Source organism: Zingiber officinale, chromosome 2B (assembly GCF_018446385.1).
Source record: "Zingiber officinale cultivar Zhangliang chromosome 2B, Zo_v1.1, whole genome shotgun sequence".
Lineage (NCBI taxonomy): Eukaryota > Viridiplantae > Streptophyta > Magnoliopsida > Zingiberales > Zingiberaceae > Zingiber > Zingiber officinale.
This window is the reverse complement of record NC_055989.1, coordinates 307217-438530: the sequence shown is the minus strand read 5'-3', so window position 1 is coordinate 438530 and position 131314 is coordinate 307217. Positions and strand designations below refer to the sequence as shown.

General features: G+C 39.0%; 2 protein-coding genes and 3 long non-coding RNA genes across 18 annotated transcripts; 4 read left to right on the top strand and 1 right to left on the bottom strand.

Moving 5' to 3' along the window:
* Nucleotides 1-35525: 35525 nt before the first annotated feature.
* Nucleotides 35526-69625, top strand: LOC122044945. 8 transcript variants are annotated; one of them, XR_006129852.1, is made up of 7 exons: nt 35526-35781; nt 36158-36367; nt 36452-36625; nt 36706-36869; nt 37580-37671; nt 47184-47351; nt 69262-69625. It is a non-coding gene; the product is annotated as an uncharacterized LOC122044945 (long non-coding RNA). The 8 variants fall into 8 exon arrangements; XR_006129856.1 differs by lacking the exon at nt 69262-69625 and adding an exon at nt 64403-64530; XR_006129854.1 differs by lacking the exon at nt 69262-69625 and adding an exon at nt 64021-64311.
* On the bottom strand, nt 44351-68743 carry LOC122044942. Of its 2 annotated transcripts, XR_006129835.1 has the most exons (4): nt 68066-68743; nt 65498-65737; nt 44558-44695; nt 44351-44406 (listed from the first exon to the last, which is right to left on the bottom strand). XR_006129835.1 is itself a non-coding variant. In XM_042604974.1 (3 exons), exons 1-2 carry the CDS (start codon nt 68473-68475, stop codon nt 65692-65694), a joined length of 456 nt encoding a protein of 151 aa, XP_042460908.1. In that variant the 5' UTR covers nt 68476-68726; the 3' UTR covers nt 44433-44695; nt 65498-65691. The 2 variants fall into 2 exon arrangements, 1 of the variants encoding a protein (XP_042460908.1); XM_042604974.1 differs by lacking the exon at nt 44351-44406 and having other exon boundaries at nt 44433-44695; nt 68066-68726.
* A 2940-nt stretch (nt 69626-72565) lies between the features above and the next one.
* Nucleotides 72566-74767, top strand: LOC122048048 (accelerated cell death 11-like). The gene is made up of 4 exons (XM_042609656.1): nt 72566-72629; nt 73024-73189; nt 74238-74386; nt 74637-74767. Exons 1-4 carry the CDS (start codon nt 72566-72568, stop codon nt 74765-74767), a joined length of 510 nt encoding a protein of 169 aa, XP_042465590.1.
* A 6309-nt stretch (nt 74768-81076) lies between these two features.
* LOC122044943 lies at nt 81077-100515 on the top strand. Of its 6 annotated transcripts, none has more exons than XR_006129840.1 (6): nt 81077-81357; nt 81649-81930; nt 82015-82186; nt 82267-82429; nt 83075-83166; nt 100453-100515. It is a non-coding gene; the product is annotated as an uncharacterized LOC122044943 (long non-coding RNA). The 6 variants fall into 6 exon arrangements; XR_006129841.1 differs by lacking the exon at nt 100453-100515 and adding an exon at nt 88594-89227; XR_006129838.1 differs by lacking the exon at nt 100453-100515 and having other exon boundaries at nt 81721-81930; nt 83075-87984.
* Nucleotides 92188-99947, top strand: LOC122044946. The gene is made up of 6 exons (XR_006129858.1): nt 92188-92462; nt 92950-93017; nt 93251-93454; nt 93539-93713; nt 93794-93956; nt 94667-99947. It is a non-coding gene; the product is annotated as an uncharacterized LOC122044946 (long non-coding RNA).
* Nucleotides 100516-131314: the final 30799 nt, after the last annotated feature.

Genomic DNA, 131314 nt, shown 5'->3' with positions numbered 1-131314 from the left:
TGTTCTCTCTCATCATACTTTTTCTCTTCTCATTCTATCATCACACTTTCTCTCTCATCATATATGCTCTCTCCTCATTTTCTCTCCTATCACACTTTCTCTCTCTTCATTTTCTCCAATCACACTCTGTTTCCTCATTTTTTTCTCATCACACTCTCTCTCACATCACGCTTGTTCTCTCATCATACTCTCTCTCGTCAATCCCTCCCATCACACACTTTCTCCTCATTTTCTCTCATCACACTTTCTCTCTCATCAAGTTTTCTCTCTCATCACACACTTTTCTCTTTTTTCTCATCACACATTCTATCTCATAATGTTTTCTAATTATACTTTCTCTCTCTTCAATTCCTCCCATCACACACTTTCTCTCTCTCCATTCTCTCCAATCATATTTTCTCTCTTAACACACTTTCTCTCTCCTCATCCGCTCTCATCATACTCTCTCCCATTACATTCTCTTTATTTATTTTCTTTCATCACACTTTTCTTCTCTTCATTCTTTCTCATCGTACTTTTTCTCTTATCATTCAATCTCATCATATTTTTCTCTTATTTTTCTCTAAAAGTAAAAAAAGAAAATTTTGACTTATTCCGATAGAAAATATTAACTAACCAAATATTATTTTTAAGAGTGATATTTATACTCATATTCATTCCTATTCCACAATACTATAAGTCTCATTCTTACTCAATTTCTTAGAAAAGAACCAAACACTACCTTAGTATCTGATTCACTCATCTCTCCTTGATCCAATAATTGCTACCCATTTAAAGTGCATCAGATTAACTTACAAAATTATTTTAAATTTTAATATCCTATTTTACATAAATGAAAATTTTATTTAAAAATTCAAACAACTATAAAATTTACTTTTTGATGTTTTCCCCCCTGAAACTACACCTGTTCTATTTTCATTCAAATTTAAATTATTTTATAGTAAAGTAAAATTATTCTTTTAAAATTTTAGAAATTTAATATGTTTAATCACCCCTTCACTCTCGATTAATATGTTTAATCAAACAGTCATAATATGCGATAATTGGGCCTGGTGTCGATCCCCTCATTCTGGACCTCTTTTTTTTAACTATCAATTTGCTCCTAATTATCATATCAGACTCATTTCAAAAATGAGTCAAAATGACTTAGTTAGAGGTCTCCCCAAATTAAAATTCATAGAAAGTTCAATTTACAATGCTTCTCAACAGGGTAAACAAGCCAAGTTAACCCACAAGTTAACCAACTTAAAAAGAACTAAATCAATACTTGAGCTCCTACACTTAGACCTGTTTGATTCACATGAAGCTAAGTCACTAAGTAAAAATCAATATTGCTTAGTCATAATTGATGATTATTCAAGATTTATTTAGGTAAAATTTCTAAAAACTAAAGATGAAACCTATGAAATTTTTAAAATCTTTTGTAAATTATTAGAAAATGAAAAAGATACTAAAATTAAAAGAATTATAAGTGATCATGGAGGAGAATTTAAAAACTATACATTTATTAAATTTTGTGAAATTAATGGATAAAATATGAATACTCATGCCCTACGACCCCCAACAAAATGGTTTAGCTGAACATAAAAATAGAACCCTTCAAGAAGCTGCTAGAACCATGTTAAATGAATTTAACTTAAATAATCAATTCTAGGCTGAGGCAATTACTACAGCCTGTTACATTCAAAATATAATTTTAATTAATAAAATATAAAATAAAACTCCATATGAAATATATTACAATAGAATTCTAAACTTAAATTATTTAAAAGTATTTCGGTGTAAAGTCCATATACTAAACATCAAGGATTACTTAGGAAAATTTCAATTAAAATCAACCCCAGGAATCTTTTTAGAGTATTCCACAACCAGTAGGGCTTACCGAGTCTATAACAAAGAAACCCTAAAAGTTGAAGAAACAACTAGTGTGATCTTTGATGAAGAAAATAACTTGCCTAACTCAATAAATGAAAATGAAAATCAAAATATAGAAAATATTAATTCAAAAACTATAGAAGATGATGTTCAATTTAAATCTAGAGATACCAAAGAACCAATTATTGACCCTAATTTAAGACCATCAAGAATAAGTATCAATCACCCATCTGAACAAATTTTGGGTGACCCAACCCTAGGAGTTCGAATTAGGTCATCTTACAGGAACCTAAGTCAGATAGCCCTCATTTCTAAAATTGAACCCAAGACTATAGAAGAAGTCCTACCTGACCCAGACTGGATATTAGCAATGCAAGAGGAGTTAGCCTAATTTGAAAGAAATCAGGTTTGGGAACTAGTACCTAAACCCAATGATAAAACTATAGTTGACACCAAATGGGTCTTTAGAAATAAATTGGACGATAAGGATGAAATAGTAAGAAACAAAGCTGGGTTAGTAGCAAAAGGGTTCAGCCAAGTAGAAGGGTTAGACTATATGAGACCTATGCTCTTGTAGCCAGACTTGAATCTATTAGATTGTTACTGGCCTACGCAGCACATAAAAGATTCAAGTTATACAAAATGGATGTAAAATCTGCATTTTTAAACAGGTTTATCAACGAAGAGGTATATGTAAGTCAACCCCCAGGATTTGAGGATTGGACCACCCAAACCATGTTTTTAGGTTTAAAAAGACCTTATATGGACTAAAACAAACACCTAGAGCTTGGTAAAAATGACTATCAAATTATCTAATTTCTAAAGGATTTAAACAAGGTTAAATAGATCAAACCTTATTTGTAAAAACTTTAGAAAAAGATATTTTTATAGCCCAAATTTATGTAGATGATATAATTTTTGGTTCAACCAACACTAAATTTTTAAAAGAATTTACCAAGTTAATAGAAAGTGAATTTGAAATGAGCCTAGTAGGAGAACTCAATTTTTTCTTAGGCTTACAAATTAAACAAACCAAAGATGATATTTATATATTTCAAACAAAATACGCTAAAGAATTAATTAGAAAATTTGGAATGGAAAATTTAAAAAATATAAATACTCCAATGGCTATTAATATTAAAATAGACTCTGACTTAGAAGGAAAATCAATAGACTTGAAATACTATCGAAGTGTAATAGGAAGTCTACTGTACCTAACTACAAGTCGACCAGACATCCTATTTGCAGTAGGTATGTGTGCAAGATACCAATCTTGTGCAAAAGAGTCACATTTAACAAACGTTAAAAGAATACTTAGATATATTAAGGGAACCCTAAATATAGGACTCTGGTATCCTAGGACTTGTACTTTTGACCTAATTGGCTATTCTGACTCAGACTATGCCGGGTGCAAAAACAAGTGGTAGTTGTCAATTTCTAGGTCAATGCCTAGTAAGTTGGTCAAGTAGAAAGCAATAATGTATTGCTTTATCTACTACTTAAGCTGAATACAGTCCTAGGAGAATGTGCATCTCAACTATTATGAATGATGCATACCTTAAAACACTATCAATTAGAATACAAAAATACATAAATTTCAATTGATAATATAAGTTCAATTAACTTAACTAAGAATCCAATTTACCACTCAAGAACTAAACACATAAAGGTAAAATACCACTTTGTAAGGGATCATGTAGCTAAGGGCAACATTGTACTTAACCATGTTGAGTCCAAGTCAAACCTGGCTGATATTTTCACAAAACCCTTACCTGAACTTGAGTTCAATGCACTTAAAAGGCAAATAGGAATGTGCTTAGTAGAATAGAGATTGCTTTCAAAATTGTTTCTTCTTTTTCTATTTCAAAAGTTATATTCTTTTTCTTGCTTTTAAAATTCTAGGAAAAATATTTTTCAAAATTTTAATTTTATTAGTTTTCAAAATTTGGACTTAGCTTAGGAATTTACCCCCTAGAAAGCATGTACCCTTAGTTTCAGCCAGAGCATATCACAAGCATACTAGGTTTAATTACCTTGCTTGTGAATGAAAACACTTAGAATGGTGTGAGATGCATAGGGTACTGCCTGGACTTAAGAATGTTTATGTTTGTGCATCGACATAAGTCTGGGCAATAAATACCAAACTCATATTAATCAAGTTAAGTGATACATGCTTAGTCAAACTAACTAGAACAATTACTTAGTTTAACAAAGCAAGTGAAAACTACTACCTCTTGGTAAACAGCTGGTAACTAAAGGTCAGACATTTGTTTCATGTTTTTTTCTTAATCATGCTTGTACTCTAGGGCTTTAAATTGTGACTGAATTTATTCTAGGGGGTAGTGAAGAAATGCTTTTTTAACTTGTATTAAATTATTAACTTGATTTCTAAACTTGTTTTCAAATTATTACCTTGGTTGTTAAAACTTTTTTTTAATTATTATTAACTTATTTTTTAAACTTGTTTCAAATCATTATTAACTTTTTTTTTAAAAAAAAACTTATTTTCAAAATTGTTATTAACTTGTTTTTAAATTGGTTGTTAAAACTTGTTTTAAATTATTATTAACTTGGTTTTATAATTTAGCTTAGTTATTGAAGCAAGTTATTTTTCTTAATGTTGAAATAATTATGAAATTTGTTTTGAAATTATTTTTGACTTAGTATACCTAGTAAGGAAATGTTTTGTTTCAGTTTTGGTTTAAAATTTTGACTTAATTTTTAAATTACAATTTATCAAAGTTTTTTTTTTTAAAAAAAAAGTACTCTCTTAAGATCATTTTTCACATCTTTAAAGCTAAAGTACTTATTTTTACTAAATATTTTTTACAAACTAAGTAACAACGCTTTCTTTCAGGGGAGCAAATTATCTTTTCTTTACACCCCTTTCTCTACTTTATATATTTTTTATTTATGGCAAAGGAGGGGGGGGTGAAAATTAAGAAAGTGAAAGTTAAAGTAAAATGAATAAAAGGGAAAACTAGAACATTTTTGCTCTAGAACATTTTTGCTCAAATTGTTACAATTATTGTTTGTTACTTAACATGTTCTAGTTATTGCAATTATTTATTTCTTAATATTGCATTTTTATGTACTTTTATTTTACTTAACTTTGAATTTTTACTATCATAATCAAAATGGGGAAGATTGTTGGTGCGGGAAGCATCTGACCATCGAACCTAAGTTTTGATAATGACAAATGGTTCAAAGTTAAGGTTATGTATGATCTAATATGTTTGAATGAGATTGCGTGAAAGTCCTAAGTGTACTTAGGCAAAAGTCCTAGTTGCGGTTAGGGAGGTGGAAAACCCTAGGGGATGGTAACCATAGGTCCTAGGGGGTGGTAACCATAGGCAGAAAGTCTTGGCAGGTCGAGGGCTTTGGGGAAAAGTCCTAGAGTCGGGGACTCTAGGTGGAAAGTCTTGGTGTCGCGAACTAGGTGGAAATCTGGACGGGTCGTGGAGCGGGCATCTAGCATAAAGACTGGAAGACTCGAGCGCCGAGTAAAAGTTCAGTCAGTCTAGAGGACCGGTCTGGCAACAGGTATATTCTCCTGAGTGGAGTAGGTGAGGACGCGTTCCCCGATGAGGGAATAGTAGGCATCGGTTCGACCAACGATTTCTGGTTGGGAATTCAAAGTCAGAACTGGATAGTCCAAAGACTATCAAACTCTTATGTTCTGCTTATTTTATTATACTAAACGTTGTCTTGTAGGATATGTTTTTATCTTTTGGACTAACCCATCTTGCAGGGATGAAAAAGAAGCAATAGACACGAATCATTAGCTGAAGATGTCCACGCAGCAAGGCAGAGGGCGCCTCTATGGACCTTGGAGGCGCCCTGGAGCAAAGGCGTGAGGGCGCCTCAGTGGATAATGAGGGCGCCCTGGACCTAGCGCGAGGGCGCCCTCCATGGACTTGGAGGCACCCTCAGGTGAATAGAAGGTGACTTGGTCACGACTCACCCACTCTGCGGATTCGGCGCGGATGAGGGCGCCCTCCACGGGCTTTATAAGCTAGTCTCGACTAGCAACTTTAGAACAACATAATTTGATAACCCTTCTTCCGTGTGCTGCTCAAGAGACGATCCGGCAAAGCTATAACAAGACTCCGACGACCAGAAGCTTCAAGTTTACTATTTTTCATTATCGGTATAATTGTTATTTCAGTTTTAAATATTGTACTTCAAAGTTGTACCTTATCTGAGCTTATAGTGATTGCCTAAAGTAAACGCTCAACGAGCGTGGGCCTTGGAGTAGAAGTCGCCACAAGCTCCGAATCAAGTAAAATCCTTAGTGTGTTTTTGTGTTTGTTATTTAGTTTTCCGTTGCGTAATTACTCGATAGTTTTTCGAAATGATAAGTGAAAGCTACGAGCGCTATTCACCCCCCCCCCCCCCCTCTAGCGCTTTCGATCCAACACAAGTAACATCTTAAGTGGATGATCAATTTAAAATGCCTAGATAGATATGCATGAACCCTTAGATATAGGGAAAATCAATACCTACATGTCACAAGGACTATAAGTTGACTTGTATATATTTTAGTACACAATAGATACAAGTGAGATGTTAGGAGGATGAACAAGACTCAAGATGTTGATTTAGTGCATCTTTTTGAGTTTTTAGTTTCATCAAAACATATAGTTATGTGTTATCCAATCATTGGGAAAGCTAATGTACAAGTCATGTGCATTTAGCGAAAAGAATGTGTTTGAAAATTGATTTTTAAAAATCATTTCAAAATACTTTTGGAAAACCTTGGTGAAGTCTATCTTTTGATATCAATCATTATTAGAAAGTTAAACACAAACTTGGAAGAAACATTGAAGTTTTCAAGAGTTTCCAATTTTGTGTCAATATTTAAAAATAGAAATTATTTTCTTAAAAAATTATTTTTTTTCTTTGATAATATGGCATAACTAGTGTCTACACAAAATTTTAGAAATTTTTGATAGGGGTAGAATTAGTTAAGGATTTCTGAATTTTGGTTGAAATTTGATTTTAGAAAATCAGAAATCCAATCGAGCAGCTGATCAATTGGGAGCGTTCGATCGATCAGCCGATCAATTGAACTGAATTTTTCATGAGCAGAACCTCATGGAATTGATCAGCCAATCGATGACCCTGCCTGGATCGATCAATTGATCGATTCAAGTACATTTCCTACAAACAGAAGCTCGCGAAATTGATCAGTAGATCGATTGAGTCCTAACTTCAATTGATTGGAAAAGCTTATTTTATCTGTAAATGTTTGATTTTACTCATTTAAGCCATTTTTAGTCATGTTAATCATCTCTAACTCCAAGAAATTCATTTATAAACATTTGAGGAGAGTTTTCCTGAAGAAAATAAGAATGGAATGGTTAAGAAGACTAAGTTGAAGTTTAGGATGAGCTTTAGTTTCAATATTAATTTTTGAACCTCAAAACTTTAAATTTGGGGTTCCTAAAGGTTTAGGAATTTCAAGTCATTGTTGGTGTAATGATAGAAGTTTGGAGTATGTTTGAGGGAGAGCTATTCCTTAAAGACATGAAAACACTTATTACCGAAACAATGGAAGGTTATAAACCTTCATGATTGTGAATGCTCAAGGTTGAGCATCAGAGATCAATGAAAGATTGGATATCTTCATTGTAAAGTGTTAATACTCAAGGATGAGGATTGTATGATGGGTTAATGCTCAAGGATGAGCATTGAATACAATGAAGGGTATGAGACTTTTATTGTAATGTTGCGAACAACATGTGAGGTTGTGAACAACATGAGATAACTCTTATGGAAAAGAGTTTTGATGTGTGCCAAAGGGAGAGAATGTAGCGTTTAAGTTAGACTTTCATTAACCAAAGGGAGAGTTTGCCCTCTAGGAAAAGGAGAGAATGAAAGAAACTCTCATTCATGCTTTGACATGAAAAAGAAGTTGAGGTTATGGGATTAGCCTAACCTAAACGTATTATCAAACATCAAAAAGGGAGAGATTGTTGGTGCAATATCCACTGGATCAAGACATGACCAGGTTGACTAAGTTTGAATTGGCCCAAGCCTGAGTCTAATGTTTGAGTTTCAATTTTTGACAATATATGGTGGTTGCAGTTGCAATTGTCCGTCTGGAAAGATTGGTTAAGGTTGACTAGTTTGATGTGAAGAGTTAAGTAGGTCATGGTTGATCAGATACTTAACTGAAAAGTCATAACTGGAGATTAGGCAAGGGCAAGTCCAACAGGAAGGTTGGCAAAAGAAGAAAATCCAAGTGGGTCAGTGTTGACTGAACACTTGGTGTGGAAAGTCCTGATGAGTGTAGTCAGACAGTTGGAAAATCCTAGTAAATAAAGTCAGGTGAAAAGTCCAAGTGAGTGAAGCTAGATAGTTGGAAAATCCTAGTGAGTAAGCCAGGTGAAATTCTTGGTGAGTGAAGCCAGACAGTTGAAAAGTCCTAGTGAGTAAAGCTAGGCAGTTGGAAAATCTTGGTGAGTGAAGGCAGGTGAAAGTCCTAGTGAGTGAAGCCAGGTAGTTGAAATATTCTAGTGAGTGAAGTTAGGTAGTTAGAAAATCCTGGTGAGTGAAGTCAGGTGAAAGTCCTGGTGAGTGAAGCCAGACAGTTGGAGAGTCCTAATAAGTGAAGTCAGGCAGTTGGAAAATCCTGGTGATTGAAGCAGGTGAGAAATCTTGGTAAGTGAAGCCAGGTGGTGAAAATCCCTAGTGAGTGAACCTAGACAGATAAAAAGACCTGGTGAGTGAAGCTAACAATGGAAATCCAGGTGAGTCAAGAATGACCGGGCATCTAGTCAAGGGAAGTCCAATGGGTCATGGAGGACCGGACATTTGGCATAAGACGGTAAGTCTAAGTGGATCAAGGTTGACCAGACACTTGGCACGAGGAGAAAAGTCCAGGTGGGTCAAAGGATTGACTGGACAATTGGTGACGAACTCCAAGCAGGTCAAAGTTGACCAGATACTAGGCAATGAGGAGTCTCAACATGTCACGGTTGACCGGATGTTGGATTTTGAGAACCCTAGACTTGAGTTAGTCAAGTTAGGATTGGTCAATCGATCAACTGATCGATTGAACCAAAGCCCAATTGATTAATTGATCGATTGGGAGAGTTGTGTGAGAAATGATCGTCGATCGATTGGGATACTCCAATCAATTAGGTGATTGGTTGTAGCCAGCTTTCCCGCGAGACTACAGAGATGCTCTGAATCGATCTATCGATCAAAGCCTCTCCCAATCGATTATTCAATCGATTGGGATATAACCGTTGCACAAGTTGCGACTTTTGGACGGCTGGGAATGCTCAGATATTGCGTGACAATCGATTGAGAGTGACTCCAATCAATTGGAAGCTCTAAATCGCGGAGAATAAAAGTCGTTAGCAAGGTGTCTCTCAATAGCGCTTACATGATTCTTCTCCTCTACTGTTCGCCGGACTTCGAGCCTAGAAGACAAGTGCTGTTGCACTTTCCATCTAGCCCAGAGGCATCTTCATCAACAAGAGATCAAGCAAGAAGAGGTTTTCCTTTTGTATTCTGTATTTTCTTCTTGTGTGTGTTGTATTCTTATTGAGTGAGTTTGTACGAGGTTTCTCCACCTCCGGTTATTTCCAAGAAGTTGTTTTCATAGTGGAAGTATGTCGTGTGTGGATCATTGGGTTAGTCATCTCTTCTTGAGGTTGATACCAAGTAAATCCTTGTGTTAGCATTCTGAGTGTGCTTCGAGTATATTCCGTTGCAGATCATCATCATCAAAGCGCGACAAGCTATTCACCCCTAGCTCCAGAGTACCCCAACATTGGTAACTTGAGATGATGTGCCAGAGGTGTACTCATCAACTTTATATTACTCATGTTGAACTTATCCAACATCTTCTCCACGTAACTACGCTGAGATAACCACAATATCTCTGTAACTCTGCCCCTGTGGATCTCCACACCCAAATCTTTCATGTCAAACTCCTTGCTCAGCAACTTCTTTAACTTGTTGGCCTTTGTCATACTCCTTGCAATAATCAACATATCATCCACATAGAGTAACAAGAAGATCAGCTATCCATCATTCAGACTCTTCATATATACACAACAATCATACTCACATCTCCTGTACTCATTCTAAATCATGTCGAAGTCAAAATGCTTGTACCACTGACTTAGAGATTGCTTTAGTCCATAAAGTGTCTTCTTCAACTTACAGACAAAATGCTCCTGTCTGAACTAAATAAAACCCTCTGGTTGCGACATATAGATCTGTTTTTCCAAATTAGCATGGAGAAATGATGTCTTTACATCCATTTGCTTTAACTGCAAATCATGATGTGCCACCAAAGCTAATACTGCTCTGATAGATGTATGTCTGACCACTAGAGAGAAAATCTCATCATAGTCAATCTCCTTTCTCTATGAGTACCCCTTTACTACCAACCGAGCCTTTAACTTATCATCTTCGCCTTCTCATATTGCTTCCTTCTTTTTGTATGCACACTTGCATCATATAGCTCGCTTTCCTTCAAGAAGTTCCACCAAATCTCAAATTTAGTTCTTATACAACGACTATATCTCCTCCGTAATAGCGCCTATCCACTTGCCCTTCTCAAAGCTATGTACTATCTCCTAAAAAGAAGTAAGATCCCCACTACTGGTAAAAAGAGCATAAGACATTAAATCCTTGAAGCCATATCTAGTGAGTGCTTTATGGTACGTCTTGTCTTGCCTCCAGCTATAGTTTGATGCTCTATGTGCCCTGAGCTTGCTTCATTAGAGTCATGATCCTCTAGCTCCACATGCACAACATCCTTATCCTTACTGCTGCACTCTGGTATTTGTTTTTCTTCCTTTCCTTAAGTACTATGTAACATGGTATTCTTATCAAATACCACATCTCTACTTATCACCACCCTATTTGCCTTAGGATCCAAAAGCTTGAAGCCTTTAACTCTTTTTTGATAACCTAGAACAATAGACTATTTAGACTTCACATCCAGTTTTGATCTGTCTTCACTAAAGATGTGCATATAGGCAGGCTGGACATTCAAATACTCTAAGATAAGAGTAGTCGACTAGATTGCTTCCTCTGATACTGTACCCTCTAGTACCTCCCTTGACGTTCTATTAATCAAGAAGCATGACATGTTAACCGCCTCTTCCTAGAAGCTCTTCGCAAGCCCTACATTTAACCTAAGATGTCGAGCCTTCTCAATGATCGTCCTGTTCATCCTTTCCGCTACACCATTTTATTGTGGTGCCCTGCGAATCAAGAAGTGTCTCATGATCCCATGTTTCTCACAAAATTCTTGAAATCTCGAATCTGTGTACTCAGTCCCATTATCCAACTTAAGACATCTGATGTTTTTTCGGTTTAGTTTTCCACTTTAGTTTTTCAAAACTTGAACTTTAAAAATGTCTATAATTTGTGACGTATGAAGTATACTCAGACCTTCCCTGAGTAATAGTCGATGAAACTCACGAAATGCATGTGTCCTCCATGTGATGTTACAGTAGCTGGTCCCTAAAGATCCTTATACATATAGCTCAGTGATACAGATATATTTGGAGGGCTCAAGAGGTAATTAGGGAGAAAGAGAGGGGTAATTTGGTCTCTCCAAGATTAGGGCTTTTGAGTTTATAGCTGGCACTGTTCATAGAGGAGGGAGGGGTTTTTCATTTTAGGGGCTCGCTGCGCTGCCGCCACAATCCTTTTGCTCCACGCCGCCGCAACCTAGCCGAGCAGCATCACTTACTCCCTCGACGTCAGCGAGCCGCCCCCTCCTTTGTTTTCCCTCTCTGTCTCTCTGCTTCGGGTTTTTTCCAGGGCCGCCGCCAAGTTGAGGAAGGGGGCTTTCGTATTCTGCTCTCGCCACCGCCCGTTGGAACCGGCATCGCCGCCTCTGCCTAAGGCTGCCGGCACACCGGAAGATCACATCCCTTTGGGTCGCTCAAGGCCGACGCTGCCACTGCCATCCTCCCACGCCAGCGCCATTACGACCTCTTCAAGCCGCGAGCTTCACTGCCTTCTCCTTCGTCATCGACAGCCAACCCAAGAGTCGTCTCTAGCGCCAAGGTCGCCATCGTCGGCTCCCCAACGCCGGCAACCTCCATCGCCATGACCCGCGCACTAGCTTCCAGTTGTCACCGCCATCTCATCCAGCGGTTGTCGATGCTTCCCATCGCCGCTGCCACCTCCAGCAGTTGTCACAGCCGCCTCCTTTGGCTGCTTTCACCGCCGTCACAGTCGCCTCCGGCGACCACTGCTGTCGTCGCCTCTAGCGACTACCACAGCTGCCTCCAGCGACCGCCCTCGCCGCCTTCAGCGACATTCGTCATCGCCTCATCCACGGTCTTCGACCTCCGGACAACCACCGCCCGAGTTCTTAGCCTCCACAGTATTTATCTGCTTCGGCCTATGAGTCGATAAGGTGTTTCGGCTTTTGTGCCGCTATTGTATTCCGGCCTACGAGCCGCTATTGTATTCCGTCCTTCGTGCCGCTATTGTATTCCGGCCTACAAGCCGTAGTGGTGTTCCGGCCTTCATGCCGCTATAGATTGACCGTGTGTCGTCATGCGGATCCATATCACGTCCGGCTTCGAGCTGCTTGAGCCAACTCCTCAGTTGGCTCACATTCATCTACCCTTCACGGCCGCAATGACTCGACCAACGCCGCGATCAGCTCACCGACCCATCCGAGGGCGCCCCCCGGGGCCAGGGTACGTTCCCGTGCTCATTATCCGTTAATTTCACAGTTATATTATTATTCAGCTTGCTTATATATTTGTGGGACCCGCCTAGAGCATCGGGGTACCAGAGACTGGGGCAACCCAGTCGCTGGCTGCATGTAGTGTTGACCGGAGGTCTTCCGACGACTTGGTCAACACAGAAGATATCTCACCATCCGAGTCATGGAGATGCGATCAACATTCCAGACACGTCACACCGACAGGTCCGTCTTCTCAGATTCCCGACAGGATCACTCAGAATTATCTCCGTCTTGTGTATGACCTTCTTGAACTGCACTCTACTTTGTTTTTCGAGAACACAAAACTTGCAAAATTCAAGCGTACACGTCTTGACGCCCTTCAATAAATTTTTTTTGTGAAGCTTCAACATCCCACACTCACTCATGTGACCCAACCTCATATGTCACAAGACTATACTGTCCGATTCAAACTCCATCGTGATAGCTCCACTTACAACAATAATGCCTACCAACTTGTAGATATTCCCTACTAGCTTCTATTCTTTCATCACTGTTAGAGCTCCCTTGCTGATCTTCATTTATCTGCTCACTGACTTGTAATTACATCGGTTACCATCTAGTGTGCCCAATGAAATCAGATTTTCCCTCAAATCTGGTACATGCTTGACCTCACATAAGATTCTGACCACACTATCAAACATCTTGATTCGAATGTTCCCTATTCCGATGACTTTACAGGATGCATCGTTCCCCATCAGAATCAAACCAAAATTCACTATCCTGTAGATGTCGAACCATTCCTTATTAAGCGTGATGTGATATGAACATGCATAATCTAAGATCCATGAATCTACCAGTTGCTCTAAACTCGACAAAACATTAAGCATATCTCTGTCGCCGCTCTCTGAATTCTCATCTTCCACTATGTTTGCAGACTTCATCAAACTTCCATTGTTCTCTGCGATAGTTTTCTTCATCTTTAGACAGTCTCTTTTCATATAATCTTTCGCTCTACACTTGTAGCATACGATCTCCTTCTTCTTCCTCGATTTAGAACGAGCCTTATCATTGTTGTTTGATCCATACTGAGTCTTGTTCCTACCGCACTCTTGATTACCTCTTGTCACAAGTCCTTCTCCTTGAGAATTCTCATCACTTGCTTTCTTCTGCTGTGAAAATCCAATAGAGCACTTGTGACCTCCAATTTGAGAATCTCCTTCCCCCACATCAGAGTTATAATCAAATTCTTGTATGTAGGAGATGAAGGTAGAGAATCCAATATAATAACATCAACGCTTTGTCTTCATCCTTGATTGTCACATCAACTCGCTTCAAATTGCTAACAATATGATTGAAGAGACATTGATGTGTTAACTCAGATCGATGCCCTTTGCTATCCTAAGCTTGAATAACTTCTACTTTAGGTAGAGTTTATTTGTTAACGATTTGGACAGATAATGGCTCTACAGCTTCTGTTAAACTACCATTGGAGAATCCTCGTCTATGACATGATACATCATGTCATCCATCAAACAAAGTCTGAATGTCGCCACTACCTTCGCTTGTAACTCTTCCCAATGTGTCCTCTTCATGGTTTCTGGTTTATAAAATATGATACCGCCACATTAGTAGCCCCCTTAAGATGACCCCCACGCCATATGGAGGCAGGGTTCATAGAGCAACGAAATTGACAATCCTAGATTCTTCGGGATCACTCGTCAATACAATCCGAATCAGATACGAATCACTCATCAATACGACCGGAATCCCCTTTTATACGGTATTAACACTATTTATTTTTCTTAATTAATTTTTCAAACAAAACAAGATAAATTTATCAAAAAAAACTTAATTTACTCTTTCAAAAATTAATAAAGGAAAAAAACACTAAACTTTCATTTCAATACAGTTAGGAATGCTGGAAGATATTTGGAACAAACACTCCTTGGATGCCAATATATCCTTGAACTGCTTCCTGCTGGTACGCCTTCTCAGCATTTTCAATCCCCTATACCTAAATTCCTCCATCTTCTCCTTATTGGAGAGAAACTCTGCAAATCTCCTTTGTGACATCACCATTTGTAAGTTAATGAGCTCCGATCCTGTCGAGCCATGGAGCAACTTTTTGTCGTTTCTTGCAGTTTCAGTGCCGCTCTCAATACGCGTAGAATCTGCTCGTATGTCAAACTTGGTCTCGTAGCTATTGCAGTTCTTCAGCAACTCTGTCAAAATCGTTGTCGATGATCGATAGTTCAGATTGAAGTCGAGTTTGAAGACCATGGGAAACATTAGGTGAAGCGGAAAAACAGATTTATCAATTCCGTTTTCGGCTGCTAATATCTGTCAGTCAATCGAAGCAAGTTATATTATATATCAAAGAGAAAGGGATTGTGCATGAAAATTAAGAAGGTCAGCTTGATGGATCGATTCTCACGTTTGGAGTTTCGCCGGAATTCAGCATGAGACGAGCGGCTCCACTTTGAATCGAAGTTCTGAAAAGCTTCCTCAATGTACCTGGAGGATCTTCCCGCGGCCAGAGGGCAAAAACTAACGACGCGTTTTGAACCTTGGGCGCTTCGATGCGCAGCGTGGTGACGACGTCGACGATGAGCGACTCGAGCTGTGGGGCGCGGACGTCGATGGTGACGGTGGGGTGAAGCATGTAGAGCTGGATCAGGATTAAATGCTTGATGGAGGCGGAGTGGATGCTTAGTCCGCCAATGCAGTAATCGAACGTCAATACAGTGCAACCGATGAGTTGCAGAGTCTCGAGGAACGGGCAGGAGGCGAGGAGGTTGCGCAGGAAATCCTCGTCAAGGACGCTGAATTCCATTTTGAGGGAGGTGAGGAGGGAGCAGCCCAAGGGCAAGAGGGGTAGGCGATCAGGGTATTTCGACGCCCGGATGCAGTTCAAGGAGAGGCTCCTCAGCGATTTGATGCCGAAGAAGCTGCAGTTTTTCCTTACGCTGGCATACTTGGAATACTCCCCTCCCGTGTCGGATACTTGGAGTATGAGGTCTTGCACGCCCGACTCGGCGAGGCCCTTGACGAGCCGCTGTTCGAGGCGTTTGGATAAACAGAAGAACTCGTGTAAGACGACTCGGCATTGGCGGATCAGGGAACGGGGGAAGGTGAACTGTTGGGGGATGATAACGCCGCCTGGGGGGCGCTCGACGTCGAGGCGGAAGGTGTCGAGTCGGGGGATGGAGGGGAGGAGGCCGTTGAAGCGGGTGCAGACGGCGGAGAGGGCGACGCGCTGCTTGATGGGGAGGAAGGAGAGGATAGAGATGAGTAGGTCGTCGTGGAGGGAAGTGAGACGGTCCTCCACCGCGCTTTCCTCTTCACATCGGCACTTGTAGTAGTCCGTCGTCATCAGGCGAGCAAAGGCGTCGGGATCAAATTGTCTCTGCCGGCCCGACTGGTCATATATATAAACGCTGTGGCGGTTCAAGGTTTAGGGTTTTTGAGTAAGTAATTAAGGAATAAATCTTTTATTTATTGCCTTATTTATTTATTTTGTTTACATATATTACAAAGTTAATTAACTAACAATTATAGTAAATAATCATTTACTATAATTGTCTCTGCCGGCCCGGCTGGTCATATATATAAACGCTGTGGCGATTCAAGGTTTAGGGTTTTTGAGTAAGTAATTAAGGAATAAATCTTTTATTTATTGCCTTATTTATTTATTTATTTATTTTGTTTACATATATTACAACGTTAATTAACTAACAATTATAGTAAATAATCATTTACTAATTTTTTATCCGTCAATAATCATGATTTTTAATGTACTTAGAGCAACCAGATATATATATATAATTTGTTAACTAACCCAATAAATCTATTAATAGATAGCAAAAAATCATATTAATAGTAATATTTGAGATAAATATATATGGTATTAAATGTTTTGAAATATTAATAAGAATCAATCATATCAGAATATTTTTAGTTCAATTAACTTACAACTATAGCAAAAAATCAAACACTTGTTAATTGTTCAGCTACAAATAATTACGGCCCTAGTCCGATCAATATTGTGAAAGGAGAATTAAGTGGGATAGATTTGCGAATGCAATATTTATCTAATTTTACTTTTACTTTCATTTTATATAAAATCAATTTATTTATTTTTAGAATATAGATTAGTTGTTTGTCATATTCATATCTCTATCTTTATCTGTATGTTTATTATTGTACCAAGAATTGAATATCCACGTGCGTCTACTTCCATTATCTAGGCTTGATTAGGGTTCGGAATTATATGGTTCAAAATGTTGGATCGTGATAGATAAGTGAGGAGGGTGAATCTCGATCGTTAAAAAATCTTTTATTTATCGTAAACGTAAAACAAATTAAAGTAAGAATTACAGTGAAAATAAAAAGAGAGTAAAATTAAAGACTTGGTTATTTTTACTTGGTTCGGAGCCCAGCCGACTTCTACTCTAAAGTCCATGATCCTTGACCGCTTTCGTTGGGCATTACTTGTTGGACCCCGTGGTTGTTTTGATGTGATCAACCAAGTTGGTTAGGTCCTGCTTTGTGTTTGATCCTTGTGTCTGAATGTGCAGGAACTTAGGAGCGCAGGAAGTCGAGCAGAAGATGCAGCTAGTGAGAATGGCGACACGGAAAGTGAGCCTACGGGCTCGATGCGTCCGAAGGACGAGAGAGTTACGGAAGAGTACACCGGTGGGCGAGAAGAACATGCACGGCGTTCGAGGGACGTTAAGCCGGGTTGGAAGACTGCTCAAGGAGAAAGTCAGAAACTGAGTTCGGGTGAGCCCTATTTCGGTTGGCCGGAATCACCCAAAAGGACGGAACTTCGGAAGTTGAAGCAAAGAAGAAAACGAGTTGAAAAGGCAGCTCAAGGCGCCTTCATCATGGCTTGAAGGTGCCTTCACCTTGAAGGCGCCTTCAAGGCTTGATGAAGGCGCCTTCATCCCGGTCAAAACACCCGTTGTCGACCTGATAGAGTTCTATCCGTTCACTCGACCTGAGGCGCCTTGGACCTCTGTTGGAGGCGTCTTAGACCTACGGGATAGACTTTCCAGGGGCTATAAAAGGACCCATGGACCTAGGAATTAATTAATAATTGTTCTTTCAACTCAGTAGTCATTCCTAGCAACTTGTCTGAGCTTTCCATTGTGTAAAAGGTTTCTCCGCCTTCAGAGAACGAGATCTTTTTAGAGCGTTTTTCTTCTGCCTTCGATTAACAACCGTCTTGGTTGTAACCAAGTAAATCGCTGAGTCTGTTTCTTTGTTTATTTTACTGTTGCTTATTATTTTGAGTTGAAAATCTTGAGGAGGGTACATTTTAATTTTTCAAAAGCAATTCACCCCCCTTTTGCCGGCCTCCGCTGCACCTACAATTGGTATTAGAGCCAGACTGCCTTAGAAGGACTAACCGCCGACTAAAGCACGAAGATCAAGACGATGGCCGGAACAAGCATTCATCCCCCGAAGTTTGACGGAGACTTCGCGACGTGGAAATGTCGGATGGAGGTATTTTTTAAAACCGACTTCGATATTTTACTAACTATGAAATATAGTTTTGAAGTTCCGAAAGACAAAGAAGAGTATCAGTGGAGCAAGAAGGAGCAAGCCAATTTTGCCGCCAACAGAAAGGCAGAGTTCCACCTACTCAGCGTTTTGCCGCCCCAGGAGATAAGTCGGATCGGAAGCTATGACTCCTCCAAAGACCTCTGGGAAAAATTCCTGGAGCTTCACGAAGGTACCTCGGAAGCGAAGCTAGCAAGACGCAACATTCTTCGGACTCAACTTACGAACCTCCGGATGAACCAAGGCGAGAAGGTAGCGCAACTCCAAGCCAGGATTAAGGAGCTAATCACTCAACTAAGCAACCTTGGAGAAGAAGTAACGAACCGGGACTCGATCTGGTACGCGCTCAATGCCTTCCCCAGAACTCCAGAATGGACGTCCTTAGTAGATGCATACCACATCTCTAAGGACTTCGAGATAAGTACTTTAGAAAATTTATTTTCTATTTTTGAACTTCATGAATCTCGGATTGCAGAGCCCAATGAAGTGGAGAAAGCAAGTCAGAACATTGCCTTAAAGGCAAGAACAAACGATTCTGACTCTGAAGCCTTGATCGACCAATCGCAAGAGGCACTACTGGTAAAGCGTTTCAAACAGTTTTTTAATTCTAATAAATTTAGATCGCAGACAAAGAGGCATGAGCGAAAGAGCAGAATGGTTCGTTACTACAACTGCAACGAAGAATGGCACATCAAGGATGACTGCCCAAAATTAAAGAAAAAGGAGAAAGAGAAGGAAAAGACAAAGTACAAGAAACCAGAATCCTCCAAGCACAAGAACCTGAAGGTCACTTGGTCAGATTCGTCTTCTTCTGAATCAGACGTCGAAGCCTTCTCTGGGTTAACGCTAATGGCTAACCATCAGTTGGAAGAAGAGTCAAGCTCAGAAATGAGCATAGATGAAGGAGGAGGAACATCAGAAAAAGAAAGCTACAATGAAGGGGGAGCATCACCAAGTCAGGTAAGTCAGGTGCGTAATCTAACTCATACTCAGTCGTTTCAGTTCATCAATTCTCTTTTTAAAGATTTATTTAAATTAGAAAAAGAGAATGCTGACTTAAATAGAATCTTAGATAAATTGAAATCAGAAAATGATAACTTAAAATTAGAAATTTAAAAATTGAAATCTGATGCATGTGCAAAAACAAATGTTTTTCAGAAATCAAAACTTAAAATTTATGGAAAATTAAACTAGTATGTTAAACATCATTAAGGTCAACTTAGAAAAATTCCCAAGAACTATGTACCCCCTAAGTATTTGACTAATCCAGTAGGAAGGAACCTTTATTGGGTTCCAAAATCTGTCATAAATTATTTTTTTTTTTAACTTTCAGCGAGAAAATTAAACGTTAAAATTTCTTTATAAAGCTTTATCTAAGGAAGTGGTTGTTGCTCCAATAACCAAGAAGGCCTAATGCCTCGCCACAATCTGAAAGCTGAAATAAATTTTTTTTGGAAAATTCTAACTTAGAAATTTTTTTTTAGAAAATTAAAGAAATTCATTTTAGTTAGAATTTTTTTCGAAAAATTCTAAAAATTCATTTTTACTTAGAAATTTCTTTGGAAAATTGTAAAAATTCATTTTGCTCAGAAATTTTTCTAACTTAAGCATTTGCTAAATATTTAAAATAATAATAATAATAAATAAATAAAAATATATCATATTCCCTTATTATTACCCTATTTTTGCTGTGATCAAAGGGGGAGAGAAAGGTACAAGTTTAAGGGGAGAGAATTCCTTTTCAAAACTCTCAGCTTTAAATATTTTTGAAAAATTCTGTTTAACTCTTAATTATATAGTTACAATTTTACTTATTGCAAATTTATACTTAACATTTTAGTTTAGTAATTTTCTTTAAAATTACTTCTTGTCTATTTTTACCCTAACTTGAACTTGGGTTGATGCACATCAAAAAGGGAGAGATTGTTGGATCCCCCATGGTTGTTTTGATGTGATCAACCAAGTTGGTTAAGTCCTGCTTTGTGTTTGATCCCTATGTCTGAGTGTGCAGGAGTTTAGGAGCGTAGGAAGCCGAGTAGAAGACGTAGCTAGCGAGAAGGACGGCACGGGAAGTGAGCCGACGGGCTCGGTGCGTCCGAAGGACGAGAGAGCTGCGGAAGAGCACACCGGTGGGCGAGAAGAACGTGCGCGGCGTTCGAGGGATGTTAAGCCGGGTCATAAGACTGCTCGAGAGAAGGCCGAAAACTAGGTTCGAGTGAGCCCTATTTCAGTTGGCTGGAATCACCCAAAAGGACGGAACTTCAGAAGTTGAAGCAAAGAAGAAAACGAGTTGGAAAGGCAGCTCAAGGCGCCTTCATCATGGCTTAAAGGCGCCTTCACCTTGAAGGCACCTTCAAGGCTTGATGAAGGCGCCTTCATCTCGATCAAAACGCCAGTCGTCAACCTGATAGAGTTCTATCCATTCACTCAACCTGAGGCGCCTTGGACCTCAGTTGGAGGCGCCTTAGACCTACGGGATAGATTTTTCAGGGGTTATAAAAGGACCCCTGGACCTAGGAATTAATTAATAATTGTTCTTTCAACTCAATAGTCATTCCTAGCAACTTGTCTGAACTTTCCATTGTGTAAAAGGCTTCTCCGCCTTCAGAGAAGGAGATCTTTTCAAAGCGCTTTTCTTCTGCCTTAGATTAACAACCGTCTTGATTGTAACCAAGTAAATCGCTCAGTCTGTTTCTTTGTTTATTTTATTGTTGCTTATTATTTTGAGTTCAAAGTCTTGAGGAGGGTACATTTTAATTTTTCAAAAGCAATTCATCCCCCTCTTGCCGGCCTCCGCTGCACCTACATTACTGATATTAGTTCTTTCGAATAAGCAAGATCTCACAAGTATATGATATGATGATAATAAGAATCCTACTATATATATTCAAAGAATAAGTGCAAGACAAAGTTAATGTTACCAACAACAATTATGTAGAGATGTAGCACAGTTGTTGGAGAACTTCTCAGAGCAGAACTGTCGAAGCTTGCACAGACAGTCACAACAACAACAGAGTAGATTTGATGAGAGAGTTGTCTCTGGCTCGGTGCTCGAGGGCTTCTTTTATAGGCATCATTCGGTCGCCCAAAAAATCATTTGGTCGACTGATCTTTCTATTAGTCAACTAAATCTTGTGCCTTCCTTCTTTACGTTGATCCGAATCGGCCGATCCCGTGATTTTTGCTATTCAGTCGAGTGATCAAGCCTATCGATCGACTGAACCTATGAATTACCATTCCAATGATGATTCGATCAGATCAACTATAACTTCCATTTTGGGTTTGGTCGACTAATCCTCATTGTAGGTCGACCGATCTGCTTGTTGACCAAGTTTGTGAGTTATGCCATTCCTTCTTAATCGGTTGACCGATCCTATGATTTGATCGACCGAACCTTAGTCAACCCGAAATTCAATTTTATCTGAAAATAGAGTTAGCACAAATACAATAATAATATTACTCCTGCAAAACAGAGTTAGGTAGATATATTAATGTATGAACAAGACAGTGAGAACTGTCCTGATTTTAACTTAGAAACTCTATCGATTTCTTCAGTTGGATAACACCTAAGACTTGTCTCTTCTGGGATACTACCTCATTACATTCTCTCCAGTAGCTTACCTTAATTCACCTGCCAAACATCGGATCCTCCAGACCTGCTTGGACTTAACCGCTCATTACCAGATCGGTTGCCAGGGCTTCCACTTGACTTGATGTCGGGTCCTCCAGACCTATCAAGTCCACCTACCATATGTCAGATCCACTTGACCCATCTGAACTTCTTGTTGGTGTAATATCCCTTTGATCAAGGTTGATCAAGCTTGAGTTGGCTCAAATATGAGTCTTGATGTTTAGGTTTCGTGTTGGTTAGTCCTAGGAAAATCGTACCGGCTCCACTGTACAAAAATTTTGTACAAGTGACGAACCTTTCCTTAAATAATCTATTGTGTTCTTTAGAAGTTAAATTAGGAATCGTAGACGGAACTTAACATCATTGATTCCAAATTTAGCTTATCTATTCTTAATGGTTTAGATTTGAATCGCAAGCGGTATTGATTCAAATCCGCCTATATTATTAATTTCATTAAATATTAATTTCCAAAATTGCCTTCCAGGACTGCATGGCAAGGCACATGGCCTTCTTGGATATGGGAGCAACCACCACCGCCTAGACAAAGCCTTTTTAAGGAAAGCTAATATTTAATTTCATTAAATAACTCTAGGTTAACCGAAAAGAACAATCGAATCACAAATTTGACAAAGTAATAAAAAAACACAAACTCGAAAATAAATTCGAAAACTAGATCTAATTGTCTCTTGTGTTTGGAATTCTTACAAAGAAATAAACTAGCATGATGCAGAAAATAAATACTAGTAATATCTTTCTTTGTGAACTTTAATGACCTCTTGATTTTCTACCGTATTCCTCTTCTAACCTCGAACGTTGTCTGGGCAATGATCTTCCGAGATGAGAACCATCAAACACCTTCTTCTTCCTTCTAGGTTTCAGCCACCAAGAGTCTTTCTTGATGGATAGGTTCGGCCACCAGCAATGCTCCAAGGGATGCTAGAGACTAGGCTTCCTTTCTCTCCTTCTTCTCCTTGCTTGACCGACCACCAAAGCAACTCCACCAATGAAGAGGTTTCGGCCACAAGAAAGGGAAGAGAGAAAGAGGAGGGGTCGGCCACACCCAAGGAGAAAAAGAGACGAGAAAAATAGAATAGAGGTTCACTCATGAAGGCACCTCTACCCCCTCTTTTATATTCCTTGGTCTTGGCAAATAAGGAAATTTTTAAAAAACTTCATTAATTCTTTTGCCATGAAAAAGAAATTTATTTAATTAAAAATAATTTCCTCTTCTCACATTACATGGCCGGTCACATCTATAAGCAATAAACAAGGAGAGTTTTAATTATAATAAGAATTAAAACTTCCTAATTTGTCTCCAGAAATTTATAAAAATCTCTCCAATAATTTTCCCTTCACGGTGGTTTGTAAAAAGGAAATTTTATAAATTAAAATCTTTCTTTTAAACATGTGGATGATTTCCATAAAGGAAAGTTATCTCTAAAAATTAAAATCTCATTTCAATCTACAAATAAGGAAAGATATTAAATCTTTTCTTAATCTGTTGTAGAAACAAATAAAAAAGAGAATATTTAATTTTAAACTCTCTTTTAAATCATGAACATGGTTAAAAAAGAAAAGTTTTCTCAAAATTAAAATCTACCTTTCAATCTACAAATAAGGAAAGATTTCAAATCTTTTCTTAATCTTTTGTAGAAAGTTATAAAAGGAAATATTTAAATTTTAAACTCTCTTTTTAAACCATGGAATCCACATAAGAAAATTTTAAAAAATAAAATTTCTTTTTATTTTAATAGGGCCGACCACCTAAGCTTGGGTTTAAGCTAGGGCCGACCACCTCATGAACCCATGAACCATGCCTTTGGCCGGCCCTAGCTTGGACTCCAAGCTAGCTTGGCCGGCCCCTATAGGATGGGTAAGAAGGTGGGTATAGGTAGATATAGTATTCTATAATTAAGAGGCTACGATAGGGACCGAGAGGAGGAATTAGTTTTGGTCTCCCGATGAAATTAAGCATCCCGTGTTTGCCCCGAACACATAACTTAATTTCATCAATAATAATTCATTCAACTAAAGAACTATTATTGAACTACCGCATAAATCCCAAATTACATTTTGGGCTCCTTCTTATTATGAGTGTGTTAGTCTCCCTATGTTTAAGATATCAGATGTCCATTAATTAAATGAGTCACTGACAACTCACTTAATTAATATCTAGTTCCAATAGTAGTACCACTCAACCTTATCGTCATGTCGGACTAAGTCCACCTGTAGGGTTTAACATGACAATCCTTATGAGCTCCTCTTGCGGACATTATCAACCTAGATTATTAGGACACAGTTTTCTTCTATAATCAACAACACACACTATAAGTGATATCATTTCTCAACTTATTAGGCTTATTGATTTATCGAACTAAATCTCACCCATTGATAAATTAAAGAAATAAATATCAAATATATGTGCTTGTTATTATATTAGGATTAAGAGCAGACACTTCCATAATAATTGAGGTCTTTGTTCCTTTATAAAGTTAGTATAAAAAGAAACGACCTCTAATGGTCCTACTCAATACACTCTAAGTGTACTAGTGTAATTATATAGTTAAGATAAACTAATACCTAATTATACTACGACCTTCCAATGGTTTGTCCTTTCCATCTTGGTCGTGAGCTACTGTTTATAATTTATAAGGTGCTGACAACATGATCCTCTGTGTGTGACACCACACACCATGTTATCTACAATATAAATTAATTGAACAACTACATTGTTGGTGTGGAAAGCATCCGACGATCGAACTCGTGTTTTGATAATGGCAAAGGATTCGAAGTTAAGGTGTTTTGTGATCTAACAAGTCTGCTTGAGTGTTTCAGGAAAGTCCTAGCTGGGGTTAGGCAAAGGGAAAACCCTAGGGGGTGGAAACCCTTAGTCATAGGGGGTGGTAACCCTATGCGGAAAGTCTTGGCAGGTCGATGGCTTCAGGCAAAAGTCCTAGGGGGTGGTAACCCTAGGTGGAAAGTCCTGGTGTCGCGAACCAGGTGAAAGACTGGACTAGCCGGGAAGCGGATGTCCAGCAGAAAGTCCGGAAGCATCGAGTGCTGAGCAAAAGTCCAGTCGATCGGGAGGATCGCACTGACAACAGGTAAATCTCTTGAGTGGAGTAGGTGAGGACGCGTTCCCCGTAGAGGGAACAGTAGGCGTCGGGTCGACCTAGGGTTTCCGGTCGGAAATCCGAAGTCAGACCCGGACAGTCTGGAGACTGTCATATCATTCCATTTATATTATTGTTTTGTGTTAACTTTGTGCTGCAAGGTATTTTTGGATTAACATATCTTGCAGGGACCAAAGTGCACAAATGACCTCGGATGAACAGTGCCGAGGCGCCTCCATGGAGCTTGGAGGCGCCTCGGGTGCGAGCTAGAAGAGACCAGTGCAGCACAGTCCCAGGCGCCTTGGGAGAGGTTTAAGGTGCCTTGGACCAGTGGATGGAGGCTCCTTCGAGTGGATTAAGGCGCCTTCAGATGGGATAAGCGCAGAATGGTCAGCGCTCATCTGCACGGTGGATTCGGAGTAGTAGAGGCGCCTTGAATGACTTTCAAGGTGCCTTGGATGCCCTTTATAAGGGGACTTCGAGCAGCAGTGAAAAATATCAATTCTAAAGCGATTCTTCTGCGTTCAACTGCTAACGAACTCATTCAGAAGTGTTGCAACTCGAAGCCGACGACCTGGAACTTCAATTTAGCATTTTAGTTGTCGGTATAAAAGTTTATTTATGTTCTTTATTTACTTCTTGTACTTAAACTTGTAAATCTATCCGAGCTTATAGTTGTTGCCCACAGTAAGCGATCAAGGATCGCGGGCCTTCGAGTAGGAGTCGCTACAGGTTCCGAACGAAGTAAATTCTTCGAGTCCTTCTGTGTGTGTTTGCTTTTCTTTTCTATTTCCGCTGCTTATTACTCTGTTAGTTTTTGATACGATTTACGATTTCAAAAAGTGAAAGCCACGAGCGCTATTCACCCCCCTCTAGCGCATCTCGATCCAACAATTGGTATCAGAGCGGGGTCGCGTTGATCTGGTGCAACCACCAATCACACATTTTTTCGTGGTTATTTTCTTTTTTTTCGGAGTCAATTAGAATTAGCTAATTAGCTACATTCTAATTATTTTACGAATCGGTTTTACTCGAAGCTGGTGCAACATCACTCGAGTTCATTATTTCTTATCCTTATCTTCCCGCACTGCTAATCCAAGACCTAGTCTTGACACATTTCTTTTGTTTTTGTTTTACATATACTGTCGATATTACAAATGGCCCAACAAGAAGGGTTCAGCACCGTTCGCCCCTCACTTTTCTTCGGAGAAGACTTCGAATATTGGAAGGGACAAATGGAAACCTTCCTGAAGACACAATTCGATACGTGGATGATAATCAAGACCGGACTACTACTCCCATCTGACGAAGACGACAAGGCGACACCCTGCGAAAAATGGGAATCTACCACAATCAAGAAGGTGGAAGCTGATGCCAAAGTGACCTGCATCCTCCAGTGTGGGCTGACCAAGGAGGAGCTCAACAGAGCTGGTCCATTCTCAACGACAAAGGAGCTATGGGAGAAATTAATCAAACTCCACGAGGGCACCTCGGAAACCAAGGTAAGTAAGCGTGACTTATTATTTAATAAACTGTACAATCTAAAAATGCAGGAAGGAGAGACGGCAAGTTCGCTCCACGCACGGATTCAAGACATCCTCAACTATCTTCATGTGATCGGGTAGAAAGTCGAGAATCGGGACGTCATAAGGTACGCTCTAAACTCATTTCCGAGGAGTACATTGTGGGCATCAATGGTAGATGCCTACAAAGTCTCCAAGGACTTGTCTTGTTTAAAATTAGATGAGTTATTTTCTGAGTTTGAACTTCACGAGCAGACTAATGCACAGCCAATCGAGAAAGGGGTTGCTTTGGTTGCAGGTACAAGTCGAACATGGGAACCGAGATTACGACGAAAAACTAAACCGGATTCAGAAGACGAACCCTACTCAGAAGATGAAGAAGACGAACTGACCCACGAACTCGTGAACCTCGTGAAGAAGCTCTACAAGAAGAAGAAGGGCTTCAACAAGAAAGACCTGAAGAAGGCGGTACAATCCAAGGAGACCCAACCGAGTTCTAAGGTAAAATTTGAAGTAATCTACTATGGATGTAACCAGAAGGGGCACATCAAAGCCAACTGACCCAACCAAAAGGAAGCAAAAAGGCAAAGAAGGAAGAAGGCCCTGAAGGCGACGTGGGACGAATCTTCTTCAGAGGACGACGACGACGAACTCGATCAGACGAGTTTACTCGCGTTGATGGCCCGGGACCAGATCGACGAATCCGAGAGCGAGAGCGAGTCAGAGGCCGAGTCCAAGCGAAGCCACCGATCCGCATCCATTTCCGAAGGGCCAGACTTCGCTGTAAGTATTCCTAGAATTAATAATTTAGTCAATTATTTATTACGCAAGTTAGCCAAGTCAAACCTTAAGATTAAGTCACTTCTAAAGCAAGTAGCTATCCTTAAAGAAGTGACTAACTCTAAATCCTTACCTGATCATGTTCAGCTGTCCTTAAACTTGGCTTCGTGAATCTGCACTTGACTCCCACCAGGGGTAGAAAGGTTAGGAGATGATTGTCGTAGGGCTAACCTTTTTCCCTGAGAGCGAAACTCTGATGGAGCTCTTGCCTCAGGTGACTCCGTTAAATCAGTCACATGGGTAGAAGCTATGATTTTCGGAGAATATAGCATCGCATGAGTGGCGGTATCGGGGCTGACTCAGAGCCTTCACTATTAATGATGTCGGACACTAGAGAAGGAAGGTAAACTAGCATCTAATAAGACACCCACCTCTTTTCATCGACATGAGCTGGTCACTGTTGGATGTCAACTCCCAGTTCAGTTTCTTGCTAATGGAAGCGTCATATAAAGTTTTCTTTACAATACAAAGAAAGGATAGTTAATACAAAAAGAAAACTATTAGACATGAAAATCTCAGCCAAGCTATCGGCCAGCGGCATATTTTTTGTGTTGAACCCGACCAGATGAAGCAACACCTCATTCTCCACCAAGAGGATGGCGTTCAACATTAGGTCCTTAAGAATGAAGGTCGTCTACACTGGCTCCGATTTGTAGTCTCCCATCTTAAGTTGATTGTGGAGTTCGTCGAGCCAGAGAGTAGGCCAAGTATAGGGTTTAGGTCGTTTAATGAAAAAGAATCGATCTTTCTATGCTTTGTTGGAGGTTGGGCAGTCACCCAAAAATTTACATTTATTCCTGGCAGTAAAATGAAGGTTCCAGGTTCGGGAAGCCAAATGTAAAAATGATAATGGAAGATAACTTCGTTAAGGGGAATGTCATATATCCGGAAGATGATAGATGCGCCGCAAATCATACGGTAGGAGTTGGGTTGCAGTTTAGATACCGGAATAATGAGCTAAATCTTGTATGGAGGGGTTGGGAAACCGTAAGCCGCCTATCAATTGACCATAGAAGAAAGTAGTAAAATCGGGAGGAGGAATGTTAGGTCGATGATCTCGTCGGGGAATCCTAATCTCATGGTCTAACGGAATGATGTAAAGCTCCCATAGTTTGGGTCTTGCAGCTTCAAAAAGAATCGTCCATTGAGTCGCATACCACCTGATGGAGGATCTACTAGCAACCATAGTTGTAGAGGAAAAAAGAAGCGGAAGAGTAGAGAAATAGAGGGAAAAATCCAGCTGAAGGAGTCACAACTTACTTATCTTTGAAGGGATAGAAGATGGAGAAAGGAGAAGAGCGCAAGAACACAATAGTGAAAGGTAGCGAAAATAGTTAGAAGAAAACTCTAACGGTGGTATTGCACTGTTTCTCTATGCCCTCAATTGTAGGGATCTTCCTACCATCTGATGAGTGTGCTAAACAAAAACAGCCACCATCAAATCACCACCATTAAAAACTTTGGCAGGGATAACTTACGAGGTGACTTTTTATTCTCTGTGGAATTCTAAGATGATTATTGGATCTAGAAGTAAAAAAGGTGTCATTATACCCTCACCATTAGATTAAAATTGACGTTAAAAATGTCGCCATCACACATCCCTGCATTTAAGGCAGTTTGGCGTTCTCGCTGCCCAAAGCGGAGAGCGCCTGCAGCTTATGAAATGCCTTACCACATTAAATTACCAAGCATTTGATCATGTACATTAAATACCGCACCTTTTCGTTTCTTTTGTAGCCGAGACCCCACATAACATTCGGAACAGAACCGATGCATTACAAAATTAATTGACGATAGTGTGTTACGCCTCAGCATAACACAATATATGAAGAAAAAAAAAAGAATTCCAAAAGTATAGAGTTGCTGGAGTAATTGATTATCATAAGAGAAAAGTACTGTCCCAACTAGAGTATTAAAAAAAACAACAAAGCATAAAGTTACTTATCTACTTTAAAGGGCAGATATAGAGTTCTACAAGAAGTAGGTAGGAGTGTAATGGAGATAAACCCTTTATTGATACTGATACGATAGAATCTAGAGTTGTCACAAGATCCATTGAAAGAAGTTCACAAAAGAAATCACAATTTTTATGATAAAATCTGATGTAAGCTTAGCAGAACCATTGGATTAAAGTTTTCTAAGCCTTTTTCAGCAAGTAAGAATTCTTGATCAGACTAGATCATGAAATTCGGTTAAGGCGATTTTAACTTGGTAAGTTGTATCTGTTAGGATCTCTTCATACTCGGCTAGAGAGGGGGGTGTGAATAGCCGCCCCAAATCGCTCGTTTCTTCCTACAATTCGTTAGCGCAGCGGAAAAATAAACTAGAAACGAAAGGAAGAATATCAAACCTTAACACAGCGATGTACGAGGTTCGGAGATGATGCTCCTACTCCTCGGCGTGTCCGTAAGGTGGACGAACCCAATCAATCCGTCGGTGGATGAGTCCCCGGAAAATCGGCTAATAAAAACTCCTTCTGGGTGGAGAAACCTCGCCACACTTGTTTGCAACAGCAAACAGGAGTACAAGTACAAAGAATAAGCAAGAAATACAATAAGAATACACAAGCACTCTACCAATCTTGCTTTCTCGTCGACTGGAGTTCAGATGAAGCAGCAGCTTCAAGAAACCCTAACAGCAGCAGCTGTTCTAGTCGGGGAAGCTCACGCGAAGCTTTCAGAAGAACTCAACAGAGCTCTTATCGCAGCCCACAAATCTTCAGCAGAAGAGAGGAAAAAGAAGAAGAAGTTGCACCAAAGATGCCCTTGATCCTTTATAACCTGTGAAGGAGAAACAGCGAAGAAGCTAGCCGTTGTGACTCAACGGTCGAATCGTGGATCGATCAGGCTCCACCCTGATCGGTCTGGGGACCGATCAGGCCCTGGGCTGATCGGTCCCTAGACCGATCAGATTGCTCCACGTAAAGTGCCCAACTTTCGTTCGTTTCTGATCGGCCTGTGGACCGAGAGCACACCGGATCGGTCCACGCTGTCTCACGATGTCTCGATCGGTCGTGGAGACCGATCAGCTGTTCGATCCCGATCGATCCGCATCGATCAGCTACCATGATCGCCTTCTGTTTGTTATCCGATCGGTCACCGATCGATCGGATACACAACGTATTCGGATCGGCAGATCGATCCGCAGCTTGGTTTTGCCCAAACCAAGTCCCAAACCTTTCAAACCAATATCCGTCAACCTTGACCTATTGGTACATCATGCTTAGCATCCGGTCACCCTTGACTGCTAAGACTCCCCACCAAGTGTCCGGTCAATCCTTGACCCACTCGGACTTTCCTCTTCGTGCCAAGTATCGGTCACTCCTATGACCTACTTGGACTTCCCATCACCGATGTCCGATCACCCTTGATCCATCCGGATTTTCCTCGCCCGGCTTCACTCACCAGGACTTTCACCTAGCTTCACTCACTAGGGTTTTCACACTGCCTAACATCCCAGTTAGGACTTTCTCACTGCCTGGCTTCACTCACCAGGACTTTCCAACTGCCTAACATCCCAGTTAGGACTTTCCCACTGCCTGGCTTCACTCACCAGGACTTTCCACACTGCCTAACATCCCAGTTAGGACTTTCCCACTGCCTAGCTTCACTCACCAGGACTTTCCAACTGCCTAACATCCCAGTTAGGACTTTCCCACTGCCTGGCTTCACTCACCAGGACTTTCCCCGTGCCAAGCTCCCTGCTTGGACTTTTCCAGTGCCAAGTCTCCATACTTGGACTTTTCGCGTGCCAAGCTCCCTGCTTGGACTTTTCCAGTGCCAAGTCTCCATACTTGGACTTTTCAGGTCAACCAGGTCAATCCTTGACCTAGGGTTGAACCAATAATCTTCCAACCATCTATTCTTGTCTCACATCAAGAATAGAACTCTCTCACGAGTGTCAAACATCAACATGCAACTCAACTAGGTTAACCTTGACCTAAGGTTGCACCGACAATCTTCCCAAGTCAAACATCAAAATACAACTCGAGTCAAGTCACCTCGAGCCGGGTCAACCAGGTCAATCTTGACCTAAGGTTGCACCAACAGTATCCATCGGGTTTAAGCAGAGCTACCGGTGATATGCCATATAACAATTTGAAGTAATCTCAGACGAACACTATGTAATTCTGAGTATCAAAGATTCAAAACTATTTTCATGAAATATTTCTCATTGTCTTAGTAACCAATGATTGTACTAATCCAGCATTTTCTTAGCCTTTGATATCAACATAATTGATAATGTCCATCTGATTCAATTGATTATTTAATAGGGTCAACTTATTTCAGTCAGACAGGAAATAGGTTGACTTTGGGTCGACTGGTAGCCTTCATCTTAGTTGGAGTCAATCTACCAAGTTCATGCAGATGGCTAATAAACTGACAGAACATGGAGCACGAGTACGCTTTGATATCAAATTGATGTTGTTTGAAAAATGCTAAGGTACCAAATTGATGCAAAACTGATCGAATCAAATTGATGAGATGATATTAAAACAACTCATCTAGTATCAAATCTACTAAACATCCTAAAATAAGATAATTACCATCTTGAAATATTAATTGTATATATAAAGGTATGGTGATCAATAGGATTTTCTTCTTACAACCTAGCAAATTCTAACACTAATTTTATGAGTTAAAATATATATATAAACACACTTGCAACCAGTGTTGCAATCTCAACGATGGGGTCAGAGAAGTAATCAAATGCTATTGCCAAGTATTCATTCCTGAGGAATGATACATGAGCAGAGATGTTTGCTGCGTGCATCTTCTCGATGACATCTGTGAAGCCAGAGATAAAGGAGGCCGTGTCAATGACAATTGAAGATCACAACAATTTTTTTTGATTTCACTAACAGTTGGCTTTGGAGCATCACTGAAGGTCTCCTCAATAGTCAGCACACAAGTATAGCCAGGAATTTGCTTGAATGCAAAGAGGACTTGAATGTCATTAGATTGGATGAAAATTTGCTGATTTGGTTGTTTGTTGAAACTAGTATTTGGCATTAGAGACCACATCTACTATTCCAAGGCCTTTCTTTGAATTGAAATAACCAGTATTCTACACAAACATGAGTTGAATGATATAAATCTGTAAAGAAGATGTACAAATGCAGATATGAGCAGATGTGCCACTGTGTGTCTCGTCAGATATAATGGTCTGATAATTGATTGACCAACACATGGTGGTCGAGTAGGTTTATGCATTCCAGACCGACTTTACCTGAAATACTCATCCATTTATCGTGTTAACTAGGAGCTATGTTGACTTGGTGTTATAGGACTTGGTATGCACGTGAACGGATATCATGCATGCTATCGATTATTAAGAAAAATGAGATTTCATCTAGATACACTACTGCCGAACCCTCTCTATTTATATATAATATTGATGAATATGAAATATTTCATATTTGTTGATTAGTCCTTGACATCCCCTCAAAAATGATTCAAATATATTATAGAGATCGGCTTGTTATAAATATATCTGATTGAGATATCCTACGTAATGATGCACACGGGAATGACATGCGCAGAGAGGATATCTAGTTTAAGACGTCTCTTGAATGATGCAAGCAGGGAGGATACATTCAATGTCCTAAAGTAGGATTTAGTCAGGATGGTTATAAATCCTTCACTCCCTAAACTAGTGAACGATACTTCAGCAAGGATTAAAGAATTTCAGAAGTATAGTGCCTACAAGCTAATTTAGGCAAATTATCTAGGACATTGGTTGCCTTTTCCATTTCGTTTTTTTTAATGAGCGGTCTTAAATGGTGATGGTGAAAAGCACAATCAATTGACATGACATATTAAATATTATGTACATAAAGGGTTGCTGAGATGGTTCATTTGGTATGAATCCATGCAAGCATAAAATCTGTAGAATAGCCCAACTAGAGAGACAAAGTATTAATGAAAGATAATTAGCAAAGAAACATATTGTGCACTGCAGATCTAAGAGACTGTCGCTGTTGATGCAAGTCTTGAAGAATTGAAACACCGAGCTCCTCAGTCTCTAACACTGTCCTCTTCTGCCCTCCTTTATTCTTTCAATAAAATGGTTGAGTCTCTCTATTGATGTCAATAGCCTGCTCCTTTGCTCAGTGGAGGCATGTAGTGCAAAAGAAAAGATGACAGTAGCAAAGGTATAAATTTCAGTATATCCTCGTAATTTAATGTTCCATAAACATAGTAATCCATTGAATACACACGCGTGCGTGGCACGCTTACGACTAAAGATGTTTGCCAATCAACACAGATCATGTTCCATGTAGAAATTCTACTCTGATTGTGAATTTTAAACTCACAAGATCTAGTGAAAAAAAAAATTAAAAATCATATATGCAAGTGCCAATACATCAGTGATAGCAAACCTGCATCATAGCTATCGACTTCAATTTAACTCACTCCAAGAAGTCATGTTTCATATTTTCCTTGTATATTAATTGACTGTAACTCAGTGCTTCTACCAAACATAATTAATTTATATTTCAGTGTTTATAAGACTACATACTATTAGTTCAAAAAATATGACTTAGTACACTTCTCCCTCCTTTGCCTCGATTTCATCTCTAGTCCACACGATTGTCATTTGTACTTGCATCGCCTTCCTACTATCATATTTGTTAAACTCAGCAGAACCCAAAACAAATCTACCAAGTTGGATCAGGATCAGCAAGTGCTAATACGATTATGGTTGATATCTCAGATATATCTACTAGGGTTGCTGGAATAGTGGGGGAAAAAACCAGTAATCACAGATATCTAGCAAAAAAATGATAAAACTGTTTAATAGTGGGAAGAAATCAGTAAATTTCTTCACTGATTGTCCAATTTCAGTAGGGTTGAAGGAAAATACTAGTCTTGGGAAGATATGGAGAATGGAACCCTTCGCGATTGCAATATGGTCTAGTACATGTTTGATCGTCCATTGAAGGAGGAGCATAGGAGAATGTGCTCAAAGAATTTGAAGCATGAAGGTAAGGGATGAATTGTTTAAACTGGATAATGGGGTTCACATGTGCAAGTGTAACTAGATAATACAGCTAAGGGTTAGAGTAAATGTGGTGTGTAATAATTTATATAGTTATACTTTTTAATTCTTTTTCATTTTGTTCATTGCCAACACAGTGAAAATTCCCCAAGGGACCCTGCCATTGTAGCATATGCAAAGGTGTTTGTTGCTCACCATGGTTGGGTAGTACAGAAAGCATGCAGTTACTATAGGAATGTATGCCCTTCTGTCAAAAGCACAGCTATTGAAGAAGCTAAATGAAGATGATGAGTTTCTGCTATTGATATTGGAATGACTCATTATCATCAAACCTTAACTGTCAAAATGGATGATGAATAAGACACAATTCTAGGGTAAACATAAAAGTAAACATGAGGTAGTGTATCAGCAATCCATACACTTAACTGGTTTTAAAACAGTGTGGAGTACATCGTAGATCTAGCTATGCTTAAGATTAGAACATTGAAATTTCACTCACAGAAGAATTTTGGCTAACTAGTTGTTGAATGATCGCAGAGGCATCAGTAATAACTTACATGCAAACCTACATCAGAAGCTCAGGTCCCGTCATCGGAAGAGCTATATAACTCGAGACAAATGGGGATAGGTTGGTGAGGAGGATAGGCACATCCTGGTGCTAGATCTTGGCTAAAGGAAGAAGAATTCATGATGCATTTGTTGATACACATTGTCTTGAGCTGCATGAGTTTACTTGTGAAACGTTTGTTCACATAGGAGAGACTCTTTTAGTTTGATTGATCTTTAGGCGAAGCTAGATAAATGGTAGACATCATTCTGAATCCTTAGTCTTAACTCATATGATTTTATTATTTGAAATTAGCACTTAAGTTTTCCCACCATATCGGAGGGGGGTATTTTTTTTTTCTCAATTCTTTCAAAGTTAAGAGTTAGAGTTAGAGTTAGTTTGATGAAAAGTTCTTTATCAATCAAAACAAATTGACCATTAGCCACAAATATAATATATATTACTTAGATGTATTATGGAGAGGGTGCTTAATTTGGTCGGTATTAATTAGTAATCAAATTAAACCACTAAGAGTGGTATCAGGCATTTAATTTTCAATTAATTTAGTACTTAACAAATCTTTAAATGAGCTCATTGTTGCTTGGCCCTTGTATATCCTCCATTTGATCATTTATTTGGATAGATGCATCTATATCGTTTATATGTCACAATTTTTTTAAAATTTAAGGGGCATAAATGTCCATTTAATGTTGTAAGCAAATGGTGGGGGCCCATAATTAGGGCAGAACCAACATCCCCCGCCCCGCAAGGAAACTTAACTGTGTCTCAGAAGTCTCGGCCCTCGGCAGTAGCCGTTTCTCAGCAACGGTCACCTGCAGCCTCGGCAACAGCGCAGCAGTCTCAGCAGTAGCCTCCGGAATACAGCTAATATAGTTCTTAAACTGCGGCAAACTAACCATTGTTTCCTCTCCTTCACTCTGGCAACGAGGATGCCGAGCGTTTGCCGGAATGGAGGTTACGGCGAGTGCTTCTCCATTAAAAGGGTTAGCATTGTGAGAGATTTAAGCTCCTCCGTTACTTTTCCTTGTATTTTTTTTTTTTACTGTTTCCAGAGATTGACGAATCGAGTGATCATTAGGTTTCCTGGGACCAGGAAACCATCAATCGGAACCTTAGTGAAAGGGGATTTTTTTTTTTTTTTTTTTTCTTTTTTCCTTTTTTTAAATCTCTAAGACATTAAAGCTAGCCAAAAACCAGATACTTGTGTCTTCCTTAGCAAGTTGATCTTCTTCCACTATGTTTTCTGATTCATAAAAAGGAGATAACTTTGGCGTTGTTCTGTTAAAGTTTTTTTGTTGACAATGAGGAGAGGTTCTGTTAACAATGGATTTGTTTGGTTGTCCCTTGTCGTGCACACAGCCGTAGCCACCAGAGGCTAGAAAGGCTGTTCCTACTGTCTTTCTACTTCTCTTGCGCTTCTGTGTCTCTCCCTCTCTGCCTCTCACTGTCACTATTTGCGAGATAGAGAGGTGAACATACTTCTTCGTCCTATCCGTGGAAAGCTTGGGCACTAGAACTCCTCTAATTCAACTTGTCGTTCCAAGAAGCAAGCATACTTCTTCCTTCTTGGTGAGTCTCTCTCTCTCATTTCTCTTTCTTTATCACATCCACACAAAATATTGTACATTTGCTAACTTTCCCTTTTTTCCTCAGGCATTGAGTGGACCCTTGGATGATTGTTTGAAGCTGTTGAGAGGCCAGTGGGATGAGCAAAAGCTGGTCGGTCTCCTCACCTCAAAAATCTGTCATATGGGGACGACACAACTGCTGTTCTAAAGGTCTATGATGCTGTCGGTGCTTGTTTTCTTCAGAGACTCATGTTAACTGGTAATTCTTGGGACCTTTTCCTAATAACTTCAACTTTTGTTTATTTTCTCATGATTCAAGTTGCTTGGGTTTTCTTTTAGGTATGGGAAAGGGATCTGGTGGGTTTGGTAGCGCCCGAGGACAAAGAGCCATATTTGAGGCTCTCCATCACCCTTCTTACTGCATTGTGTCAGGTGCCAGAAATTGCTTCATATGAGGAAATGGTCTCTAAAGTTCCTCTTGTAGCTGAAATAGTTACAAAATCGTGAGTTTTTCATTTTGGTTATTTTTCTTTTAAAATCTTCAGGTTGTATTGAGTAATTTCTATGTCAAAGAATTCAGAATTTTTTGCTATGTAATATCTTATCTTGTTGTGATACACATGATTGACTTTCACGTACTAATTGTAGACGCAGTTATTTGAGTATTTTATTTAATAATTTTCTGGACTTATTTTTTTATACTCTAGCATTCTTCATCCGGTATTGTTGTCAGTATATTTACAACAAATCACTACATGATCAATTCTTAGCTTTGTCTACTTGTATCAGTACAGAAAATGGTTCGAGTACATACCGATATTTTATCGCATACTTTCCTTGTGGTTGCCATTGGCCAACCGATTTACCTAGTTATGGAAAACATCCTTCTTTTATCCGTTACTCATGGATACTCATCATGTTTGTTCTTGTTATTTTGTTCCTCAAAGATAGAAAAGCTAGCATCACGCGAATGCTGATCATATCTATTCTTGTAACTTGAATAACTACAATCGAAGTTTGATGTTATGCTTCTGTACCTTTGTTTGCTGATGTTTACAACAAATACTAAAGTTCACATTTCATACTGTTTTCAGATGGAGCAAAAGTATTTTTATTTTAAGTTATATAATGTAATCCCTCTGTAATCTTCTATTCTGATGTTGAGTTTTGACTGCTTTGCTTGCACTGAAACTAGTTTGGGTTTTGGATGCAGGTCTGACCCTTGTTGCTGTTGCTTCGGATAGTGGAAGAGCAAAGTTTTATCAACCTGGAGTCAATTACCTGTTGCTCTTGCTTTGGATGCAGGTCTGACCCTTTTTTTGAATACTCTAAATGGGACAATACTTTTATCTTGCGGTAGTCAATTACTCAAGGAATTCTATATTTTTGGAGTTTTCTTTTCCCTTCATTTACCGTGTTATGTTGAGGTGGAACACACTATCATCAATTAATTTTGTAATGCCTTGTTTCTGCTCCAAATGTTCTGTAGGGTCTTGACTACAAAAAAATGAAAAGGCGCGGTATTTAATGTACATGATCAAATTCTTGGTTTAATGTGGTAAGACATTTAATAAGCTGCAGGCGTTCTCCGCTTTGGAACGCGAGCACGTCAAACCACCTTAAATGCAGGGGTGTGCTGGCGACGTTTTTAACATCAATTTTAATCTAACGGTGAGGGTATGATGACATATTTTTTACTTCTGGATCCAACAGTTATCTTAGAATATCACGGAGAATGAAAAGTCACTTCTTAAGTTATCCTTGCCAAAGCTTTTAATGGTGGCGATTTGATGGTGACTGTTTTTGTCTAGCACACTCATCGGATGGTAGAGAGAAGATCCCTACAATTGATGAGCAATTGTGCGATACCGCCATCATAGTCTTCTACTTCTCGTAACTATTTTTGCTGCCTTTCACTGTTGTGTTCTTGCGCTCTTCTCCTTTCTCCATCGTTTGTGCCTTCTGTCCTTGTAAAGATAAGTAAGTTGTGACTCCTTCAACTGAATTTTTCCCTCCTTTCTCTGCTCTTCCGCTTCCTTCTTTTATCCTTTGCAACTATGACTGTTGGTAGATCCTTCATTAGGTGGTATGAGACTCAATGGGTGATTTTCCCTGAGGTTGCAGGACCAAACTATGGGAGCTTTACGCCATTTCGTTAGACAATGAGATTAGGATTCCCCTACGAGATCATCGACATAACATTCCTCCTCCCGGTTTTACTACTTTCTTTTATGGTCAATTGATAGGCGGCTCAAGGTTTCCCATTCCCTTTATACAAGATTTAGCTCATTATTTTTGTATCTCCTTATCTCATCTTCATCCACCGTATGATTTGCTGCGTATCCATCATCTTCCGGATATATGACATTCCCCTTAACGAAGTTATCTTCCAATATCTTTTTTACATTCAGCCTGCCGAACCTGGAACCTTCATTTTACTGCCAGGAATAAATGTAAATTTTTGGGTGACTGTCCAACTTCCAACAAAGCATGGAAAGATCGATTCTTTTTCACTAAACTACCTAAACCCTATATTTAGCCTACTCTCTCGCTTGACGAACTCCACAATCAACTTAAGCTGGGAGACTACAAATCGGAGATAGTGTACTTGGAGACGACCTTCATTTTTAAGGACATAATGTTCAACGCAATCCTCTTGGTGAAAAATGAGGCATTGCTTCATCTGGTTGGGTTGAGCCCAAAAAATGTAGCTTGGGTGAGGTTTTCATGTCTAGTAGATTTCTTTTTATATTAACTATCCTTTCTTTGTCTTGCAAAGTAAACTTTGTATGACGCTTCTATCAGCAAGAAACTGAACTGGGAGTTAGACTTCCCAGCGACTTGCTCATGTTGATGAATAAAGCTAGGGAGTCTCATTAGGTGTTAGTTTCTCTTTCTTCTCTTATATCCAGCATTGTTAATAGTGAGGGTTTGAGTCAATCGCTGATACCGTCATTCATGTGATGCTATATTCTCCGGTAATCGCAACTTCTACCCAAATGAATGATCTAACAGAGTCACTTGAGACAAGTGCTCCATTAGAGTTTTGCTCTCAGGAAAAAGGGATGATCATACGACAATCATCCCCTCTTAATCTTTCTGCCCCTAATGGGAGTCAAGGGCGTATTTACGAAGCCAAGGTCTAGGAGAAACATCATCGAGAGCTTGGAGGCCAAATATATCATGTGGACGACCTTGCAGAGGTGGCTGCTGAAGGGGAGAGCTGTGAAGAAGAAGAAGAGATTCGTTAGACCAATTAAAGGGCATGCTTCAATGCCTTCCTTCAGGAAGAGTGACCCTCCTTTAGCGGGAGAAATTCGCCTTATCCTCAAAGACACAACTCCGGAGAAGCATTGTCAAATGCGGAAGCGAGAGCTAGGGATAACCCCTCAAGCCACTAGCCAATCGCTTCCTCTCCCCCATGTGCCAACTAAGTTAGAGGCTTTAGGCATTGGTCAGATGTCTCCTCCTGTCGACGCTGAACAAAGTTCCCCCTCTAACTTGGCCTCTCTCAGACTTGAGGCAGCCAATAGACAGAGGGGACTCAATCCCTCTCTTGAAGAGCAATTGAAATATTATAAGGAGGTTCTGATACCTAGCATGAGTATTCTTAAGCTAATGGAATGCTCAACTTTCTTTGATCGGAAGGTATCACATCCTCCTTATAATATTTTAATTACTCTTCAAGAGAGGGGCTGAGCCCCTTTTGTTTGTCGGTTGCCTTAAGTTTGAGATAAGCTAAGTTAGAGGAGGAATCCTGTTAAGCGTCGATAGGAGGAGACACCTGATCCATGCCTAAAGCCTCTGTCTCAGTTGGCTCAGTTGGCACATAGGGGAGAGGAGGTGATTTACTTGTGGGTTGAAGGATTATCCTTAGCTCTCGCTCCCGCATTTGACTGTTGGAGTTGCAAGGTTGCAAACATAGTCCCATATTAGAAACACATGGAAAAAGATCATGGGTTTATAAAAGAAAAGATATCTCCATTGGCATGAGGCCTTTTGGGGAGAGTCCAAGAGCAAAGCCATGAGAGCCTAGGCCCAAAGTGGACAATATCATGTCATTGTAGAGATATCTAAATTCTTTTCGATCCTACGATTGGTATCAAAGCCCAGACTGCCAGAAGGTTTAACCGTCGACTGTGCACAAGAGCTATGGTTTGATTGAGCCATGTGGATACAATATTGACCTCGAACAAAGAAAGTGGGGGCTCCTATGTTTGGATCAAGAGGACTAGACACCAGGCAGGAAGTCCTAGTTGCGACTAGGCAAGGAAGTCCTAGTAGGTCGGGTGGACCGAGGGGCAGGAAGACCTGGTGGGTCGAGGATCGGACGTGGGAAGTCTATGGTCCTTTGTTTGAGGGGAGGATTGTTGGAGTTGCAAGGTTGCAAACATAGTCCCATATTGGAAACACATGGAAAAAGATCATGGGTTTATAAAAGAAAAGATATCTCCATTGGCATGAGGCCTTTTGGGGAGAGCCCAAGAGCAAAGCCATGAGGGCCTAGGCCCAAAGTGGACAATATCTTGTCATTGTGGAGATATCTAAATTCTTTTCGATCCTACATTGACAACGCATCTCCCGAGTTATGTCTTTGAGGGTAAGGTGAATTTCTTTCGCTGAAGGAGGGTCACTCTTCCTAAGGAAGGTGCTGAAGCAAGCTCTTTGAGGGGTCTAACAGGATCGTCTTATTCTTTGCAGCTCCTGCTTCAACCACCTCTGCAAGGTCATCTATAAGAGATATTTGGCCTCCAGACTCTCGATAATGTTTCTCCTTGACCTTGGCTTCGTGAATCTGCACTTGACTCCCACCAGGGGTAAAAAGGTCAGGAGGAGATGATTGTCGTAGGACTAACCTTTTTCCCTTAGAGCGAAACTCTGATGGAGCTCGTCTCAGGTGACTCCGTTAGATCAGTCGCATAGGTAGAAGCTGTGATTGTCAGAGAATATAGCATCGCATGAGTGGCGGTATCGGGGCTAACTCAGACCCTTCACTATTAATGATGTCGGATACTAGAGAAGGAAGATAAACTAGCGCCTAATAAGACACTCACCTTTATCCATCGACATGAGCTGGTCGCTGTTGGATGTCAACTCCCAGTTCAGTTTCTTGCTGATGGAAGCGTCATATAAAGTTTTATTTGCAATACAAAGAAAGGATAATTAATACATAAAGAAAATTACTAGAATGAAAATCTCACCCAAGCTGTCAGTCAGCGGCATATTTTTTGGGCTGAACCCGACCAGATGAAGCAACGCCTCATTCTCCACCAAGAGGATGACGTTCAACATTAGGTCCTTAAGAATGAAGGTCGTCTCTAAGTACACTGGCTCCGATTTGTAGTCTCCCATCTTAAATTATTGTGGAGTTCGTCAAGCCAGAGAGTAGACCAAGTATAGGGTTTAGGTCGTTTAATGAAAAAGAATCGATCTTTCCATGCTTTGTTGGAGGTTGGACATTCACCCAAAAATTTACATTTATTCCTGGTAGTAAAATGAAGGTTCCAGGTTCGGGAGGCCGAATATAAAAATGATAATGGAAGATAACTTCGTTAAGGGGAATGTCATATATCCGAAAGATGATGGATGCGCCGCAAATCATACGGCAGGAGTTGGGTTGCAGTTGAGATACCGAAATAATGAGCTAAATCTTGTATGGAGGGGATGGGAAATCGTAAGCCGCCTATCAATTGACCATAGAAGAAAGTAGTAAAATCGGGAGGAGAAATGTTAGGTCGATGATCTCGTCGGGGAATCCTAATCTCATGGTCTAACAGAATGATGTAAAGCTCCCGTAGTTTGGGTCTTGCAGCTTCAAGGTGAATCGTCCATTGAGTCACATACCATTTGATGGAGGATCTACTAGCAATTATAGTTGTAAAGGAAAAAAAAGCGGAAGAGTAGAGAAATGGAGGGAAAAATCCAGTTGAAGGAGTCACAACTTACTTATCTTTGCAGGGATAGAAGACAAAAGATGGAGAAAGGAGAAGAGCGCAAGAACACAATAGTGAAAGGTAGCGAAAATAGTTAGAAGAAGGCTAACGGTGGTATTGCAGGGATCTTCCTACCATCTGATGAGTGTGCTAGACAAAAACCACCACCATCAAATCACCACCATTAAAAACTTTGGTAGGGATAATTTACGAGGTGACTTTTCATTTTCCGTGGTATTCTAAGATGACTATTGGATCTAGAAGTAAAAAAGGTGTCACTATATCCTCACCATTAGATTAAAATTGACGTTAAAAATGTTGCCAGCACACATCCTTGCATTTAAGGCGGTTCGGCGTGCTCGTGGCCCAAAGCGGAGAGCGCATGCAGCTCATGAAATGCCTTACCACATTAAATTACCAAGCATTTGATCATGTACATTAAATACCGCACTTTTTCGTTTCTTTTGTAGCCGAACCCCACATAACATTCGGAGCAGAACCGATGCATTACAAAATTAATTGACGATAGTGTGTTACGCCTCAGCATAACACAATATATGAAGAAAAAAAATAATTCCAAAAATATAGAGTTCTTGGAGTAATTGACTATCATAAGATAAAAGTACTGTCCCACCTAGAGTATTAAAAAAAAACAACAAAGCATAAAGCTTACTTATCTACTTTAAAGGGCAAATACAGAGTTCTACAAGAAGTAGGTAGGAGTGTAATGGAGATAAACCCTTTATTGATACGATAGAATCTAGAGTTGCCGCAAGATCCATTAAAAGAGGTTCACAAAAGAAACCACAATTTTTATGATAAAATCTGATGTAAGCCTAGCAGAACCATTGGATTAAAGTTTTCTAAGCCTTTTTCAGCAAGAATTCTTGATCAGACTAGATCATGAAATTAGGTTATGGATGCGATTTTAACTTGGTAAGTTGTATCCATCGGGTTTAAGCAGAGCTACCGGTGATATGCCATATAACAATTTGAAGTAATCTCAGATGAACACTATGTAATTCTGAGTATCAAAGATTCAAAGCTATTTTTATGAAATTTATCTGATATATCTCATTGTCTTAGTAACCAATGATTGTACTAATCCAACATTTTCTTAGCCTTTGATATCAACATAATTGATAATGCCCATCTGATTCAATTAATTAATCAATAGGGTCAACTTATTTCAGTCAGATAGGAGATAGGTTGACTTTGGGTCGACCAATAGCCTTCATCTTAGTTGGAGTCAATTTACCAAGTTTAAGACGTCCCTTGAATGATGCAAGCGGAGAGGATACATTCAATGTCCTATAGCAGGATTTAGTCAGCATGGTTATAAAGAATTTCAGAAGTAGTGCCTACAAGCTAATTTAGGCAAATTATCTAGGACATTGGTTGCCTTTTCCATTTCGTTTTTTTTAATGAGCGGTCTTAAATGGTGATGGTGAAAAGCACAATCAATTGACATGACATATTAAATGTTATGTACAAAGTATTAATGAAAGATAATTAGCAAAGAAACATATTGTGCACTACTTTCTGCCCTCAGTCTCTAACACTGTCTTTCTGCCCTCCTTTATTCTTTCAATAGAATGGTTGAGTCTCTCTATTGATATCAATAGCCTGCTCCTTTGCTTGGGGGAGGCATGTAGTGCAAAAGAAAAGATGGCAGTTGCAAAGGTATAAATTTCAGTATATCCTCGTAATTTAATGTTCCATAAACATAGTAATCCATTGAATACACGCGTGTCTGGCACGCTTACGACTAAAGATGTTTGCCAATCAACACAGACCATGTTCCATGTAGAAACTCTACTCTGATTGTGAATTTTAAACTCACAAGATCTAGTGAATTTTTTTTTTAAAAAAAAATCATATATGCAAGTGCCAATATATTAGTGATAGCAAACCAGCATCATAGCTATCGACTTCAATTTAACTCACTCCAAGAAGTCATGTTTCATATTTTCCTTGTATATTGACTGTAACTCAGTGCTTCTACCAAACATAATTAATTTATATTTCAGTGTTTATAAGACTACATACTATTAGCTTAAAAAATATGACTTAGTAGATCTGGGAGGAGCAGTAGAAGATTTACTATCTGCAATAGAAAGAGAATACTTGAAATACAAAAGAAGAGAAAGCTAACACCATATATTGAAAGCTTCCTAAATGAATAAATTGTTGCAGCTAACATAAGCAACTCGAACCAGAGCACCAGAAATGTAATATGTAATACATTTACAATGTACCTCTGTCTGGTAGCATCACTATTGCTGGATCAGCATCCACAAGGGCTTTAACAACTTCACAGTTTGTGCCCTTCACAGCCATATGCCCCTTCTTATCTGTCCTCCTGGCAAGATGCGGATCCTTTCCAAGCAATGCCTCTACAATTATTAGTTTTATTTAAAGTTTTCATTAGATTAATATTAAAATTGTAGACAAATTATTATTGCTCAACTAATGCATTGGTAGCAGAGTTTAGAGTGCCAAACATGTAGAATTTGAAGTGTAAAAACAAATTGTATCGACACTTTAGAATAATAAGCTCAATACTCATCTACATCATATAAGGCAGTAAATAAACAAGAGTATCAACTTATTTCATTCATATTTCATCTATTTATGGCATAATTAACACACTATTTATAGGATGCAACACCACTCATTTGATATTGGAGCAAACCATTGCATATTGATCTAGCAAATGTTGAAGGTACATAGTAGTCCAAGGAAGGATTGGTATCACTATCGACTGAATTTTAGACCACAAATAATCACACAATTACAAAGAAAAGTACTAGAATTTAATGATCTCTTAGTGTCGTCAGCGATGAAGAGACTAGATCTGTGCCGGCGACACTGAGTAGAGGAGATGAGGGTCGGTGTCGGCAGAGGAAATCGCGTGAGGAAGAGATCTTCTTTCCTTGGCTCTCGTCGGCCGGCGAGGATGGATTGGCCGAGAGGAGGAGCCGGCGGTGCTCTCGTGGCGGTCGGCTGGCGACGCTAGGCAAAGGAAGTCGGCGTTGGTTGTGGTGGCCGGTGGCTAGCTAGGCCACGAGCATAAAGAGGGGAGAATCAGCAGAGGCTCGGACTCCTTGGCCGATCACCTTGTATGTGAGGGAGAAGGCGGTTTTTGTGGCGCCGGTTGGGAAGGGCGGTTAGGTCTCGGCGAAGATGAAGAAGAGGGCGCGTCGGGGAACGACTCGGGCACGCGGGAGAAAAAAAAAAAGAAAACGGAGAAGAATAAAAAAAAGAGAAAAACAAAAGAAAATAAAACATTTCCTCGCTTAAATTGGGTACATAAACAGGTTTCCCCGAGGCTCCGTTTTATCCCCGTAAACTCGTGCATACGAGCTCCGAAATTTTTTTAAAAATTCCGAAAAATTCCCTTAAGATGATATGCCCATTTTTGGTATTTTACAAAAGTTTTCATTAGATTAATATTAAAATTTTAGACAAATTATTATTGCTCAACTAATGCATTGGTAGCAGAGTTTAGAGTGCCAAACATGTAGAATTTGAAGGGTAAAAACAAATTGTATCGACACTTTAGAATAATGAGCTCAATACTCATCTACATCATAAAAGGCAGTAAATAAACAAGAGTATCAACTTATTTCATTCATATTTCATCTATTTATGGCATAATTAACACACTATTTATAGGATGCAACACCACTCATTTGACATTGGAGCAAACCATTGCATATTTGATCTAGCAAATGTTGAAGGTACATAGTAGTCCAAGGAAGGATTGGTATCACTATTGACTGAATTTTAGACCACAAATGATAACACAAGTACAAAGAAAAGTACTAGAAACATGCTTTCACCTTTGTTGATCTCTTAGTGTTTCAAAACATAAGAAGGAGCTAGGACAATGATATACAAAACTTGAGCTTTATGAGGCATTTTAAAAACATTGTAGAATTTAATGATCTTTTACTTACCGTCCTTTGAACTCCAACAACTATTCTCTTGCAGCTTGGTTAGGATTAGGATTGGTAATTCTTTTAAGTTCACTCTTGCAGATTGATTTCTTTGCTCCTTTATTTGATTTTTGACTCATCAGAACAGATTTAGGAGTTGGCGAATCAATTTCTAATTTCTCACATTTCTTACTGGGAAATTTCTGAATAACAATAGGTTTTGTTAAGAGGGATTTGGATAGGACGGCCATCATTGCTTCCGTCGGCTAGTTGTGGTGTAGTCTTTTGTGTTAGTACTGTCTTTTTCTTGGAGTAGGTCTCGGTGCGTTCTGGAATATGCTTTTGATATGCAATGTGGTGATGTTTTTTCTGGATTCTTGAACAGATGTTGGGTTTTCTGAGTTTGTTCTTGATGAACATCTAGATGATGGTATTGGATTTCTGCAATTGTAATGATATATGCTTTGATGATGGAGTGGGAGTTTGAACAGGTGTTGAGTTTTTCTGCATTTGTGTTGATGAACGATCTGGAGAAGGAGTTGATAGTGAAATGGGTGTGGAGTTTTCTGCATTTATGTTGATGAACAATCGGATGATGTTGTGGGTTTGTGAACAGGTGTTAGGATTCGGTTTTGGTTTTTTTTGTGTGCTTGGTTGTGGTTTTGGTATTTATGTTATGAGAGCATCTCGGGTTTGATAGCAAATGAAGATGGTGAGGATTTGGAATAGTTTTGGGTTTGAATTGTGATTTGTTTGTAAGGATCGGAATTTGCATTATTTTAGTAAATGTTTTTTTTTTACTTACCTACTGATGCTTTGATTGTATATGTATGATTAGCAATACCAAATAGATCACCTTATGTTAGTAGAAGAACTATGCATGATTACTTGTGTGTTTACATATGATTAAATCGAGTTTCTCTATTTATCTAACTAATTATAGACATGGGCATGAGCGGTGATAGTATGGGATGGCTGTCATGGGGAGGACCCTTCCAAACATGAATGATAAAGAAATGTAGAATGGCTACGGATGGACAATTTATATTCTCCTAAGAGGTACCTCTCAATGGATCATGAATAAGGACCAAATGAATGTGCGCTAATAAAGGTTGCCACAATTGCCTCATGTTGTTATCCATTTATGCTATGTTGAAGTTATATTGTGAATTGCCTCATGCTTACTAACAGTTCTGTCTTATGAATTGCATCATGTTATTACCCATTAGGCTAAGTTAAAGTACTGTTGGAAATTGCTTCATGCTAAGCATGCTGAAATTTGGTTGTGAATTGTTGTAGATTTACAATGTTCAAGTTCTGTCCTATGAATTGCCTCATGTTATGTTCCAATATGCTATGTTGTAGTTCTATATTGAAATCACATCTTATTTATTACGTTGAGGTTCTGCTTTGTGAATTTCATCATGTTAATCCTGTACGATAGGTTGAAATTGTTCATAACTTTTACTTAGACTTGCTCTTGTGGACATTGAAGTTATGTACGAGCAGTAGCCATTTTTTCTAGCACTGTTTTTGTTTTGCTTCTCCTATCACTGTATGGTATTTGTTAGAATAATTATAGGGGTATTTTTATCTTTTGGTATATATCTTCTTTTCTATATAAAGACCTAACTCGTGGTTCTCAAGACACGAGAATTGAGATTTTACTTTGTACATGGTATCAGAGCCAAATTAAAACCCTAATTTCTTTCCTTTACCCCGCGCAGTCTTTCCTCTGCCCGCGCCGTCTTTCTATCCAGCGCTGTCCTCGCTTCTAGATCCCGCATCGCGGCTGCAAGACCTTCTCGACGCCGCGCTGCCTCAGCCCAACACCGCCTCCGCCTTCGCCAACACAAGGATCGACTGGAAGTCTGCGATCCCTTCTCCTTCGACCTCTGGGATCCCTTCCAAGGCTTCCCCTTCTACCTCTCTACCTTGGCGTAGTTCTGCTTCTGCATCAGCGCCCACCCCAAGTTCACCAGAAGTCTAGTGGCTTCCTGCTCCAGCGTCACTTGGAACTTCCTCCCCTGCGATCGCGCCGTCTTCGTGCGCTTCCGGTTGAAGGCGAGACCCTTTTTCGACGCAGGGCTGAGGTTGCCATATTGAGGAGCCGAGGAAAAACCAGCTTGGTCACCGGTGGTGGCGCTGGCACGGCAGGAAAGCTTCGCTTCGAGGTCCCGCAGCATCTCCTGCGCTCTCTCGAAGGCTTTGAGGTGCGAGTCGGCCCCACGAAGGCTGTCCGCCGCTGCTGGTCGCACCTGCTTCAGGGTCCTTCGCCGCCGCTGCTGGTCGCACCTGCTTCAGGGTCGCAAGCTCAGTTTATCTATTCATGGCTACATCTGGCCCCCCAAAGCCAGATATTTCAATCTTTACCAACCATATTACTGCACCTCTTTCTTCTGAGCAGTTGGATGGTAAAAATTATATCTCCTGGGCATCTCACATTGAACTTTGGCTCGTTGGACAGGGGTATGAGACACATCTCACTCAAACTGAAGAAGATGTTCAAGACGTCGATCGTCCTCTGTGGAAGAAGGTTGACGCTCAGTTGTGTTGTATTATCCGAGCCACCATCCATCCATCTCTCAGGGATGTCTTCCGTACTCACAAAACCTGTAAAGCTGTTTGGACACAGGCTCAACAACTCTTTACAAACACCTCTCGGTGACTCTATCAAGTTTGTGAAGATCTCATGACCATCCTCAGCGCTCATCAGATTAAGGATTCAATGTCAACTTATCTAGGTTCAGTCTCTAGTCTTCTTTGTGATTTCAATGAACTGCTCCCACCTGCGGCTAATCCTGCTGAAGAGCTTGAAAATCGGAAGAAATTTTTTATGTCTCTGGCTTTATATGGTCTGCCCACAGAATATTCTCATGTTCGTGATCAGATCCTGAGTAGCCCCACAGAAGCTACCATGGACAATACCTGGGCGACTCTTCTCCGTGTCCCGGCCAAAGTCTTGACGATACCTGTCGACTCGTCAGCGTTGGTCTCTCGACACAAAGGACCTCCACCTCGCAAGGGTGGCAAAGGACGCCCTTGGTGTGATCATTGCCACAAACCGGGACATATGATTGATAAGTGCTGGAGTCTGCATGGTCGTCCTCCTCGTGCTGCTCAGATCGTTCAGAGTTCTGTTGCTTCTTCCGCTTCCACTTCATAGTTACCACCTGATTCGACTCCAACACCTTCCTATACTGACTTTCTGAAATAGTTTGAGGATCGTCAGGCTTCTGGTTTCACTGTTACCATTGCACACGCTGGTACTTCCTTTGCTGGCATATCTCGTTCTTTGGGTCCTTGGGTTCTTGATTCTGGGGCCACCGATCATATCACTGGTAATAAATCCCTATTTTCCTCTCTCACTACTTCTGGTACTCTACCAATGGTCACCATGGCTAATGGTTCTCAAACTCAATCCCAGGGTATTGGTATTGTTCATCCTTCTTCATCTCTTTCCATTCATAATGTTCTTTATGTTACCGGCGCTCCATTTAATTTATTGTCAATAAGTCAACTTACTCGATCTCTTGATTGTGTCATTTCTTTTACTAACACATCTGTTTCCTTACAGGACCGGAGTACGGGGAGGATGATTGGCTTCGGATGTGAATCCCATGGCCTATATCGACTTCAACAACCCTCTTTTGTTGGTTTGGCGGCGGTATCTCCACTACTTATTCATGCTCAGTTGGGACATCCAGGTCTTCATAAATTGAAACAGTTACATCCTAGTCTTTCTCACTTAGAGTCTTTATCTTGTGAGTCGTGTTAATTAGGTAAGCATGTTTGTAGTTTTTTTTCTCCACGCATTGAGAGTCGGGCTATGTCTCCTTTTGCTTTGGTTCATTCTGATGTTTGGGGTCCGAGTCGTGTTTCTTCTACAATGGGGTCAAGGTATTTTGTTACTTTTATAGACGATTTTTCCCGTTGTACATGGTTATATCTGATGAAGGATCGTTCAGAATTGTTTTCTATTTTTGAATCCTTCTTCCTTGAAATAAAAACTCAATTTGGTACTTCCCTTCGAACTTTGCAAAGTGATAATGCACGCGAGTATTTGTCTACTCAGTTTCGTAGCTTCTTGGCATCTCATGGTGTGTTGCATCGCACGTCTTGCCCTCATACCCCTCAACAGAATGGGGTTGCAGAATGCAAGAATCGTCATCTTCTTGAGACCACTCGGACTCTTCTCCATTCTCATTTCCCTCATCAGTTTTGGGGTGATGCCGTACTTACTGCGTGTTATCTCATCAATCGCATGCCTTCAACCACTCTCCAGGGTAAAATACCTCATGAGGTACTTTATCCGCATCGGTCCCTTCATCCTCTACCACCCTGTCTTTGGTTCAGATGTTTTGCTCATGCTCTCGATCCCAGATTGACAAACTCTCTCCCGCCTCATAAGTGTGTGTCTGGTACCCACTATTCGTAAAGGGTACAATGTTATTCCCTACTCTTCGCTTGATTTCATCCTCACGATGTCACGCTCTTGAGTCGGTTTCTTTTTGGTCCTTCCACTTCACAGGCGAGGTTTCTCCCTCCACCGCACCAATAACTATCTTTTGTCCTCCGGAGGTGCCTCTATCATCTCCACTCGCCTCCTTTTAGAGGTTTATCAACGCCGTCCCTGCTCGCTTGCCACCACCAACACCGACATTGCGGGCACATCTGAGCCAAGTCCTTCGCCGCTTCCTCCCCCCATCTCCCGATTCGATGTTCCTATCAGACTTGAAGGGTATACGCTCTACTCGTAATCCTTCACCTCACTATATTTCTTTAAGCTATCATCGTCTTTCACCATCCTATTATTATTGTCTGCCTTCCTTGTCGTCTGTTTCTCTTCCAAAGACTGCAGGTGATGCCTTTGCCCATCCAGGATGGAAACAGGCTATGCTTGATGAAATGAGTGCCTTACAAAGCAGTGGGACTTGGGACCTCGTTCCTCTATCTCCCGGAAGTCGTGGTTGGTTGTCGATGGGTGTTTACGGTGAAAGTTGGTGTAGACGGCACGGTTGATCGACTTAAGGCTCGTCTTGTCGTTAAAGGCTATACTCGGTATTTGGATTGGATTATGGAGATACTTTTTCTCCTGCCAAGATGTCTTCTGCGCTCTTTTTCTATCTATTGCATCGCCATTGGCCCCTTCATCACTTGGACATCAAAATACATTCTTACATGGTGACCTACTCGAAGAAGTCTATACGGAGCAACCTCCGTGTTTTGTTGCTCGGGGGAGTCTTCTGGTCTGTTTTCGCATGGAAATCTTTATACGGTCTCAAGCAAATACCAGAGCATGGTTCAAGAGATTTAGTACCGTAATTCAACAGTTTGGCATGACTCTGATCATTCTGCTTTTATCGCCACTCATCTACTGGTTGCATCTATGTAGTGGTTTATGTTGATGATATTGTCATCACTGGTAATGATCATCTTGGGATTTCACAAGTAAAACAACACCTTTTTAAACATTTCCAGACAAAGGATCTCGGCAAACTCAAATATTTTCTAGGGATAGAAGTGACACAGTCTAAAGATGGGATCATTATATTCCAAAGGAAGTATGCAATGGATATTCTGGAAGAAACAGGAATGCTAAACTCAAAGACAGTTGACAATCCCATGGATCCTAATGTCAAGTTCCTACCAAATCAAGGGGAGCCTCTTTCAGATCCTGAACGGTACAGGCGATTGGTAGGAAAATTAAGCTACCTTACTGTCACTCGTCCGGATATCTCATTTGCAGTAAGTGTAGTAAGTCAGTTTCTTAGCTCTCCATGCAAAGAACATTGGGATGCTGTGACTCGCATTGTTCGATATATCAGGGGTGCACCAGGAAAGGGTCTTCTATATGAAGACAAAGGACATACTCAAGTCGAGGGGTATTCTGATGCAGATTGGGCAGGATTTCCCTCTGATAGGAGATCCACTTCTGGATTTTGTATATTTGTCGGAGGTAACCTTGTTTCTTGGAAAAGTAAAAAACAGAATGTTGTGGCAAGATCCAGTGTAGAGGCAGAATATCGAGCTATGACTATTGCTAGTCAAGAACTTATATGGTTAAAACATGCTTCAGGAACTAAGGTTTGGAGAGGTTACACAAATGTCACTCATATGTGACAACCAGGCCACTATGCATATTGTCTCAAATCCAGTCTTTCATGAGAGAACAGAGCATATTGAAGTTGACTGTCACTTTGTCAGAGAGAAGGTCATATCTAGAGAAATATCTACTAGTTTTGTCAACTCAAATGATCAGCTAGCAGATATATTCACTAAGTCACTTAGAGGTCCCCGGATTGATTACATATGTAACAAGCTTGATGTATATGATCTATATTCTTAAGCTTGAGGGGGAGTGTTAGAATAATTATAGGGATATTTTTGTCTTTTGGTATATATCTTCTTTTCTATATAAAGACCTAACTCGTGATTCTCAAGACACGAGAATTGAGGTTTTACTTTGTACAGTATTTTTATTAATAAGTGTGCTTTTATTCTCGGTGGCTCCTCGAACTTGACCACGGCCATGGAGATGGCGGTCCCGGCTATGTGGCTTAGGCCTACCGACAGCTTTATCAGATCCCTCGTTCCTTTTTAGTCAGTATTCACCGTAGAACTAGGGTGGATACATCGTGTCTAAGAGTATTTTTCCTTCTTTCTGCTTTAATGGACTTGAATCTACTTGTATCGGACTAGTCTCTGACTTTTGGCTCCACCAACAATTGTAGTAAACTATAGGTTGGGATCTCCTTAGTTTCAGATTAGTGGATCGACAATAGCCTATAGTTTCAGATTAGTGGCTGAGTCTCGGATCATATTACATTTGAAAGTTTAGAGATGAATAAGTGATAACACGTTGACTAAAGTTAAAAATAGAAACTAGATTCAGTTCATAGAAAAAATTATATTTCTATAAACCACTATAAACTCGGACATTAAGTTCAACTCGAACTCCAAGATGAGTTCACATGCCGGGTTAAGACCTAACATTTAAAAAAATCTAATATTGCAAGTCTAAAGTCAACAAAAAAATCAATTAGAAAAATTAAAATACAAAGGCAACACGTAACACATTTATAAGCATTACTAAATGCATAGAATTTCGTTGAAATTACAATAGAATGACAAAAAAAAAAAGAGAGAGAAGAAGTTTACTCTTAACCTCTCTTTATTATTAAGCATTACATTTAAAGCGGTAGTAAGATATCGCATGTCTCTCTTTATTCTTACATCGATCGTTACATTTAGACAAACATAAGTTTTAATTTATTGTTAAATAATCGTTACATTTTAAAAGGATGCCTCTGGGTAGATAGTAGTCTAACACTATTGAACAAATTTCTTACCAGATTAGTATGGCTAAATTTTTCAAAACATCAGAATTAAAATAACTTAATCAGAAAATGAGCAAGACAATTCAAATATTGGACGAATTCAAGCTTTTTACCACAAGTAAACGCAATATATACGACCTCGCATGACAGGATGGAACAGGACACCAAACTAAACTATTTCATCTACAAACTAAACTACTTTCTACAAAACCATGGATAAACATAAACCGAGACTAGTAGCCGAGTTAAATGTCTCCCTTATGTGCTAGTCAGTATTCCAAAAGCTAGTAGACGTCCGAGATTTACCTCCTCCGTGTTTGTCCTGAGACGGGTTGGCGGAGGCGTTGGGGCGAGCTTATTCGTCTTTTGCCACCATGGATAAACATAAACAATAACAACATTTGATGCGTCATGACGATGCATACATCTGAATTTCCAAATCGAGCTTTCCATCATGACTGTAAAAGTTACCAGGAACCACAAGAAAAACTTGTCTGGAAATATTTTAAATAAAATTTTCCATTGTTGGACGGAAGCCTTAAGCTGAAGCTCTATTCCTGTATCTGTCCTCACTACCAGTTTAGTAGATGTCCTAGAAGGACGAGATTGATTGTAACACACTACTGAAAAGTTATGATATGAACATTTACATTTATCAAACATATTAAGCAGCACAAAGATGTCGCCGTCGTCGTCATTGCTTGCATTGAGCACTAGTAATGGCTCCGCTAGACTCATAGAAACTCGTAGTGGGATATCATAACTGAAGTTGTAAATTGTGAAGTTGTGCTCCGTCGTAAGGTATTGTACCAGGGCTCCATATGGTGCATTGAAATAGCATTCTTTGATAAAGCAAGGACGAGACAGATAGCTACATTCCTTTTCATGGTTTGAAATGAATCCTCAAGATAAGGGACATATTCTTTACATTCGTGGATAGAATGAGAACAACGGATAGATAAAGACTATATTACTTGTTCTAGAGCGTAGTTTCGAATAAATCCAGGAGTTGAGGAGGAGCACCTCCGGCATTTAGGACATGTAACTATGAATCCTTTCTCAAACTGCAAAGTGTCCATTTTAACACCCAACAAAAGATCAACAACATATTAACTCGGGAAGAACCACAAAAGATCAACAACATATAAACTCGAAGAAGGACCTGGTAGATAGGTGGGATGAGATGGCCGTTGCACAGAGCACATTTAAGGATATCGAGTGTTATCCTCACCGTCGTCCACTCTGAAGGACTGGATGAGTTACTCTTCTCTTCCATATTTTCAGTTGAGGGACTGGATGAGTTACTCTTCTCTTCTATATTTTCAGTTGAGTGGTTTGATGAGGTACTCTTCCTTCTTCTCTTCTTCCTTTTGCCACTGGAGTGTTTGATTGGCATGGAGGTAGAGCGATGGAGCACCGTCGTCAATGCAGGAGCAATTAGAAGAAGGCGAAGGCGAAGGCGAGAAGAATGTGTAAGCGAGAGGAGAGGCAGTTTACAAGCCGAGAAAGAGAGAAGGAAAGGATTCTGCAACTAATTTAATGTCTCTTTTTTTTGCTTTAATACATCTTGTCTCTTTAATACGTCTTGTGACCTACAGATAGACAGCTTTTGAAATCATTTAAGGCATGTGACTAGATAGCATATCAATAAAATGCCACAGTGTGATGCCGCTGCCCATTCTCATGATGTTGCCTTCAATGTGATTGTCAGACGATTGGGTGGGGTGAGGGTAGGAAGTTAATGTGAAGCAAATGTGTGATGAGATCCGATTGAAGCATACGGAGAAAAAGGTGTTCAACCATCTGGATTCTGTCATCTTGGTCCAAACCCGTAATATTGTTTTAAATCTGATTTAAATTTATTATAAGCTCAAACTGAAATTAAATTGACCTCCATCTACTTTATTCCCAATAAATCCTAATTAACATATATATAAAATCTTAGTCAAATTTGATTAATAATTCTGTTGATCATTTGGAAGTGTATTGTTTAATACAGAACCTGACTGTAGGATATTAATCGAGGCTCGCTTTAGGCATAGTCTATTAAGGCCTATACCTAAGTTCTCAATTTTTATTGGGGTCCATTATTTTTAAAATATTAAATATATTTTTATGTGCTTTCATCTCCGCAGTCTGTCTTGTCAGAAATACCATAGCCACTCGCTTAGACCGACTGCATAGATGAAGGCGTAAACAGTCTCTTGCCCGTTCGACCATTGGAGCATGGACATTGTGGGGCCATTGCCCATGGCGACAGGTGAGCGGAAGTTCCTGCTCATCACAATGGATTACTTCCAAATGGGTCGAATTCGAGCCGCTGGCAAGAATAATCGAAAAGATGGTCATGAAGTTCATCTGGCAACACATCATCTGCTGGTTCGACTTCCCGCGCCGGCTCGTCTCAGATAACGGAAGGCAATTTGCGGTCAGAAACTCATAAAATGGTGCGGAGGATATGACATCCAGCAAGCTTTCACCTCCGTGACCTATCCTAAGAGCAACGGGTAGGCTAAAGTCGCAATCGGGAGATCTTACGAATCTTATGCGCACAATTCCTAAAGAAGGGACCGGGGTAACTCTGTTCCACATGGTGTATGCTTGCGAAGCGGTCGTCCCCGTCGAAGTCGGAGTTGATTTCGATCGGATACAATACTACAGCGAAGACAACGCCCAGCTGAGACTTTTGAAGCTGGACTTGGTAGATGAATCGCGTACTATAGCTCAATATAATCCTTAAAATATTATCATTTATAAAGAACTAAATGTGAGCCTTTTTAGGCATGACACAAAAGAAAAGATAAACCATATTTTTTATACCTAAACTAGAATAGTTGTAAATGATAGAACGGAGACAAAGGGAAAATCCAACAATTTATGACTATAAATACATCTAAATAAAAGTTAAACTTAATATATATCAAGGAAACGAAATGATAAAGGTATCTAACTCATTATTGCTCAAAAATAATAAAATTTTCTATTTCGATTGGACAAAATATGGATGAATGCATCAATATTTGAATTTAATTAATTAAGGAGCATAGTAGCAGCGGAGGATATGACATCCAGCAAGCTTTCACCTCCGTGACCTATCCTAAGAGCAACGGGTAGGCTAAAGTCGCAATCGGGAGATCTTACGAATCTTATGCGCACAATTCCTAAAGAAGGGACCGGGGTAACTCTGTTCCACATGGTGTATGCTTGCGAAGCGGTCGTCCCCGTCGAAGTCGGAGTTGATTTCGATCGGATACAATACTACAGCGAAGACAACGCCCAGCTGAGACTTTTGAAGCTGGACTTGGTAGATGAATCGCGTACTATAGCTCAATATAATCCTTAAAATATTATCATTTATAAAGAACTAAATGTGAGCCTTTTTAGGCATGACACAAAAGAAAAGATAAACCATATTTTTTATACCTAAACTAGAATAGTTGTAAATGATAGAACGGAGACAAAGGGAAAATCCAACAATTTATGACTATAAATACATCTAAATAAAAGTTAAACTTAATATATATCAAGGAAACGAAATGATAAAGGTATCTAACTCATTATTGCTCAAAAATAATAAAATTTTCTATTTCGATTGGACAAAATATGGATGAATGCATCAATATTTGAATTTAATTAATTAAGGAGCATAGTAGCAGCACAGATTAGCATGTTAGTGTTAGGTGTGGTTTCTCTTCTCCAATCTCAACGAACAAGAGAAGCACAGAGAGAGGGAGTTGGAAAAGGGGAATAGGGGAACTAAAAAAAATTAAAAATTTTATTTTACATTGTATGGATATGATAAAAAATTTCTAATTCATATTATTATTAATTAAAGGAGAAAGCATCACCAATGAAAAGGAAACTAACAAGAAAATACTAGGATTGAGAGATAGAAGAGGAATAGATTTGTATCTTATAAAATAACATCTATAATTAAAAATAAATTTAATTTGTTAAAACAAGAGAGTTCCTTTATGACTTTATCAATTGGAACCATAATGAGATTTTTCCGAAGCATTGATTAGAGATGAAGATCATGTAAATCTTTAATCACGTGGGTCCTATTATAAAAATATATTTAATATATTATAAATAATAGTTTAAATTTTTAGAAAATGAGATTGTGCAATCTTTTATCACATAAATCTTATTCTTTTTTATTCTCTTTAAAAAGCAAATAAAAATATATTTAATATTTTAAAAATAGTGGACCCCAATAAAAATTGGGGACCTAGGCATATGCCTTAATGAACTATGCCTAAAGTGAGCCCCGATTAATATCCTACTTTCAGGTTCTGTATTAAACAATACACTTCCAAATGATCAACAGAATTATTAATCAAATTTGATTAAGATTTTATATATATGTTAATTAGGATTTATTGGGAATAAAGTAGATGGAGGTCAATTTAATTTCAGTTTGAGCTTATAATAAATTTAAATCAGATTTAAAACGATATTACGGGTTTGGACCAAGATGACAGAATCCAGATGGTTGAACACCTTTTTCTCCGTATGCTTCAATCGGATCTCATCACACATTTGCTTCACATTAACATCCTACCCTCGCCCCACCCAATCGTCTTACAATCACATTGAAGGCAACATCATGAGAATGGGCAGCGGCATCACACTGTGGCTTTTTATTGATATGCTATCCAGTCACATGCCTTAAATAATTTCAAAAGCTGTCTATCTATAGGTCACAAGACGTATTAAAGAGACAAGATGTATTAAAGCAAAAAAAAGAGAGACATTAAATTAGTTGCAGAATCCTTTCCTTCTCTCTTTCTCGGCTTGTAAACTGCCTCTCCTCTCGCTTACATATTCTTCTCGCCTTCGCCTTCGCCTTCTTCTAATTGCTCCTGCATTGACGACGGTTCTCCATCGCTCGACCTCCATGGCAATCAAACACTCCAGTGGCAAAAGGAAGAAGAGAAGAAGGAAGAGTACCTCATCAAGGCCCTCAACTGAAAATATAGAAGAGAAGAGTAACTCATCTAGTCTCTCAACTGAAAATATGGAAGAGAAGAGTAACTCATCCAGTCCTTCAGAGTGGACGACAGTGAGGATAAAGCTCGATATCCTTAGATGTGCTCTGTGCAACGACCATCTCATCCCACCTATCTACCAGGTCCTTCTTCGAGTTTATATGTTGTTGATCTTTTGTGGTTCTTCCCGAGTTTATATGTTGTTGATCTTTTGTTGGGTGTTAAAATGGACACTTTACAGTTTGAGAAAGGATTCATAGTTACATGTCCTAAATGCCGGAGGTGCTCCTCCTCAACTCCTGGATTTATTCGAAACTACGCTCTAGAACAAGTGATAGAGTCTTTATCTATCCGTTGTTCTCATTCTATCCACGAATGTAAAGAGTATGTCCCTTATCTTGAGGATTCATTTCAAACCATGAAAAGGAATGTAGCTATCTGTCTTGCCCTTGCTTTGTCAAAGAATGCTCTTTCAATGCACCATATGGAGCCCTGGTACAACACCTTACGACGGAGCACAACTTCACAATTTACAACTTCAGTTATGATATCCCACTACAAGTTTCTATGAGTCTAGCGGAGCCATTACTAGTGCTCAATGCAAGCAATGACGACGACAGCGACATCTTTGTGCTGCTTAATATGTTTGATAAATGTAAATGTTCATATCATAACTTGAGGGACGACGGTGAGGATAAAACTCATCCAGTCCTTCAGAGTGGACGATGGTGAGGATAAAACTCGATATCCTTAGATGTGCTCTGTGCAACGGCCGTCTCATCCCACCTATCTACCAGGTCCTTCTTTGAGTTTATATGTTGTTGATCTTTTGTTGGGAGTTAAAATGGACACTTTGCAATTTGAGAAAGGATTCCTAGTTACATGTCCTAAATGCCGGAGGTGCTCCTCAACTCTTGGATTTATTCGAAACTACGCTCTAGAACAAGTGATAGAGTCTTTATCTATCCGCTATTCTCATTCTATCCACGAATATAAAGAATATGTCCCTTATCTTGAGGATTCATTTCTATGTGTCTCGCCCTTGCTTTGTCAAGGAATGCTCTTTCAATGCACCATATGGAGCCACTGGAGTGAGGTTTAGGATTTTAGGGTTTAAGGTTTAGGGTTTGGGGTTTAGGGTTTTTAGGGTTTTCGGGTTTAGGATTTAGGGTTTAGGAGTTAGGGTTAGGGTTAGGGTTTGGGGTTTATGGGGTTCGGGGGTTGGGGGTTGGAGTTTAGGGTTAAGGTTTAGGGTTTTAGGGTTTTAGGGTTAGGGGTTCGGGGTTAGGGTTTATTTCTGAATCTCAACTGCAACCAAATTCTTACCGTATGATTTGTGACGTATCCATCATCTTCCGGATATATGACATTCCCCTTAACGAAGTTATCTTCCATTATCATTTTTACATTCGGCCTCTCGAACCTGGAACCTTGATTTTACTGCCAGGAATGAATGTAAATTTTTGGGTGACTATCCAACCACCAACAAAGCATGGAAGGAACGATTCTTTTTCATTAAAATGCATAAACCCTATACTTGGCCTACTCTTTAGCTCAACGAACTCCACAATCAACTTAAGCTGGGAGACTACAAATCAGAGCCAGTGTACTTGGAAACGACGTTCATTCTTAAGGAACTAATGTTTAACGTCATCTTCTTGGTGGAGAATGAGGCGCTACTTCATCTAGTCGGGTTGAGCCCAAAAAATGTGCCGCTAGCCGGCAGCTTGGGTGAGATTTTCATGTCTAGTAGTTTTTTTTTTGTATTAACTATCCTTTCTTTGTCTTGCAAAGCAAACTTTGTATGACATTTCCATCATAAAAAAACTAAACTGGGAGTTGACTTCCACCAGCGTCCAGGTCATGTCGATGGATAGCTGGGGTGTCTCATTAGATGCTAGTTTCTCTTCCTTTTCTGGTGTCCGACATCGTTAATATCGAAGGGTATGAGTCAGCCGCCAATACCACCACTTATGTGATGCTATATTCTCCGACAATCGCAGCTTCTACCCATGTGACTGATCTAACAAAGTCACCTGAGGTAAGTGCTTCATCAGAGTTTCGCTCTTGGGAAAAAAGGTTAGTCCTACAACAATCATCCCCTCATAATCTTTCTATCCCTTGTGGGAGTCAAGTGCAAATTCATGAAGGCAAGGCCCAGGAGAAACATTATCGTGAGCTTGGAGGCCAAATATCTCCTGTGGACAACCTTGTAGAGGTGACTGCTGAAGAGGGAGCTGCGAAGAATAAGATGATCCTGTTAGACCCCCCGAAGAGCTTGCTTAAGCGCCTTCCTTAAGGAAGAGTGACCCTCCTTCAGCGGGAGAAATTCACCTTGCACTCAAAGACACAGCTCGGGAGATGCGTTGTCAAATGCTGGAGCGAGAGTTTGGGAAAATCCCTTAAGCCACTAGCCAATCGCCTCCTCTCTCCTATGTGCCAACTGGACAGAGGCATTAGAAATTGGTCAAGCGTCTCCTCCTGCCGGCGTTGAACTAGATTCCCTCTCTAACTTGGCCTCTCTCAGACTCGAGGCGACTAGCAAACAGAAGGGACTCAGTCCCTCTCTTGAAGAGAAATTGAAATAATATAAGGAGTATGTGATACCTTCCGATCAGAGAAAGTTGAGCATTCCATTATCTTAAGAATACTCATGTTAGGTATTAGATCCTCCATATAATATTTTAATTGCTTTTCAAGAGAGGGATTGAGTCCCCTCTGTTCGTTGGCTGCCTCGAGTCTGAGAGAGGCTAAGTTAGAGGGGTACCCTGTTCAGTGCTGGCAGAAGATGTTTGACCAATGCCTAAAGTCTTAGTTGGCACATAGGGGAGAGGAAGCGATTTGCTAGTGGCTTGAGGGATTTTCCCTAGCTCTCGCTCCCGTATTTGACAACGCATCTTCCGAGCTGTGTCTTTGATGGTAAGGTGAATTTTTCTCGCTGAAGGAGGGTCACTCTTCCTTAATGAAGGCGTTGAAGCAAGCGCTTTGAGAGGGTCTAACAGGATCAATTTATTCTTCGCAGCTCCCGCTTCAGCAGCCATCTATGCAAGGTCGCCCATAGGAGATATTTGGCCTCCAGACTCTCAATAATGTCTCTCCTTCGTGAATATGCACTTGACTCCCACCGGGAGCAGAAAGATTAGGAGGGGATGATTGTTGTAGGACTAACCTTTTTCCTCAAGAGCGAAACTCTGATGGAGCCTTTGCCTCAGGCGAATCCGTTAGATCAGTCACATGGGTAGAAGCTGTGATTGTCGGAGAATATAACATGAGTGGCAGTATTGGCGGTTGACTCAGACCCTTCACTATTAACAATGTCAAACAAGGAAGATAAACTAGCGCCTGATAAGACACCCCTCCTCTATCCATCGACATGAGCTGGTCGCTGTTGGAGTCAACTCCCAGTTCAGTTTCTTGCTGATGGAAGCGTCATATAGTTTGCTTGGCAATACAAAGAAAGGATAGTTAATACAAAAAGAAAACTACTAGACATGAAAATCTCACCAAAGCTGTAGGCCAGCGGCATATTTTTTGAGCTGAAGCCGACCAGATGAAGCAACGCCTCATTCTCCACCAAGAGGATAGCGTTGAACATTAGATTCTTAAGAATGAAGGTCGTCTCCAAGTATACTAGCTCCGATTTGTAGTCTCCCAACTTAAGTTGACTGTGGAGTTTGTCGAACCAGAGAGTAGGCCAAGTATAGGGTTTAGGCCGTTTAATGAAAAAGAATCGATCTTTCTATTAGGTTCGACAGTCACCCAAAAATTTACATTTATTCCTGGCAATAAAATGAAGGTTTTAGGTTCGGGAGGCTGAATGTAAAAATGATAATGGAAGATAACTTTGTTAAGGGGAATGCCATAATATCCGGAAGATGATGGATGCACCGCAAATCATACAGTAGTTGGGTTACAGTTGAGATACCGAAATAATGAGCTAAATCTTATATGAAGGAGGGCATGAGAAATCTATCAATTGACCATAGAAGAAAGTAGTAAAACTGGGAGGAGGAATGTTAGGTCGATGATCTCGTCGGGGAATCCTAATCTCATGGTCTAACGGAATGGCGTAAAGCTCCCGTAGTTTGGGTTTTGCAGCTTTAGGAAGAATCGTTCATTGAGTCTCATACCACCTGATAGAGGATCTACTAGCAGTTATAGTTGCAAAGGAAAAAAGAAGTGGAAGAGTAGAGAAAATGAGGGAAAAATCTAGTTGAAGGAGTCACAACTTACTCATCTTTGCAGGGATAAAAGACAGAAGATGGAGAAAGGAGAAGAGCGCAAGAATCCAATAGCGAAAGGTAGCGAAAATAGTTAGAAGAAGACTCTAATGGTGGTATTGCACCGTTTCTCTATGTCGTCAATTGTAGGGATCTTCCTACCATCTGATGAGTGTGCTAGACAAAAACAGCCAACATCAAATCACCACCATTAAAAGCTTTAGTAGGGATAACTTATGAGGTGACTTTTCATTCTCTGTGGTATTCTAAAATGACTATTGGATCTAGAAGTAAAAAAGGTGTCACCATACCCTCACCGTTAGATTAATATTGACGTTAAAAACGTCGCCAGTACACCCCCCTGCATTTAAGGTGGTGCGGCGTGCTCGCGGCCTAAAGCGGAGAGCGCCTGCAGCTCATGAAATGCCTTACCACATTAAATTACCAAGCATTTGATCATGTACATTAAATACCGTACCTTTTCTTTTCTTTTGTACCCGAGATCCCACATAACATTCGAAGCAGAACTGAGGCATTACAAAATTAATTGACGATAGTGTGTTACGCCTCAACATAACACAGTATATGAAGAAAAAAAAAGAATTCCAAAAATATAGAGTTCCTGGAGTAATTGACTACAACAAGACAAAAGTACTGTCCCACCTAGAGTATTCAAAAAAACAACAAAGCATAAAGCTTACATATCTACATTAAAGGGCAGATACAGAGTTCTACGAGAAGTAGGTAGGAGTGTAATGGAGATAAACCCTTTATTGATACGATAGAATCTAGAGTTGTCACAAGATCCATTGAAAGAGGTTCACAAAATAAATCATAATTTTTATGATAAATTCTGATGTAAGCCCAACAGAACCATTGGATTAAAGTTTTCTAAGCCTTTTTCAGCAAGTAAGAATTCTTGATCAGACTAGATCATGAAGTTCGGTTATGGAGGCGATTTTAACTTGGTAAGTTGTGTCCATCGGTTTAAGCAAAGCTATCGGTGATATGCCATATAACAATTTCAAGTAAACTCAGACGAACACTATTGTAATTCTGAGTATCAAAGACTCAAAGATATTTTCATGAAATTTATCTGATATATCTCATTGTCTTAGTAACCAATGATTGTACTAATCCAACATTTTCTTAGCCTTTGATATCAATATAATTGATAGTGTTCATCTGATTCAATTGATTAATCAGTAGGGTCAACTTATTTCAGTTAGACAGGAGATAGGTTGGCTTTGGGTCGACCAGTAGCCTTCATCTTAGTTAGATGGCTAATAAACTGATGGAATATGGAGCACGAGGACGCTTTGATATCAAATTGATGTTGCCTGAAAAAAGCTAAGGTATCATATTAATGCAGAACTGATCGAATCAAATTGATGAGATGATATTAAAACAACTCATCTAGTATCAAAGCTACTAAACATCCTAAAATAAGATAATTACCATCTTGAAATATTAATTGTATATATAAAGGTATGGTGATCAATATGATTCTCTTCTTACAACCCAACAAATTCTGACACTAATTTTATGAGTTATATATATATATATATATATATATATATATATATATATATATAAACACTTTGTAACCAGTGTCACAATCTCAACGATGGGGTCAGAGAGGTAATCAAATGTTATTGCCAAGTACTCATTCTAGGAATGAAACATGAACAAAAATGTTTGTTGCGTGCATTTTCTCGATGACATCTGTGAAGCCAGTGATAAAGGAGGCTATGTCAATGACAATGGAAGATCACAACAAATTTTTTGCTTTCACTAACAGTTGGCTTTTGAGCATCACTGATGGTCTCCTCAATAGTCAGCACACAAGTGTAGCCAGGAATTTGCTTGAATGCAAAGAGGACTTGAATGTCATTAAATTGGATGAAAACTTGCTTATTTGGTTGTTTGTCGAAATTAGCATTTGACAATGCACTAGAGACCACATCTAATATTCCAAGGCCTTTCTTTGAATCGAGATAACCGGTATTCTGCACGAACATGAGTTGAATGATATAAATCTGTAAAGAAGGTGTTCAAATGCAGATATGAGCAGATGTGTCACTGTGTGTCTGATTCGTAAGATATAATGGTCTGAAAATTGATTGACCAACACATGATGGTCGAGTAGGTTTATGCATTTCAAGCCGACTTTACCTGAAATACTCGTCCATTTATCGTGTTAACTAGGAGTTATGTTGACTTGGTGTTATATATACCAATTGGCACGGTCTCAGTTATGTATAGGACTTGGTATGCACATGAACGGGTACTATGCATGCTATCGACTATTCAGAAAAATGAGATTTCATCTAGATACACGACTGCAGAACCCTCTCTATTTATATATCATATTGATAAATATGAAATATTTTATATTTATTGATTAGTCCTTGACATTCCCTAAAAATGATTCAAATATATTGATCCTGTCGGGAAGCTGAGAAGACGAACCTGCCGGTATGACGTGTCTGGAGGGTTGACCGCATCCTCTTGACCCGGTGATGAGCTGTCCTCTACGTTGACCAGATCGTCAGAAGTTCTCCTCCGGTCAACTGTACTTGTATCCAGCGACCGGGTTCCCTCGGTCTCTGGTACCTCGGTGCTCGAGGCGAATCCCACAGACATATAAGTAACCGCATAATAGTATAGCAATAAAATGAACAGATACCGAGTACGAGAGCTTACCCTGGCCCGGGGGGGCGCCCTCGGAAGGATGGATGAGCTGGTCATGTCGCTAATCGAGTCGTAGCGGCCCGGAACAATACAGCGGCTCACAGGCCGGCACACGGCATGCAGGCCGGATAATACGAATGACTCACAAGCATAATAATGGTACGAAGAATGGAATACAACGGCACGATGGCCGGATCCACATCGGCTCACAAGCCGAACATAATCTTGGCGCGAAGGCCTGAATAAGCAAACCTAAGCCCGCGGAATTGGGATCCATTGAGGGATTGACCTCCTTGCTCCGGCGAAGGTGGACAGGTGCGTGGCTCGACGCCGGAGCTCCAGTACACGGTGGTGGGTGGCGCCAAGGTGGTAGCCGGAGTCACTCTGAGCAGGCAGCATCCGGAGCCCTCCGCACCAGCGTGGCGCCGACACCCGCAACACCTCGGCGTAGGAAGGGATGAAGGCTAGGATCGGAGTGGCGACACCCGTGATGTGGGCAGTGGCAAGGAAAGGCCGCGTGTGGGGAGCTCCGACCGGTGGCAGCAGCGGCGGCGGCATCCGGAAGGAAATGATGGCGGCGGCGCGGTGCCTACGTCGCGAGGAGGAGAGCAACGGAGGCAGTTGCCGGCGAAGGGCGGCGATGGCCCTGGCAAACAGTGCAAGATGGGGAGGAAGAAGACTTCCTTTCCTTCATGCTGGCGGCGGCCTCCTGAAACGAAAAAATTCCACCGAACATAATCTGTGAACAGTGCTTAAAAGCACTCCAAACCCTCAATGCGCCCAAAAGACAAAAATGCCCTTATCCCTCTCCTTAATCCCTCCCTTGCCCCCACTATCTCCGGATCACAAGCATCCCCTTCAAGTCTAGTCGAAGGAGGCGTGAGTCCGACTGACTGGACAGTCTATTGCAAAGAATTGAACCGCTCTCGATGTCAAAGCCAAATCGCTGAACCAATAATATAATGTCGCTCGAGCGGTCGCTATAATAGTGGTGTCGTAGGAGATGGTAGTGATACCGAGCGGACCAAGTCTGTAATTGGACCAATGCCGAGTGCGTAGCCGCGAAGATACCAACCGGACGATCGAAGTGCTATCGATCGGATGGATAGATGCTAGATGGACGCTGTCGTGCGAGCGATCGAAATGATGCCGATCGGATAGATAGATGCTAGACGGACACTGTCGTGCGAGCGATCGAAATGATGCCGATCGGATGGCTATGAAAGTGCTGACTGCGCAGCCTCAAGAATAGTCCACGGGCGATCGTAAGGTGCCACCCAGCAATCGAGTGAACTAAATGGAATGATGCCGAGTGACCGCATCACTCGAGAGTCGATCGGAAGTGTAGCCCGTGAATCGAAGGCTCGTGGAGGCGAAAGTCACGAGCCGAACGGGCGCATAACCTATATTCTGGTTTGAAACCAGTAGAGATACTCTTTGTTTGCGACCATCGAAGATAGCTCGACCCCGATCGGGGGAGATAAGACGATAATGATAATGTTGCTCGACCGGCATAATCGCTCGACCGAGCGAGATAGAAAATCCGAAGGGTACCGAGTCAGGTGACCGACGCTCTCCGCGGAGATAGAATATCGATAGCTAGTCCATGCGGCGGTCTAACAAGGTTTTATAGATCGTCCGATCGACACGGGGCCTTCGACATTGAGCCGGGGGCTCGAATAAGACATGCCCGACCAATCGGCATGGGGTCTTCGACATCGAGCCGGGGGCTCGGATAAGACACGCCCGACCGATCGGCTCGGGAGTCTTCGCCATCGAGCGTGTGGCTCATATAATATCCGCCTGACCGATCGGCTCGGGGTCTTCGACATCGAGCCAGGGGCTCGGATAAGACACACCCAGCCAATCGGCATGGGGTCTTCGCCATCGAGCCCGTGGCTCGTATATAATCCGCTCGATCGATCGGCTCGGGAGTCTTCAAGATCGAGCGGTGGCTCGTATATCATGGAAACCCGGCCGATAAGCATGGGAGTCCTGTCATGAAATGGTGAACTCTCCGGCATCGTCCATCTTCACGTTCCAGATCAGGCGCGTTCCCACAGACGGCGCCAATTTGATCCTGTCGGGAAGCTGAGAAGACGAACCTGTCGGTATGACGTGTCTGGAGGGTTGACCGCATCCTCTTGACCCGGTGGTGAGCTGTCCTCTACGTTGACCAAATCGTCAGAAGTCCTCCTCCGGTCAACTGTACCTGTATCCAGCGACCGGGTTCCCCCGGTCTCTGGTACCTCGGTGCTCGAGGCGAATCCCACAGACATATAAGTAACCGCATAATAGTATAGCAATAAAATGAACAGATACCGAGTACGAGAACTTACCCTGGCCCAGGGGGGGCGCCCTCGGAAGGATGGATGAGCTGGTCATGTCGCTAATCGAGTCGTAGCGGCCCGGAACAATACAGCGGCTCACAGGCCGGCACACGGCACGCAGGCCGGATAATACGAATGACTCACAAGCATAATAATGGTACGAAGAATGGAATACAACGGCACGATGGCCGGATCCACATCGGCTCACAAGCCGAACATAATCTTGGCGCGAAGGCCTGAATAAGCAAACCTAAGCCCGTCAGATGACGGCTGCTTGGAGGGTGATGACGGCTGCCCGGAGGTGTCGGTGGCTGCGACAGGGGCTGCCGGAGGTGACGGCGCTGGACGCTGGAGGCGCTGGCCGCCGGACTCGGCGGCTGGACGCTGTGGCTGTGGGTGGCGCTGCGAAGAGGTGTAGCAGCGGAGATGTTGCTGCCTGCAGCGGAGATGTTGCTGCCTGCAGCGGAGATGTTGCTGCCTGCAGCAAGGTAGGCTCCATCCGGAGCCCTTCGCCGGCAGTAGTGGCGCCGGCACCCGCAACACCTCGGCGTAGGAAGGGATGAAGGCTAGGATCGGAGTGGCGACACCCGTGATGTGGGCAGTGGCAAGGAAAGGCCGCGTGTGGGGAGCTCCGACCGGTGGCAGCAGCGGCGGCGGCATCCGGAAGGAAATGATGGCGGCGGCGCGGTGCCTACGTCGCGAGGAGGAGGAGAGCAACGGAGGCAGTTGGCGGCGAAGGGCGGCGATGGCCCTGGCAAACAGTGCAAGATGGGGAGGAAGAAGACTTCCTTTCCTTCATGCTGGCGGCGGCCTCCCGAAACGAAAAAATTCCACCGAACATAATCTATGAACAGTGCTTAAAAGCACTCCAAACCCTCAATGCGCCCAAAAGACAAAAATGCCCTTATCCCTCTCCTTAATCCCTCCCTTGCCCCCCACTATCTCCGGATCATATATTATAGAGATCGGCTTGTTATAAATATATCTGATTGAGATATCCTACGATGCACACAGGGGAATGACGCGCAAAGAGGATATCCAGTTTAAGACGTCTCTTGAATGATGCAAGCAGAGAGGATACATTCAATGTCCTAAAGCAGAATTTAGTCAGCATAGTTATAAATCCTTCACTCCCTAAACTAGTGAACGATACTTCAGCAAGGATTAAAGAATTTCAGAAGTAGTGCCTACAAGCTAAGTTAGGCAATTATCTAGGACATGGGTTGCCTTTTCCATTTCGTTTTTTTTAAATGAACGGTCTTAAATGGTGACGGTGAAAAGCACAATAAATTGACATGACATATTAATTACTATGTACACAAATGGATGCTGAGATGGTTCATTTGGTATGAATCCATGCAAGCATAAAATCTGTAGAATAGTCCAGCTAGAGAGACAAAGTATTAACGAAAGATAATTAGCAAAGAAACATATTGTGCACTGCAGATCTAAGAGACTGTCGCTGTTGATGCAAGTCTTGAAGAATTGAAACACCGAGCTCCTCAGTCTCTAACACTGTCCTTCTGCCCTCCTTTATTCTTTCAATAGAATGGTTGAATCTCTCTATTGACGTCAATAGCCTGCTCCTTTGCTCAGTGGAGGCATGTAGTGCAAAAGAAAAGATGGCAGTAGCAAAGGCATAAATTTCAGTATATCCTCGTAATTTAATGTTCCATAAGCATAAGAAAAGATGACAGTGGCACGCTTACGACTAAAGATGTTTGCCAATCAACACAGACCATGTTCCATGTAGAAACTCTACTCTGATTGTGAATTTTAAACTCACAAGATCTAGTGAAATTTTTTTTTTAAAATCATATATGCTAGTGCCAATACATTAGTGATAGCAAACCTGCATCATAGCAATCGACTTCAATTTAACTCACTCCAAGAAGTCATGTTTCATAGTTTCCTTGTATATTGACTGTTTCTCAGCGCTTCTACCAAACATAATTAATTTATATTTCAGTGTTTATAAGACTACATACTATTAGTTCAAAAAATATGACTTAGTAGACCTCTCCCTCCTTTGCCTCGTTTTCATCTCTAGCCCACATGATTGTCTTTTCTATTTGCATCGCCTACCTACTATCATATTTGTTAAACTCAGCAGAACCCAAAACAAATCAACCAAGTTGGATCAGGATCAGCAAGTGCTAATACGATTATGGTTGATATCTCGGATATATCTACTGGGGTTGCTGGACTAGTGGGGGAAAAAAAAACAATAATCACAGATATCTGAGCAAAAATTTGTGTCGTAATATTTCTATTCGAAATTAATTAGAGATTAATTTTTCTAAGAAAGATGATTTCATTTCCTATTTGTAGAAAATTTTAAATTTTTTCGACCGTTTCTTATTTTTTATGAATTTGTTAACAAAATTTATATATTTTTATTTAATGATATTTTGCGACGTGATTTTTGCAAAATTTATTTTTCTGTGAAAACTTATCATGTTATCTATCATAGAAAAAATTTTCATAATTTTTTGACCATTAAATTATTTTTTATAAATTTTTTAACAAAAATTATATTTTTTTATTTAAAAATATTTTGTAGAGTTTTTGAAAAAAATTATTTTTCTATGAAATATTTTTGAAATCTTTAGACCGTTATTGAATTTTATATGAATTATTTATCTAAATGCTAACTTTTAATATTACAAATTTTTGAAAATTTATTTTTTATGTGCTCTATTATATTCTCAAAAAAAATTTTACGATATTTTGAGCTTGGAAATTATTTTTAAGTATTTTTTTAAATAAATATTAATTTATATCGAAAATTATTTATTATTGCTTAAATCAAATTTCATAATTTCGTGAAAATTTTATCACTATCTTGGATAAGAATGTTTTACTGTTATAAATATTTTTAAAATTTTTCAATGACAATATATTTTTAAAATTCTTTCTTCAAAAACTAGTTTATAAATCACAAAAAAATCTGATTTTCGAAAATTCTTTTCCAAGTCTTTTATGTCTAGTTTACTCTAACTTGATTTGTTCACATAAAAAGGGGGAGATTATAAGTATCCCGTGGTAGTTTTATGTGATCAACCAAGTCAAGTTAGGTCATGTTGTGGTTTGATCCCTGTGTCTAAGTGTGAAAGAACTTAAGAGCGAAAGACACTGGCGGTACGAGAGATAGTCAACGCGATTGATACGTCTGAGAGACCAGGCGCTGTGGAAGAGTACACTGGCGGATGAGAAGGAAGCGCGCGGTGTTTCCGAGAGACGAGAGCCTAAAGCAGAAGGATTGCTCGAGAAGGCTGGAAAATGAGATCGAGTGAGCATTATTTTAGATGGCTAAAATCACCCAAGCGAACGGAATCGGAATGGGGAGAAACCGAATAGTCAACAAGTTGTTGACTGTCCGGGCGCCCGGACCTAGTCCAGGCGCCCGGACCCCCTAGGTGCTCTGAGGTCGGCGAGCGCCCTCGTTAAGCAAGGGGCTGAGTTAGCACGGTCTGGGCACCGGGAACCATTCCAGGCGCTCGGACCAACAAAGTCTATCCCGACCAGGCCGTTGCGATCCGTTGCGGTGTGGATAAAGTTTTATCTACACCCAGGTACCCGGAGCCTGATTTCAGTAGTTTAACACAACACTTGAAAACGATATTCTTATTGTTTTTTACATTGTAATATAGTGCTTAAACTGCTATAAAAGGCTTCTCTGCTTGAAGGATATTTGATAGTGAACTTTCAACCAATGAAAATGATAAGATGCTTCTTTCTCCATTATCTTATTTTAAGAAAATGGTAAAAATCTAAGTGGTCATGGATAATGAAATTAGAATCTGTTAGGATGAGGTTAAATATACTTTTAATGGAATTTTATGTAGGTAAAACTTTATATTTAGATGATAGGTTATCAAAGTTTGTAAGAGTTAATTTGGAGACTCAGCTAAATTACCTATTTATATGAATCTACGTCATACTCTTTTTGTAAGAGTTAATTTGGAGACTTGGCTGATCATGTGGTGTGAAATTGTGATTCAAGTTCCAAAGTGAGCACTGGCTATTGTTAGTCTTTCTCCATCCTTACCTAGCATTAAAATAGCCATTTACTCATTTTTCATCAATTGAAAACTGCACCTAATTGCTCTTCAATATTAGTATATAAGTCTTTATTTTATCCTAGTATTTCCAGACATCCCTCTCAACATGACTTAAGACTTTTTAAGTGTCATTATGTACCTTCAACTCTGCTTAGCTAATTGACAAGATTTATGCTATAGTACATTAAGACAACTTTAAACTAGATATTAATTTTTGAATTTTTACAAGGAAAAGATCTAGAAGTCAATGGTTATGCTTGAATTTGGAAAAGATCTAGACGTTGTGTAGATTACCACTCTCACACTGTGTTGATCACCATCTCATGTGTCAATCACCATCTTGTCGTTAGGCAATAGACCAGCGTGATTGTCCAAAACAAAGATAAAACATCTTTAAGAACTTTTAAGAAGAAAAACAAAGATAAAAACATGATGGATGACAATCTAGCAGTTTCTACACTGAGCATGTGGTTAGTCACAACAGAATCAATGATTCAAAGGCTTGCTAGGCAATCAAGAGGACTTGTTATATACTCCTTCCTTGGTGACTTCATGATTCATTATTGTTTCTGTGTGTTTACCTTGTGATATTTAATAGATTGATGATAATGCATTGGATAGATAATTTTATAGACAACTTACATTTTTATTATTTTTGAAAACACTTTAATACCTATACTGATAATATGCTCATTGCTTCCTGTACTTTAATTACTTTGCAGCTTGGTGCTTGTGTTGTTGTTGCACAAGGTGCAATGCAAAATGACATATTGAGAGAGTTTGGACATTGAATGCCGACTCCATATATTTATGGGCAACATGTATTGAAGACGAAAAAGCATGTTCTTATGAGATGTATTTACCAGATGAATTTTTATTATTTCTTCCATTGAAGAAGACAAACTATATCTTAAGAGTTTTTCCAGACCAAGTTTCATCATGTTGATGTGACCAGCTTCATTTCACCTGAATACTTTGGCAAGAGACAACACTGGTCTCATCTCTAGTTTAATCCCATTTTCAATTGCATTAGCTTTGGCTTAGAAAGCCATGCATTGAGGAGAAAGGAAACCTCCATAACCAAGTCCAAGCGTTATCTATGCTTATGCGCACACTTATCATGAGGTTTTACCCTATTCTGAAGATTTATATGAAACATCGAAATCAATCTCAACTTTAAACAATTTGCTTGAGTTAGATATTCAACAGGATCGTGTGAAACAAGGTGGCAGCCATTCACGTAATCTACTTAGAGTTAAGCGTGGACTTGACATGGTCAAGGTGTTGTTTGAGCATATTCTTGAAAAAGAGTATGGACATAAACTCATACCTTTCTTTTCCATTTGTAATATGCATGTTAAACATTATATGATGACAAAATAAAAGGATGGCTAAAGTTTTGTATTCCAATTAGCTTCGGCTATACTTTAAAATATTTGAACGCATTATTAGATTATTCTTCATAAGTTTGCCAACAAGTTCAAATCATGCTTAAACAAAATTCAAACACATTACAATGATTACTTATGCTTCAAAGAAAGAATGACAATCAACAAGAATGTTCAAATCAAATCCATTAGTAACTAACCGAAATAATGATGTCCATCATAAATCATTCTTACATGTAGTTAAGGATTTGCCAATTTGAAATATAAACTAATATGGTTTTCTGAGCATTTCAAGCCATATTTTTAATGGGTAGACTAACCATCCATCTTAAAATTTATAAAAGTATGGCAATTAAGTACCAAGATTGCATTTTTGAGGGGTTCAGAAATTACCTGTAAACTATTTATAATAATAATACAAAGTTGCTTTCATGTTTTCAAACAAACCATTAAAATGATGAAATTAAATATCAGTTTTTAGTCATTGAATTAAGTCCGTAGTATTAGAATTCCAAAATGTACTTTTCGGATCATCTGAAACAATTCATTTCCTATTCAGTATGCATTCAGGTGTTTCTTTGCACACCCTGGTTTCTTAAGAACATTATGTTTGGCTTCTTCAAAATTGATCAGATAAATATCTCTGCCGAAACCTAAGTTGACATTTAGTATGTATTTCCTCTTGTAGTTTTGTTGCTGCATTTGTGTGTTTCATCTTGTTAATATGTTCTCTTTTGCCGGTTGAACAATAAACTTCATCTCATTGTCAGAAAATGCAAATGATTCTAAAATTTGCAGGATTGGTTTTCAAACTTCAGTTATGGTAAATATTAGTAGACCTTTGCAAACTCCTCCTTCAAAATAGTTGATTTAGTATGTATTAAATTGAAGATCGTTTAGATAATAAACTATTACAGATGTCGGCAGCAAGTGTTTTAATTCTTTTTCACTTTGTTCTTTGCCAACACAGTGAAAATTCCCCGAGGGACCCCGCAACTGTAGCATATGCAAAGGTGTTTGCTGCTCACCATGGTTGGGCAGTACGGAAAACTTGCAGTTGCTGCAAGAATGTATGCCCTTTGTCAAAAGCACAGCTATTGAAGAAGCTAAATAAACACGGTGAGTTTCTACTATTGATATTGGAATGACTCATTGTCATCAAACCTTAACTGTCAAAATGGATGACGAATAAGACACAGTTCTAGGGTAAACATAAAAGTAAACATGAGGCAGTGTATCAGCAATCCATACACTTAAAATTGTTTTTAAAAATAGTGTGTACATCGTAGATCTAGCTATGCTTAAGATCAGAACATTGAAATTTCACTCACAGAAGAATTTTGGCTAACTAGTTGTTGAATGATCGCAGAGGCATCAGTAATGACTTACATGCAAACCTACATCAGAAGCTCAGGTCCTGTCATCATGTACGTTGAAGAGCTATATAACTCGAGACAAAATGGCGATAGATTGGTGAGGACAGGCGCATCCTGGTGCTAGATCTTGGCTAAAGGAACGTTTGTTGATACACATTGTCTTGAGCTGCATGAGTTTACTTGTGAAACGTTTGTTCACATAGGAGAGACTCTATCTTTATACGAAGCTAGATAAATGATAGACATCATTCTGGATCGTTAGTTTTAACCCATATGAGTTTATTATTTGAAATTAGCACTTAAAACAAATTGATCAAAACAAATTGACCATTAGCCTCAAAGATTTGAGGCTCACGTTAATTGAAATGGAATTTTTATTTAATTTTTGATAGTATCATCCAAGATTTAAACAAAGTGTACTAGTCCATCAAGCTAACTTTCAAAAATATTTTAATTTAACATCAGATCTATTCATCTCTCCAACCCAATAATTATGACCATTTAATATTAAATACAAAATTATTTTAATTTTGATATCATATTGTACACAAAAAAAAATATTTATTTATTTTCCGTCCAACAATCATAATATTTATTTTTTGATTTTTTTTCTTGAAAATACATTTATTTCTATTTTCATTCAAATTTAAATTATTTTACATATGTAATAGGTTTAATATTAAACATATTATACATATTTAATATTTTTAATCTTTATTAATGTTTAGCTCCTCATTTCAACCTAACAGGTTTTGTCATATGTAGGATGTCCCTGTCTTTTGTTGCGAGGGTAATTGTTCACATGGAAGTTGCCGACGTCGGTTCATATGGCTGCCGGCTCCAACTCACATATGTTGCTCCTCCTCTTCTCTTTTATAAGCTCCTCCCATTTACTAGTAATCTTCATCTTCGACAATGGCTCTTGTGGTGATGGTTTTGATGATGACGTTTGGTTGTGCTTCCTCCCTCTTGCATTCACTCCAACCATCCGCTCAACCACCGATCACGTCCTCTCATGAGACCTTCAACGGACCGAAGCCCCCAAAGTCTTCGTCTACACCAATCGAGTTGCCACGAAGAGTATTGCCTCTGCCACCACCACTACTCATGAGGGTGATCACTACTGCCGAAGTCGCTCCCAAAGCTGCCCCCAAAGAATAGATGTAAGTCACTAAGAACTTACATGTTTAAAGAGGAACAGAGACCTTGAATGAGGCTTTAAGGGCTTCTTTATAATTTTCTTCATCTATATTAAGCATGTGAGTTTTAATTAAATCTTATATTAAGCATCTATATTAAGCATGTGAGTTTTAATTAAGCAAAAACAAGAGAATTCCTCCACCTTCATTCCCCGATTCTTTTCTCTCAGTCGTGCATCCGCTCGGCTAAACTACTTGTGATTACACTCAGGTGCATTCTCAATTCGCCACGAACAACTAGTGCTTGGTTGCGTTCGTGGTTTTGTCGTTGTATCATGGGAAACAGACGACCGAGAAAACCTCGAAGCACAGCCGGAGGTGGGACGAATCTGTTTCAAGGAAACTGCGTCGATCGCAGTCCTCGGTCCGTTGCTCTGTCTGTCCTCTCGGTTGGAGTCTTCATCTGCTGGGTCGGCCACTCGCCCTTCTGATCTGCCCGACCGGTCTCTCGCTCTACCTGTTTATCCTTCAGTCTGCTCGGACGCTTTGATTGCTCAGACTCTGAGGTCAGAAAACCAGCCCCTACTAGCAGCTTGAGATTATCTGCTCAGGTCATCTTAACTGTGAGCTGAATTTAATTCGAGTATTTAAATTCAGCTAATTTCCTGTAAATCTCCGGCTACATATTGTTTGGTTTCCAACAATATGTTCTGTTTTGCCGGTTGAACAATAAACTTCATCTCATTTGTCAGAAAATGGAAATGATTCTAAAATTTGTAGAATTGGTTTTCAAACTTCAGTTACTGTAAATATTAGTAAATCTTTGCAAACTCCTCCCCCAAAACAGTTGATTTAGTATGTATTAAATTGAAGATCGTTTAGATAATGAACTATTACAGATGTCGACACCCAGTGTTTTAATTCTTTTTCATTTTGTTCGTTGCCAACACAGTGAAAATTCCTAAGGGACCCTGCCATTGTAGCATATGCAAAGGTGTTTGTTGCTCACCATGGTTGGGCAGTATGGAAAGCATGCAGTTACTACAGGAATGTATGCCCTTCTGTCAAAAGCACAGCTATTGAAGAAGCTAAATGAAGATGATGAGTTTCTGCTATTGATATTGGAATTGTTAATACAGTTTGACTTGGCTGTTGTTTTGATGTTGACACTAGTTTAAGTTTGTATCAGATATTAATTTAACTCAGAATGACTACTGATCGAGGTTGATCAGTTGGGAGGGAAAGTCCTGGTGAGTGAAGCCAGGCAAGGGAAATCCAGATGGGTCAAGGTTGACCAGACATCTGGTAAAAAGTCCAAGCAGGGAGCTTGGCACGGGAAAAGTCCAAGTATGGTGACTTGGCACAGAATGGTTAGAGAGGGCTCGGTAGCTCGTTCTCTGGACCGGACGAAGTCAGAGAGGGCTCGGTAGCTCGTTCTCTGGACCGGATGAGGTCAGAGAGGGCTCGGTAGCTCGTTCTCCGGACTAGGTCAGAGAGGGCTCGATAGCTCGATCTCGGGACCAGGAAGACCTCAGGGTTTCGGGCTGGAAAGCTGCAAAACTCACTCGGTAGCATTGGATCGGTCTGCAGACCGATCCAGTGATACCTTGGTCGTCTGGATCGGTCTGCAGACCGATCCAGTGATACTCCAAGATCACTGATCGGTCGGGTGACCGATCAGTAACCACACAGACTTTCTGTGGGCTATCTGATCGGTCTGGTGACCGATCAGGATCCACACAGAAGCTTTCTGTGGGTTAACTGATCGGTCTGTGGATCGATCAGTAACCACACAGAAGCATTCTGTGGGTTATCTGATCGGTCTACAGACCGATCAGAAAGAAGTGATCAGAAACGCTGAGAAAGCGTGGAACGGTCTGTGGACCGATCCACACATAGTCTGATCGGTCCACAGACCGATCAGGATCTTCCCGGACCGATCTCCTGATCGGTCCAGAAACCTATGGATCGGTCTGCTGACCGATCCACAGTGATGTCGCATGTCTCCTGCTACTTCTCTGAGATTTCTGACTCGTTTCTGATGCATCTGATCTAACATATGCTTGTGAGCTTTTTTGGTTACAGGCTGCAGGTACCATGGTGATGTTTGAATTCAAATCAATGACTATCAAAGGAATAAAACAAAATGATTTTTCTACTGGTTATCGCTGCAAATTGTGCAAAAGAAGGGTCAACGTTCACTGGCTTGTTCAGTTGGCTCACTGGTTGCGATCAGCTTGACTCTTCCTTATTGGTTCGAGCTCAGAGACACCAGTGAAGACCAAGGATGGTATTGGTGTGAGTTCAGATGAGGAAGAAGCGTGATTGGCGACGCCTGGTTTGGCGACAGTGATACGCTACTGGTTTGCAGTGATTCGATGCAGGCAAACGCAGTGAAGAAAGCAGAGAAATAAGAAGGAGGAAGAGGAGAGGATCGCTAACTGTCTGAAAAAACTCTCTCTGTCGTTCAAGCAAGAGGCTGTGCGTTTTTGTTGAGCTCTTGGCTGATTCCTCCTGTCGTTGTTTTTCTACTTCGTGGCTGTAAGTTAAACTGTTCAATCCTTTAGCCACACTCTGTAAGTAATTGTGCTTCACTTTCAAATCTACTCTTGTGATCTTTGTGGAGAGGTTACTCCACCGAGAAGGAGGATCTTTAGCCGGAGTTTATCCGGGGTGCGATCTACCGAAGATCAAGGAGTCGTCCACCTTACGGACACGCCGAGGAGTAGGGGCAAGTTATCCCCGAACCTCGTAAATCCTAGTGTTAGTGTGCTTGTGTTTTTCTCTCCTTTAGTTGTCCAATTCCGCTGTGCTAACGATTATCTGTGTAGAAGTTTTCGTTTAAGTTTTTAAAGGAGCTATTCACCCCCCCCTCTAGCCATCTAAGATCCCAACAGGAATGACTCATTATCATCAAACCTTAATTGTCAAAATGGATGATGAATAAGACACAATTCTAGGGTAAACATAAAAGTAAACATGAGGTAGTGTATCAGCAATCCATACACTTAACTGGTTTTAAAACACTGTGGAGTACATCGTGGATCTAGCTATGCTTAAGATTAGAACATTGAAATTTCACTCACTGAAGAATTTTGGCTAACTAGTTGTTGAATGATCGCAGAGGCATCAGTAATAACTTACATGCAAACCTACATCAGAAGCTCAGGTCCCGTCATCGGAAGAGCTATATAACTCAAGACAAATGGGGATAGGTTGGTGAGGAGGACAGGCACATCCTGGTGCTAGATCTTGGCTAAAGGAAGAAGAATTCATGATGCATTTGTTGATACACATTATCTTGAGCTGTATGAGTTTACTTGTGAAACGTTTGTTCACATAGGAGAGACTCTTTTAGTTTGATTGATATTTAGGAGAAGCTAGATAAATGGTAGACATCATTCTAGATCGTTAGTCTTAACTCATATGATTTTATTATTTGAAATTAGCACTTAAGTTTTCCCACCATATCGGAGGGGGTATTTTTTTTCTCAATTCTTTCAAAGTTAAGAGTTAGAGTTAGAGTTAGTTTGATGAAATGTTCTTTATCGATCAAAACAAATTGACCATTAGCCTCAAAGACTTGAGGCTCACGCTAATTGAAATAGAATTTTTATTTAATTTTTGATAGTATCATCCTATATTTAAACAAACTGTATCAGCCCATCAAACTAACTTACAAAAATATTTTAATTTTAACATCAGATCTACTCATCTCTCCGGCCCAATAATTGTGACTCATTTAAAGTCTATTGGACTAAGTAGAAAATTTAATATCATATTGTACTCAAATAAATATTTATTATTTATTTTCCGTCAAACAATCATAATATTTACTTTTTGATTTTTTTTTCCTGAAAATACATTTATTTCTATTTTCATTCAAATTTAAATTATTTTACATATTTACTAGGTTTAATATTAAACATATTATACATATTTAATATTTTTAATCTTTATTAATATTTAGCTCCTCATTTCAACCTAACAGGTTTTGTCATCTGTAAGATGGCCTTGTCTTTTTTTGCAAGGGTAATTGTTCACATGGAAGTTATCGGCGTCGGTTCACATGGTTGCCGATGCCAACTCACATGTGTTGCCCCTCCTCTTCTCTTTTATAAGCTCCTCCCACCTACTAGTAATCTTCATCTTCGACAATGGCTCTCGTGGTGATGATTTTGATGATGACGTTTGTCTGTGCTTCCTCCCTCTTGCTTTCGCTCCAACCATCCGCTCAACCACCGATCACATCCTCCCATGAGACCTTCAACGGGCCGAAGCCCCCAAAGTCTCTGTCTACACCAATTGAGTTGCCACCAAGAGTATTGCCTCTGCCACCACCACCCCTCACGAGGGTGATCACTACTACTAAAGTCGCTCCCAAAGCTGCCCCCAAAAAATAGATATAAGTCACTAAGAACTTACAAGTTCAACGAGGAACAAAGACCTTGAATGAGGTTTTAAGGGATTCTTTATAATTTTATTGATCTATATTAAGCATGTGAGTTTTAATTAAATCCTATACAAGAAAAGAAAAAAAAAAAGACAAAGACAAAGATAAAGAGTGAATAATCAAAATATCTGCACATATTTTAATTAACGTAGTGAATTCAAGGGATTATAAACATTTTATTTGAATGAAGCTAGTAGCTTGTCCTTTCATTTTTAGTTTTAAAGGCCAATTATAAATATTGCTCTAATTTTCTTTTGTATGGACGACTGTTGTACTAGCTAGTTGTGCCTGGTTCAGTTTCAACTGAACTTAAATATATAAATTTAAATATTTTTAATTAAAATATTTAAGTTTTTGTTGGTGTTTGGTCGATTGATCATGAGAAATTATGATTAGAATATGGAAAGATTCATACATATGTTTGAGCCATGACAGTAGATACATTGTATATAAGGTCATTCATTACTTATAAAAAAAAATCCAATTGTTTTAGTTTGACCATTTAATTCAAGTATGCATCTTCCTTGTGTTTACCGATGCTCCTAGATATCAATTATTTCATAAATTATTTGTGCATGGAATGTTTTTAAGTTTTATGTATGACAAATATAGTGTATATTACTAGGTGTATTATGGTTAGTAATCAAATTACACCACTAAGAGCGGTATCATGCATTTAATTTCCAATTAATTTACTGCTTAACAAACCTTTAAATTAGCTCATTGTTGCTTGGCCCTTGCATATCCTCCGTTTGATCATTTATTTGGATAGATGCATCTATATCGTTTATATGTCACAATTTTTTTAAAATTTAAGGGGCATAAATGTCCCTTTAATGTTGTAAGCAAATGGTGAGGGCCCATAATTAGGGCAGAACCAACATCCCCCGCCCCGCAAGGAAACTCAGAAGTCTCAGCACTCGGCAGTAGCCGTTTCTCAGCAACGGTCACCTGCAGCCTCGGCAACAGCGCAGCAGTCTCAGCAGTAGCCTCCGGAATACAGCTAATATAGTTCTTAAACTGCGGCAAACTACCCATTGTTTCCTCTCCTTCACTCTGGCAACGAGGATGCCGAGCGTTTGCCGGAATGGAGGTTACGGCGAGTGCTTCTCCATTAAAAGGGTTAGCATTGTGAGAGATTTAAGCTCCTCCGTTACTTTTCCTTGTATTTTTGTTTTAACTGTTTCCAGAGATTGACGAATCGAGTGATCATTAGGTTTCCTGGACCAGGAAACCATCAATCGGAACCTTAGTGAAAGGGGATTCTTTTTTCTTTTTCTTTTTCTTTTTTTAAATCTCTAAGACATTAAAGCCAAAAACCAGATACTTGTGTCTTCCTTAGCAAGTTGATCTTCTTCCACTATGTTTTCTTATTCATAAAAAGGAGATAACTTTGGCGTTTTTCTGTTAAAGGTTTTTTGTTGACAATGAGGAGAGGTTCTGCTAACAATGGATTTGTTTGATTGCCCCTTGTCGTGCACACAGCCGTAGCCACCAGAGGCTAGAAAGGCTGTTCCTACTGTCTTTCTACTTCTCTTGCGCTTCTGTGTCTCTCCCTCTCTGCCTCTCACTGTCACTATTTTCGAGATAGAGAGGTGAACATACTTCTTCGTCCTATCCGTGGAAAGCTTGGGCACTAGAACTCCTCTAATTCAACTTGTCGTTCCAAGAAGCAAGCATACTTCTTCCTTCTTGGTGAGTCTCGCTCTCTCATTTCTCTTTCTTTATCACATCCACACAAAAAATTGTACATTTGCTAACTTTCCCTTTTTTCCTCAGGCATTGAGCGGACCCTTGGATGATTGTTTGAAACTGTTGAGAGGCCAGTGGGATGAGCAAAAGCTGGTCGGTCTCCTCACCTCAAAAATCTGTCATGGGGACGACACAACTGCTGTTCTAAAGGTCTATGATGCTGTCGGTGCTTGTTTTCTTCAGAGACTCATCTTAACTGGTAATTCTTGGGACCTTTTCCTAATAACTTCAACTTTTGTTTATTTTCTCATGATTCAAGTTCCTTGGGTTTTCTTTTAGGTATGGGAAAGGGATCTGGTGGGTTTGGTAGCGCCGAGGATAAAGAGCCATATTCGAGGCTCTCCATCACCCTTCTTACTGCATTGTGTCGGGTGCCAGAAATTGCTTCATATGAGGAAATGGTCTCTAAAGTTCCTCTTGTAGCTGAAATAGTTACAAAATCGTGAGTTTTTAATTTTGGTTATTTTTCTTTTAAAATCTTCAGGTCGTATTGAGTAATTTCTATGTCAAAGAATTCAGAATTTTTTGCTATGTAATATCTTATCTTGTTGTGATACACATGATTGATTTTGACATACTAATTGTAGACGCAGTTATTTGAGTATCTTATTTAATAATTTTCTGGACTTATTTTTTTATACTCTAGCATTCTTCATCCGGTATTGTTGTCAGTATATTTACAACAAATCGCTACATGATCAATTCTTAGCTTTGTTTACTTGTATCAGTACAGAAAATGGTTCTTGTTATGGAAAACATCCTTCTTTTATCCGTTACTCATGGATACTCATCATGTTTGTTCTTGTTTTTTTGTTCCTCAAAGATAGCAAAGCTAGCATCACACGAATGTTGATCATATCTATTCTTGTAACTTGAATAACTACAATCGAAGTTTGATGTTATGCTTCTGTACCTTTGTTTGCTGATGTTTACAACAAATACTAAAGTTCACATTTCATACTGTTTTCAGATGGAGCAAAAGTATTTTTATTTTAAGTTATATAATGTAATCCCTCTGTAATTCTATTCTGATGCTGAGTTTTGACTGCTTTGCTTGCACTGAAACTAGTTTGGGTTTTGGATGCAGGTCTGACCCTTGTTGCTGTTGCTTCGGATAGTGGAAGAGCAAAGTTTTATCAACCTGGAGTCAATTACCTGTTGCTCTTGCTTTGGATGCAGGTCTGACCCTTTTTTTGAATACTCTAAATGGGACAATACTTTTTATCTTGCGGTAGTCAATTACTCTAGGAATTCTATATTTTTGGAGTTTTCTTTTCCCTTTATTTACTGTGTTATGTTGAGGCGCGTAACACACTATCGTCAATTAATTTTGTAATGCCTTGTTTTTGTACCAAATGTTCTGTAGGGTCTCAGACTACAAAAAAACGAAAATGTACGGTATTTAATGTACATGATCAAATACTTGGTTTAATGTGGTAAGACATTTAATAAGCTGCAAGCGCTCGCCGCTTTGGAACGTGAGCACACCGAACCACCTTAAACGCAGGGGTGTGTGCTGGCGACGTTTTTAACGTCAATTTTAATGTAACGGTGAGGGTATGATGACACATTTTTTACTTCTAGATCCAACAGTCATCTTAGAATACCACGGAGAATGAAAAGTCACTTCGTAAATTATCCTTGCCAAAGCTTTTAATGGTGGCGATTTGATGGTGGCTGTTTTTGTCTAGCACACTCATCGGATGGTAGAGAGAAGATCCCTACAATTGATGACTTAGAGAAATTGTGCGATATCGTCATCATAGTCTTCTACCTCTCGTTACTATTTTTGTTGCCTTTCATTGTTGTGTTCTTGCGCTCTTCTCCTTTCTCCATCGTCTGTGCCTCTTTTGTCCTTGCAAAGATAAGTAAGTTGTGACTCCTCCAACTAATTTTTTCCCTCCTTTCTCTGCTCTTCCGCTTCCTTCTTTTTTCCTCTGCGACTATGACTGTTGGTAGATCCTTCATTAGGTGGTATGAGACTCAATGGGTGATTTTCCCTGAGGTTGCAGGACCAACTATGGGAGCTTTACGCCATTCTGTTAGACAATGAGATTAGGATTCCCCAACGAGATAATCGACCTAATATTCCTCCTCCCGATTTTATTACTTTCTTCTATGGTCAATTGATAGGCGACTCAAGGTTTCCCATTCCCTCTGTACAAGATTTAGCTCATTATTTTTGTATCTCCTTATCTCATATGCAACCACCGTATGATTTGCTGCGTATCCATCATCTTCCGGATATATGACATTCCCCTTAACGAATTTATCTTCTAATATCTTTTTTACATTCAGTCTGCCGAACCTGGAACCTTCATTTTACTGCCAGGAATAAATGTAAATTTTTGAGTGACTGTCCAACCTCCAGCAAACTATGGAAAGATCGATTCTTTTTCATTAAACTACCTAAACCCTATACTTAGCCTACTCTCTGGCTCGACGAACTCCACAATCAACTTAAGTTGGGAGACTACAAATCGGAACCAGTATACTTGGAGACGACCTTCATTCTTAAGGACCTAATGTTCAACGCAATCCTCTTGGTGAAGAATGAGGTGTTGCTTCATCTGGTCGGGTTGAGCCCAAAAAATGCAGCTTGGGTGAGGTTTTCATGTCTAGTAGATTTCTTTTTGTATTAACTATCCTTTTTTTGTCTTGTAAAGTAAACTTTGTATGACTCTTCTATCAGGAAGAAACTGAACTGGGAGTTGACTCCCCAGCGACTTGCTCATGTTGATGAATAAAGCTAGGGAGTCTCATTAGGTGTTAGTTTTTCTTCCTTCTCTAGTGTCCAACATTGTTAATAGTGAGGGTGATACCGGCTCTCATGCGATGCTATATTCTCCGGCATTCGCAGCTTCTACCCATGTGAATGATCTGACAGAGTCACCTGAGACAAGTGCTCCATTAGAATTTTGCTCTCAGGGAAAAGGGATGGTCATACAACAATCATCCCCTCTTAATCTTTCTACCCCTAGTGGGAGTCAAGGGCGTATTACGAAGCCAAGGCCCAGGAGAAACATCATCGAGAGCTTGGAGGCCAAATATATCATGTGGACGACCTTGCTGAGGTGGTTGCTGAAGGGAGAGCTATGAAGAAGAAGAGATCTGTTAGACCAATTAAAGGGCCTGCTTCAGTGCCTTCCTTCAGGAAGAGTGACCCTCCTTTAGCGGGGGAAATTTATCTTATCCTCAAAGACATAACTCCGGAGAAGTATTGTCAAATGCGGGAGCGAGAGCTAGGGATAACCCCTCAAGCCACTAGTCATTCGCTTCCTCTCCCCCATGTGCCAACTAAGTCAGAGGCTTTAGGCATTGGTCAGATGTCTTCTCCTGTCGACGCTGAACAGCGTTACCCCTCTAACTTGGCCTCTCTCAGACTCGAGGCAGCCAACGGACAGAGGAGACTCAATCCCTTTCTTGAAGAGCAATTGAAATATTATAAGGAGTATCTGATACCTAGCATGAGTATTCTTAAGCTAATGGAATGCTCAACTTTCTTTGATCGAAAGGTATCACATCCTCCTTGTAATATTTCAATTGCTCTTCAAGAGAAGGGATGAGTCCCTTCTGTTCGCCGGTTGCCTTAAGTTTGAGAGAAGCTAAGTTAGAGGAGAAATCCTGTTCAGCGTCGACAGGAGGAGACATCTGACCAATGCCTAAAGCTTCTGTCTCAGTTGGCATATAGGGGAGAGGCGGCGATTTGCTTGTGGGTTGAGGGATTATCGGCATATAGGGGAGAGGCCTTAGCTCTCGCTCTTGCATTTGACAACACATTTCCCGAGCTATGTCTTTGAGGGTAAGGTAAATTTCTCTTGCTGAAGGAATGTCACTCTTCCTTAAGGAAGGTGCTGAAGCAAGCTCTTTGAGGGTCTAATAGGATCATCTTATTCTTTGCAGCTCCTGCTTCAGCAGCCACCTCTGCAAGGTCGTCCATAGGAGATATTTGGCCTCCCGACTCTCGATAATGTTTCTCCTTGGCCTTAGCTTCGTGAATCTGCACTTGACTCCCACCAGGGGTAGAAAGGTTAGGAGGAGATGATTGCCGTAGGACTAACCTTGTTCCTCGAGAGCGAAACTCTGATGGAGCTCTTGCCTCAGGTGACTCTGTTAGATCAGTCACATGGGTAGAAGCTGTGATTGTCGGAGAATATAGCATCGCATGAGTGACGGTATCGGGGCTGACTCAGACCCTTCACTATTAATGATGTCGGACACTAGAGAAGGAGGATAAACTGGCGCCTAATAAGACACCCACCTCTATCCATCGACATAAGCTGGTCGTTGTTGGATGTCAACTCCCAGTTCAGTTTCTCGCTGATGGAAGTGTCATATAAAGTTTTCTTTGCAATACAAAGAAAGGATGGTTAATACAAAAAGAAAACTACTAGACATGAAAATCTCACCCAAGCTGTCGGCCAGCGACATATTTTTTGGGCTGAACCCGACCAGATGAAGCAACATTCAACATTAGGTCCTTGAGAATGAAAGTCGTCTCTAAGTTTAGGTCGTTTAATGAAAAAGAATCGATCTTTTCATACTTTGTTGGAGGTTGGACAGTCACCCAAAAATTTACATTTATTCCTGGTAGTAAAATAAAGGTTCCAAGTTCGGGAGGCCGAATGTAAAAATGATAATGGAAGATAACTTCGTTAAGGGGAATGCCATATATCCGGAAGATGATCGATATGCCGCAAATCATACGGTAGGAGTTGGGTTGCAGTTGAGATACCGAAATAATGAGCTAAATCTTGTATGGAGGGGATGGGAAATCGTAAGCCGTCTATCAATTGACCATAGAAGAAAGTAGTAAAATCGGGAGGAGAAATGTTAGGTCGATGATCTCGTCGGGGAATCCTAATCTCATGGTCTAACGGAATGATGTAAAACTTTCGTAGTTTGGGTCTTGCAACTTCAAGGAGAATCGTCCATTGAGTCGCATACCACCTGATTGAGGATCTACTAGCAAATATAGTTGCAGAGGAAAAAAGAAGCGGAAGAGCAGAGAAATGGAGGGAAAAATCCAGTTGAAGGAGTCACAACTTACTTATCTTTGCAGGGATAGAAGACAGAAGATGGAGAAAGGAGTTAGAAGAAGACTCTAACGGTGGTATTGTCCTCAATTGTAGGGATCTTCCTACCAACCACCATTAAAAACTTTGACAGGGATAACTTACGAGGTGACTTTTCATTCTCTGTGATATTCTAAGATGACTATTGGATCTAGAAGTAAAAAATGTGTCACCATACCCTCACCGTTAGATTAAAAATGTCGCCAACACACACCTCTGCATTTAAGGCGGTTCGGTATGCTCGCGGTCCAAAGCGGAGAGCGCCTGCAGCTCATGAAATGCCTTACCACATTAAATTACCAAGCATTTGATCATGTACATTAAATACCGCACCTTTTCGTTTCTTTTGTAGTCGAGACCCCACATAACATTTGGAGCAGAACCGAGGTATTATAAAATTAATTGACGATAGTGTGTTACGCCTCAGCATAACACAATATATGAAGAAAAAAAAAGAATTCCAAAAATATAGAGTTCCTGGAGTAATTGATTATCATAAGAGAAAAGTACTGCCACACCTAGAGTATTCAAAAAAACCAACAAAGCATAAAGCTTACTTATCTACTTTAAAGGGCAGATACAGTTCTACAAGAAGTAGGTAGGAGTGTAATGGAGATAAACCCTTTATTGATACGATAGAATCTAAAGTTGTCATAAGATCCATTGAAAGAAGTTCACAAAAGAAATCACAATTTTTATGATAAAATCTGATGTAAGCCTAGCAGAACCATTGGATTAAAGTTTTCTAAGCCTTTTTCAGCAAGTAAGAATTCTTGATCAGACTAGATCATGAAATTCGGTTATGGAGGCGATTTTAACTTGGTAAGTTGTATCCATCGGGTTTAAGCAGATCTACCGGTGATATGCCATATAACAATTTGAAGTAATCTCAGACGAACACTATGTAATTCTGAGTATCAAAGATTCAAAGCTATTTTCATAAAATTTATCTGATATATTTCATTGTCTTAGTAACCAATGATTGTACTAATCCAGCATTTTCTTAGCCTTTGATATCAACATAATTGATAATGTCCATCTGATTCAATTGATTAATCAATAGGGTCAATTTATTTCAGTCAGATAGGAGATAGGTTGACTTTGGGTCGACTAGTAGCCTTCATCTTAGTTGGAGTCAATTTACCAAGTTCATGTAGATGGCTAATAAATTGACAGAACATGGAGCATGAGGACGTTTTGATATCAAATTGATGTTGTTTGAAAAATGCTAAGGTACCAAATTGATGCAAAACTGATCGAACCAATTGGCACGGTCTCAATTATGCATAGGACTTGGTATACACGTGAACGGGTATTATGCATGCTATCGACTATTAAGAAAAATGAGATTTCATCTAGATACACTACTATCGAACCCTCTCTATTTATATATAATATTGGTGAATATGAAATATTTCATATTTATTGATTAGTCCTTGGCATCCCCCTCAAAAATGATTCAAATATATTATAGAGATCGGCTTGTTATAAATATATCTGATTGAGATATCCTACGTAATGATGCACACAGGGGAATGACACACCCAGAGAGGATATCTAGTTTAAGACGTCTCTTGAATGATGCAAGCAGAGAGGATACATTCAATGTCCTAAAGCAGGATTTAGTCAGCATGGTTATAAATCCTTCACTCCCTAAACTAGTGAAGATACTTCAGCAAGGATTAAAGAATTTCAGAAGTAGTGCCTACAAGCTAATTTAGGCAATTATCTAGGACATTGGTTGCCTTTTCCATTTCGTTTTTTTTAAATGACGGTCTTAAATGGTGATGGTGAAAAGCACAATAAATTAACATGACATATTAAATATTATGAACATAAAAGGATGCTGAGATGGTTCATTTGGTATGAATCCGTGCAAGCATAAAATCTGTAGAATAGCCCAACTAGAGAAACAAAGTATTAAGGAAAGATAATTAGCAAAGAAACATATTGTGCACTGCGGATCTAAGAGACTGTCGCTGTTGATGCAAGTCTTGAAGAGACTGTCGCTGCGGATCTAAGAAACACCGAGCTCCTCAGTTTCTAACACTGTCCTTCTATTGATATCAATAGCCTGCTCCTTTGCTCGGGGGTGGCATGTAGTGCAAAAGAAAAGATGGCAGTAGCAAAGGTATAAATTTCAGTATATCCTCGTAATTTAATGTTCCATAAGCATAGAAATCCATTGAATACACACGCTTTTTTCTGGTTGCCACGTGCAGTACTGTGTGTTCCCGGCTCTGTCTGGTAGGCATCAGTATTGCTGAATCAGCATCCACAAGGGCTTTAACAACTTCTCAGTTTGTGCCCTTCACAGCAATATGCAAGGCAGTTTGCCCCTTTTCATCTGTCCTCCTGGCAATATGTGGATCCTTTCCAAGCAATGCCTCTACAATTATTAGTTTTATTTAAAGTTTTCATTTGATTAATATTAAAATTTTAGACAAATTATTATTGCTCAACTAATGCATTGGTAGCAGAGTTTAGAGTGCCAAACATGTAGAATTTGAAGAGTAAAAACAAATTGTATCGACACTTTAGAATAATAAGCTCAATACTCAGCTACATCATATATGGCAATAAATAAACAAGAGTATCGACATATTTCATTCATATTTCATCTATTTATGGCATAATTAACACACTATTTATAGGATGCAACACCACTCATTTGACATTGGAGCAAACCATTGCATATTGATCTAGCAAATGTTGAAGGTACATAGTAGTCCAAGGAAGGATTGGTATCACTATGGACTGAATTTTAGACCACAAATGATAACACAATTACAAAGAAAAGTACTAGAAACATGCTTTCACCTTTGTTGATCTCTTAGTGTTTCAAAACATAAGAAGGAGCTAGGACAATGATATACAAAACTTGAGCTTTATGAGGCATTTTGAAAACATTGTAGAATTTAATGATCTTTTACTTACCGTCCTTTGAACTCCAGCAGCTCTTCTCTTGCAGCTTGGTTAGGATTAGGATTGAAAATTCTTTTAAGTTCACTCTTCAGATTGTTAATGTCTGATTTATATTCCCTGAGCTTAGTCGACAAACCAGCTTTTATGCTTGGCTGCAAGCTTCTAGCTTCAAGATCCATCTTGCGAATCTAAAGAAACCAAAAATCAAGGTTTCAGAACATTGATCTTGATAAAAAACGACTCAGCATCATCTATTCCATATTTAATTTCTGAGACTTTCTGCTTCTTTTTCTCTGACAATAGGATTGAATACTCCATAGATACTTTCAGAGTTGAAATAACAAAGAAAACATAACAAAGAGATGAAATATTGAATTGAACCTCCATCGAATTGTGCATCAGACATACACATCCGAGAGGGAGATGCAGAGATCTCACAGTACTGACGCTCATAGCCATCGAATACCTCACTCATCGTGATCGGTACCTAGAAATCCCCAAATCTGGAAATTCTTAGAAGGCAAATCAAATTAGCGCACATATGTCAAATGATCTACCAGATAGTCTAATTTAAGAAATGTGAATCTAATTATATATTATGTAATTGTATTTTTTTTATTACTTTTTAATATGATTGTGTATTTTTTTATGAAATTATATATTTTTTGTGTGGATATTTGTTATTTTCATGAGTTTTGAAAAAGAATATTTGATACTCGCATTGTGGTAAAGTTCAAATATTAAGACTAACAAAATTTCAAATTTGGTATATTGTCAATCTAAAAATGATCAAATTTGTACCACTATTATGTTTTACTGTTAATCTCAAGTTTGTCCACTAATATTATTGTATTAATTTAACAATTTATATTTTCTCATAATATTGCACCATATTTTTAGATTATAAATGATTTATAATCTTAAATGCTTTTTATCATCTTGAATTATTTAATAATTCATTTACAATATTAAAAGATGTCTTTTTTAACATCTTGAATTAATTTATAATGTATTACTTTTTATGAATTGCAATATAAAATACAAAGAGTATGCTTTTTATACTCACTTGTTTTCAGTTATGCCCTTATTTTTAAATTGTGAATCAAATGTGAATCATATAATCATATTAGTAAGAGTATGTCTAAGTCAAAAAAATTGAAAATCTATTATTTTTTAATAAAGTTATGGGATAGAAAGAATATCATTTGTGTATTTATCATTATATTTTTTTTGTCCCATGACTTTGTTCAAAAATAATATAATTCAAAAAAAATTAATTAGCAAAATATAATAAGAATAGATCTTCTCGAATAAGAATCCAATTCACTTCTCCTAATTACATGGCTAAGGTGCCTAAATTAGTTCACAATGAAAATGGAGAAAGGAGGTGTTCATCCCTTGGACATCAGAAAGTGACCATAATCAAATAAAATTTCTTAGACATCATAATTATTGCATATTTCATCTTTAACGTTATTTGATGTACTGTCACGCACATATTCTCTACTCTTTTCCTTCTTGATTAAAACACTTTACTTGACATTTAATTTCACTGCTTCAATTCTGTAGTTTAATCCTCTCTATGAAAATTAGGACGAACTTCCTGCGTCATCAAATTCCTTCAACCTATAACATGAAGTTGCTCTTTATCTTTTTCGTTTTGTTTTCTTTGTCTTTGTTGCAGGATTGGCTGCTGACATCACGGCTGTGTCTCAGCCCTCAGCTTCATACATATGTTTGAGCCATGACAATAGATACATGTTATATAAGGTCATTCATTACTCATCAAAAAAAAATCCAATTGTTTTAATTTGACTATTTAATTCAGGTATGTATCTTCCATGTGTTTACATATGCTCCTAGATATCAATTATTTCATAAATCATTTGTGCATTGAATGTTTTTAAGTTTTATACATGACAAATATAGTGTATATTACTAGATGTATTGTGTCTTTGGCTTAATTTTGTCGGTATTAATTAGTAATCAAATTAAACCACTGAGAACGGTATCAGGCATTTAATTTCCAATTAATTTACTGCATAACAAACCTTTAAATGAGCTCATTGTTGCTTGGCCCATGCATATCCTCCGTTTGATCATTTATTTGGATAGATGCATCTATATCGTTTATATGTCACAATTTTTTTAAAATTTAAGGGGCATGTATGTCCATTTAATGTTGTAATCAAATGGTGGGGGCCCATAATTAGGGCAGAACCAACATCCCCCGCCCCGCAAGGAAACTCAACTGTGTCTCTGAAGTCTCGGCACTCGGCAGTAGCCGTTTCTCAGCAACGGTCACCTGCAGCCTCGGCAACAGCGCAGCAGTCTCAGCAGTAGCCTCCGGAATACAGCTAATATAGTTCTTAAACTGCGGCAAACTAACCATTGTTTCCTCTCCTTCACTCTGGCAACGAGGATGCCGAGCGTTTGCCGGAATGGAAGTTACGGCGAGTGCTTCTCCATTAAAAGGTTTAGCATTGTGAGAGATTTAAGCTCCTCCGTTACTTTTCCTTGTATTTTTTTTTTACTGTTTCCAGAGATTGACGAATCGAGTGATCATTAGGTTTCCTGGGACCAGGAAACCATCAATCGGAACCTTAGTGAAAGGGGATTCTTTTTTCTTTTTCTTTTTTTTTTTTAAATCTCTAAGACATTAAAGCCAAAAACCAGATACTTGTGTCTTCCTTAGCAAGTTGATCTTCTTCCACTATGTTTTCTTATTCTCCTAGTATTTTCCGTTGGCTATTTTGAAAGTTTGTAATCCTTCTGAAACCGCCACAAGTTAAGCTACATGCAGTTGTCATCATATCTAAGGCTTTTCAGTTTGGTAGAAATATATATGAACTTCATTAATTTTCTTGTGTTTCTAATTTGTTTCCATAAATTGATGATTAAAGAATTTTGTATTATTATTATTTTTCAATTGACAAAGTCATCAACTTATAACATTTGACAGTATATCACAACATTAAAGGAACAACTAGAGCAATCAAGTGCTGAGACTACACCGAATAGAACACACAGGTTTGTTGTAGCCTTTTCAATTCATTTCTTTTTCGTCTTGAAAATATTTGATTAGAAACAAATATTTGTTTGGAAAGAAAGTGCAAATCATCTATTATGTCTTAACGGGGAATGCTAGTGGGAAATTATCATAAAAAGGAGATAACTTTAGCGTTGTTCTGTTAAAGTTTTTTTGTTGACAATGAGGAGAGGTTCTGTTAACAATGGATTTGTTTGGTTGCCCCTTGTCGTAGCCACCAGAGGCTAGAAAGGCTGTTCCTACTGTCTTTCTACTTCTCTTGCGCTTCTGTGTCTCTCCCTCTCTGCCTCTCACTGTCACTATTTGCGAGATAGAGAGGTGAACATACTTCTTCGTCCTATCCGTGGAAAACTTGGGCACTAGAACTCCTCTAATTCAACTTGTCGTTCCAAGAAGCAAGCATACTTCTTCCTTCTTGGTGAGTCTCTCTCTCTCATTTCTCTTTCTTTATCACATCCACACAAAAAATTGTACATTTGCTAACTTTCCCTTTTTTCCTCAGGCATTGAGCGGACCCTTGGATGATTGTTTGAAGCTGTTGAGAGGCCAGTGGGATGAGCAAAAGCTGGTCGGTCTCCTTCTCACCTCAAAAATCTGTCATGGGGACGACACACCTGCTGTTCTAAAGGTCTATGATGCTGTCGGTGCTTGTTTTCTTCAGAGACTTATCTTAACTGGTAATTCTTGGGACCTTTTCTTAATAACTTCAACTTTTGTTTATTTTCTCATGATTCAAGTTCCTTGGGTTTTCTTTTAGGTATGGGAAAGGGATCTGGTGGGTTTGGTAGCGCCGAGGATAAAGAGCCATATTTGAGGCTCTCCATCACCCTTCTTACTGCATTGTGTCGGGTGCCAGAAATTGCTTCATATGAGGAAATGGTCTCTAAAGTTCCTCTTGTAGCTGAAATAGTTACAAAATCGTGAGTTTTTAATTTTGGTTATTTTTCTTTTAAAATCTTCAGGTCGTATTGAGTAATTTCTATGTCAAAGAATTCAGAATTTTTTGCTATGTAATATCTTATCTTGTTGTGATACACATGATTGATTTTCACATACTAATTGTAGACGCAGTTATTTGAGTATTTTATTTAATAATTTTCTGGACTTATTTTTTTATACTCTAGCATTCTTCATCCGGTATTGTTGTCCGTATATTTACAACAAATCGCTACATGATCAATTCTTAGCTTTGTTTACTTGTATCAGTACAGAAGATGGTTCGAGTACATACCCATATTTTATTGCATACTTTCCTTGTGGTTGCCATTGGCCAACCGATTTACCTAGTTATGGAAAACATCCTTCTTTTATCCGTTACTCATGGATACTCATCATGTTTGTTCTTGTTATTTTGTTCCTCAAAGATAGCAAAGCTAGCATCACACGAATGTTGATCATATCTATTCTTGTAACTTGAATAACGACAATCGAAGTTTGATGTTATGCTTCTGTACCTTTGTTTGCTGATGTTTACAACAAATACTAAAGTTCACATTTCATACTGTTTTCAGATTGAGCAAAAGTATTTTTATTATAAGTTATATAATGTAATCCCTCTGTAATCTTCTATTCTGATGTTGAGTTTTGACTGCTTTGCTTGCACTGAAACTAGTTTGGGTTTTGGATGCAGGTCTGACCCTTGTTGCTGTTGCTTCGGATAGTGGAAGAGCAAAGTTTTATCAACCTGGAGTCAATTACCCGTTGCTCTTGCTTTGGATGCAGGTCTGACCCTTTTTTTGAATACTCTAAATGGGACAATACTTTTATCTTGCGGTAGTCAATTACTCTAGGAATTCTATATTTTTGGAGTTTTCTTTTCCCTTATTTATTGTGTTATGTTGAGGCGTAACACACTATCGTCAATTAATTTTGTAATGTCTTGTTTTTGTACCAAATGTTCTGTAGGGTCCCAGACTATAAAAAAATGAAAAGGCACGGTATTTAATGTACATGATCAAATACTTGGTTTAATGTGGTAAGACATTTAATAAGCTGCATTCTCCGCTTTGGAACGCGAGCACGTCAAACCACCTTAAATGCAAGGGTGTGCTGGCGATGTTTTTAACATCAATTTTAATCTAACGGTGAGGGTATGATTACATATTTTTTACTTCTAGATCCAACTGTCATCTTAGAATACCACGGAGAATGAAAAGTCACTTCTTAAGTTATCCTTGCCAAAGCTTTTAATCGTGGCGATTTGATGGTGACTGTTTTTGTCTAGCACACTCATCGGATGGTAGAGAGAAGATCCCTACAATTGATGGGAAATTGTGCGATACCGCCATCATAGTCTTCTACTTCTCGTAACTATTTTAGCTGCCTTTCACTGTTGTGTTCTTGCGCTCTTCTCCTTTCTCGATCGTTTGTGCCTTTTGTCCTTGTAAATATAAGTAAGTTGTGACTCCTTCAATTGAATTTTTCCCTCCTTTCTCTGCTCTTCCGCTTCCTTCTTTTATCCTTTGCAACTATGACTGTTGGTAGATCCTTCATTAGGTGGTATGAGACTCAATGGGTGATTTTCCCTAAGGTTGCAGGACCAAACTATGGGAGCTTTACGTCATTTCGTTAGACAATGAGATTAGGATTCCCCAACGAGATCATCGACATAACATTCCTCCTCCCGGTTTTACTACTTTCTTCTATGGTCAATTGATAGGCGGCTCAAGGTTTCCCATTCCCTCTATACAAGATTTAGCTCATTATTTTTGTATCTCCTTATCTCATCTACATCCACTGTATGATTTGTTGCGTATCCATCATCTTCCGGATATATGACATTCCCCTTAACGAAGTTATCTTCCAATATCTTTTTTACATTCAGCCTGCCGAACCTGGAACCTTCATTTTACTGCCAGGAATAAATGTAAATTTTGGGTGACTGTCCAACTTCCAACAAAGCATGGAAAGATAGATTCTTTTTCATTAAACTACCTAAACCCTATATTTAGCCTACTCTCTCGCTCGACGAACTCCACAATCAACTTAAGCTGGGAGACTACAAATCGGAGACAGTGTACTTGGAGACGACCTTCATTTTTAAGGACCTAATGTTCAACGCAATCCTCTTAGTGAAAAATGAGGCGTTGCTTCATCTGGTCGGGTTGAGCCCAAAAAATGTAGCTTGGGTGAGGTTTTCATGTCTAGTAGATTTCTTTTTATATTAACTATCCTTTCTTTGTCTTGCAAAGTAAATTTTGTATGACGCTTCTATCAGCAAGAAACTGAATTGGGAGTTAGACTTCCCAGCGACCTGCTCATGTTGATGAATAAAGCTAGGGAGTCTCATTAGGTGTTAGTTTCTCTTCTTTCTCTTGTATCCAGCATTGTTAATAGTGAGGGTTTGAGTCAATCGCTGATACCGTCATTCATGCGATGCTATATTCTCCGGTAATCGCAGCTTCTACCCAAATGAATGATCTAACAGAGTCACTTGAGACAAGTGCTCCATTAGAGTTTTGCTCTCAGGAAAAAGGGATGATCATACGACAATCATCCCCTCTTAATCTTTCTACCCCTAATGGGAGTCAAGGGCGTATTTACGAAGCCAAGGTCTAGGAGAAACATCATCGAGAGCTTGGAAGCCAAATATATCATGTGGACGACCTTGCAGAGGTGGCTGCTGAAGGGGAGAGCTGTGATGTGAAGAAGAAGAAGAGATTCGTTAGACTAATTAAAGAGCATGCTTCAATGCCTTCCTTCAGGAAGAGTGACCCTCCTTTAGCGGGGGAAATTCGCCTTATCCTCAAAAACACAACTCCGGAGAAGCATTGTCAAATGTGGAAGCGAGAGCTAGGGATAACCCCTCAAGCCACTAGCCAATCGCTTCCTCTCCCCCATGTGCCAACTAAGTTAGAGGCTTTAGGCATTGGTCAGATGTCTCCTCCTGTCGACGCTGAACAAAGTTCCCCCTCTAACTTGGCCTCTCTCAGACTTGAGGCAGCCAATAGACAGAGGGGACTCAATCCCTCTCTTGAAGAGCAATTGAAATATTATAAGGAGGTTCTGATACCTAGCATGAGTATTCTTAAACTAATGGAATGCTCAACTTTCTTTGATCAGAAGGTATCACATCCTCCTTATAATATTTTAATTGCTCTTCAAGAGAGGGGCTGAGCCCCTTTTGTTTGTCGGTTGCCTTAAGTTTGAGAGAAGCTAAGTTAGAGGAGGAATCCTGTTCGGCGTTGATAGGAGGAGATACCTAACCCATGCCTAAAGCCTCTGTCTTAGTTGGCTGGCACATAAGGGAGAGGAGGTGATTTACTTGTGGGTTGAGGGATTATCCTTAGCTCTCGCTCCCGCATTTGACAACGCATCTCCCGAGTTATGTTTTTGAGGGTAAGGTGAATTTCTCTCGCTGAAGGAGGGTCACTCTTCCTAAGGAAGGTGCTGAAGCAAGCTCTTTGAGGGATCTAACAGAATCATCTTATTCTTTGCAGCTCCTGCTTCAACGACCTCTGTAAGGTCATCCATAAGAGATATTTGGCCTCCAGACTCTCGATAATGTTTCTCCTTGAATCTGCACTTGTTTCCCACCAGGGGTAGAAAGGTTAGGAGGAGATGATTGTCGTAGGACTAACCTTTTTCCCTGAGAGCGAAACTCTGATGGAGCTCTTGTCTCAGGTGACTCCGTTAGATCAGTCGCATGGGTAGAAGCTGTGATTGTCAGAGAATATAGCATTGCATGAGTGGCGGTATCGGGGCTAACTCAGACCCTTCACTATTAATGATGTCGGACACTAGAGAAGGAAGATAAACTAGCGCCTAATAAGACACTCACCTTTATCCATCGACATGAGCTGGTCGCTGTTGGATGTCAACTCCCAGTTCAGTTTCTTGCTGATGGAAGCGTCATATAAAGTTTTATTTGCAATACAAAGAAAGGATAATTAATACATAAAGAAAATTACTAGACATGAAAATCTCACCCAAGCCGGCATATTTTTTGGGCTGAACCCGACCAGATGAAGCAACGCCTCATTCTCCACCAAGAGGATGACGTTCAACATTAGGTCCTTAAGAATGAAGGTCGTCTCTAAGTACACTGGCTCCGATTTGTAGTCTCCCATCTTAAATTGATTGTGCAGTTCGTCGAGCCAGAGAGTAGACCAAGTATAGAGTTTAGGTCGTTTAATGAAAAAGAATCGATCTTTCCATGCTTTGTTGGAGGTTGGACAGTCACCCAAAAATTTACATTTATTTCTGGTAGTAAAATGAAGGTTCCAGGTTCGGGAGGCCGAATGTAAAAAAGATAATGGAAGATAACTTCGTTAAGGGGAATGTCATATATCCGGAAGATGATGGATGCGCCGCAAATCATACGGCAGGAGTTGGGTTGCAGTTGAGATACCGAAATAATGAGCTAAATCTTGTATGGAGGGGATGAGAAATCGTAAGCCGCCTATCAATTGACCATAGAAGAAAGTAATAAAATCGGGAGGAGGAATGTTAGGTCGATGATCTCGTCGGGGAATCCTAATCTCATGGTCTAACGGAATGATGTAAAGCTCCCGTAGTTTGGGTCTTGCAGCTTCAAGGAGAATCGTCCATTGAGTCACATACCATCTGATGGAGGATCTACTAGCAATCATAGTTGTAGAGGAAAAAAAAGCGGAAGAGTAGAGAAATGGAGGGAAAAATCCAGTTGAAGGAGTCACAACTTACTTATCTTTGCAGGGATAGAAGACAAAAGATGGAGAAAGGAGAAGAGCGCAAGAACACAATAGTGAAAGGTAGCGAAAATAGTTAGAAGAAGGCTAACAGTGGTATTGCAGGGATCTTCCTACCATCTGATGAGTGTGCTAGACAAAAACAACCACCATCAAATCACCATCATTAAAAACTTTGGTAGGGATAATTTACGAGGTGACTTTTCATTTTCCGTGGTATTCTAAGATGACTATTGGATCTAGAAGTAAAAAAGGTGTCACTATACCCTCACCATTAGATTAAAATTGACGTTAAAAATATTGCCAGCACACACCCCTGCATTTAAGGCGGTTCGGCGTGCTCGTGGCCCAAAGCGGAGAGCGCATGCAGCTCATGAAATGCCTTACCACATTAAATTACCAAGCATTTGATCATGTACATTAAATACCGCACTTTTTCGTTTCTTTTGTAGCCGAGACCCCACATAACATTTTGAGCAGAACCGATGCATTACAAAATTAATTGACGATAGTGTGTTACGCCTCAGCATAACACAATATATGAAGAAAAAAAAGAATTCCAAAAATATAGAGTTCTTGGAGTAATTGATTATCATAAGATAAAAGTACTGTCCCACCTAGAGTATTAAAAAAAAAACAACAAAGCATAGAACCGATGCATTACAAAATTAATTGACGATAGTGTGTTACGCCTCAGCATAACACAATATATGAAGAAAAAAAAGAATTCCAAAAATATAGAGTTCTTGGAGTAATTGACTATCATAAGATAAAAGTACTGTCCCACCTAGATTATTAAAAAAAAACAACAAAGCATAAAGCTTACTTATCTACTTTAAAGGGCAAATACAGAGTTCTACAAGAAGTAGGTAGGAGTGTAATGGAGATAAACCCTTTATTGATACGATAGAATCTAGAGTTGCCGCAAGATCCATCAAAAGAGGTTCACAAAAGAAATCACAATTTTTATGATAAAATCTGATGTAAGCCTAGCAGAACCATTGGATTAAAGTTTTCTAAGCCTTTTTCAGCAAGAATTCTTGATCAGACTAGATCATGAAATTCGGTTATGGATGCGATTTTAACTTGGTAAGTTGTATCCATCGGGTTTAAGCAGAGCTACCGGTGATATGCCATATAACAATTTGAAGTAATCTCAGATGAACACTATGTAATTCTGAGTATCAAAGATTCAAAGCTATTTTTATGAAATTTATCTGATATATCTCATTGTCTTAGTAACCAATGATTGTACTAATCCAACATTTTCTTAGCCTTTGATATCAACATAATTGATAATGCCCATCTGATTCAATTAATTAATCAATAGGGTCAACTTATTTCAGTCAGATAGGAGATAGGTTGACTTTGGGTCGACCAATAGCCTTCATCTTAGTTGGAGTCAATTTACCAAGTTTAAGACGTCCCTTGAATGATGCAAGCGGAGAGGATACATTCAATGTCCTAAAGCAGGATTTAGTCAGCATGGTTATAAAGAATTTCAGAAGTAGTGCCTACAAGCTAATTTAGGCAAATTATCTAGGACATTGGTTGCCTTTTCCATTTCGGTTTTTTTAATGAGCGGTCTTAAATGGTGATGGTGAAAAGCACAATCAATTGACATGACATATTAAATATTATGTACAAAGTATTAATGAAAGATAATTAGCAAAGAAACATATTGTGCACTACTTTCTGCCCTCAGTCTCTAACACTGTCTTTCTGCCCTCCTTTATTCTTTCAATAGAATGGTTGAGTCTCTCTATTGATATCAATAGCCTGCTCCTTTGCTTGGGGGAGGCATGTAGTGCAAAAGAAAAGATGGCAGTTGCAAAGGTATAAATTTCAGTATATCCTCGTAATTTAATGTTCCATAAGCATAGTAATCCATTGAATACACGCGTGTGTGGCACGCTTACGACTATAGGTTGGGATCTCCTTAGTTTCAGATTAGTGGATCGACAATAGCCTATAGTTTCAGATTAGTGGCTGAGTCTCGGATCATATTACATTTGAAAGTTTAGAGATGAATAAGTGATAACACGTTGACTAAAGTTAAAAATAGAAACTAGATTCAGTTCATAGAAAAACTTATGTTTCTATAAACTACTATAAATCTCGGACATTAAGTTCAACTCGAACTCCAAGATGAGTTCACATGCCGGGTTAAGACCTAACATTTAAAAAAATCTAATATTGCAAGTCTAAAGTCAACAAAAAAATCAATTAGAAAAATTAAAATACAAAGGCAACACGTAACACATTTATAAGCATTACTAAATGCATAGAATTTCGTTGAAATTACAATAGAATGACAAAAAAAAGAGAGAGAAGAAGTTTACTCTTAACCTCTCTTTATTATTAAGCATTACATTTAAAGCGGTAGTAAGATATCGCATGCCTCTCTTTATTATTAAGCATTACATTTAAAGCGGTAGTAAGATATCGCATGCCTCTCTTTATTATTACATCGATCGTTACATTTAGACAAACATAAGTTTTAATTTATTGTTAAATAATCGTTACATTTTAAAAGGATGCCTCTGGGTAGATAGTAGTCTAACACTATTGAACAAATTTCATATCAGATTAGTATGGCTAAATTTTTCAAAACATCAGAATTAAAATAACTTAATCAGAAAATGAGCAAGACAATTCAAATATTGGACGAATTCAAGCTTTTTATCACAAGTAAACGCAATATATATGACCTCGCATGACAGGATGGAACAGGACACCAAACTAAACTACTTCATCTACAAACTAAACTACTTTCTACAGAACCATGGATAAACATAAACCGAGACTAGTAGCCGAGTTAAATGTCTCCCTTATGTGCTAGTCACTATTCCAAAAGCTAGTAGACGTCCGAGATTTACCTCCTCCGTGTTTGTCCTGAGACGGGTTGGCGGGGGCGTTGGGGCGAGCTTATTCGTCTTTTGCCACCTTGGATAAACATAAACAATAACAACATTTGATGCATCATGACGATGCATACATCTGAATTTCCAGATCGAGCTTTCCATCATGACTGTAAAAGTTACCAGGAACCACAAGAAAAACTCGTCTGGAAATAATTCAAATAAAATTGTCCATTGTTGGACAGAAGCCTTAAGCTGAATCTGTCCTCACTACCAGTTTAGTAGATGTCCTAGAAGGACGAGATTGACTGTAACACACTACTGAAAAGTTATGATATGAACATTTACATTTATCAAACATATTAAGCAGCATAAAGATGTCGCTGTCGTCGTCATTTCTTGCATTGAGCACTAGTAATGGCTCCGCTAGACTCATAGAAACTCGTAGTGGAATATCATAATTGAAGTTGTAAGTGAAGTTGTGCTCCGTCGTAAGGTGTTGTACCAGGGCTCCATATGGTGCATTGAAAGAGCATTCTTTGACAAAGCAAGGGCGAGACAGATAGCTACATTCCTTTTCATGGTTTGAAATGAATCCTCAAGATAAGGGACATATTCTTTACATTCGTGGATAGAATGAGAACAACGGATAGATAAAGACTCTATCACTTGTTCTAGAGCGTAGTTTCGAATAAATCCAGGAGTTGAGGAGGAGCTCCTCCGGCATTTAGGACATGTAACTATGAATCCTTTCTCAAACTGCAAAGTGTTCATTTTAACACCCAACAAAAGATCAACAACATATAAACTCGGGAAGAACCACAAAAGATCAACAACATATAAACTCGAAGGACTTGGTAGATAGGTGGGATGAGATGGCCGTTGCACAGAGCACATCTAAGGATATCGAGCTTTATCCTCAACGTCGTCCACTCTGAAGGACTGGATGAGTTACTCTTCTCTTCCATATTTTCAGTTGAGGGACTGGATGAGTTACTCTTCTCTTCTATATTTTTAGTTGAGGGGCTTGATGAGGTACTCTTCCTTCTTCTCTTCTTCCTTTTGCCACTGGAGTGTTTGATTGGCATGGAGGTCGAGCGATTGAGCACCGTCGTCGATGCAGGAGCAATTAGATAAGGCGAAGGCGAAGGCGAAGGCGAAGGCGAGAAGAATGTGTAAGCGAGAGGAGGGGCATTTTACAAGCCGAGAAAGAGAGAAGGAAAGGATTCTGCAACTAATTTAATGTCTCTCTTTTTTTTGCTTTAATACATCTTGTCTCTTTAATGCGTCTTGTGACCTACAGATAGACAACTTTTGAAATTATTTAAGGCATGTGACTGGATAGCATATCAATAAAAAGCCACAGTGTGATGCCGCTGCCTATTCTCATGATGTTGCCTTCAATGTGATTGTCAGACGATTGGGTGGGGCGAGGGTAGGAAGTTAATGTGAAAAATGTGTGATGAGATCCGATTGAAGCATACGGAGAAAAAGGTGTTCAACCATCTAGATTCTGTCATCTTGGTCCAAACCCGTAATATTGTTTTAAATTTGACTTAAATTTATTATAAGCTCAAACTGAAATTAAATTGACCTCCATCTACTTTATTTCCAATAAATCCTAATTAACATATATATAAAATCTTAGTCAAATTTGATTACTAATTTTGTTGATCATTTCGAAGTGTATTGTTTAATACAGAACCTGACTGTAGGATATTAATCGGGGCTCGCTTTAGGCATAGTCCATTAAGGCCTATGCCTAGGTTCTCAATTTTTATTGGGGTCCATTATTTTTAAAATATTAAATATATTTTTATGTGCTTTCATCTCCGCAGTATGTCTTGTCAGAAATACCATAGCCTCTTGCTTAGACCGACTGCGGAGATGAAGGCGTCCACAGTCTCTTGCCCGTTCGACCAGTGGAGCATGGACATTGTGGGGCCATTGCCCATGGCGACAGGTGAGCGGAAGTTCCTGCTCATCACAGTGGATTACTTCCAAATGGGTCAAATCTGAGCCGCTGGCAAGAATAACCGAAAAGATGGTCATGAAGTTCATCTGGCAACACATCATCTGCTGGTTCGACTTCCCGCGCCGGCTCGTCTCAGATAACGGAAGGCAATTTGCGGGTCAGAAACTCATAAAATGGTGCGGAGGATATGACGTCCAGCAAGCTTTCACCTCTGTGGCCCATCCTAAGAGCAACGGGCAGGCTAAACTCGCAATCGGGAGATCTTGCGAATCTTACGCGCACAATTCCTAAAGAAGGGACCGGGGTAACTCTGTTCCACATGGTGTATGCTTGCGAAGCGGTCGTCCCCGTCGAAGTCGGAGTTGATTTCGATCGGATACAACACTACAGCGAAGACAACGGCCAGCGGAGGCTTTTGAAGCTGGACTTGGTAGATGAATCGCGTAGTATAGCTCAATATAATCCTTAAAATATTATCATTTATAAAGAACTAAATGTGAGCCTTTTTAGGCATGGCGCAAAAGAAAAAATAAATCATAGTTTTTATACCTAAACTAGAATAGTTGTTAATGATAGAACGGAGACAAAGGGAAAATTGAACAATTTATGACTATAAATACATCTAAATAAAAGTTAAACTTAATAATAAAGGTATCTAACTCATTATTGCTCAAAAATAATAAAATTTTCTATTTCGATTGGACAAAATATGGATGAATCCATCAACATTTGAATTTAATTAATTAAGGAGCATAGTAGTAGCATAGATTAGCATGTTAGTGTTAGGTGTGGTTTCTCTTCTCCAATCTCAACGAACAAGAGAAGCACAGAGAGAGGAGTTGGAAAAGGGGAATAGGGGAACTAAAAAAAATTAAAAATTTTATTTTACAGTGTATGGATATGATAAAAAATTTCTAATTCATATTATTATTAATTAAAGGAGAAAGCATCACCAATGAAAAGGAAACTAACAAGAAAATACTAGGATTGAGAGATAGAAGAGGAATAGATTTGATCTTATAAAATAACATCTATAATTAAAAATAAATTTAATTTGTTAAAACAAGAGAGTTCCTTTATGACTTTATCAATTGGAACCATAATGAGATTTTTCCGAAGCATTGATTAGAGATGGAGATCATGTAAATCTTTAATCACGTGGGTCCTATTACAAAATTATATTTAATATATTATAAATAATAGCTCAAATTTTTAGAAAATGAGATTGTGCAATCTTTTATCACATAAACCTTATTCTTTTTTATTCTCTTTAAAAAGCAAATAAAAATATATTTAATATTTTAAAAATAGTGGACCCCAATAAAAATTGGGGACCTAGGCATATGCCTTAATGGACTATGCCTAAAGCGAGCCCCGATTAATATCCTACTGTCAGGTTCTGTATTAAACAATACACTTCCAAATGATCAACAGAATTATTAATCAAATTTGATTAAGATTTTATATATATGTTAATTATGATTTATTGGGATTAAAGTAGATGGAGGTCAATTTAATTTTAGTTTGAGCTTATAATAAATTTAAATCAGATTTAAAACGATATTACGGGTTTGGACCAAGATGACAGAATCCAGATGGTTGAACACCTTTTTCTCCGTATGCTTGAATCAGATCTCATCACACATTTGCTTCACATTAACTTCCTACCCTCGCCCCACCCAATTGTCTGACAATCACATTGAGGGCAACATCATGAGAATGGGCAGCGACATCACACTGTGGCTTTTTATTGATATGCTATCCAGTCACATGCATTAAATGATTTAAAAAGTTGTCTATCTGTAGGTCATAAGACGCATTAAATAGACAAGATGTATTAAAGCAAAAAAAAAAAAGACATTAAACTAGTTGCAGAATCCTTTCCTTTTCTCTTTCTCAGCTTGTAAACTGGCTCTCTTTTCGCTTACGCATTCTTCTCACCTTCGCCTTCACCTTCACCTTCTTCTAATTGCTCCTGCATCGACGACGGTGCTCAATCGCTCGACCTCCATGCCAATCAAACACTCCAGTGGCAAAAGGAAGAAGAGAAGAAGAGAAGAGTAACTCATCCAGTCCCTCAACTAAAAATATGGAAGAGAAGAGTAACTCATCCAGTCCTTCAGAGTGGACGACGGTGAGGATAAAACTCGATATCCTTAGATGTGCTCTGTGCAACGGCCGTCTCATCCCACCTATCTACCAGGTCCTTCTTTGAGTTTATATGTTGTTGATCTTTTGTTGGGTGTTAAAATGGACACTTTGCAATTTGAGAAAGGATTCCTAGTTACATGTCCTAAATGCCGGAGGTGCTCCTCAACTCTTGGATTTATTCGAAACTACGCTCTAGAACAAGTGATAGAGTCTTTATCTATCCTCTATTTTCATTCTATCCACGAATGTAAAGAATATGTCCCCTATCTTGAGGATTCATTTCTATGTGTCTCGCCCTTGCTTTATCAAGGAATGCTCTTTCAATGCACCATATGGAGCCACTGGAGTGAGGTTTAGGGTTTTAGGGTTTAGGGTTTAGGGTTTGGGGTTTAGGGTTTTTAGGGTTTTCGGGTTTAGGATTTAGGGTTTAGGAGTTAGGGTTAGGGTTAGGGTTAGGGTTTGGGGTTTAAGGAGTTCGGGGGTTGGGGGTTGGAGTTTAGGGTTTAGGGTTTTAGGGTTCGGGGTTAGGGTTTATTTCTGAATCTCAATTGCAACCAAGCTCTTACCGTATGATTTGTGACGTATCCATCATCTTCCGGATATATGGCATTCCCCTTAGCGAAGTTATCTTCCATTATCATTTTTACATTCGGCCTCCCGAACCTGGAACCTTGATTTTACTGCCAGGAATGAATGTAAATTTTTGGGTGACTATCCAACCACCAACAAAGCTACTCTCTAGAAGATAACTGAAGGATCGATTCTTTTTCATTAAAATGCATAAACCCTATACTTGGCCTACTCTCTAGCTCAACGAACTCCACAATCAACTTAAGCTGGGAGACTACAAATCGAAGCACTGGAAACGACCTTCATTCTTAAGTGTTGGTGCAAACTGCACCAGAATCAAACCTGAGTTTTGATGTTGTCAAAGGTTCAAGTTAAGTCTTGTTGTGATCTAACAAGTTTATTGAGTGTGCAGAATGTTTACTCAACCGGGAAAGACCTATTTGGAGGCTAGGCAGGAGAAATCTTAGCAGATCGTGGAACCCAGGTGAAAGTCCAAGAAGGTCGAGGGGAGACGAAGCTTGGCAGTGTGATCGAGAGATCTGAAGGACCGAAGATCAAAGGAAAAGTCCTGGGGAGCCGATCAAGGCTGAGTGAGAAGTCCAAACTAGATCTGGAGGATCAAAGTTTGGCAGGTAGGTTGAGGTAAGCAAACTGGAGGAGCGACAGTGAGGTCGGGTTCCCGGAGGGAACAACCTTAGGTCGCTGATCCAACTGAAGAAACCGGGAAGGTTTCCAAGTTGAGATCAAGAACAGTTCTACTGTTCTTTTATTACTCATGTATTATTATACTGTTATGCTAACATCTGTGTTGCAGGGTGTTTTTTGTTCTAACACTGTTTTGCAGGTCTAGGCGGATCGGTCGACCGAACCAGAGGACCGGTCGACCGAACCAAGTAAGATCAGCACAGAAGTCAGTCCAGATCAGAACTGAGCCAGAGTCCGGTCAAAGCTTGATCGGTCGACCGAAAAGTAAGATCGGTCGACCGAACCTGTTGACTCAGCAAGCCAGTTCATCAGCACCGAATCAGCAAGCAAAGAAAAGCGATCGATCGAACAAGAGGATCGATCGACCGATCGATCAACATTTCGAGCATTAAAGGGTGATCTCGGCGATTCAGTGAACAAGGAAAAACCTTGTTCGGTCGGCCGATAAAAGGATTGATCGAACCATGAAGGCAAATTAAAGCACGATTATGAGCGGTCGGTTGCGGTGGAGGTCGATCGAGCAATGGATCGGTCGGAACCCTCGATACTCTATAAAACCGGGCTCGAAGGCGGGCGGGAACAACTTTTCGATCAACTCGTGCTCGTTTGCAATCATCCCGCTCTGAGTCTTCATCAAAAGCGACTTCATCCGATTGCCGACCGAGCTACGACTTAAATTCTGCAATTGTCGGTATAGCTTTATTTTTGTACTGCACTTTAATTCTGTAAGATAGTAGAAGTGTTACTATCTTACATATCTGTACTTGTACGATTCACTTCTTTCCGAGGAGTTCGAAAAGAAGGATTATAGTGTTTTGCCCATCGGTGCGGTCAAGGACCGCGGGCCTTCGAGTAGGAGTCGAGCTAGGCTCCGAACGAAGTAACCGATTGTGTCTCCTTTCTTATTTTCCGCTGCACGATTCTGACTTAAAAAGAAAAGAATAGTTTTAAAAAGAAGCGATATTCACCCCCCCTCTATCGCGCTACTCGATCCTATCATTAAGGACCTAATGTTTAACGTCATCTTCTTGGTGGAGAATGAGGCGCTACTTCATCTAGTCGGGTTGAGCCCAAAAAATGTGCCGCTAGCCGGCAGCTTGGGAGAGATTTTCATGTCTAGTAGTTTTTTTTTTTGTATTAACTATCTTTTCTTTGTCTTGCAAAGCAAACTTTGTATGACATTTCCATCAGCAAAAAACTAAACTGGGAGTTGACTTCCACCAGCGTCCAGGTCATGTCGATGGATAACTGGGGTGTCTTATCAGATGCTAGTTTCTCTTCCTTTTCTGGTGTCCGACATCGTTAATATCGAAGGGTCTGAGTCAGCCGCCAATACCACCACTTATGTGATGCTATATTCTCCGACAATCGCAGCTTCTACCCATGTGACTGATCTAACAAAGTCACCTGAGGTAAGTGCTTCATCAGAGTTTCGCTCTTGGGAAAAAAGGTTAATCCTACAACAATCATCCCCTCCTAACCTTTCTATCCCTTGTGGGAGTCAAATGCAAATTCACGAAGCCAAGGCCCAGGAGAAACATTATCGAGAGCTTGGAGGCCAAATATCTCCTGTGGACAACCTTGTAGAGGTGACTGCTGAAGAGGGAGTTGCAAAGAATATGATGATCTTGTTAGACCCCCCGAAGAGCTTGCTTAAGCGCCTTCTTTAAGGAAGAGTGACCCTCCTTCAGCGGGAGAAATTCACCTTGCACTCAAAGACACAGTTCGGGAGATGCGTTGTCAAATGCTGGAGCGAGAGCTTGGGAAAATCCCTTAAGCCACTAGCCAATCGTCTCCTCTCTCCTATGTGCCAACTGGACAGAGGCTTTAGAAATTGGTCAAGCGTCTCCTCCTGCCGGCGTTGAACTGGATTCCCTCTCTAACTTGGCCTCTCTCAGACTCGAGGCGACTAGTGAACAGAAGGGACTCAGTCCCTCTCTTGAAGAGCAATTGAAATAATATAACGAGGATGTGATACCTTCCGATCAGAGAAAGCTGAGCATTCCATTATCTTAAGAATACTCATGTTAGGTATCAGATCCTCCATATAATATTTTAATTGCTTTTCAAGAGAGGGATTGAGTCTCCTCTGTCCGTTGGCTGCCTCGAGTCTGAGAGAGGCTAAGTTAGAGGGGTACCTTGTTCAGCGCTGGCAGGAGGAGATGTATGACCAATGCCTAAAGTCTCAGTTGGCACATAGGGGAGAGGAAGCGATTTGCTAGTGGCTTGAGGGATTTTCCCTAGTTCTCGCTCCCGCATTTGACAACACATCTCCCGAGCTGTGTCTTTGATGGTAAGGTGAATTTTTCTCGTGAAGGAGGGTCACTCTTCCTTAAGGAAGGCGCTTAAGCAAGCTCTTCGGGAGGGTCCACAGGAGATATTTGGCCTCCAGACTCTCGATAATGTTTCTCCTTCGTGAATATACACTTGACTCCCACCAGGGGCAGAAAGGTTAGGAGGGGATGATTGTTGCAGGACTAACCTTTTTTCCCGAGAGCGAAACTCTGATGGAGCCCTTGCCTCAGGCGACTCCGTTAGATCAGTCACATGGGTAGAAGCTGTGATTGTCGGAGAATATAACATGAGTGACAGTATTGGCGGTTGACTTAGACCCTTCACTATTAACAATGTCAAACAAGGAAGATAAATTAGCGCCTGATAAGACACCCCTCCTCTATCCATCGACATGAGCTGGTCGCTGTTGGAGTCAACTCCTAGTTCAGTTTCTTGCTGATGGAAGCATCATATATAGTTTGCTTGGCAATACAGGATAGTTAATACAAAAAGAAAACTACTAGACATGAAAATCTCACCAAAGCTGTCGGCCAGCAGCATATTTTTTGAGCTGAACCCGACCAGATGAAGCAACGCCTCATTCTCCACCAAGAGGATGGCGTTGAACATTAGATTCTTAAGAATGAAGGTCGTCTCCAAGTACACTGGCTCCGATTTGTAGTCTCCCAACTTAAGTTGATTGTGGAGTTCGTCGAGTCAGAGAATAGGTCAAGTATAGGCTTTAAGCCGTTTAATGAAAAAGAATCGATCTTTCCATGAGGTTGGACAGTCACCCAAAAATTTACATTTATTCCTGACAATAAAATGAAGGTTTTAGGTTCGGAAGGCTAAATGTAAAAATGATAATGGAAGATAACTTCGTTAAGGGGAATGTCATATATCCAGAAGATGATGGATGCACCGCAAATTATACGGTAGTTGGGTTACAGTTGAGATATCGAAATAATGAGCTAAATCTTGTATGAAGGAGGGCATGGGAAATCTATCAATTGACCATAGAAGAAAGTAGTAAAACCGGGAGGAGGAATGTTAGGTCGATGATCTCGTCGGGGAATTCTAATCTCATGGTCTAATGGAATGGCGTAAAGCTCCCGTAGTTTGGGTCTTGCAGCTTTAGGAAGAATCGTCCATTGAGTGTCATACCACCTGATGGAGGATCTACTAGCAGTCATAGTTGCAAAGGAAGAAAGAAGTGGAAGAGTAGAGAAAATGAGGGAAAAATCCAGTTGAAGGAGTCACAACTTACTCATCTTTGCAGGGATAAAAGACAGAAGATGGAGAAAGGAGAAGAGCGCAAGAACCCAATAGCGAAAGGTAGTGAAAATAGTTAGAAGAAGACTCTAATGGTGGTATTGCACAGTTTCTCTATGTCGTCAATTGTAGGGATCTTCCTACCATCTGATGAGTGTGCTAGACAAAAACAGCCAACATCAAATCACCACCATTAAAAGCTTTGGCAGGGATAACTTATGAGGTGACTTTTCATTCTCCGTGATATTTTAAAATGACTATTGGATCTAGAAGTAAAAAAGGTGTCACCATACCCTCACCGTTAGATTAATATTGACGTTAAAAACGTCGCCAGTACACCCCCCTTCATTTAAGGTGGTGCGGCGTGCTCGCGGCCTAAAGCGGAGAGCGCCTGCAGCTCATGAAATACCTTATCACATTAAATTACCAAGCATTTGATCATGTATATTAAATTCCGTACCTTTTCTTTTCTTTTGTAGCCGAGATCCCACATAACATTCGAAGCAGAACTGAGTCATTACAAAATTAATTGACGATAGTGTGTTACGCCTCAGCATAACACAGTATATGAAGAAAAAAAAAAGAATTCCAAAACTATAGAGTTCCTGGAGTAATTGACTACAACAAGACAAAAGTACTGTCCCACCTAGAGTATTCAAAAAATCAACAAAGCATAAAGCTTACATATCTATATTAAAGGGCAGATACAGAGTTCTACGAGAAGTAGGTAGGAGTGTAATGGAGATAAACCCTTTATTGATACGATAGAATCTAGAGTTGCCACAAGATCCATTGAAAGAGGTTCACAAAATAAATCATAATTTTTATGATAAAATCTGATGTAAGCCCAACAGAACCATTGGATTAAAGTTTTCTAAGTCTTTTTCAGAATTCTTGATCAGACTAATCATGAAGTTTGGTTATGGAGGCGATTTTAACTTGGTAAGTTGTGTCCATCGGGTTTAAACAAAGCTATCGGTGATATGCCATATAACAATTTCAAGTAAACTTAGACGAACACTATTGTAATTCTGAGTATCAAAGATTCAAAGATATTTTCATGAAATTTATCTGATATATCTCATTGTCTTAGTAACCAATGATTGTACTAATCCAACATTTTCTTAGCCTTTGATATCAACATAATTGATAGTGTCCATCTGATTCAATTGATTAATCAGTAGGGTCAACTTATTTCAGTTAGACAGGAGATAGGTTGGCTTTGGGTCGACCAGTAGCCTTCATCTTAGTTAGATGGCTAATAAACTGACGGAATATGGAGCACGAGGACGCTTTGATCTCAAATTGATGTTGCCTGAAAAAAGCTAAGGTATCATATTAATGCAGAACTGATCGAATCAAATTGATGAGATGATATTAAAACAACTCATCTAGTATCAAAACTACTAAACATCCTAAAATAAGATAATTACCATCTTGAAATATTAATTGTATATGTAAAGGTATGGTGATCAATGTGATTCTCTTCTTACAACCCAACAAATTCTGACACTAATTTTATGAGTTAAAAAAAATATATATATATATATAAACACTTTGTAACCAGTGTCACAATCTCAACGATGGGGTCAGAGAATTAATCAAATGCTATTGCCAAGTACTCATTCCTGAGGAATGATACATGAGCAGAGATATTTGCTGCGTGCATCTTCTCGGTGACATCTGTGAAGCCAGAGATAAAGGAGGCTGTGTCAATGCCAATTGAAGATCACAACAAATTTTTTGATTTCACTAACAGTTGGCTTTGGCGCATCACTGATGGTCTCTTCAATAGTCAGCACACAAGTGTAGCTAGGAATTTGCTTGAATGCAAAGAGGACTTGAATGTCATTAGATTGGATGAAAACTTGTTTATTTGGTTGTTTGTTGAAACTAGTATTTGACAATGCATTAGAGACCACCTCTACTATTCCAAGGCATTTTTTTGAATCGAGATAACTAGTATTCTGCACAAACTTGAGTTGAATGATATAAATCTATAAAGAAGATGTACAAATGCAGATATGAGCAGATGTGTCAGTTTGTATAATGGTCTGATAATTGATTGACCAACACATGGTGGTCGAGTAGGTTTATTCATTTCAGACCGACTTTACTTGAAATACTCATCTATTTATCGTGTTAACTAGGAGCTATGTTGACTTGGTGTTATATATACCAATTGTACATAAAAGGATGCTGAGATGGTTCATTTGGTATGAATCCGTGCAAGCATAAAATCTGTAGAATAGCCCAACTAGAGAAACAAATTATTAAGGAAAGATAATTAGCAAAGAAACATATTGTGCACTGCGGATCTAAGAGACTGTCGCTGTTGATGCAAGTCTTGAAGAATTGAAACACCGAGCTCCTCAGTCTCTAACACTGTCCTTCTGCCCTCCTTTATTCTTTCAATAGAATGGTTGAATCTCTCTATCGATGTCAATAGCCTGCTCCTTTGCTCGGGGGAGGCATGTAGTGCAAAAGAAAAGATGGCAGTAGCAAAGGTATAAATTTCAGTATATCCTCGTAATTTAATGTTCCATAAGCATAGTAATCCATTGAATACACACGCGTGCGTGGCACGCTTACGACTAAAGATGTTTGCCAATCAACACAGACCATGTTCCATGTAGAAACTCTACTCTGATTGTGAATTTTAGAATAATAAGCTCAATACTCATCTACATCATATAAGGCAATAAATAAACAAGAGTATCAACTTATTTCATTCATATTTCATCAATTTATGGCATAATTAACACACTATTTATAGGATGCAACACCACTCATTTGACATTGGAGCAAACCATTGCATATTGATCTAGCAAATGTTGAAGGTATAGTCCAAGGAAGGATTGGTATCACCATCGACTGAATTTTAGACCACAAATGATAACACAATTACAAAGAAAAGTACTAGAAACATGCTTTCACCTTTGTTGATCTCTTAGCGTTTCAAAACATAAGAAGGAGCTAGGACAATGATATACAAAACTTGAGCTTTATGATGCATTTTGAAAACATTGTAGAATTTAATGATCTTTTACTTACCATCCTTTGAACTCCAACAGCTCTTCTCTTGCAGCTTGGTTAGGATTAGAATTGGTAATTCTTTTAAGTTCACTCTTCAGATTGTTAAGGTCTGATTTATATTCCCTGAGCTTAGTCGACAAACCAGCTTTTATGCTTGGCTGCAAGCTTCTAGCTTCAAGATCCATCTTGCGAATCTAAAGAAACCAAAAATCAAGGTTTCAGAACATTGATCTTGATAAAAAAATGACTCAGCGTCATCTATTCCATATTTAATTTTCTGCTTCTTTTTCTCTGACAATAGGATTGAATACTCCATAGATACTTTCAGAGTTGAAATAACAAAGAGATGAAATATTGAATTGAACCTCCATCGAATTGTGCAGTAGACATACACTGATGATACACATCCGAGAGGGAGATGCAGAGATCTCACAGTACTGAGGCTCATAGCCATGGAATACCTCACTCATCGTGATGGGTACCTAGAAATCCCCAAATCTGGAAATTCTTAGAAGGCAAATCAAATTAGCGCACATATATCAAATGATCTACCAGATAGTCTAATTTAAGAAATGTGGATCTAATTATATATTATGTAATTTTATTTTTTTTATTACTTTTTAATATGATTGTGTATTTATTTATGAAAATATATATTTTGTGTGTGGATATTTGTTATTTTCATGAGTATTGAAAAAGAATATTTGATACTCGTATTGTGGTAAAGTTCAAATATTAAGACTAACAACATTTCAAATTTGGTATATTGTCAATCTAAAAATGATCAAATTTTTACTGTTAATCTCAAGTTTGTCCACTAATATTATTGTATTAATTTAACAATTTATATTTTCTCATAATATTGCACCATATTTTTAGATTATAAATGATTTTTAATCTTAAATGCTTTTTATCATCTTGAATTATTTAATAATTCATTTACAATATTAAAAGATGTCTTTTTTAACATCTTGAATTAATTTATAATGTATTACTTTTTATGAATTGCAATATAAAATACAAAGAGTATGCTTTTTATACTCACTTGTTTTCAGTTATGCCCTTAGTTTTAAATTGTGAATCAAATGTGAATCATATAATCATATTAGTAAGAGTATGTCTAAGTCAAAAAATTGAAAATCTATTATTTTTTAATAAAGTTATGGGATAGAAAGAATATCATTTGTGTATTTATCATTATATTTTTTTTGTCCCATGACTTTGTTCAAAAAAAATATAATTAAAAAAAAAATTAATTAGCAAAATATAATAAGCATAGATCTCCTCGAATAAGAATCCAATTCACTTCCCCTAATTACATGGCTATGGTGCCGAAATTAGTTCACAATGAAAATGGAGAAAGGAGGTGTCCATCCCTTGGACATCAGAAAGTGACCATAATCAAATCAAATTTCTTGGACATCATAATTATTGCATATTTCATCTTTAACGTTATTTGATGTGTTGTCATGCACATATTCTCTATTCTTTTCCTTCTTGGTTATAACACTCTACTTGACATTTAATTTCACTGCTCCAACTCTGTAGTTTAATCCTCTCTATGAAAATTAGAGCGAACTTCCTATGTCATCAAATTCCTTCAACCTATAAGATGAAGTTGCTCTTTATCTTTATCGTCTTTGTTTTCTTTGTCTTTGTTGCAGGATTGGCTGCTGACGTCACGACTTTGCCTTGGCCCCCGCCTTCTGTTGCGAGATTGGTTGCTGATGCCACCGTAGCTCTGCCTCCACCTCTTAAGGTATGTATTCAGATTTGTTGTTCAGACAAACTGGAGTATGGATGCTACAATTGTTTGATGGTACCTGCCCATTGGGTGCCAGCTCCACCACAACCACCTGTGATAGAACGGTTAGCATCATGAACATGGAGCTGATGGAGCCAATCGTTGTCATCCCTTAGTAATAATTATGCTAGGGTTTATCTTTATCTTTGACGAACGCATGAATGTAAGTGAGATGATGATTATCTATTTTATATCAATAACTCATCTGGCTGATATATGTCAAATTGGGTTTACTATGTTTTGTCATATATATAACGAATCAATATTAATTTGACTTAAACACTCGCTCGTTAAAAATTTGATGTATTGGAACTTCGGTATAACGAATTTATGGTACAATATAAATTACATATCGATCAACCTTAAAATTTCGGTATATCGAAAAATTTTGGTAAATTTCTTAAATGTACAAATTATTTAAAATGTGGAGAACAATCTGGTTGTTTTTTAAAAAAAAAGGCCTTTGTGTGTGTTTCACATTTGCATAATGCGAAATATTCTGCAAATGCAAACAAAGATGCAAATGTGCATCCTATTACAAATAGGTTCCGCATTCTGCAAATGCGAAAAAAAGGATTTTTTTTATAGCTTTTACACTTCATAAATGCAAAACTATAGCTTTAGTATTTAAAAAATGAGAAACTAATTATATATTATGTAATTGTATTTTTTTTATTACTTTTTAATATGATTGTGTATTTTTATGAACTTATATATTTTTAGTCCGGTTATTGTGGTAAAGTTCAAATTTTAAGACTACCATAATTTCAAATTTGGTATAATATCATTCCAAAAATAGCAAAATTTGTATTACTATTATGTTTTATGTTAATCTCAAGTTTGACCATTAATATTATTTAATTAATTTATCATTTTTAGAGTAATATTATATTTGCTAAGCATATTGTACAAAAATTTTAGATTATAAATGATTTATAATCTTAAATACTTTTTAACATCTTGAATTATTTAATAATTCATTTACAATATTAAAAAATGTCTTTTTTAATATCATGAATTAGTTTATAATGTATACTTTTTATGAATTGCAATATACAATACAAAGAGTATGCTTTTTATACTCGCTTTTTCAATTATGCCCGTAGTTTTAAATTGTGAATCATATAATCATATTAGTAAGAGTATGTCTAAGTCAAAAAATTGAAAATCTATTATTTTTTAATAAAGTTATGGGATAGAAAGAATATCATTTGTGTATTTATCATTATATTTTTTTTTGTCCCATGACTTTGTTCAAAAAAAATATAATTAAAAAAAAATAATTAGCAAAATATAATAAGCATAGATCTCCTCGAATAAGAATCCAATTCACTTCCCCTAATTACATGGCTAAGGTGCCGAAATTAGTTCACAATGAAAATAGAGAAAGGAGGTGTACACCTTGGACATCAGAAAGTGATCCTAATCAAATCAAATTTCTTGGACATCATAATTATTGCATGTTTCATCTTTAACCTTATTTGATGTGCTATCATGCACATATTCTCTACTCTTATCCTTCTCGGTTAAAACACTCCACTTGTCATTTAATTTCATTGTTCCAACTCTGCAGTTTAATCCTCTCTATCAAAATTAGGGTGTACTTCCAACGCTGTCAACTTCCTTCAACCTATAAGATGAAGCTTCTCTTTATCTTTGTCGTCTTTATTTTCTTTGTCTCTGTTGCAGGATTGGCTGCTGAAGTCACGACTTTGCCTCCACCTCCGCCTTCTGCTGCGAGATTGGCTGCTAATGCCGCCGTAGCTCTACCTTCGCCTCCTAAGGTACGTATTCAGGTTTGTTGTTATGACAAACTGGAGTATGGATGCTACGATTTATAATATAGGTGAATTTGGATCAATAATGTTAAGTATCGTTTGCGATTCAAATCTAAACCATGAAGAACAGATAAGTTAAATTTGGAATCAATAATGTTAAGTTCCGTTTGCGATTCTTAATTTAATTTCTAAAGAACACAATAGGTTGTTTAGGAAAGGTTCGACACTTGTACAAAATTTTTGTACAGTGGAGCCGGTACGATCTTCCTAGGACCAACCAACATTAGGATGCCATCACTTATGATAATATTAGGTGGCATTAAGAAGGTGTCACTTGTATCTGGAGGAGAGATTGAAGAAGCTACCGAAAAAGGAAAAAGAGACTCATCAAAAGTAACATGTCGTGAAATATAAATTCGTCCTGTTGGTATATGCAAGCAACGATAACCCTGGTGCAAATTACTATAACCAAGAAAAACATATTGTAGTGAACGAGAGTCAAGTTTGTATTTAGAATAGGGGTGTAACCATGGATAACATGCGCAACCAAAAATTTGAAGGAAAGTGTAATCAAGGGTTTGATTATAAAATTTTTCAAAAGAACATTTATGATTGAGCAATGGAGTAGGAAGTCGATTTATGAGATATACTACAGTGCTAACAGTTTCATCCAAAATTTGCGCAGAATCGATGCATGATGAAGAAGAGCTAAGACAGTTTCAACTATATGTCTATGTTTTCTCTCACCAGAGTCATTTTGTTCTGGAGTGTGAGGACAAGAAACTCGATGAACAATTCCACAAGAGATAAGATGACGATAGAGAGTTTGATATTCGTCTCCCCAATCGAAATGAAAAGAGAGTATTTTACGATTAAAATATCATTCAACTTGAATTTGAAAATTACATAATATGTCAAATAAATCAGATTTCCTTCTCATAGGATAGAGCCAAGTATATTTACTAAAATGATCAATGAATGTAACATAATATTGGAAACCTTGATTAGACAAAATAGATGCAAGGGCCCAAACATCAGAATGGATTATTTCAAATGGGAAATTAGAAACATGATCAAATGAAGAGAAAGGTAGCTTATGACTTTTAGATTCCATGCAGACCCTACATGAATGAGATGGAGAGGAGGTAATAGAAGTAGATAAACCATACCTATTGATGATTGACTGAACAATATGAAGGGAAGGATGACCAAGTCGAGCATGCCAAGCTGGTTTATTTGTGTGTTCACCAACAAAAGCTTTGATTGAAGAACTCTGAAGACAGTAGAGACCATTTTTGATTCTCCCATAAAACACAATAGAATTTGTTCCTCTATCCTTTATAAGATAATGATTATGATGAAACTCAAAAATGACATTGTTATCAAGACAAAACTGACGTGTAGAAAATAAATTTTTAGTGATAGATGAAACATGAAAGACATTGCGCATGTGAAAAGTTCGATTAGATAAATGAATATATGTGTTTCCAAGATTAACAATTTACAAACCTGAACTATCACTTACTTGCATCGTATCTGAGCCATAATATGACATTATGTCTGTAAGAATATTATAATCTGATGTGACATGTGTTGGACCGCGATGGTCGACTAGAAAGGGGGGTTGAATAACCTGACAAAACAAAAATGCAATCCCTTCCCGAACTCTTAAACTAACACTTGCAAAATAAGATAAACAGAAAGTAAATCAGAAAAGTAAAAGACACACCAGGATTTACTTGGTTACAATCGGGGACGTTGTTAATCCAAGGAAAGTGTAGCACTAGTATCTCCTTCAGGCGGAGTAGCCTTTTACAGCAATGAAGCGCACAACAGAAGCTAAATTATAGAGAAAGCGTACAAGTGTAGAAAGAATTGCTTGAGTTCTAATTGATGAAAAGCTTCTGGACTAAGGCTATATTTATAGCCTTGGTCGAGGCGCCCTGAGGGTTCTAGGCGCCCTAGGGGGATAAAACTTTATCCCCCAACGTTCAGATCGCGTTTGACGCGATCTGGTCAACTTTTCAGGTCCGAGCGCCCCGGGCAGGTCCAGGCGCCTTGGACTGTTCCGGGCATCCCGGACCCCGAAGTCAACTTTGGTTGACTTTTTTGGTTCGTGTCCTCTGCTCCGGTTCTGCTCGCCTTGGTCCGGGTCTTCTACTCCGAATCTGCTCGCTTGGGTGATCTCTGCCATCCAGAAAAGGGCTCACCCGAACCCAAGTTTCAGCCTTCTCGAACAGACTTCCGCTCCGGCTTCTCGTCCCTCAAAATCACCGGGTGTTTCCTTCTCGTCCGCCAATATACTCATCCGCAGTTTTCGTCCCTCAGTCGCACCTCGTGCCGACCTTCTCGCTAGCTACGTCTCTTGCTCCCCGAGCAGTCTTCCGCTACGGCTTCTCGTCCCTCGGAACCACTGCACAGTCCTTCTTGTCCACTAGCGTACTCTTCCGCAGCGCCTCGTCCCTCAGACGCACCATGTGCCGTCCTTCTCGTTAGCTGCGTCTTCTGCTCGACTACCTGTGCTCCTTAGCTCCTGCACACTTAGACACAATGTTAGAAACACACAGAACCTAACTTAACTTGTTGATCACACCAAAAAAACCTTGGGGTTCCAACAACATGATGAGTTGCTCCAGTGTCAATATATCAATCAGTAGATGAAAACTCTGGGGTTTTACCATAAGTAGGCATAGACAAAATGACTTTAGGATATACTTGTAAAATAGATAGTTGTCTTGAGGCTGTAAGACCACCAATGAAATTTGAGTCAAATGGACTAGGACATTAAATACCAAAATATCCAATTTCAAGACAGATTTGACATTTTATCCGAGACCAATCAAGTCTTTTAGGGTATATATTTCCAGTATGACCAACGATGTGACAAATCTGATATCGGTCTGAACTTTGCTTTTGGCCTCTTTGATGTCGTCAAGTATTTGACATCTAAAGTAAAAACTAACTTGTCCGATGGCAGTGGAGAAAAACCACGAAGACGGAAAAAACAGAGATTAAGGAAGAGGAAAAAGAAGCAAAGGGGTTGGCAGCGGAAGAAATATGCATTTTTTTGTTTGTTCTAAAAAATAGAGAAGAATAAGAAAATTAAAACACGTAAGAGAAAAGAAGAGGCCTGGGGGGAAAATTTAAAATTCGCTGTTTATAGGATCTCCGCCTCAAGAAATTGAGGGAAGATAAAAAAGAGATGACTCGGATACTATGTAAGAAGAAGAATAGAGAGAGATAAAGAAATAATTTGAAAGCAATAAAATCTATTGTTCATTAATATTTGTCTAAGGACAATCCAATATATAATATTCAAAAAGTACTTGGTCAATTGACCAATTAATAAATAATAGAATTATTCTAAGAATAATTCTGAAAATAATTATAATAGAATTATTATAATAATCTAAATATTAATATTAATTGATTTGATAATTTGATCGGGTCAATTTTGATAATTTTATTTTTACACCTCTACCACTGTGCTTGTGCTTGTGCTTGAGGAGCAGGTGCTTCTGGCACCACCACTTCCTCAACCTCTGCCTCCTTCCGCTATACTACTGGCCATCTGTTGTTCATCCGGACTGAAGTTTGGTTGGTGTGCCACCCACCCGTGCTTCAGCGACTCCACTACCACCACCTGTGTTGCTTCAAAAGAGCCGATGATCAAAGTCAACGACACGTGAGTCGTGACTTTGGTAGATGTATCCCCGTAATAATTATCTTTTCTGTCCAACGTAATCTAGTAACTTGGGATGATTATTGAACTTTCTATTTCATATCTATTTTACGCGCGTTGGACCAACAAATTAAATACATGGATTCTACAACTAAAGACAAGTAAAATATGGAAAAGAAAAAGAAACTTAATTATCCTCACCAGTGAGCCTTTGAAGGCCGATATGGATTCAATAAGGACACTCTATATTAACTAAATCAAAAGAAAAAGAAAACAAGGTAGACATGAGGAGACAAATTGAAGACAAACTGACTAGAATTAATGAAACTAAATAGGATATATCTGGGCTTTGGAAAGCTGGGGAATTGAGGAAGTCCGGTGGGTTGGTGGCATGCAGTTCCATACCAGAGTAGTGTTGTTGAGCGGAGACAAGAGGAGGAGATCAACAACGCCCAACAGGAGGAGGTTAGAAGGGACAACTATCATAGGAAGGAAAACAAGCTCTGGAGTTGCATCATAGAGTTATAGTTTGAGAAATCTAGTATTCCCCTGTTTGTGCCCTGTTTTCACTATAGTATCATAGGATTTGGGACGAAGGCCAGCGTATCTCTGCGACCATTGGCTTCCATCACCAAAGGTAAGAAACTAACTAGATACAGGAATTTCTCCTCAAGCGCGAACTGCTTCCTCCTTGCTCGGCAATGTAATGCGGCGAAAATGGAACACATAGAGTGTGACTACAAGACGAGTAAGGGACCGGGAGGAATAAGATATTGCTTTGGGTGACCGTTGATGAGGACCGGCAACCACGACACTGAGCTGGCTGTGTTCCTTCAGTGCCACTTCAAAAGTACAGAACCGCAGTCATCTCCCCACTATAAACAAAATCTCGCAACAACTCTTTTAGGGTCCCATGTCTTTTTACAAATTTTATTTGACAATACAACATAACATATTAACCATATCATAATTAATAAATTACATAAATGGCTAACATTAAATAACATTAATATTGCATTACATTAAATAAAAGACATAAATTATAACAATTCAACTTTAGCATATTCAAATATGCTTAATCAAGTGTGATTGATGTTGATGATATAGTTGACTATAATGTAACTCGTAATTTCTCTAGAGGTATTCTTAAAATTCTTGGGTTGAGCCTTAAAATATTTATGACGGAGGATCTCCTTCATCATCGACTTATTGACTGCTACAACTCCCTCATTCTCAATAATCGTATTGGGTAAAATAATACAGGTATATATGATGTCTTTCAAGTTGTCATTGTACCAAAATCGTACTGGACTTCTATCATTGGCTATCGAAATTGGAGTACCCCCAAATGCTCGCTTGATGTCTCTTCTCATGATCTCCTATCGTTTCGTAAACATCTTTCTTTTGGGATCTTGGAGGCACAGAAAACTCTTGATGAAAATAGCTCATTCTAGATAGATTCTATTGGTTAGATTGTATCTTTTGTATATTGTGTATTGTTAACCGTAAAACTAATCTCGGACGCATTTTCTTATAAGATGTTGTTGAATAAAAGTGATTTGTTAAGCACATTGATATTATTATACAATCCTACAATCTCAAAAAAGGCATGTCAAATCCATAGATATGACCGCTTTAAGCACAATTATTAGGACACCATGATCTCCCCGAGTAAACTAGCCTTTTCAAGTGGCCGGGCAATTTTTCCATTGTCAATGCATATAATCAAAACTACCCAACATGCTAAGGAAATCATGTCTCTACTCCTGCATTTCAATCATATGTTGGATGTCAAGCATTAGATCTTCTCAAATATTAAGTCCCGAACACTTCAATTATATATCGATAGAAATTTAATAAGTATTGGATGACAGTAGTTTCAACAATCTGTAGATACTCATCATTATGATTAGTAGGTGCTCAGTACGCCAATTGACGGATAGCCACTGTGCATTTTTGAAGCAGTAACAAATCTTTTTTTCCCGGCTCATCAACCGTGAAAATATTCAAAATGATTTTGTAAGGCATTGACTATTCGAAGAAATAACCCTCTTTACATTCGAAATCGACGTCGAAATGTACATCAAAATATATTGGTTCATCAAAAAAGTAATCAGTGAAAAGTTGAGCATGCCCGACTTCACAATCCCGGTTTAAATTCTTTCTCCTTTGTAGTCTACTGGAAGAATTTTGAGCTCTTTGATGTTGTATTTGTCGTTGATCATATAGCTGGAGCATTATTTGATCTTCTACATCTTCTATCAATTCATTTCTCTAGAATAAATATGATGTCGAAAATTGATCAAATAATGAATTGATAAGATGTGGAAGATGTAGAAGATATTTGCATGATACGATCTACATCTTCTATCAAGGAGGAAAGATGAATAAAAGGAAGAAAGAAAAATGAAGTAGAGAGTGATCAGATGAATGAAAAAGTTATGATATTGAAGATGTATTTATAAATATTTTTTTAATAATTTTTTTTAAAAAAAATAACCATTGAACAATGGCTAAAATCAATGGCCAATTTATAAGCAGTTGGAATTCACATTTTAATCAAACACTATTCATGATTTTTAATTCTTCACCTCATCTACAATCCAATTAAATATTAATTTTTATTTTAAAAAAAAATGAAAAAGGGATTGGGAGTGCTCCTTGCTCCATACTTGGGAGCTCCTATGGGAGGGCGTCCCCCAACAGTCCTCCACTTTGCAAGGGATCGAATAAGCAGATTCGGTTCCACACGAATGGAGGTCCACTAGCTGTTTAACTTACCATTATTCATGGTACTTAATCCTGAACCCAATACTGTATTTCTTCCTCCTAGTATAAACTGTTGGGTATTTCAAGACTTATGCTTTTAGTCGTTGGAATTATACTTGTTAAGAAAAAACTCTACTGACAATGGGTACAAGACTTCTCCTATTTATACTAGTCTATGCTTCAACTAGTTCTATGTACTTGCAACATACGTGTATCTAAAATTAAATGAAATACATGCTTTGATTACTAGTTCATGAATCTTAGTCATGAATCCTATTTATTCTAGACATTCATGCATATGTCTTGTACATTCATTTATGGAAAAGCATTAATCTTCAATACTCCTCCTTAATGTTTTTCCCTTGATCAGATCATGTAATTCGAACATGATTTCGAAGTTGCTCGATTTTTCCTGAGCTTACTGCTTTAGTAAAACCATCCGCTAACTGCTCGTTTGTGTTGATGAACTTCAACTGAATTTTTTTTTTTCACTCACGAGATCTCGTATGAAATGATGTCGAAGTTCAATATGTTTCGTCCTTGCGTGAAAAACTGGATTCTTTGTCATCGCAATAGTAGAGTTATTATCACAGAAAATTGTTGTAGGGGCCTCTTGCTTTTGCTCAACATCACTTAAAATTCTTCTTAGCCAAACAGCTTCACAAGCAGCATCGGTGGCTGCAATATATTCGGCTTCTGCTGATGAGAGTGATACCGTCCTCTGCTTCTTAGATACCCAAGAAATAATTTTCGAACCCAAGCAAAATATATATCCGGATGTACTTTTGCGGTCATCGAGTGATCCAGCCTAATCGCTATCGGTATATCCAACAAGTTTATTTTCTTTTTCTTTGACATACTTGATACCAAGCTTTCTTGTTCCTTGAAGATATCTCAAAATCCTTTTAGCAGCTGCATAGTGTAGCTTGCTTGGTTCGTGCATAAACCTTGAGATCAAGCTGACAGAATATACAATGTCAGGTCTTGTATTTGTCAAGTAGATCAATGAGCCGACTAAGCTTCTGTATATTTTTGCATCAACTTTAGCTGCTCCATCATCTAGCTGCAACTTCTCATTAGTTGCCAATGGAGTTGAGATTGATTTGCAATTGCTCATTTGAAAATTTCTTAATACTTCGTCAAGATATTTTTCTTGAGACATGAAAATCTCTCTGGATTGTCGAACTTGAATCCCAAGAAAATACTTCATGAGACCCAAGTCTGTCATCTCATATTCTTTCATCATAGCTTCTTTAAATTCTTTCACCATATAAGGATTAGTACCAACATATATCAAGTCGTCGACATAAAGGCACACAATTAGAAAATCTTGCGCACCTTTCTTTACATATAATGATGGCTCATTCCGACTTTGTTCGAATCCTTGTGATCGAAAATAATGGTCAATCTTGCTATTCCAAGCCCTTGGTACTTGCTTTAAGCCGTATAGTGCTTTCCGAAGCCGGTAAACTTTTTCTTCTTTTCCTTCGATAACATAACCTGCCGGTTGCTCCACATAAACTTCTTCCTTCAAGTCACCATTGAGAAACGCGGATTTTACATCCAATTGATAGACCGATAACTCCAATTGTGCTGCAACAGCGAGAACAATTCGTATCGTCTCCATGCGAGCAACTGGTGCAAATGTCTCTGTGAAGTCAACTCTAGGTTGTTGAGAATACCCCTTTGCTACTAGACGAGCTTTATGTTTGTGAATTGAGCCATCTTCCTTGAATTTTGTCTTGTAGATCCATTTAACCCCGATCACATTTTTTCCTTTGGGAAGATCTATGAGCTCCCATGTTTTGTTTTTTTTCAATGCTGATAATTTCTTCGTTCATTGCCTCGTGCCATACTTCTTGATTTTCAGCTTGCTCATAAGTTTGTGGCTCATATGTAAAAAATGCGACATCACAAGAATCATATATGTCTCTTAAGCTTCGAACTTTTCTTACAGGGCTTTCTGACTCTGGATAGATATCTCTATTACTTGATGTACTTGCACCTTCACTTGTGTTTGATTGATCAATCGTCTTTGGTAAAAAAAATAGGCGGTGTTGGCTGAGATACAATCTTCTCTTTATCGCCCCAATTCTACGACTGCATTTCATCAAAAATAACATCTCGAGAAATTATGAGTTTATTTGTCCTTGGGTCCAATAATCGATACCCTTTGGACTCGTCGCTATAACCGACAAAAATAAGTTTTTCTCCTTTTTCATCAAATTTTTCTCTTTGCTAAAATGGAATATGAGAATATGCGATGCAGCCAAAAACTTTAAAATTATTCACCTGTGGCTTCCTCTGAAGCCATGCCTCATATGGAGTCTTATTTGGAACCGCTTTTGTTGGTGACCGGTTCAAAATATACACAACTGCATTTACAGCTTCTGCCCAAAATGATTTTGGAAGTCCTTTACCCGCCATCATGCTACGAGCCATCTCCACTATGGTGCGATTTTTCCTCTCGGCGACTCCATTTTGTTGCGGGCTGTATAGAACTGTCAACTGCCTTTGGATCCCCTTCTCTTTGCAATAATCCATAAAGGCATTTCCAATAAATTCTCCTCCACGATCTGTGCGAAGAATTTTTATTTTTCTCCCACACTGATTTTCTACAAGTCTCTTGAACTCCAAAAATTTCAAGAATGCTTCTGACTTTTGGTTGAGTATGTAGACCCACATCATCCTGGTGTAGTCATCCACGAATAAGAGAAAATACTTGTAATTGTTGAGAGATGGAGTTTGCGTTGGTCCGCAAATATCTGCATGTACCAACTCGAGAGGGACTTTGGCTCTATAAGATATTTTTGGAAATGGTAGCCGATGCATTTTGCCGAAAATGCATCCTTCACATGGTTTATCTTGGTATGGAAAATTTGGAAGCCCAAATACCATTTTCTTTTTTTTAGTAAATTTAAACCTTTGTAGCTCAAATGTCCATACCTCAAATGCCAGATCTTATGATCTCCATCCGTCATGCTTTGAAGTGCAACTTTCTCGGCTAATGGCAAGTTTAGAGGAAATACTTTATTCTGACTCATCTTAATTCTTGCCATCGTGAGTTTCTTCTGCTTGTCAATAATGACACAATGATCATTATTGAACTCCACCTTGTAGTTTTTCTGCAAGAGCTGGCCAACACTCAATAAATTTTGAGTTAATTCCGGCACATAAAGGACATCTTTGATGATATTGTCTTTCCCTTCTTTTGTCTGAATAGAAACCGCACCTTTTCCAGTAATTTTAAGTGCTTTGCCATCTCCAATCTTTACCTCTAATGAAAATGATTCATCGATATCCACGAACATCTTCTTATTTCCAGACATATGGTTGCTGCAGCCGCTGTCCACATACCAAATATTCTCAAGTTGCTGTTGAGAATTTAAGCATGAATAAAATACCTGATCGGCTTCATTTTTTTCAGAGAAGTTTGCCTCCTTTGTCTCATCCTCATCTTGAAACCAACAGTCTTTTTTTGAGTGATTTGCATTTCTGCACCTTTTGCATCTATTCCAACAACTTTGAGTGTCATGACCATTTCTTCGGCATATGCGACAATAAGAATCTGAATCTTGATTCTTGAATCGCGAGCTAGAGTTACCTCTTCCTCCTCTACCTTGACCACGAGTATTAGAATTTTGAAATCTGCCACGACCTCTTCCTTGCGATGCTCTTTGTACCGATATATTCTTCTTCTCTTGCGGGCTGTCTTTCTCTTTTTGAGAAACATTCATTTTTCCTTGAAAAGCTTGTTCCAAGGTTTGAGTAGAGAATCTGTTCATCCTCTTTTCATGGGCTTCAAGAGAACCCATGAGTTCATCCAAAGACAATTTTGATAAATCTTTGGATTCTTCGATCGCTGCAACTATATGCTCAAATTTCGCTGGCAAACATCGTAGGACTTTCTCTATAATCTTTTTCTCTTCTAGAGTATCTCCATATCCTCGAATTTGATTTATAAAATGTTAAAACTCTGGAGAGAAAATCTTGCACATTTTCGGAATCCTTCATGCCCAAATTATCGAAATCTCGCCATAGATTTTGCAATTTAATTGTGATTACCTTCTCATGGCCTCCGAACTGATTTTTTAGAATTTGTCAGGCCTCTTTTGCGGTCTTAGCACTCGTAATGCGCGGAAGAATTGATCGGCTTACCCCTTGATGCATAAAGGACAAGGCTTTTGCATCCTTCGTCTTGTTCTCTTTATGCTCTTTTTTCTGCGCATTTGTAAATGCCGCAACCTCCTCCGGAGTATGAGCAATATACCCCTCATCAATAACATCCCATAATTCGTGAGACACGAATACGGTCCTCATAAGCACGTTCCATAATTCAAAATCTTGACCAACAAAGATGGGGATACCTTGTTGGGAATATGTGAACGCGAGTTCTTGGTTGCTTGTAGACGCCATTGATAAATATGCGAGAGATATTTAGAACCAAAACCTTCGCTCTGATACCACAAAATATGTTGGGTATTTCAAGACTTATGCTTTTAGCCGTTGGAATTATACTTGTTAAGAAAAAACTCTACTGACAATGGGTACAAGACTTCTCCTATTTATACTAGTCTATGCTTCAACTAGTTCTATGTACTTGCAACATGCATGTATCTAAAATTAAATGAAATACATGCTTTGATTACTAGTTCATGAATCTTAGTCATGAATCCTATTTATTCTAGACATTCATGCATATGTCTTGTACATTCATTTATGGAAAAGCATTAATCTTCAATATAAACATGTACAGGAAACTGCCAAAGCCCTGATGGATGACTCTCTCTCTTCCTACAATTGGAGTTCATAGTCAGACCCCAAACCAATGCCGACAAGATATTGATCTGTCTAGTTCATCATGCCGACAAGATATTAACTCCTGATGTCAGACAAACATTTATGCAATTGGATTTTGTAATATTTTTGGCAAACCCAAAATGGAATCCTAAATTATCAATGAACTCTGCTGAATGAAGCTCCTATGCTGTGCTACATCTAAATTTTTAGGCTATTGTGTGACTGAGCTATGTTATATCTTATATTCCTATGAAAATATTAGTCCTTATAGGGGTGGTACTAGTTGGCCTGGTAACCCCACTTAAGACATCTAATGTTCGGTATCGATACATGTTGCAGACACAATAATCATTATCTATCCAACACCTGTCACAACAATCAATTGTTCTATTCTTACTCTAAATAAAAATTAAATGTCCTTGGATACCCTAAACTCAATTGAGTTAGGTAGTCATTCTATGAATATTTACTCAATAAATATCCCTTCTGCTATCCACTGGGTTTACTTAGGTGAAATTCTCATAATTTTTTTTACAGATTTTTTTTCTTGTAAATGGACTTAACAACCATATGTAGTTTGGTTGTACTAGCTTGCAAAATTTCCTTTCTCAAGGTTTGCCAATTCTTCCTTTTCAAATGACCTTAACGTTCCACATTCTTTGTTAACATTAAGGGATGTGATTCAGTACAGTATACCGAACCATCAACTCGTATACCGTTACTCTACTAAAAAATTAAGTATAAAAAATTTTCATATCAATACCTACCAGGATTTCATTATACAGAATTTTCGATATACCAAAATTCCGGTATGATATCAATTTCATACCGTTTATACTAAAATTTTGATATCGATATGGTATACGAAAAATTTCGATATAAATCTTATACCGATATCAATAACAAAAAATTTGGTATAGAATAATATCGTACTAAAAATTTTGGCATACAACAAATCGGTATATTTCGGTATGATAAGTACGGTATACTACATTTTCGGTACTTTCGGCATTTTTCCCCACTCGAGTCAACATTTGATGTTACTGTTGTCGGGCACCACCTCCCCTCTTCCTCTCTTGGTTAAAACACTCTACAGACGACAATTGTCTCTGCTTTTCTCTTGGTTAAAACCAAGCTCTTCACGCAGACAATTAACGTCTACTCCCCCTCCGCTTAATCCTCTCTATAAATCAGGCTATCTAGTAATGATGCTTACCATCCGCTTCCTTTGTCTTCAACCTTCAACTTGAAGCTCTTTGCCTTTGTTTGTCTTTGTGATTCTCATCTATGTTAATGCCGCAGTGCCACTACTTCCTTCGTATCCGCCTCCACCTCCTGCTACATAACTGGCTTCTGACATCGCGACACCACCACTTTTTTCGCCTCCGCCTCCTGCTGTAAGATTGGTTGCTGATGCCGCGACACCATCACTTCCTCTGCCTTCACTTCCTATTGAATAAATTTAGGTTTGTTATCAGGTAAACAGGAGTACGGTTGTTACAACTGCGATGTGGTACCCACCCATTGGGTGCTAGCTCCACCACAACTACCTGTGAAGGATCTGATGGAGCCGTGTGTCTTGACTATGACTTTGGAGTAGATGGAGGCAATAATCATTATCTTTGATGTATTAATGTAACTGGGAGATTGGTATGATTATTATCTATTCCGTATCTCTTGTTTCATATTTATTTCTGTCTAACACAACTAAAAGATAAGATCGATGGAAAAGAAACAAGAAATTTAATAGTCAGCAAGAAAAATGATATGTGTGGGGAGTGCTAAGAATAGGCAATCGTTAGTGTAAATCACAATGAGTAAGGATGCCCCAATTATTGTCTGCATCAAAGTTAGGGGTGGGAGAAAATATTAAAATTTTGGTATATCACACATATCGTACTGAAATATACTAACGGTATACTAAAAATTTTGGTATAGATTATACCATATATACTAAAATTTTTAGTATTAGTATTGATATAAAATTTTTATCAAATTTTCGGTATGCCGTACCAATACCAAAATTTTACACTAAATGATACAAAATTTAACTTTACCAAAAATTCGGTATACTGAAAATTAGATATACCAAAATTTTTGTATGGTATCGGTATGATTTTTATGTATACTAAATATTTCGGTACGGTATACGATATACAATTTTTTTTTGATACTTTCGGTATGCCACCCCTAATCAAAGTGAAATTTTTGCACGTTCACTATCCACATTTAATGTTATTTGTCATATCCTGATGTGATAGCTGTAGCACACCACCTTTCCACAAAGGACATTTAATGTCACATACTCCCCCCCCCCTCTTTATAAATTGATAGTTTACGAAGACACCACCATCTGATGCCTTTGTCTTCAACCTTCAACATGAAGCACTTTGTCTTGATCTTATTTACCTAAATTGAGAAGTGTGAGCAAATGCATCCTTATTTTACCTTTTCATTTTTCCTCTTATTTAGTTTCATTAATTCTAGTCAATTTGTCTCCTGCTTTGTTTTCTTTTTCTTTTGATTTTAGAGAAAATAGATAGTTCAATAATAATCATCCCATAATTACAATAATGCTCAGCCATACACTTTATTATGTGTGGATGACATTCTCTACCAAAGTCACCTCACGGATCGCCTTTCATCATCGATTCCATACATTTTGCAGACACAATACTCATTATGTGTCCAACACCCATCACAACAATCCATTGTTCTATTCTTAATCTAAACAAAAATTTAATATCCGTGGATACCCTAAACTCATTTGAGTTAGGTTTAATACTCACTCAATAAATAGCGCTTCTGCCATCAACTTTGTTTACTAAGGTGAAAATATAGGATCTTACCATCTCATAATTTTCTTACATCCAGATTATTTTGTTTGGTAAATGACCTTAACAACCATCTATTGTTTGGTTGTGATAGCTTG

Bases quoted from the DNA above. Each gene is read 5' to 3' on its own strand.
- LOC122044942 (XM_042604974.1), bottom strand. From the start codon at position 68,475: ATGCCGCCGCCGCTGCTGCCACCGGTCGGAGCTCCCCACACGCGGCCT. The intron at 65,738-68,065 runs GTTTGCTTATTC...CCGCGGGCTTAG, and splicing joins CCGTCATCTGACGGGCTTAG to GTTTGCTTATTCAGGCCTTC.
- LOC122048048 (XM_042609656.1), top strand. From the start codon at position 72,566: ATGCTCATTGCTTCCTGTACTTTAATTACTTTGCAGCTTGGTGCTTGT. The intron at 73,190-74,237 runs GTATGGACATAA...TTGCCAACACAG, and splicing joins GAGCATATTCTTGAAAAAGA to TGAAAATTCCCCGAGGGACC. The intron at 74,387-74,636 runs GTGAGTTTCTAC...GAATGATCGCAG, and splicing joins GAAGAAGCTAAATAAACACG to AGGCATCAGTAATGACTTAC.